At 37.5% G+C, this 144,179-nt stretch overlaps 1 protein-coding gene across 4 annotated transcripts; it reads right to left on the reverse strand.

The window, feature by feature from the left end:
• Positions 1–21,759: 21,759 nt before the first annotated feature.
• SNX13 (sorting nexin 13) lies at positions 21,760–84,450 on the reverse strand. 4 transcript variants are annotated; one of them, XM_062508191.1, is made up of 27 exons: positions 84,369–84,450; positions 64,110–64,216; positions 59,463–59,565; positions 56,221–56,310; positions 55,689–55,810; positions 53,233–53,354; positions 52,986–53,087; positions 52,253–52,341; positions 51,730–51,813; positions 49,204–49,342; positions 48,665–48,753; positions 47,888–47,987; positions 46,209–46,402; positions 45,082–45,186; positions 43,578–43,710; positions 42,813–42,850; positions 38,681–38,750; positions 35,948–36,087; positions 33,412–33,519; positions 32,532–32,642; positions 31,065–31,226; positions 29,738–29,809; positions 28,705–28,850; positions 26,927–26,995; positions 25,798–25,910; positions 25,066–25,309; positions 21,760–22,718 (listed from the first exon to the last, which is right to left on the reverse strand). In XM_062508191.1, the coding sequence occupies exons 1-27, from the start codon at positions 84,378–84,380 to the stop codon at positions 22,649–22,651; spliced, it is 2,934 nt and encodes a 977-aa protein (XP_062364175.1). In that variant the 5' UTR covers positions 84,381–84,450; the 3' UTR covers positions 21,760–22,648. The 4 variants fall into 4 exon arrangements, 3 of the variants coding, with proteins under 3 accessions (XP_062364175.1, XP_062364165.1, XP_062364185.1); XM_062508181.1 differs by having other exon boundaries at positions 35,948–36,120; XM_062508201.1 differs by lacking the exons at positions 21,760–22,718; positions 25,066–25,309; positions 25,798–25,910; ... (4 more) ...; positions 32,532–32,642; positions 33,412–33,519 and adding an exon at positions 35,447–35,610 and having other exon boundaries at positions 35,948–36,120.
• Positions 84,451–144,179: the final 59,729 nt, after the last annotated feature.

The following is a 144,179-nucleotide window of genomic DNA, read 5'->3' on the forward strand; positions in this document are numbered from 1 at the left end:
AGAGGCTGATGTTCCCCAACATCTCTGCAAGTCCTGGTGCAGTAGGAATGTCTTGTGAGAGTCTTTCAACAAGTCACTGAGAATTATTATGAAAGCTGTGTATCAAGACAATTACTGAATGCCAAAGCAGAAGTATTGCTTGATAAGAGCAGCTCAGGAAAGTCAGTCTAAACTTTACATGTTTCCACCATTAGCACCAGCAGCAGTGGGGCAAACAAATGCAGTACTACAAATACATAATCCTGTTCCTTCACCCAGAATAGAAACACAAAGTTCATGTAAACAAGAAAGACACACAGAAATCTCGACTCTAGCTGGCATACAAGTCAAAGTTAAGGAAGAAAGATGAATTTTCCCTGGAGTCCCATCAGCAACAGTAATTGTTTGTGGCTATGCATAGTTAATACTTACATCCATCTGCATTGAATTTAAAAGTCTAGGCTTCTGATTTTTGACCCTCTGAAGAATACTGAAGCAAGCTGCCTACAGTAGCCTGAAACCAGCAGTGAATATACATGACCCTCAGTATATTTTTTATAGTGAAAATCATTCCACTTCCCTAGTTGTCATTAGACTACCGTTGTTTAGGACTGAAGATAGCTATCTCAACTGGGAAGGACAAAAATTAAATGGCCTTGAGATCGTATTGACAGTCTCTTTCCTTTGTCTTCCAAAAAGACAGACCTCATACAGCTAACCAAACAGAAGCTGATGGAGTGCACAGAAAGCTGAAGTGCCTCTGAAACTACTGTTAGCACAAAAAGTAGCAAAACAGCAAAACACAGCAGAGCACTTCAAATGCATTAACTTAACTTCATTTATTAATTGATTGATCTGGTTAAATTGGTATGAAGTGGACTCATTGCAGGGCCAACGTTAAAAGCCAAGCTGCTGTTCTGGTGAGTGAACCTGTTCCTTCAGGATGGACCCAGACCAGCAATCAGGGAAAGAAAAAAGTGCTACCACTTTGGGTAGGGGGAATCATGAAGGGACTTGTGTTTGCTGAGCAAGGTCTCTATGGAGCCATGAACAGAAGCTGCTCAAACACCACTTTTGTTGATGGTTGACAGGTTAGGAATGGAAGCATGCAAGGGGTGTTTAGGAACAGGGATATAATACAAGATTCTCTCCCCAGCTCTGAGAAACTGCCATTAATTCAACAACACCTGGAAAATCATTGTTTTGACTCACCAGTGGACAAGCAAATGTCCTTTTTCTCACTATGTAGCCAAACAAATACAGCCTCTCTGAATGTCTGAGCTGTGTGATCCCATGCCAAGGCCTGTGCTGGCTCTCAGTAAGAACAGGCTTGGAAGGTATCTGTCTCCATCCCACTGGAGCTGCCTGTTCCATGCTGTGTGTATCAACATTGAGTGCCAGGACCTTTCCCCAGCCTGGGATACTCCATTTTCTACTTTTTTTCTGGCATTGTCTGGGGACAAGAACCTCAGATTTTAGTAAAGCATTGCTAAAATATTAAAGAAGAATGCTGCATTCATTTTGAAACTCTCAAAAAATCTTAAGAGTTTGAACCCACTGCCTTCCTATCACACCCTAAAAGCATACAAAGTGAAGAGGAAAAATTACATGATGATCAGTATCATGAAATATATTAGTAGGTGAAGTTAGTCAGTGTTACATGATTATGCCATGAAAGATTCTAATATTAAAACAAATGCACATTATTCGCAAGGGAGTTATTAAAGAAAAAACAAACCACCTGGACTCTAAATTCCCACTTTTTAGTTTTATATCTGAAATTTAACCTCACAGGAGTTTGATTCAATGCATTAAATAGTATGACCTCCTTGAAAAAAAATACCTGCCAGCACACTTATTGCATCCATATTCAGAGCGTGCCCGGAGTGCACTCTTTTCACCACAGGATGGATAAAGATAAAAGATCAGAGATGCTTTTGAATGCTTTAGAATTTGTTTCTGCTTTGAAAGAGTTAGCTATCAGGGCTGTGATACATTTTAGAGGCAGTTTTCTGATGAAGCTGAAATGGCCACTCTCCAGGGCTGGGAAAGGATGTTATCACAAGGGTTCCATTAGTCACCAAAGCATTTTTCTCTTAAATGTGCCAGTTTTTGACCTTGGAGGTCAGCAATAGACCATGCATCTGTTGTTGGCTGGTTTTCCTGAAGACTCATATCTAAGAGCTCAGACTGATGTCTCCCTAATTACATTTCCTTTCTGCAACAATTTGCCATGGCCCCATTCAAAAAGGGGTTCATCCAACCTGGAAGTGCCTTTTGAGGGGACAAATGGGGACAGGGTCCACTCTATTATTTCTGGCTGAGAAAGAACTGCCAAGCAGAGCAACCACAAACCTTTATATCCCAGTAAAATTAACCAGAGGGACCTATTCAGAGCAGGGGAGGGGGGCAAAAACCAAAATAATGTAAAACTAAATCAGAGCTGCCCCACAACAGAGAGATACAAGGGAGCCACAAGGGAGCTTTTATTTGCAATCAGCTACAGGCAGAGAGATCTCAGTATATGGACAACAGTATAAGAAAGGAAATGGCAGCAATTATTACATAAAACCCCAAAAACATCAAAAACCAAAACAACAACAACAAAAAAATTTAAAAAAATAAAACTTAAAAAAAAATTAAAAAAAAAATAAAAACTGCAGGAAGGAAATGCAGACTTTTTTCCCCCCAGATGATTCAAACAAGTGGAAGAAAACTACAAAAAGTTTCTTCTTTAAGCATCTCTTTTCTTGCAAAATACAAATAACTCAAAGCCGGAAGCAAAGACTGTAACACATCATGGTTACTGATGGTAAATGTCCTTGGTTCCAGTAAGAGTTTAGAGTGTTTTGGATGGCTTAAATGGAAGTAAAAAGAGTACAGAAAATCCTTCTGCCAAAGAGGTAATCTTTTTTCTTGCTTTTCCTTCCACAATTTCTTGAATTGCTCCCTTTTTTCTTTGCATATTTTAAAGCAAGTGCCTTTTAAAACCTGCTTGCATTCACCCAAATTGTGATATACAAGAAAGGCAAAACACTAAATATCCTATATATATCTTCTCTGTGTGTAAGACCAAATATTTACAGCACGTATCTCTGTGAAAAGTTGCACAAAGCAGAAAGCAGTCACCATGGGAATGACAGACACAAAATATGGATTCATATTTCAGATCAAAATCTGATATGTAGGAGTTCCCTTTCCAAAAAAGAATCCAGGGAGACAACCAAACCTGCACCACAAAAATAAAACAAAAACCAAAAAGCCAAAACAAGCAACCAAAAATCAAAATTATAAAAAAAAATCAAATAAACAGAAAAATAGATCATCTGCTCTTGATTTCCTGATGTCATATCCTTAGATCGCTCCAGTGAAAATGTCACTCAGGATCAACATTAAATACACAAGCTACCCCACTGTGTAAAACAAGTTTACACAGACACAGAATGGGAAAATTTTCCAGTAACCACAAAAAAATAACTTGCACAGGCTTTCTGGGAAATTGTATATCCGGAAATAAAATCCATTATGTGATATATATGACCCTGTGGCAATACTTTATAAGGTAGACAAGCCTTTTCACAAGGCTAAATACAACCTGCATTTAATGTCCGAGCATTTCAAACTTGAAATCCACTGAAAGTGTATTTACTCTCAAAGCTACTCTTTCAAACTTTATTATGTATTTGTAAAAAATAAATTAGTTTTGTAAGGTGGCTAATTCTTCCCTATTCTCTAGGTGGCACTATGAGTCCACCAGTGAATTTAAAGCTCATCAGTACGTTTTACTGTAGTTCTTGCAGACGTTTGTCTAAAAAAGCAATATTGTCTTTTTAAGCCTTCTGTAAGAGCCCTTCTGGGATTTAACTTGACGTGTTTTGTCATGCTAAGCAGGAAAGCAATTTTTCCAAAAGAAATCAAATCCACGAAACACAGCATGCAAATCACTTCATATGTATATTTCTCTGAATGGTGATAAAACTTCAAAACTGAAAGCTCCAGCATGGGGAGGAAGAAACAACAAATTTGTGCCTTAAGCTTGACACTGCTAAATGTTTAGATAGAGAATGTGAGCTGCAATAATAGTAATAATATATGGTATTTATTTTGTTTGTATTTATTTACTTATTGATTACTAAAACTTAAAGTAATAGCACATGTAGTAGGTTTGCTGGTCTTTTATTGAGAAAAAGAAAAAAAAAAAGTGAAAACTATGGGAATTGAAATTAGAGCCTGGCTTTTTTTTAACCTGTGGGACATAACGTCCAGGGCTTTCCAGTGAAGACAACATTTTCAGGGAGGTTGGATGTGCCAGCCCAAGGGTGTCTCACAAAAGCCTACATCAGCAGGACTGATGGTACAGGAAAACACACTGAAACCTGCTCTGACCTTCAATATTGGTTTGGCCAGCAAGACAATGATTCACAAGGCTGATTACCAAGAGGAGGGTGGAAATAAAAGCCAATTCTGTTTTGACAGCAAAGGAAAGCAGCAAGCCCTGCTGTACGCCTGTGCTGTTTCTCATCACTCTTGGTGGGTTACTTTTCCTGAAGACCCATCCAGCTTGTCTGTCCATGAGCTGTGGATGCAGTGGGGGCAGCCAGGACCTGGCATGGTCTTTATTCAGCACCAGCCAATGGAGAAGAAAAGCAAAGGAAAAGCAAAGGAAAAGCAAAGTAAATCCAAAATAAGAAACAGCTGTGGCACTGCTCTGCCAAAGTGAAGACCCAAAGGTTGCCCATGGAAGGCCAGAGCCCATTCCCCTTGGGGTCTGCTCCCTGATGTAAAGGTGATGTAAAGGTCATGTACATCATGAGGAACAACTTTAAGTGTTCTGTGGTCCAGCTGCGAAACAGAGCTAATGGCAGACACTGCCATATGTGAGGCATAAAAAAGAGTGGCCAGGACGCCAGGGCAGGTCTGACAGGTACCCAGCACACAGTGCAGAGCTGCACCACCTCTTGCAAGGCTTTATGAAGGCCACAATTCATATCTCATTTGTGTGTCACAGAAAAGAAAGGCCCATTCTCATGCATGTCCCAGATTTCCCATAGGATGAATTCCAGCCTTGCTCAAGGAGTAAACTATGCACTGGGTTTCCAAATGACCAAGAGCCCTTTAGAATTATGTTTTCAAATACACTTTACCAGTTTGGCTACCTCTGAAAATCTGGATCTCAGGTGATAAAATAGGGGATGGGGCAAACCTGACCCTTAGAAGGTGTCAGAGAGATGAAAATCCCTCCTAAATCAACCCTTCTGTAGTAAGCGTATTTTCAATGTTTCTAAGCAGGATATTTTTTAAAAATCATATATTACTACGCAAAAGAACACATGCATATGAGTAATTACTGAGGTTCTTTAAAGGTATTTATTTGAATGTTTTTCTTCTTCCAGTTTGTCACTTGCAAACAACAGCACCACTGTTCTCCCAGCCAGCTCCTTGAATAGTCCCTTGGCAGCTCGAACTCAGCAGGAAAGCTTAGCTGCTTGGATGTGTTAATTAGTTGGCAGCTCTCCTCAAATTTTCAGCAGTAATGCTTAGTGCTATAGCTCTGACTCCAGGCATACACTTTCATTTTGCTGTTTCACCAAGCAAACACTGGAAAAGGAAGAACAAGTGCTGAATCTAATAGGAGTTAATGCATTACTTTGCAAGTGCTTCATGTCTGAGAGTCTAAAGTCTTCCTCCCAGCACTGTAACTGAGACAGCTGCAAATCTCCAAGTAATGACCTCTGCTAAGTGAGTCAGATGGTTCAGTCCAACTCCCAGCAGATAAATAACACCAAATCTCCCCTTCAGCCCTTTAGCCAGGCTTGGGAAGGAAACAGGGCATGTGAGCCTTGTCCTGCTGTAGCTGCACACAGCCACTGTACTCCAGTGAGTGAGTGTGAGGTTAGTCCTGAAGCTGAGACCTTACAGCCACACCATGACTGAATGCTCCTGTCACATAAACTACCAGAGAACATTAGCAGCCTCCAACACCCATCACTTTAAACACATTTTAGAGCATTGCGCTCGGTCTCCTCAACACCAAAGGTCCCTTCAGACCATGCATTACCTGGCACCTCACACATCGTGTACACTGCAGGAGGATATTTTGGTTTCCAGGAAAAGTGCTGAACAGAGACAGAATAACTTCTGATCACTGGAAGCACCCAGTTTTCAAAAGCTTGGAATTTTTTTTTTTATTCTCTATTTCAGCAATAAGAAAATAAGTAATTAGCACCCTCAGTATTATTTCTATATCCATTTTCTGAACTCCATTAACAAAGTGCACACTGAAAAGTTTCTCTCATGGATAAGTTTTCTTCTGCAGGATTTCCTTAAGGCCAGGTAACCATGTAAGAAAATTTCAGTAGGGTGTAAGGAGTAGAGGCAAGCTCACTTAACCTGAAAATAGGTAGTCTACAGCCATATATCAATATTTGTACTTGCTCAAATTAAATACATGAGGTAGAATACAGCATACTAACATATTTAGAGGGTCATTAAGGTAAGTGGAGTTTACCTAGTTTTGTTTGCATGATAAAGCCTTTAACCACTTCTCATACACTTTGGATAGATGGATTTATCCTTAGTTTGGGTGTGTGTCTCTACAACTTCCATACAACCTGTCTGTTCTTCTCTTACAGTTGAGAAAAGGTCAAGGAAGTAACTTCAGCCTTCATATATAATTTTTAATTAAGTTGTTATAGCAAAAGTGTCATTTCAGAAGCCATTTTTGTGGCAGAAAACAGCTGACAATAAGTGTGGCTCTCTGAGATGACAGGGCAAGAAGGCGAGTTATGTTTTAACGAAGATGGTGCAAAGAACTAAAAGTGTTGCTGGTCCCTGTTATTAGTGTCCAGAGGGAGACATCAGTCACAGGGAGAACCAGTAGCCAAGAACCAGCACACACATAATTGGGCAGCTGGGGACAGCACTGGCCACTGCTACCCCTGCACAGGGTCAAGGCAAAGGCACCAGTCAAGAGAGGGGACCTGCAGCGAGGCTCTCCACCCACAGAGGTCCCAGCCAGACAGTTTTGAAAAACACTCCCTTTAAAATCATTAAGAATATATTTTGTTTATAAAATATTGTGTTCTAAGGTCTATAGCTTTTCTTTAGACTGACTTATGCCAACAGTTAAATATATGTCTTTAAAATAATACGTGCAGTAGGAATGTAAATGTAAGGTTGCTTGTTTCACCAGAAAAATCCCAGATCAGTGAAGTGATTCAGTTTTGATATTGCAGTTCCTACTTGTTAAGGAAGTCACCCTTGGCCTGGAGCTGAATAGAGCTGCAAATGTTTACCCATACCACCATAAATTGAATACGGAGATATTATCACAGTGCTTAAAACAATATTTGTTAACTTCATTTCCAGACATCAAATTGGGGAATTAGTACAAAATTTTGAAAACAAAGTACTGTTTTCGTAAATATATTTTATATTGCCCACCACTGTTTTTTTCCATGAGATAGTTTAAAGAGGTCTAATATTGAAATATTTGCCTTGTTTTATCACTACAGGAATATTTGAGACACTGCAATTATTTTTCCATTTTTAATGCAGAAAAGACAGCTCGAACTGGTCAGATTTCCCACAGCTATAATTATTTAATATCTCCAAATTTTTTATTATGCACGCCCCCCTGGATTCTGGGGCCTAAAAGGGGCCATGGAGCTGACTGAAGGTAATAAACATGACTGTGGTGGCTTCCCTGTGTGACTCCCTCTCCTGGGGATCCCAACTCATCACAGTCATTGACTAGGCATGCAGTTAGCTAGCACAGAGCCAGAAAAGCAGGCATTAATATTGTGATTATAAAATCTGTTTAAATATGTTGCAACCCATCCAATTAGGCTCAGTTTCCAACCAGGAGGTGGCAATCTTGTTTCATACTTGTACTGTTTTCAGCCAGACTCCTGCATCAGTACCTTGACCTGTGCACCCTGGCAGAATAAATAATGAAAACCAATTCAATTTTAAATTGGCAGCTACATCTTATTATAGGCACAACATCAAAAGAGAAAAAACCTCCTCATCTCTAGAAATAAAGATATATTAAAGCTGAGCATTCCAACTGGAAATAATTTTTTTAAGTTGTTCTTGGTAAGTGGGATTATTTTGCAACAGGTCTCTTATTTACAATTAAATTTAGGGCTGAGAAACTGAGCATGGGCTTACTTTATAGGCAGAACTTTTAAAGTGGAAATAGGTTCAATGGAAATCTTTTTTTACAGGAGTTGGGGTTTGCCTTCCTGCCTTCTGCCCAAAATAAGCACAGAGGAGCTCAGTATGGGAAAGATGCTGTAAATTTTGCTTCCCGGAAGGATCTGGAGTAAAATAAAAAATTAATGGGTGTCTGAACACACAAAAACATTTTTTTAATAGGTACTCAAAAAAAAAAATCATACACTGCAAAGTAATTCAGCCCTGGTTTGCAGAAAAAATAAATAAAATAATTTCCTACAAATAAAGAGGAAGGAGCTATTTCTTACACAGGGCCTGATCCCACCCAGAACAACTTACCTAGTGAAGGAAATGGGAGATACACCACCACAAATTCTGTGATCCCTACTGAACAGGAGGAAACACAAGCCTAGGATGATTTTTCTCTCCCTGAGCTCTACTCTTCTGCCACAGCATTTCTGTGCATTTTGGGAAAGTTTGGCCATTTTGCCTTTTCAAGGTCCTGGGTGTAGACAGAGACACACCAGGAGACAGAGGTTTATCCCAGAGAACAGTTTTACTGGGAACTTTCACAGGCATTACAGCTGTGCTTCTGCTCTCCAGTGGGATTACTGAAACACAGGCAACACGACATGACTTGGTATTTTTCACCCCAGAAATGTTTCAACAAGTTCTGTGTTTGGAGACAAGAACTTCATCTTGAAAGCTGTGTATAAAACCAAGAGATCAGCCTCTACAGAGGTCTCAGTAACAAACCATTTCATTTCAGATGGTGCAGATTCCAAACCATTCAACACTAAGGGAAGAACTTGTTCACAGACAGCACCAGGAGCTGAGGCTGCTCAGCAGTGCTTCATGACGTGCTCAGTGTCAGGATCCCCACCACTGCCAAGTCAGGTGTTTGGTGCACCTCCCAAAAGAGCACCTGAAATGGGGCTGCTTTCTCTGGGACTCAGCTGTGCCTTGCAGCAGATGCTTTTTCATCATCATGTAAATTTTTTTTCAAAGAACTGCACTGATAACTCTAAGCAGTCCTATGTTAAAGGAAATAAGAGCTCAAAGGAGTAGAATCAAAGAATTTCAGCCATGCAGTGGCTGCTGAGGCCCAGGGCTCCTCATAATTAATGGATGGGTTTGTGCCTGTTACAGCATCAATCCCTCCAGAGGCTGCTGTTCTGGGCATCAGTACAGCACAGTGACTGTAAAGGACAGAAAGCAAGGATTAGGTCGATAAATTATATGTTTCAAAGCACAGCAATCATTGTGTTGTGCACAGACATTTGCAGTTCATTTAATGAAATGGAAGTAAAGGCCCCAAGACCAGAGGGTGTGGAAACCTTCAGTTCACAGACTTACACTAGCTGCATACCAATGCAATGTAAGACCAAAATAAATCACTGAGATAAGATTCCTCCTGGAGACTGAAAAACACCGGAACATCTGGAAAGAAAAGGAAATAGTTGAATATGTGTTTTGGATGCTTTGTAGGAAAAATATCTGCAAGAGACTGTCATGTCTTTAAACACTGAACACTGAGACCCGGGATGTTTCCTGGGGATTAATAACTACCTAGGAGAGTTAATGACCCAGAGAAAAGCTGAGGGTCATTAAAACCAGTCAGTCATTGGGTCATTGGGAAATGCCCTCTGCTCAAGTTTGTTAGGGTTGCTGATAGCACCCCTCCTTCTTGGTAAATATAAGAAAAGAAAAAAGCAGCAGCATACTTCTTTCTGCCAGAAAGCCCTGCAGCCATCCCTCTGTGAGAGGAAATGGGGAGGGGGGGTACCAGTACTGTGCCAAACTTTGCAAAAAGTCCAATATAATTTCTCCCCTTGAATTTAGATAGTATTGTTACGTTTCAGCACGCTTAGATTAGGCATAGTTGCACATGAAAAGTCTAGGTTGCCTTTCAATAAAAGTTTGATATCCATCTCCTTGAGTATTATTTCAGAAGTTTTTTACTTAAAAAAAATTAACTTTTAAAATAAATTCAGTTACAGTTATCAATTGCACTCTTAGCTCAACAGAGACAGATTCCTGTCTAGAGGTACCCAAATATTACCAGTTATTAAACCCTGATTTGCCAATGAACATTGGGAGGAACATACTGCTCTGAACATTTCATTTGTCTGAGAGCTTGCCAGTAACAAGGGAAGTACAGACAACAGCTATAGTCGTGTCTTTCCTGCCTTAGTTATACACCATGATATTGGCACAGGAGTCAGCAGCCAAAAGCAAAGCCACGATTACCCTGGAAAAGATGTTCTTTCAGGGAAATCTGAATCTGTGTTTAAGACAGGGTAGTCAGCCATAAAAACCAGAGGCAGAAAAGTTTCCTTTAACGAGTAGATTTGGTAGTGAAGCATGTCTAACCTAAAAATGAACATTTAAAAAACCTGAACAGAAAGAGGCAGGGGGCACAATTAACAAAGGTAGCTTGAAAAAAACAGCAGCTTACAGTTATTAGGTACTGCCATCAAAAGACCTTAAATTTTGATTTACTTCTAATTTAATTTTAATTCTCAGCCACGCAAAAAGATACAGGTGAACACAGATATCTGAATCAGTGAAATAGGGCAGGACTGGAGTCCTTCAGGCAGAGACCAAAGAGGGAGTGCCCAGACCATGTCCTTCCAGCAGCAGAGCCTTCAGACAAATTTCAGAGAATCATGGAATCATGAAGATAGAAAAAGATCTTTAACATCATAGAATTCAACCATTAACCACGTTCACCACCAAACCATGTCCTAAGTGCCACACATCTCTTAAATACCTACAGGAACGGCAACTCCACGACTTCCCTGGGCAGCCTGTGTCAGGGCTTGACAGCATGCCCAGATAAGAAGTTTTTCCTAATATCCAATCTGAACCTCCTCTGGTGCAACTTGAGGTAATTTCCTCTTGTCCTGCCACTTGTTACCTGGAAGAAAGCACTGACCCCCACCTCAGTACAGCCTCCTTTTAGGCATTTGTCGAGAGCCATATGGTCTCCCCTGAGCCTCCTTTTCTCCAGGGTAAAAAATCCCAGCTCCATCCTCATAAGATTTGTGCTGCAGACCCTTCCCCAGCTCTGTAGATCTTATTTTGCCACACAGTAACAGGTTTATTACCTTCTTCCCCCACCATGCTGGGCTGGGAGTGGACCTGTATGTGAGCAATTTAAGAGACACAGGACAAGAGTTGGTCAGGTCTGACAGAAAAGTCATATAGGCACTACAGCATCCATATAATAGGGACCTTCTAAAACAGGTAATTATTTTAGAAGTCTCATTTCATAGATTTGAGTCAATTATTCTGAGCTGATAAAATAAATCTCTGTATTTACTTCACTAGAGAATCTTACTTCACTTTCAACCAGGAAACCTTGCTTCTCTTAACTGAACATATGGCTCCCTTCAAGAGAAGCCTTTTCCTCCTTGCAGGAAAAGGATGCATCACTTGTCCTTACAGACTTTGTTTGGATGTTGCTCCTCATTACTTTTCAAGATGTGCTGGGCCTGAAATACTCAAAATAGCAACTTTTACTGCAGGAAAAGTGGAATACTTATTTTAAGTGGACCTACTTTAAAGCCAAGTGCCTTAGTCTTAGTTTTATTTTTAGAGAATTTCTCTGCATTTGGAAAAATAAAAGTTCACCAGAACACAGAAGGATCTTAGGAAGTTCAATCCAGCCTGCTTCCACAAGGCATAATTAGGCAAATAAATTTTCCCTGTGTTTACTTCTCTTCCAAGCTTCACTTTTCCTTATCTCAGTGTGACAATCTTAGGCAGCAGTAATCCTTCATTAGAGAGAAGGGAAGAGAAATTCAGCAGACTCTATAGATTAACCTGCAGATGCTCAAGTGTAACCTGACATTTCTGTCATAAGCAGAAGCAAAATTATTTGCCATATCAGCCCTATGAAACCTTCTTGAAAGGGCAGGGTTCAATGTTAGGGTTAAAATAAAGATAGAAAAGTGAGGCAAGAGAGTGGGAAGACTGCCAGCAAATCAGAAATCTCTTCCAACATTTTATACAAACCTTTTTCTTTCTGAGTTTAGCTGGAAATCTGTGAAAATCAGGTGTTGCCATCTGCACTTTTTTAACTCAAAGTACTGGCAGTCAGCACAAAATATAGGCAAAAAAACCCCCCAGCCTAATATTTTTATTATGGCAAACATGCAAGCCTGGGAGAGATGAAAAAGAAAAAAGGAAATTCAAAACAGAGAAGCTTCCAATTTCTATGGCATAATTTTGCCAAATATCAGGCACAACAAGAAGACCAAACATCAGAAAAATCAAGAAAAATTAATTTCTATCACTCAGTGCTTGTATCTATCTTATGCATTGCACCAGGTTGATTAGGAAGGTGATGCTATGAGCAGACCCAGGTCTCTTAGTTTCAGAAGTAGCCACCACATTCGACCTGGACACCAGACTCTTCCCATTTGCTCAATGTGTGTTTGCTGTACACAGGAAGCAGGTCTATGAGAACCAAAAAGTGTACAGCTGGGACAGTTTAATTTCTTAGGAGAAAAAAAAAAAGACTACAGCAAATCAAAATGGGCGTGTGGAAGTTTTTTTAAATAACATTTGCCAAAAACTGCCAAAGTATACTTTTCTGACTTTGTTATGGGATCTCTCTGCAGTGTAATTTTTCCGGTTACTGCTTCTACAGGTTCTGGGGGACTAAAAAGATCATGAAAACAACTACAGCAGGAAAAGCAGAAAATTATGACAGCTCCTGTAAAAAAATACAGTTTTTGTGGCAATACTCTGCAGAGGTAAGATCGCCTTTGCCAAGGCTGGGGCACAAAGCAAGCTGCAATAACCTATATGATGATACCCTCAACATGTGTTAAATTTCAAGCTTCAAGCAGCCACCAGCTGTGACAAGAGTGACTTTTCTAAAAATTCCTCTTTAGTCATCATGTGCAAGCAGAGACTTACTAAAAATCAAAACCTGAAGACTGAAAGATTGTTTCTTCTCAAATATCCATCTCACATCCATCCATGAAATACATGCAGAATGGGGGTAACATTTCAATAGATGTCAGATCCTTTGACCATCAGGAGCTTTTACACAAAGCCAAGAAAATTATAGAGAAGGGCAACCAAGAATGACCTGCTGAAATGAAATTCAATATTGGGTTATCCTTAATACAAACAATGCAATTGTTTGGGAAAATGAGAAAGACCTTCTAGAATCTCCTTAAATAGCCTCTGTGAAGTTGCAGGGCTGACAGCCACTCCCACCGAGGTCTTTGCCCTTTCCAACCTCCAAGACCATGTGTCTGATACCTGCCCTGCCAATACTACCTGTAACCACAGCTTGTACTGACCAAACCTGCATTTAATTCCATGGTTTTCAATTGTTTTTCCATCCAAAGCCACCAACGCCCCCCCTCCCAATCAACAATAAACAAACTAAACAAACAAAAACTGTCAACAAAAAACCCTTCATGCAGCTCTTCAGTTTATAGCCCATTTTGAGACATACATTTTCAATCTGACTAGTTATTCAAAGACAACTGCTAACATATTCACTCTGCAACAACTTGTGGAGAAGAAAAGAAGGAGTATCATTTAATATAAGGACCATACTACTATACAGTACTTTTCCCAGACTAAAATGGGAGAAATTGTTAATAGAAGACAGAGTAATTGTGACAATGATTTTTTTTTTTTTTTAAATGAGCTTATCAGGATGGAAGTATCCTTAGCTAGCAGGTTATAGTTGTAGTCAGAGCTGGTAAAAAATTTGCTTCTGCACAGCAAATTAATAACCTATTTTGTAATATTCACTACAACACACACACACACACACACACACACTATAATTTACAGAAATTCAGAGAGTTGACTGAAGACAAAAACATTTGCTCAGGGAAAACAGGGCTGGGTAATTTCCTTCTTTCTTGATCTGGAATGCCAAGATCTACACAAAGAGAAGCCCTGGCAATAGCACTGGCTTCTGTATCTCACAAATTCATCATCTCTTAGTCTGTCTGTTAATTTTGCCAGACAGTCATGCATCTTATTTTTGAAGATAGCTGTTCTGGAGAGGAAGGATTAAGCTATCATAGCCTGAGGTCCAAGAAATTAAATTTGCTACTTCTCTGAACGTCACTCTGGGACTGTCTTAAACTTTTCTGGGGCACGGGGGTGGGATGCTGGATTTCTCTAGCCCTGTTGTTTTTCATGTGCTTTCACACGGGAGAGAAGAAGAATGCAGCCCTTACACGTGACACACTCAGAGTACAATTGCCAGGCAGCCTACCCTTCTGCAAATGCCATTAGGAACCTTTCTCTTCAAAAAACCAAACTTAAATCAACATTAGCACCATAATTATTGCAAAGCTGATGAATGGGCCGATCTGTTACCTAAAGTCCATTTTAATCCCAAAACAACATAGTTAGGATGGGAAAGACTTTTTAAAGGTATTTGAAATATGCATATTCCATTTCAGGTCCAGGGGATCAAGTTATCAGCCTGTAAGTGAGATAAGGCAGCAAGAGAGTACCCAGATCCTGGGCGGCTGCAGGACTTGGGTGATTTGCTCAGCTCAGTCCTCAGGCTAAGCAAAGCCCCTGATAACACCAGCTGGAACGTGTGCCCTGCAGCCCTGGACAGCTGGAAGGAGAAAAGGCTAGTCACAAATTAAATTAAGAGGTGTAATATGGTGTGAGAAGAAAAACAAATTGAGATTGTGAAAACAGGTGCCAACTGACATTTACTCAATACTCAGTCACACTTTCCTTTCTCTCTCTGTGATTAGCAGCTAAGCTGAATTAGGATAGATTTCATGCTTCTGTGACCTTCTAGAACCCCCTTACAGAAAAAGAAAAACACCTGTAGCAAGAAGGTTTTTTACCATGAGAGTAAAAGTGCCAACTACTGTGAAGCTGGGCTGGCCAGACTGATATACCAAAGACAAAATACAGTGACGTAACCAGTTAAGTTCTATTTTCTATTTTTTTTAAAACACAGGGCTTTAAAGTAGTGATGACTTAAGTTTTAGCTTTCATATTTTCAGATTCTGTACTGCATTGGTATATAACTCTGAACTTGATATAAAGTGTTAGCAAGTTCTCTTCACTGCTTAGTTATATAAAACAATCCTTTTCCAGCCAGAGAACCAAGGACAATATTGCAGCTTCAGGCCCAAAAAGTATAAACAACCATGAATTGAAGAGAGCAATGTGGGAGGATGGGACTTCATAATCTGAAGCTGTAATTGGACAATTAACCCCAATATGTCAATAGACCAAAACTTATAAAAGTGTGAAAACTCATGACTCGTCCACCTTGGGTGTAGCCTTGGCCAGGCTCTTGTACTCCCCAAGATGTTTCCTTTGAAGGCCTCTTAATAAATACCTACTTTATTCCTTTAACACTATCTAGCCTCTGTTCTAACTAGCCTCTCAAGGCATCAGTAGCACCAGGCTGGAAAAGTCATGGATTTATTTATCTTCATCATTCAAGACTATCCTACTAGTTACTGTTCTGAGAATAAGCTGAAACCCACGAGTACCATCCTGAAGTTCCTGGGAAGGACTGAAATGAAAAGAGATGGACCAAAATGTTCCCTGCAGAGCCTTGTGCTCTTCTGTGCCCCTGTAAGCAGAACCATGATTTTGAATAAGCTCCATTTGGGTCTCCATGAAAGAAAGGCTTTACCTGAGAGGGTGCAGGACTTGGTACAACTACACCTGAGAGCCATTCCTCTGGTCACTCCACACATTGGTGTGCAACACTCCTCTTCCACTGGGCAGTCTCTCCTGTTCAGACACAGAGGCTGCCATGCATTCAGTGGTGAGCCTGGCCCACTCTCAGCTGGGGCATTCTCCAGAGGTTCCTCAAGGCTTCTGCTCAGTCCAGGCTCCATACAACCTGCTCCTACCACAGCTTCTTTCCTAGGAGAGAAACTATGGCAGATTTTCAGCAAATCAACCTGCAAACACATCTCTCTTGATGACTCAGATACCAAGGAGATCCCTGAATTTGGTAGGATAAGGTTAAATAGAAGATACACCATATCCAACTGCTGAAACCAGGACAACCTCCTTGTACACCCACAGCCCATGTAATTTCAGAAAAGCCTCTTCTGAGACAATAGGATCAGGAGGTCTGTGGGAAAAGAGAACTTCAGTAGCACAACTTTCAAAGAAGACCTTTCCCTCTTCCCAAAAGCACCAGAATTATCAGAATGCCTTTGGTGGATCTTACTGCTGTCTGTGTGAGGCTGTGCCCATCTTGCATCACACCTAGCTGTAACAAATACTCAGCCCCATCGCAGTGGGGCTCAGAAACACAAACCCCTGTGCCCCTCAAACCAAAGTTCGAAGCATGATCTTATGCACAAACAACACCACCAAATGTGCTACAATGCACAAAGACCAAGTGCTTTGGAAGAAAATACTTCACAACACCTTCCACTAATTTTTAAGATTACAGACTTTTGTGCAATAACATGAAGTTTTGGGACTCTGTCAAGAACAGAAGCACTGAATTAACACTTTTTTCTAAAACTCTCCACAGCTGAACAGATGATGGCATGCGTGTACCATAAGACCAGTTTATGAAAATGTCAGGGGTCTTAGAAATAATTGACATTCTCTGGCCTTCAGTTTCATGATCTTTATCGTAGTAAAATGTTTTTGCTTATTCCTTGCACACCTGCTATGTGTCAGTTTTCTCCCAGAGGAGCTCCTTACCACATGCACTGATCATACTGACATACACATCCACTTTCTTTATACCAAGCAGATCTCAATACTATTGGACCACAGAACATAAAACACTTTGTGAAGAGAGGAATGTAGACCAGGAACGTGGTTCAGGGTTAGAATAAATGAGAACAGAGGCCTGGAACTAGCTGCCATGAAGATTTGGATGAAAATTCATATTTCTGAAGTATTTATTTTCATCCCATACAACCAATTATTCTCATGAAATGTCAGCAGCAAATGAAGCAGCCAGGAGACAAGTTTCTTGAATTTTGAAGCCAGAAAGCATAACCAAAACACTGCAGGGAGTGGGAAGGATGGACAAGAGGAAGGGGTATAGATCCAAGAATTCCAGCGCCTGACCTCTTTTTAAACTCTACAGTTCAAGAGGGTTTCAGCTCCTTTACTCCACTTCTTCTTAACTGAGCTCAGTAACTTCACTACCGTCCAGAAGAACCTTGTCACATGCACCACTCAACTCTACATCTGTACTATGCAATCTCCTTCAAAATACATCTGCTTTTAGAAACATACTATCTATCCCATGTTTGTACTGACAACAAAACAGCTTGAAGAATGACAGAAACAAAAATGTTAATTTTTGACTATAGAGTTGAAAAAGAGCAAATTTTAAAATCTGTTTTATCAGGTTTAATTGTATATGGAAATATTTTACATTTCTTGGTAAGTTTACATTAGCTTAACAAAAAACAGTCTTTCAAACTTATTCCTACACTGAGTAAACAAACAGTTGTTGCTGTAAAACCTACTGAGCACAAAGAATAGTAGAATTGTCTGGTTCACTTCAAACATAACTGAACAAAAAATAAAGAGTAGAATATTTTTAACTTGATGTGTTAGGGTACACACTATGCAAGTATGGAGAAGTTCAGGTAATTATCCTTACAATATTTCTTATTAGTACTTGTGAATTGAGATTACCTAAAAGATGCAGCAGGCTGTTAAGAATGGAATTTAGCTTACATGTAGAATTGTTAATAGGAGAGAGGAGATTAATTTAAATGAAATTATTCCAGGACCATAAAAAACAGGCACAGAAACAGAAGTCCTAACTGTGGTTTCTTTCTTATTTAACGTAAAGGAATGCCCACCAGGTAGAAGGCAAAAGCATACATAGTCAAAACAGGCTCACACAGCAGTTCATGAATCATCCAACAGAGTATTCCGAGATGGAAGGGACTAGAAGAATCATTGAATCCAACTCCTGGATGCCTGCACAGGACACCACCAAAAATCATGCCATGTGCCTGAGTGCTGCCCAGACATTCTTTGATCTCAGACAGACTTGGTGCTGTGCCCATTCCCTGGGGAGCCCATTCCCATGCAGTTCTGCAGCTTTGTCACTTTCTGCAAGGCAAGATTTCACTCTGTGTCCTCCTCTGCTTTGAAAGTACACATTTCTGGTGTTTCCATGCTCTGAACATCCATAATGCCCACAAAACACAATTCTTTGCCTACATCTCCTCTACAGACCCAACCCCTCTGCCCTTAAGCTAGTCTCACTGCTGTTCAAGCAATGCTTGGATGTGTGGCATCACTCACCATAAACGTGTTTACATTCATCCACATTTTAGGAGCAACTTCATGAGAATTTTCCAAGTAGCTGAAAACACTCCATGTAGCCAAAGGAGACACACAAATGTATGGTAGTCCTTTTTCCTTTTTTTTTCTTGGGCAAAGGTGGGGCAGACATTTTTTCACATGAGGGATTATTACAAGTATAAAAGTCCTGACCAGATTTAAAAAAAAAAACAACTAAAATTATTCTCAAAAAAGGCATTAAGATTGGCATATTCTATATTTGAATAAAATCAAAAGCATCATTTTTCATTTCCCCATATTTGATTTTAAAACTGCTCAGTTCCCCCAAAATGGTCAGGAGGCTTGTACTTAATTCTATACTTTGCAAAACACAACATACATTTATGTACATATATATAACTTAATGCTACTTGCTAGACTTCCTTGGTTTAGGTTTTCTTGTAAGAAACAACATGAGATTTGCTGACTGATAAAAAATAATCAGAAGAAACAAACATTCTCTCTGGAAATTCCTAGTGGTGGCACTTCTTCTTTTTGCCTTCTAACAAAAAGAGAAGTATTTTCTAGCTGAGAAAATTTAACCAATTTTGATATGATCAACCAAAGTAAAGACTCAGCAGTTTATCTGGAGACTGCTTCCCTTCATCTCTGATAAAACCTATAAATAGTTAATGGGGAAGAAAACAAGTATTGTACATGAAATAGTATTTTTCTGATGTGAAACACTCAATGCAAAATGTGTAAGTCTCAGAAGTACAAATGCACACAATACTAGAGATGCACAAAAAAAAATTATACTGTAAAGTTCAATCAATTATTGTCTAATTTGTATTAACAGTGTAAAAATGTAAAGCATTGGAATAAGATGTTAATAGAGGTTTTATTTACGTTTTTTAAATAAATCTGAAGTTGAGAGGTATTTCTGACCTCTTAGTATTGTTTCTTATAGATTCTTTTCAGATGCAGTCTACAATGCTAGAAGAAAAGTATTATGACTGTCAAGCCAAGAGTCCACCAGCACAAACAGCCCTCTATCCAGTACTACTACACTCCTTAGGCTCAGGATGACATGCCCTCTAGAGAACACCATACTCTTGGCAATAGCAATACCATTGATAGAAAGTAAAAAAGGATGGATTTTATAGTAAGTGGAACAGTACAAATGTTCCTGTGTGGAATCACACAGTATTACTCATATTACTCACAGTATTGCTCAGGTGCTTCAGCAAGTTCTTTCAGTGGTGACAGGCCCATGTGTTGGTTCTACAGAACCCCTGTCAGTAACACATAGCTACAGGCTGCACTTCCCTCATGAGCAGAACAACGAGGCTCCAACCCATCCAGAGGTATTTACCATAACTACTCACCACTAGCCTCAGCAACACTTGAAACTCACATGCAATAAAAAGAAAACTAAAATACTTTTCCATGAGATCCCCAGGAGAACCATGAGTCCATATTTCCTTTACATGGCACTGCACAAAGTCAGCAAAACTGGCGAATTTCCAAATGCATGACACCTGTTTCACTTTTGCACTGATATAATTCCACAAGACAGAAGAACATTGCATGGAGGTCCTATCCCTTTCTTCCCCCAGACACCCATGGTTTTATATTAGACATAAGCAGGTCTTGTTTGTAGAAATGATGTTTGGGATTAACGGGAAGCCAGTGTTTTAAATCAACATAGATAACAGAAAAGTAAGACATGAAACCAATTTTTAAACAGACTATAAAGGAATGCTTTGTATGAAGTTCTTGATAACAAAAACATTCCCTTTGATAATCAAATTCCAACTTCACCATCACACTGAAAAATAACAAACCTGTAGGGGAGAGGACAGCTGCAAAGTTTTGTACTTACCCTAATACAGGATGGCTATTTTAAGAAAAAGAACAAAAGAAGTGAAAGTTCTGGCTATTCTGCACATACAATTATCATGTGAATTGCAGAACCACATTCCACATGCTACAAATTAAGAAGAATGTTCCCAACTCAAATAATTTTGATAATCTCTCACCTAAAACTCCCAAAAGTTGGTAATAGAAAAATTTAATCACTATCTCTCAATTTAACTCAGAATTAACATGTTTCCAGAGCTCAAGCTGAAAAAATTCAGCACAAAAACCTCTAAAAACTAATTTGGACTCTTGTTTATAAGTGTTACGGCTAGAAAGAAAAATACAATTTTTGAAATCTACATTCCTTACTTCCATTTAGTATGTCTTGATTGTCAACAAATTCAATATAATCTTGCTCTCTACTTAAACACAGCCTCAGAATTAATTTATGGACCAGTAAAATTCTAATATGCCAAATGAGAATTCCAGTTAGCCTTTGCTGAACCAGGTATCAAATGATTCAACTGACCCATGCAGATTATCCCAAGCCAAACATGCCATAATAATTCAGAGACATGGCAAATATCTCAAATAACTGGGAAAGAGTTATTTGAGATATCTGAATACAAAAGTACTCAAACGTATTTTGGGGAGGGACACATTTTAGTGGCCTACATGTTTCAAGTGCTTACTAAAGTCTCATTTCTTTAGAAATACATGATAAAAGTGAACTAATTGTTTCCATGACATAATTTCCTTTCTTCTAAGAGATAAATTATGGAATTTGTAGTCATGTCAAGGAAGAATGATGGTGACTACTGAACTCCACAAAAACTTAAAAAGTATTCACACAATTCGACATCAAAATCAAAATTAAGTAATCTGACTGAAGATTTAAATAAGCCACACATATAAGCCTCAGTTAGCAAAGGGCAGATAATGTAAAGATTTTTTTTTTTTGCCATGAAATTACCCTAGGATAACAGGTTCAACAAATAAGAACTTCCAGTCAGTTAGCAAAATTCCTGGTATGTGTCTATATCCTGTAGCAAGAGAAAATGGTAAACACTTTACCCAATGGTCAAAGAACTATCATGTCTCTAGCTCAGGACATCTTTTTGATGAATGTGAAACAGCTGGAATAAACATATCAAGGGTAACAATTGTGATCCCATGGTAGACCCAGCTGCTGCAAAAATAAACCCGGGGGGAAAAGCCGAAGACTTATAAAAACCTGCAATATAAACCCCTCCTACATCATACAATCCCATTGTTTCTGCTTCTTTTTAAAACACGGGACTCTCTGCAAACACTGGTCAAAAATGAATGTAGAGATTAATTTGTTAGAAGCAAACCCAGTTTATAAAATGTTAAAAAAAACCCCAAAGAATGGTTGTTTTATTTAAACAGCAATAGTTTTATCTTTAGCAAACTTTCATACCTGCTAGCGAGAAAGTTATTTGAAAAATAAATGGAGACTCATACTAATCCTGTTAATACTTTATTAGTGTAATTTTTTAGCTTTCTATTGGACAGAACATAAATGCAAACTCCAAAAAAAAAAAATTCAGAGTCCTCTGCCATTCAGTAGAAGTGACCACTTGGCAGCCCATTTCATGTTCATTCTTTGTTACAGAAACAAGAGGAGGGGCAGGGGAGGGAAAAAGCATCAATAGAACAATTAGGCACACAGCTGACACTTACTGTACAATGATATGCACAAGTAATTTATAACAGCTCTATGAGTTTATGAGATGTGTTCTTCAGATTCTTCCCTTGTAATATATGAGCTTTGCTCAGGAGAGCAAGGATCATTGAGAACAAAGGAATTAACAAAGGAGTAACAAATTAGACTTTTAAAACAAGTCCTTAAATAAACTAACATAACAACAGAATGCAGAATTGTTCACCTGAGAAAACATTTTTAACCTAGACTTCAGAACATTAAAAATTCATTTATTTTACAGCTATTCAAATACACATGCATTAAATGAAAATATTGCACAAAATTAAAATTTAGATTGTGGAATTCATATAGTTTCATTTTGGTACACATTCTGGTAGCTCTAAAATTTACTGTTTAGTTCTAGCAAACACCAGCAGCACAAGCTTGAGGATGAATCAAATGAAAAATTCAATTGCTCATTTTCTCTTAAAAATAATTAAGGCTAAAACAAGTGCATTTGTTGACAGTGGCACAATTTTCAGCGGCCAGTCACAGCACCTAAAGGCCAGAAGATACACCCAGACACTTAAGTGCTGTAGATTAACATTCAGTTTTGGAGACTTCCTAGAATAGGCTGCATGGGTTGACAGCATGGGTACTTCAAATTGTCAACAGGAAAACCTTTTAAATAAAGATACATACAAACTCGCTTTAACAGAAAGTACTCATTTCTGATGGTTCTTGCCAGCCAACAGGCACCACTGAATTAGGAAGCCACATTCTGTAATTAAATACAGATGACAAAACTTTAATACATATATACATATGCACACATGCGTACATAAATGTGTGTATAGGTATATGTAATAAATTCATTAAGTAAAATGACTAATAAGCACAGTGTATTATGTTCATTTCACATTCCTAGAGATATTATTTTATTTTTGTACATAAATGTACCAGATAACTAAAAAAAAAGCCAAATTTATATATTATCACTATCCTCTTGAAATTTTTCATGGTACCTACAGATAGATAAAAGGCTCCACAGATTTGACAAAACAATATTTGAACTTCTTACTCTCATACTGCTTAACGAATTCAGTGACTTAAAAGATGTAAATTAGATTTGATAGGATTAATGAGATATTTACTGTATCACTAAGAACAACTGCTGAGTGATCTTTCATCAGTCAGATATCAGTTATGCTTGAGCACCCTGACATCAGAGGAAGATACAGGCATGTAAACAATAGGAGCTGGCTATTTTGATTACTTCACACAGAACTCAAGAATTTCGTTAAATTCAAAAGCATTTAACCATCACACTTCTATAGAACCTGCAGAGAGGAAGGGAGAGGGATTCTTCTATGTTTACCAAGTTGTCTTACTAGGGATTACAAAAGAAAGGGATTTAATTTACAGCATTTAGTTCTGCAATAAAAAAACCAAAAAAAACAAGTGCACTTGAGCCCATGCATACTGTATGAGAATGTTAACAGTACAATATGATCATCATTAAGTAGTATGATAAAAGGCTACATTTCATTAATAGAGTCCATGAGAAAAATTATCTATATAGAGGTGTCAGTCAGTTTAATGAGGTCCTTTGAGAGCCTTCTATCTTGTCTCAGAACACTTTAATCAAAGATCTATGTTTCTCTCTTGCATAAAAGGACCATTTGCTCCCATTAAGACACAAATTACAACAAGGACCTTGGGATCCTTGATCCATGACTGTATTTTACCCTGTGTTTAGTGTTCAGAAAAAAAAGGGACTCTAAGAGATCACCTTCTATTCACTCAAGATAGTAGTGCTCAAACAGTCAGGGACTATAAAAAAGAAAACAAACTGAGATATGCTGTGGCCAAACAGGATTATTCAGGTATTACTGTATTTTTAATCAGACAGAACTTCTTCAATGAAACTAAACAGATGGATGTGGGGCCTTGATGTCAAATTTTTATTAAAATTTTACACTATGCAAAAAATAAAAAAACTATTTAAAAAAATATTGTTGTTTTATTTCCTTTTTATTTTCATATATACACTGAGATGCATTCAGAAATTTCCAAGTGTTTGCATATGACTAATGAAATCTTTTACCTGTGAGGAACCAAGTAATTCTAACATTTTTCCATATGAGGCTTACACACTAAAAGGTAAGGAATCTTTCAATTAAGTAGGACATAGTTCTTTCACATCCCAAAAAAGCTCCAGATTTTGGTGGGGAGTTGTGTGTAAACTGTGTCTTAGTGCAATTTCCTCATCTTCTAACACAGTATCTATCCTCTTTGAAACACATATCCCTTTCCTTCAACTTATGTTCCAACAGACCAATTGAACATAAATATGATGTTCCTTCTCCACTGAAGTTACATGCAAAATGTATGCCAGGTGCTGTAAGAGCAGCATATGGCCCTTAAAGCTACAGAATAATCAGGATAATCTACTGCACCTCTGCTTTTACTAAAGCCCCCATTAGATATAAGGTTAGTTTTAATTTTCAAAATATGAAAGGTGATGCAAATGTGGCATAAAAGCCACCTTACCTCCACTTTTATTCAATAAATGTATTTTTATGATGGGGCTATAGCTATTTCTCCTCACTCCTATGAACCAGCTATTCCACGGACTGGTTTTCCAGTTAACTCAGCCTTTACAGGAATGTTAAAATAGCCCTACAGAGCCTCAATACTTGTAATGTCAAACAATTCCTCCTGACTCTCACACATTGCACTATCTCCCAGGGCCAGAACACCCTTTTCTTCAGTTGTATCACCATAGTTGTGCTTTACTTGAACAGTCTGGCACTTTGCATTGCTGGCAAAACATCGACTCGGGAATGGAAGGGATCAGCATTCTGATATACTGGGCCAGTTTTCTTCTCAATGTTGCATGAAGATGCACCAAATCATTTAAGACACACAAACCATTCTGGTAGTGGTTGAATTACAAGTGAAGATGAGAAGGATCCACAGGTCTTACAGATGCATTAATAATCTAATATGTGACACTAGAAGACTGGTGCAGAAATGATGGCATGTGAGTTTGAAGCCCCAGAGAATCTGCCCAAGTAATTAATCCTGGACAAACAAACACCAGCTTAATGGATTTGAAGTGTCACCTTTTCTGTAAGGAAGGCGCTTGAGTAGAATGTAGTCTCTGCTTATATCTCTGCATTTGCTTTGACCTTGAATGCAGTTTGTTGAACAGCTCGGGGAACTTATTTTGTGGAAATAATGTTTCTAGGAATCTCTCCAGAAACACATACACCATTCTCTTATTCAGCTGACTATGCTGGAACATTTCAAAGACTCGAAGAATGCCTTTCCGCGTAGTCTCAGCGCCTATGATGTGCTTCAGTTCATCTACAAAAAGAGAAGTTACATAGAAGTTTAAGCTAAATTCTACTTTCATGTTAACAACCAACTTAAACTGAATATTAATATGCAGCCTGAAATTCGAGGTAGCAGTGCCTCTACACAAACTAAAAGTTCTCTTACAGAAGAGCATGTTTCTGAAAATTACCTCCCTCTTATCCTATATATGTGGAAACCATGTTTGCAAGAAATTGTCCTGTTTTGCAATATACCTATTTCAGGCACAACTTAATGCCCTGGAAACTTAATACTGGGTTGGCTGTAAGAGAACTACTGATAGTACATATGAAAACGTTCTACGCTTTAATAATCAGAAACCTTTTTCTTTAAATATCAACGTTTCATATCATCAATTTTATCAATTCATATATCAACATTTCTTTTCAGTACTTAAAACAATCAACAAGAATGCTGGCATTAATTTCAATGACAATGTATGGCAGGGATCATTAGGCTTTAATCCCAGACTCACTTACCTGGCATTACCTCCAGCAATTTGGTTTTCCCTGCAACTCTTGTTCTCATTCTAATAGCTTTGTCCCTTCGTGGAACTGCTTCTGCTAAAATGCCATTGGGCCAAAAAGCATCTCTGTAACAAAAGCAAATCTGTCAAAATACATTAACATTTTATCAAGTGAAAAGCTCTTTTAAATCTCTCAAGGCTATCTCATAAAAAAATACAAGAAAGTAATTTGCACAAAACCTAACACATACTTCAAATATCAGAAAAAGAAAAAAATGAAGAACGATGAAGATGATTAAGAAATCAAAACAAAGTAGTACAATACACTCCACCTATCAGTAGCTACCATACACTTTTTTAGTAAATGGATCAGAAGAAATGAAATTTTATTAAAAATAATGCAAATCAAAACCATTCAAATATCACAGAGCTCTTACATAAAATAAACCTAAGCCTTACTTTTACCAGGCTTTATTGCTACTGAGACTCTAGGTCTATTAATTGCTTGATCAAAATTTTGACATTAGCAGTTAGCCTTTCAACAAGCTAAAGATGAGAAGAAATCATTTCAGTGTAGTAGAAAGTCCAATGCAAAAGATATGCCTCTAATAAGCTATTTTGCCTCAGTGAAAGACATTTTTATTTCTGAATGAAAAGGACACATTCTTTACAGTTTTATCAAAGAATAACAGTACACTTGTAAAGCATGATCCTTTGAAGAACGTATTACCCTACTTTGACTTTCACTCCAACAAAGAAAAACCCAAACTACAGGGAAAGAAAAAAGTGTGTAACACTTTCTCAACATCAATGTTGATGCCATTACAACTTTTAGGAAGTTGATGGTTTCAAATTCAGACTTCAGTTCCACTGTATCCTCGGTGAAACATTATCTCAGCGCTAGGGCTCTTTTAGCACTAATTGTTTGCCTTTTAAAGCAAGGCATGTCTTCATCAAGACAAACAAGACAAACATTGCATTACTACAGTGAAAAATGATGACATTTCTAAGTATACATGTACTCTAGCTCTTCTGGACTAAGAAAGAAGTTTTTAAGGTAGAGGAGAAAACTATAGATAATATAGATACTAGACATCAACTGGTGAGTGCTTCATATTTAAAATCTGTGATAAAAGACATACCTGAAGCGTTTCACTGCATCTGCTACTTGCTCAGGAGATGTCATCCAATCAACATGATCAACTATTTTTCTAAAATCAAAGTAACAAGTCTCTTGTTTAATTTTTAAAGCAGTGAACCCATAAGTGAAGCATTTTAAAGAGCATTCTAGGGCAAACAAAGTATAATTTCAACTTTCTCCAACTCTGTAAGTAGGGTCTATAATACTGCACAATATGAAGGCAAACACTGATTCTCAGGATTGAAACCTAGGCTCTGATCACTCCCTGAAGATAAAGCTTTTTTCTTTTTGGACAAATGCATGATAATAAAGTTGGCTGCAAGGCTGCTGTTGTATCTCCCATCAGTGTGAGATAACTGGTTTGCTTGTAGAGCATTCCTCTTCATGCTTTTCATGGAGCACTCTCAAGTTCTGCCTCTGTAAGCAAAGGACCTACACAGAATCTCAAAATACTTTCTGCAATGTGTACAGTTACTTCACAATCCTTAACAGGAGATACAGACTGACCATTCATCAGGCCTTCAGTCACCAACCCATACATACAGTTCTATATCCAAATCTAGGATGCTTACAGAAATGATACATGCGTCTCAGGGCTGTTTCCCTAACCACAATTTGAATTTAGTTTTCTAAGAAACAGAAAAAGACATTTTTTTCAGCAGAATGTCATTAAATCCCAAAACCTTGCCAGGACAAGGAATGACTGCTGACCAGAGAAAGCCATGAGTATCTGAAATGGTGCTAAATGCAGAAGCAAACTAGTACTACACTGCTGTCATCTCTGCAATAAGCAGCAGCCTGTGCACAAACTCTGATGTTTATACTACAGTTCCTTGAAGTACAGTTCTCAAGACAGTTTTCATCTGGCCATAGGGAATTATTTGAGAAAAACCCAGTGCTATTTTATCACATGGTTACGTCATTACTGCTACAAGTCTATATGTTTAACAGTGATGATGAAAACACCACAAATATAATTGTGCAGGGTAAAAAAAACGATACAGTAAGGAATGTCTTGAAAAAATGTAATAGGAAGCTACTTCTCACAATCTAGAAATTAAGTTTTTGATTCATAGCACTAAATTGAAAGTAGCAATGCAGGTCTAAACCTGTATCTAGAAGTTGTTGTTCTTTATATTTGTTCAAATTTCAGAAACAAATTAGTAGAAGGCAAACCTAGAAACTGTATATTGCTAAGCTGAGGGCAAGAAACATTACTTAATAAGCACTATTAACTGGTTTTGCATTTGTATGAATAAGTGTACATGTGAATTATAAAGAAAATGGAGCAGACAAATCAGACCCCATTAAGAGCCCTTTTCCTTTCCCACTTCCATCTTTAAAATGTGAGAGGAGAAACTTAATGCAGCAACTCAGTATAGTTCATATAATTTGAAAGTGCCAGTCTATCATTTGTGGCAATAAAGAGATAGAAGGGGAAATAGTGCAGAAAGTAATAAATATTAATAAAAAAAAGATATAGTGGTAAAACCGACCAAAAAGCATAAATATCAAGTTACATTCACAGAAACGTGAACTCTTATATGCGAAAGCTCTTTTGTAAGTTAGCTGGCATGTAAGAGTTCCTGGACTTTTTCTTTCAAAAATGTTTTGTGTTTATCTCCATTTTACTCCACATTTGCACTCATTTATTGGTTTTCTTCAAAGATGAATGCATGCAGATTTAAACCACAATCATCTAGTAATACCAATAAGGGCGTATAGACAGAGACTACACAGCGTCACTCACGTGATTGCTCTATGTAAGAAAAACAGTACCTATTAATTGTGTCACCATATGTTGCTCTAATAAGTTGCTGAAGCAGATTCTTTATATTTCTTCTTAACCACTGATTTCTCTCCTTTAAATCAAAGACTTCATCCATAAGTAGGAGCATTACTCTCAGTGGAATATTGTCATCCACCTGACCACCAAGTAAAAGAATAAACAGTAAACTTCTATTTCATTTCAAGATAGCTACAGTTTTAGAAGCTACTCTATGTGTCAAATACTTCAGTATGAGCACAACAATGACAAACACTTTACTCTGTATTTTACTGCAATATGAAATCTTCCCAAAACCTTCTATAACAACATTAGTAGCAAAAAAGGACTGAAAACTAAATTTGAAACCAGATACACAGAATTTTTAAAATATGAGAAGAGGAAGCAGCTATTTCAAAAGTCAACAGTTATTGCAGAAGTTGAATAAAACTAATACATGTAAATATGTCCTAAGAGAGACCTCATCCCTGACCTCCTCCTCAGCTGCTGTGCTTCCAACTGCCTTACACAAAAACTTGGGAAGAAGGTTCTCTTGGGCCACATTTTCTCATGGACACTAAAAACAGTGACATTTCACTGTGATGAACTACTCTTTATATAGACATCATTGTAACCTGCATGACTATCCAGTGCTTTTATGTGTGAAGATTAAGAAAAGGATCATAATTTTACTTTTATAGTAGATAATGTTACACAGACTGGCCTACAAAAAACATGCTGGAGGGAGAAAAAACAAAATAAAACAAAAAAAAAAAAAAAAAAAAAAAAAAACAGCCATAAAACACAGAAAAAGTAATACATGCATGCTTCATAGTTACTCCAATGCTGTGCCAAACCATTGCAGCGCTAGCAAAAATGCTAATTTTAAAAGGAAGCACACAATTTTCTTTTCAAAAAGCTTAAAACTGTTTTGAAGTGCCTAGTATAGTGCCAGAAAAAAATAAAAATGTAGCTCAGTGCATAATAAGTAACTAATTTGTTTGGTTTTAGAGGTGCCAGTTTTTAAAGGACAAATGTCGGACTCACATTGTCATCAATTGGTGCTGCAACACGACAATGGTCAGGATCTGAATAGGTTTTCTGCATCAGAGGTGGTACCTATAATAAAAAAGGCTATGTTAATGATGGAAAAATACTTTAGAATATGAATAAATCAGAAAAAATTCATAAGCAGTTTGGCTATGAAAATATAAAACAACATTTGGTCAAAAGTAATTGCAAACTAACACAAATAAATACAGCAGCTCTTTCACCTTCTAAAGCCAAAAATCAAGTCTGAATACATTTTTGTATAGCTACCAAAATTACCAACACCTTTAAGACAATCCACATCTAATTCATCAAGTGCGTAATGCTTCAGCTGAAAAACAACTAAAAACTCTTATGAAATTGACATTTCTTTTTAGTATTTCTTCCTGATCTTAACTCCTGCCTAGTCACAGGCTTCCCAGTGAGTACAAGTGCACATATATTGTTAGTCACACACCAGGGAAGCTGCTAGCAATGAGAAAGCCCAAAGACAGTCATTTTACCTTGTAAGTAATTAAAAAAAAAATAAATCACATATTCCCCCCCCCAGGCCCCAATCTATTATTCCCTTTTATGATTTAAGGGTTAATTCACCCACCTCAGTTGCTGTTCTACATCTGCCATATATAACTGCTGTGGTAGCACAAAATGGAACAACCCTGACCACAGACCTTATAGCTACGCACAGAAAGAGGAAGGCGAGAGAAACCAAGGGAAGATGAACATGTTCTGAACATAACTATTTTCACAGAATTTCCAGATTGCGTGCCATGCTACCACTCCTCACCTCTGAAGTATTATTTTTGACGAATGTAAGAGATGAGGGAAGATGGTGTGACAGAAAAAAAATAATTTAAACAAGAATTCAGCAAGGAATAAGCAGAAAAGAGGCTATCTCCTTATTCAAGTTTCAAAATATATATATATTTATATATATAATTTTATATTATATTACCTCTTATATTCAAAATATATATCTTTTTTTTCCTAACGAAAACACCAGATGAAGGAAATTAGCTGACTGAGAATGGCTGGTTCAAAAATAAGAAAGGCCATGAACCTCATGTTCTTCTCAAGTTAGTTCACTGAATCAAGTGAAGGAGAACTATAACAGTCTGTATATGCCATCTTAAAACAGGTTACTTAATAGCAAAATGTAAAATGCAGCAAAATGCCTGCTGAACCTTATTAAAAGGTGCAGGTACAAAACAGATTGGTCTTCTGCTTAATGACTTGACTCCTCTATATAACATTAGCTTAAGTGAGTCAATAGTGACTCTTCTGCTAATTTACCAGTATGTATTAACCACCAGTATTTTCTTACCTTGAAAAATGATTGCTTTATGTCTTGTCCCAGTCTCTCTGACATTTTACCCATGTTGTCTGACATTTTAGTCATTCCCTCTGCCAGGCTGTCAGGGATAGACTTGACTGCATTTGATACGTTTCTCATAGAGTTACGCAGTGGATTTACAAATGTGTCCATCTGAAGGGGAAGATGTTTAACCAGAATTGTATGATCTATGAGGACACCAGCTTATTAATACACTATGAGAACTATGGCACTGTTCCAGAGGAAAACAATATGAAAGAACAACTCAAATTACTTAACTCATTACAGAATGCAGAATACAGTTTTAATTTTACTTCCATTTATGTTTCTCATTTGTTACAGCCCTACTGCAGCTATTTACATCTTTCAACAGATGTTTTCCTGAGCAATTTCCATTTCCCATCCCTTGGCTTTTCTTAGCTTAAATTTAGTTTCCTATTCTTCTCCATTCAACACCATTTCTCCCTTCCAAGCTTTCTACTTCTAGATGTTTCAATTCTGCTTTCAACTCTTCATCTTTGCAACATACCTCTTCTAAACAGCACTGGAATAGTAGGTATCATGGCAAGTATAAATTAAAAACATGAAATAGTTCCACAGAAACTGTTGCAATTTTTCTTTCAGTATATACTCTCAATTCAGTCCAAACAGAGGCATAAATACCACAGTGATGCCCTTTAAAAAGTTATGCTTATAAAGAATCCTGTAAGCTGGAAAATACATCTTAGTAATTATATAAACCTTGATAAATATTTAACTATTTCACTGTTAATTATTTAAGGAATATAGGCAGGACAGTAACTTGAGGTGACAATAGAGTTGCAGATGCTTTTTATATCTAAGTCACTTAAAATTTAGAAATGGCTACATTTGCAAAGCAGATGCTCAAACAAACTAGTCAACTGAACAAAGAACCACTTGTCTGAAGGCAGTTCTGGTGGCTTAACAAAAAGGATTCAGAGCGCAGAGCTCTGAATTTGACCAATGACTCTGGATGGTTACACCTAAATAAGTAACAGGTGCTTTTGAAGGGAAATGCATATCATGTTTTGGGCTGAAGAGTGGAAAGCGTGGCAACAACAGCAAATACAGTGTAAAGAACTGAAAAGAGAAATCAGAAGGAATAAGACCATGAAAAAAAAATCACAGATGTCTGACAGAAAGCAACTTGCAACAAAAAGACTTCTAGAGTAGTAGTCTCAGTGCAATTCACTGTGTCCAATTTCAAAATTTTATTTTCTTATCATACAAACAGATTTACCTATTATAAAAATGGCAATTTTTTTGGTTCTGTATGTCCTCAGATATTTTACCACTGAAAGTTTTAAAGCAACTCACTTGCAAGCTGCTTTCAAAGTGCTATATAGCTCTTTAATATCAGTTCAACATGTCTGTTTAATGCAAACATTGTATGAATTAATGCTCTAAAGTTCCCTTGACTGTACAAAATATTCTTACCTTCCGTGCAAAATCCCCCTTCCCTTTGCTGTAGGCTTTATTCTCTAGGAAGTCATACACATAATGGGCTAAAGCTGGAGAAGCTTTCATCATTTCAGGATTTAACAAGAGCTGAGTAAAATAATTTTTAAAATATATTTTAATACATAATGAACAAGACACAAACAAAGACATCACATCTAGCATTGTATTTCTTAATTCCTAAATTTTATTCCAACATTACACTAGTCTCAAGATGGAAACAGTAGGCTTCTTAGTAATTACCACAATTTTAACCACTGTGGTCATGCATCTCACAGATAAATACACACCTTTATCATCAAAATGTCATTTCACAGTGTTTTAGTCATCTTCATTATGTATTGTTAACATGCTCATTGACTTGGTCAACATATTTTAGTGCTAAATGACCAGAAAGCACCTATGAAGGAAGACAACGGATTTTTTTGTTTTGTTTTTGTTGTTGTTGTTGTTGTTGTTTGGGCTGATACAGGCCTTATCTGAGCAGAAGAACTGTGTGGTTTGCTACACTGCTGGAGTGGGTGCCACGGAAATCCTTATGCAGCAGCACAAGGGAAAGTGACCACAAAGATGTCAGCAGGAAAAGGTCAATGGTCTAAAGCTTAAAACCAACATACCTGGAACCTCATCAGCTCAGAAAAGCTGTGACAGAACTGGCTTACAATAAACCAAAACACCAAAGAAAATGCAAACTTATGAGGTAGCATCCATTTTTTATGGTGCATTATTTAGTTTTGCCTACCAACTACAACACAGCTTTTTATTTTTAGTTTTTTACAAAAGAAGAAACCACAAAGGCAAGCTACCTCCAAAAAAGTAATTCCAGGCACAGAGCTAAAAAAATACAGTAACAACTTACCTGCAAATAAGCATTTAAATCTTTTTTCCTCTTTTCCAAAAACTCTCTGTCCATATTATTAAATGTTTTTTTTCCAGGAAGTTTTAATATATTTGCAAGGTTTTCAAACTAGAAAAAAAGACAAGATTTTTTGTTCTGTTTTCAAGAGTTTCAAGTCTTCATATAAGGACATTCTATTTACCTATTCTTATATATCATCTAACACCTGACAAAAAGAATTCTGCATCATGCTTTGAACTCAGAATCCTCAGAGAAGCCAAAGTGAGAGGTATTCTGTCAAGAAAAAATGCATGAAAATTCCCAGGAGGCTAGGGGTCAAGGGCAAAATCCAATTTCTTGTGAAATTCCTTCCTGAAATACACTTTTGAGATACAAACCTATATAGAGTGTGCAAAAGGCTTAGGCTTAAAATTTTTCATTATTTTTTGGAATGAAGTTACTAGGATTATGAGACTACGTAAAGAGTAAAGGTTTTCAAGAGAATTTGTAAATCTTCCTAAAATCTTTCTTTTCCTATCTTGATCAAGTCTATTAAGTAAATAATTAAGCTTTTCTCCCTGGAAAGAAGGCAGCACCCAGTTTATGCATAGGTTGTCATAACATGCTCTATATGTCATGATCTGTGCCTTTTCTCCAGGTAATGACAGTGACTGGCACTGGTTGACATGAATGACATCTAGTTTTGCAGGAAGAATGACAGCCCCAGGGAAGCAGAAGGGAAAGAAGAGGCATTTAATAAGACTGAATATATTTGGTAAATTGCACCAAAAAAAAATTAAACAGTGACTTGAACAAAACTTGAAGTATCAGGACTATCCCCTTACAGAATCCAGATTTCCTGTAAATAATATCCTTAAGGTGGTAAAGACAGAAACATATAGTATTCCAGGCTTTAAGAAACAATCTGGAAACGGGTTGCATCCTTTTCCTCTAGAAAAGACCACAACATAGCAGATTTAAAGACATGGATTCCATTCAGCCCCTACAAGATCTCTTCTTGCATCATTAAACTTCAGAAGGCCATGAAGCTCATATAAAATTTATGGTCTGTAGGAAGCACCAAAAAATAGCTCTTTACAACTTTACAAATCCCATTCCCTTGCAAGTAGGTCATATGGGAAAATAACTGCACAGAAGATGGTCTACTTTTCATTTGGACTCTTATATCTAAGCAGAAGCAATGCAAGCAACTAACAGCCTCTATTTTAAATATAGTTATCTACTTCAAATGGTATTTATTACATGACTAAAGGAACTGTGTGAATCTATTCAGTGCTCTAAGGAAAAAGAACTCAGATACTTTGAACAGCTAATTTCAATTCCATTTTGGCTCAACTATCTATTTCCTCTGAAAAACAGTCACTGCCCTTCTTATTAATTTAAAATCAATGATTCAAACTTTTACCCTTAACATGTCGATAAAAATGTCTCAGACAAGGACACGAGACAGTAAGAATGTCTATTTTATTGTCAAGACAAAGCAAAACTGTTGAGAACATCTGAGATGCCACAGCGAATCACAGAAATCTGTTTACTTTTTGCCACCTTAGTACCTTAGGGTAACATTTCTCATTTCTGTAAATTCTATCAGACTTGGTAACCAGAAATGTTGAGCTTTGAGATGTTCAAGATTTTGATATTTGCTTTTGCCATTTATTCTTACTCATTTAAAGTTATGTTAGTTTTAAATGACTGTCCCATATTAACAGAATGTTAATTCACTCTAAAATCCAGGGTTCTTCAAAACACTGAATTACTTTAAATGAATCAATGTGAAGGACTACAAAAATTGGTATTTCAAATTTATTGACAGCACACTAAGATCATCAGAAATTCAAAGGAAAGTCAGACTTCATTTAGAATTAATCCAAATAGTCAACATGTTTGCTTTTTAGTAAAGCTTTTTAAACTTTTAATACCACTGTAACGTTAAAATGCAAAATTACCTGCACAGAATTTGTTCTCTATGACTCTCAATTAATAACAGAGTAAAGGGATATAAACTGACATTTCTGAAAAGTTCAAAGGTTACGTAGTGAAATCTGACTTCTCCAAAGGCTTGGTTAAAAAGCACTTCAGCCCCCTTTTAAAAGCACCATGTCTTCATCCTTTTTTCATGTCAGTAGGTTCTGCTTAGTACCAGCTGGTGAATTACAACTCTCTGTTTCTTCCTTCTTTCATTTTAGGAAGCTTAAGAGTCTGAGAATACAAGTACAGCAGTGAAAGGCAGATTGCCAGTAGTATAGGGAAGTGCTACCGGCTCTCCTTTTACCCCACCAATTCTTAACGTTCACTTAAAACCTAAATACCTATTTCCCAACCTCAGCTTTTATTTCTTAATCTTTGACAAATATAACCAACTCTCTCTGAGACCAACAGCACTTTAATACAAAGATTTAAATCAAAATTAAGCAGTATGGGAAGAGGGGGGGGAGACTTTCTAAGTTCCATTTCTTTTTTACGGAGCAATCACACAATCATCAGTTATTAAACTACAGGCACGTGCACCTACAGAGATTTTCATGAGGTCGGTTACCTGCTCAGTGATCCTCATGTGGAAGTCATGGAAGTCACTGTAACGCCGATACGTCTTCCACATCTCCTCACTGTTTGCGTTTCGCCGGTGCACGGTGATGGCGTACAGGGCGTATGTCTTGCCGTGGTCATTACACACTCCTGCCACAGCATATGGGTCAGAGTCAGCATAGACTAGTAGTTTTAAAAACAAAAATAAAAAAGGAACAAACAGAAAGAAGGAAGACGAGAGGACACAAATGTGAAGTGAAGAAATGTCTGGAATGACAGAATTGAAAGACAAAAATGGACATGCAAGCAAAAGACTAAACTACCCCTTTAACTTAAAACGCTGTATGATACCCTCCAAAACTTACTTTGTGAACTTAAATAGAGATTAAGCAGCTTTAAAGCTAGACAGGTTTCAATGACATGCAAAACATAAACAAACAGAAAATTTTTCAACTTTTAAATAGTAAATAGATCTGAAAAAAAAAAAAATTAAACTAAAAGAACTCAAGATGGGAGTGAAAGACAACTGTGAAACCGGACTAAATTCCAGTCTGCAAAGTAGCCTAGTCACATTGCAAAAGTCTGCCCATCAAAAAAGTCTATAAATACAAGACAGTGATTGCAAGCTGCAAGCATGCAGTTATGTTACTGGCATCAGCTGTTTGCTATTAAGACTAAGATAAAAAACACTTCCCATGTGTCAACTATTAGTCAACTATATATGCAAACATGTGTGTACATATATATAATGCATTCTCTGAACACACACATTGTATGGAAAAGTCAATTCATAAATGAAAAGAACACACATGGCCATCTGAAATAGAAGCAAACATCTTTTTGATCTCCGTTAAATATTTAAGTCTTCTTGGACATTCCTTCCTCACAGAATTTTCCCAGTACTGTTTGTTTCAAATCCTTTCATTTTATTTAGAAAATAACCTAGAACCAATATTGTTTACACTGCACATCATTTAAATTGGCAACTTGTTGTATTTTTAAGTATTGAGCCAATATCCAGAATCTAAAGTTTTCCAGTGGCTAAATGAAAATATTTTTAATCAAGGTCAGAATTTTTCTATGCACATGCATTGCATAAAATACAATACTCCTGAAAAATCATCAATTCCATCCTCTGTAGTACTTTCAGTCTTGATTCCTCTGAAGTATAATGCTTTTGTCTAAGCATCCAGGGAGCATCAGTAGGGTAGTGGCAGCTGCTGCCAATGCTATCATTATACACTAGGAAGGTGAGGAGTGTCCACAGAACATCTTGTCTTTGCCATCCACCCTCTAAAAGAAGAATGTTGAGTGCTGAACCCCCACAGGAACAAGCAGGCAGTCAGAATGGTGCCAAAAGACTGCCCAGAGAGTGGAGCCAGGAAACCCCAGTCCCACAGATGCTGCACGAGCCCTGTCCTCTACACTCACATTGACCACTTGGCCCTGCAGCCCCCAGACCACATCCCAGGGCCGCTGCTAAGTGGCACCCTCAGAACTACTTCAGGCAGAGGAAGAAAGGAAGAAGTTGTCCTGCTGCCCCTTATGTCCTAGCCTCTTAATAAGTATTTATTTTGCAACCCAAGACAGTGTGCATCCCGAGACACAGAGAGAGCATCCTGACTGTTTGTAACCCTCATGCACAGTAAAGGACAGTAACAGGCAAGGAAAAGAACCTGCTCACAGACACAGTTCAATACTATCTTACAATATAAACCTGTACAGATCTCCTGCTACAACTGCAGCATCATGTATTCAGTCAGACTGGTAGTTATCAATCAATGCTGCCCTCAAGATTATAAGTATTACAATATAAGTTTACCTTTTTTCTTTAGGTCAGAATGCTGAAACTTCTAAGTTTAATTCAGAAAAAAGTACCACATGCCAATTTAATTAAAAAGCAGAATTTGCTTCTTAACTTTCAGCTCATTTTCCCCTTTCCCTGAGGACTGACTACCATGACACTTGGATTGAACACTGCCCTCATACTGAGTTGGAATAGGCTTAATTAAAATGCAAAGTAGCTGAACGCTTGCTGACAGCTCTAGTGTGCCCACTACATAAATGCATAGATTTAAAAGCATATGGCATTGTAAAATCTATCAAAAAAGTATCTGAAGATCACAATTTACTCAAAGCAATCTCATTTAACTAGAGTATTTGCGAATAATAGCTGAGATTTTTTTGTTATTTACTCTCATGTAATAAAGAAAAATAATTTCTTTCTAGGTAAAGTTTTTTAAAAGACAACCAAAAATGCTACCACAACAAGGACAGAAGTCCCTTTCTTAAACTAAGTTAAATCAGTAAGGAAGTACAAAGAATAAGGGAAAATATTATACTAAGAGAATGAAACAGTCAAGAATTAAAATTCTGTGACTAGAAAGAGAGATGGCTTTCAGAACTTCTTTAAACAATTGGTAAAATAAATCCACTTAATAGTAAGTTTAATGAATGATTCTCCAGAGATAAAGGCACTAATAATAATAATAATAATAATAATAATAATAATAATACCATAAGCAATAAAAATTACATCATTTTTTAAGAACAGATATATTGTCTGTGACCTACAGAACAAATACTGTAAAGATTTCCAAAAGGACTTAATGGAAAATACAAACTCAAATGTTTCATAAGGCCAAAAAATGAGACAATCAGGATTTCAAAGGCCTGTAATATTGCAAAACTCAAAATAAATGGTGGAAAAAAAGTAAGCAGACATCATAAAAAATTCACTTACCAGTATCTGAGATGTATGCATGGAACTGGACTGTCTCATCAGAAGGGACATTTGAAAGGTCATCTAAGGACTGCAAGGTGGGGAGAAAATGTAGGAGAAAAAATGGGAAAAAAAAAAAAGATCAGAAATACATCATATTTGAGACATGTTTTGATTAAACTATTTAATTTTCAAACTTTCAGTTCATAATACTAGAAAAAAGCTTAGTACACTGTAATAGAGCAGGTGTTTATACTACCTGGTTACCAAAGCCATTCTTTTGCACAGTACAGGAGGGCCTTTCATTTCCCCCATCATTTTCACACCGAGTTTTGTGACCACTCATATTTGATCAAACATATTTGGCACTTCAATTTGATATCTCAACTCTGATGGAAGTACAGCTAAAAAGGGTCTTTTACTAAGCACTGGGAAAAAAACAAAAACAAACCAGAAAAATCTCTTAAACATCTGGGAAGATACAGATATTGTGTAATAGGTCATTGGCTTTTACCTTCACAGCATTCTTTCAAATGTCTACACACTACACAAATGTTACACAGCAGTAGAAACTGGAAGGTTGTCTGCTTTATGTAAAAAAAAACAAAAAACAACCCAGCCAACATTTGTCTCAGGAATATCTTCTGTCGTAAAAAATGAACAGGTACACCCTCAGCTGAAACATGCTCTTTCTCCATATTTAATAATTACTGGGATCAAAAGAAGCCTAATGGGTCTTTTAGAGAAGCTTTGTTTTTAGTTAAAATTAATACATCTGATTACTAAGATTTAACATAATAAAGCTCTTCAAGACTGTTGAAAGACTTGCATACACAACTGAAAGAAATAGAGGATGGGTCACTATGCATCCTAATCTTAAATAAAATAGAACTGGAGCTACCTAAGCTCCACTCAACTCACTGACACTGGGATCCCAGGCACTTTATTTGTTTTACCCCAGAATTCTAAAATTCTCCAAAGAAACACATTCAGAATGAAAATAGCTATCTTTTATAATTTAACCAAGCCAGTTTAATAGTGACTTACCATAAAAAGTTACCTACAATGTGACTTACTGTTTAGCATTACCATGCCCATATCAAACTAAAACCTCTACCTACATCAATTCGCTTTTTACATCTCTGTTTCCTTAAACATAAAACAATAATATGAGACTACAGTCAAAAGATAGGCTGGACTTAGCATGAATTATTTAAAGACTCTGCTGTTGCCCCTTCTTCATCTGAATATCAACTCCACAATATCCCAACATAATACTCCAATCCTTCCTCCTCTAATTCTCTAAAAGAAATGGCTGTTTTCTGCCTCAACCACCTCAGTCTCTGCCTAAATGTCTACTACTGAAGGCAAGGGAAATAACATTGCTGTTATAAAGTCTAGATATCGAATAAAAGGCAGCTTAAAAGTGTCTGAATAACGTGTTGCAGTAGGAGGTCTCCTGAATTATATACTTGTAGACTTACAGTACTAAGGTCCCAGACTGAGAAAAGGTAGAAGAAAGAAAAGCCCTTCTGGGGAAATCTGTTTTGCCACTACATGCTATAGTGCTAGAAGTTTATGTCTGTCGAACAGCAGAACAGATGAATTTATGCAAAAATATTTTGACAGCAGACATCATCTTTGCCTCAAGAATCTATAAGTTACTGTATGCTGGAGAGTTATTCTGGTAAAGTATCACCATAAGTGGGCTGTTCCTTTAATCTTTATGCTTGTTTTCAGTCATTGTTGGACTAAGCACTCCTACTTAGTCCATTCTTGAGCAAGTCCCTTGGACAGCCACAACCCTGTCAGGTGTGCTGCTCTATACTGCAGTGCTCAATTTAGGAGCAGAGTATCACCTGAGAATGGCTAACAGAAGACATTTATGGAAGCTTCGATAAAGTGCTTCATGTTCTGAAAGCTCTAGGATTTGATTATCAATAAGATGGAAAGGGTTTGATGTTCTAAGAGAAGACAGCTGTCAACTGCTCAAATGTTTTGTTTGCTACAAAATACTGACATTAAGGTACTGTTACTTTTTTTTTAAAGGCATAATTCTTTCTTTTTTTCCAGCTTCCCTTCACAGTCACTCAACTTCAGATTACTTTGTGATTACTGACTGGGGGCTCAAGCTGACATATGAGAATGACTGCCAGAAGTTCAACCCAGCCACTTCTGCTGCCCTTCAAGGTCTTGGAATACCTGCACAACTCCCCCTATTTACTCAATGCAAAGCATTCATTATGGATCCTTTAGAGGAAATCTGCAAGAGTCTATAATATTAACAGTGATTTTATTCTCCCAAAATGTCAACCACTGATTTAATATAGTAGATTAATGTATCAAATAAAAAGGCAGAAATTAAGATATTTTTGAAAAAAAAACTTTTCCTCAAAACAGTTTTGAGCCTCTCTTACAAATTCTTCCAGTGAAAGTATGTACCGCAGACAATTTATTTTATAATAGAAACTTTAGGAAACAGGTGTTGTGGGAAGGCACTGTAGAGCAACTATTAATACAAGTAAATTAAAAGGCTGAAACCTGAACAGATAACACAACAGACAGACATTTAATATGAGCTAATATCCCTGCCATTAGATATATTCACAGGAACACAATTTAATTAAAAACCTAAAAATATCACATCACAACCCAATCTTATTTAATACATTGTCATTAGCTGCAAGTACAGAAATTCCCTGACCTTTGAGGTAACCTTTCCAAGGTCTATTTTTCTTATGTAACAGACTAACACAAGGGAGCTAAACTATGTGTACAAAAATTTACTCTTGACATGGAATTCAGCCAGCAAAAACTAATCTACCAGTATTCAAACACCTGTAAAAGCACTGAGCATCCTGAACAATATGGACTACAGAAAAGTACAAGCAGTTCTTTTCTAACTTAGCTTGGAAAGTCACCTGAAACAAAGTAGCAGATAACCACTAGCCAGATAAGCCACCACAACGACAAATCCTCATCCATAAAACATAACTCTGGTATCTCATTACATTAGAAAGAGTACTTAAAAGACATTTGAAAGATCTTTTGAAGAGATTAGTCACTTAAAAAGCTCTTGTGAAAAAATATGGCTAAATTAAGATTGTCTTCTGCATCTATGAGGAGTTTGCTTAAATTGTATCAGCTAAACACCTTTTCTTTACATTTCAAAATGTCAAAAACACAGAAATAACAGGAAATAAAATCACAGTTTAAATTGAAAATAATCCAAAACCTACAAAAAAACCAAATCCTATAAACAACCAACCCCCACAATGAAACACATTTACATTAATGTTATGTGTATTCCTTTAGAAAATACTCATGCATGCAAGCATGACCAGCACCTTCCAAGAACAAACTAGAAGAGCCCAGGCACCACATAATCCAGGAAATTGCATGCAGATTATAAACCTCTGTGTAAACCCTCACGAAACTAAAAATCTGGAAACACAGTCTCATATGCCCAACTGAACCTTGCATACTTTGTGGTTCACTGTCTGCAGAACAATGGGGAGGATATTTATCAAACTTCTTATGATTTTTTCCCTTGTAAGCAACTGTATTTGCATTTTTGGTTTAGGTACACTCATTTAACAAAGAGAAGGCTTTGACAAACTGACACAGGTAAAAGAATCACTTAAAAAAATAAAATTGAACTTGAAGTCGGACAGATTAAAAAAACAAAGACTCATGGCTCCAATGAACTCCAGAAACTTTAATGTTTCCAAATTAAGTCCTAATGAAAAAAAAATCCACCAACAAAAATGTAATTAAATGCCTCATTTTACAGTCTATTTGAATTTAATCCTTTGAAATTTCTGTTTCAAAGGATTTATTTTCACCTATTATTATGTAACTCCAGATTTATATCTATTTAAGAAAAACAAATAGGAATAAGAAAGTATACTTTCCATAAATTAATTGTTTCTGTGAGAAACAATGTAAAATGTCATTTAACATGGGAAAATACAAAAGGGAGTTTTATCTTACAGAGTAATTAATAATTTGTGTGTTTCAATTTGATTCAAATTTTTTTACAGAAATTCTACAGCCATGAAGTTAAAACCTGTAATGTACATTAACTCTAAACTATTTTATCACACTTTCTCTACTGCTGAGAACAAAAAAATTTGAAAGTCCAAGCACTTACCAGATTTATGCTGCCAGTAGGAGACCCATTAAAAGATTCTGGGAGCAGTGAGGAAAAGGAAGGGAAAAACCAGGTTAGAAGATTTTCCCCCATTGTAGGGCCACACATAAATGCACCCACAAAACATCACAGAAAATGATGGAGAATTGTGGCACTGGGAAAAATACTGCATGCAACATACAAGTGTTTCAAATTTCCAGCAAAGACCCTTAAAGAAATGTAAGCTTATAAAGATTCTAAATAAATACTTCAGATAACATTTTTTTAAGTTTATATCCCCACATGGGTACTGCTTTGTTAAGGAGCTAGTTTAACAGTGAAAACAATTTCCACTGGATTTGTACTTCAGTTAACAAGCACAATGATTTTATTTGCTTTTAAAAACTACATCTCCTATGTACTTTCAATTTCTATTTCCAGAGAGGAGTATAGTTATGTTTTAAAAGAACCCTACATATTGAAGAGTTAAATATTTTCAAGAAAAAAGTAGAATGGAAGAATCACATATTTATTTTAGTGACAGACTAGTTACCAAGACCTGACAAGAATTCATGTAAGATTAATAAACTTATTACACTGAAAACCCTATGTGAGTCCCAAAACAATTAACACACAAAAGCACAAGGAATAAAATTAACTTAAATATCAGAGCCACCACAGGAGGATTTAATTTCCTAAAAACAATGTGGATAATTTTTAAATTTTCATTTCAAAGCAGAGAAAAGAATGGTCCCAGGAAATCTCTCTTAGAGATACAGAGCTCACCTCCTTCACCATCATCTGATCCTCTGAAACTGGGATCCTTCAGCATATCCAGCTCAGCTAACATACGCACATACAACACATTCTGCTTGAACGAAGGGTAGAACCTCTCATCTCGCAGCATCAACTCATACACCTTATTGAATGAGAATGCCAACTTCAGAAATACTTCTTGCATTTTTTAACTAATCAGACTAGTTTTCTGAAATTCTACTTGGACAAGAAGTACTTGTGCATACATGTCTCTGACTTACTCTTAATGGAAAGGTTATCAGAAAATATCTAACTAGTCAGATGTGCACATCTAGGAAGGGAAGTAGCACAATAGCTGTAAATGCTTCTGTCCTCTGGTCTTAACCCTTCCAATTGCAGTATAAACCTATTTGGTCTTTATCCATTTCATAAAAGATTATCTCAGTCCCTCCGTGTGGATAAACCATAAATGTGGACCTGCAAACACTTAAGGCAAGAGGTGAGAAGACAGAAAGAAGGGAAGGAAAAACACCATATGTGACCTTTCTGACAATTTCTAGTTTAGACAATACGATTTAGTCATATCTCACAAAGATTTAACCTCACTACCTCAAACCTTCACAGCCTATACAGTATATATAAATATAGGTACACACAAGTATCTATACATAGCAGGAATTAATTCATAATGTTTGGATACTCATGTCAACTCTAGAACATTTTAATGATTTTTTTCCATGGACTACTGTTCAAGTACTGACATCTAGTAAGAAAAGCAAAAACCCAACCCATCCAGGTTTGAGGAGCCTAATTTCTTTTGTAACATATGGGAAATTTATGCTCTTCAGCAGAATTCAAAACAAGGCCCAGATTTCACAAGGTCCTTAATTAGTCTTAAATGGGAGTCCCAAGTACAATAGTGTGATTCTAAATTCTACAGGTCCTATCACTGATTTGTAACATGAGTCAGAATACCGAAGTAACAATGTAAAATAAAAACATTTCAGACTGCGTAAGTTATTGCCAGAATATTAATAATTCACTTTTCCTTTTTAAATACATATATTAGACTTGAGTGATAAAGCCTACATATGCAGATAGTAAATAGACTGTTTTTTTCTTCAGTACTTGCTGCTTCTGAGTGATTCACTGCAGAAACGGACCAAACTAATTTCTGGGAACAGCTATAGAATTTAATATGGGACCATTACATTCACCTTTGAAAAAGAGAAGTAAAACTGAACAAAAACTGTATGTATCAGTCTACTTATAACATTTTTCTTATATTAGTACATTAAAACCAATAAAAACACGATCATTCTAAACTGTGTTTCTTATTTAGATTCATACAGGAAAGATCTACTCCTGTCTACTGCTTTGAAATCCATGGACTAACAAATGGTAAAGCAAAAGTTGACAATTTCAGATGGGTTTTAGGATTTGGATAATTGACTTCTTTTTTAGAGTCTGTAATTATGTTCTATACTCTATAGCATTAACAGTTCTTGCAAAATAAAGGACAAATAGAGTATACCTTTCTCTGAACGTCATCAAAGATTTCAGGTGTTGGATCCTCATGGTTCAGTGTTTCTGCAAGTTTTGCTACTAAGTTGTCATCAATATTAACTCTTGGAGATGCCTGTCATAGAGATCTAAATCAATTTTGCAGCATAAAAATAAGAAAGCTCTACTTTAACATATAAAATCCAATGCAGTGCTGCAATCTTTAAGTAAACTAAATTTCTTCTTCACAAATATCTCTGTAACTGTCTAAAACATACAAAAGGAGTCAGATCCCCTCCACCTCCAAAATTAAGTTCAGAGCTTGTATTAAAACTTGGAAGTTTCAGTATTGAACACTAGGAATTACACAAAAAACAACTTATATATACATTTTGAAGCAGTAGCTAAATCAGATTTACTCAGACTTACAGACAGTTTTTATTTATTTATGAAAAATATTTAGATTCAGAAATCAAGAACAAGCCAATAAAAAAATAATAGGATGAAGTTCTGAAACATCTGAGGAAAGACTAGCTGTCAGATTGCCATCTGTCCATTCCAAGTGAGCAGTGATTTTTATGCACACACAAATTCAGAACAAAGATGCTTGTCAATACAACTTGATGAGTGGCTGCTTCCACAGAGGAATCCTTGCTGCCTGTTGAAAGATTCCCAGTGGTGATATTGGAGCAATTTACACAGACAATTGTAGGCACAGGATGTTATTTCATTTGATAACCAATCTTAATCCAAGTTTGGACAAATACACAGGTCCATCTTTTTAATAACACTTCATAAGGGGCAGGCAAGGGTGGAGGGCAGAATAAAAGGAAAGAAAAGGATAGCATATGCAGAGAGACACTTTTTTATTCTGTCTTCACATTGTCTCTAGTTTGTGCATTCTAGAAAGTCCATTTCTGAGGAACACATTCGCTGCATCTGACAGGGCAGTCAGTGGCAATAGGAACACAAAACAGGAAGACTTTCTTACTGCTTGACAGGAGAGAAAGAGAAGATACAAAAGCAATAGCTTAAATGTCAACATGTAAGCAACTTGTGCTACATAACAGCCATTTCATATTAACTTAGTCACAACTACATCAAAGCAGTATCAGTACAAAGAATAAACACCAAACTGCAGAATTAAGTTATTCCTACCTTTTCTGATAAATATTGCTCATAAACTCCAAATGCAGCTGCTCTTAATAGACCCTTGGTCTGATTAGTCTGATGTTTTCCATCTTTCTGCCGGCTCTGAAGTACCTCCAGCTGTTGCTGTGCTGTAACCCTGTATCCTTCCACTGTCATCCAGAAAAACAGATGTGCTTGGCCACCAGTTTGCTGCATGTAATCTACAGAAAACAAACCTTAGTTACTGTTTGCATCTTGGAATAGGAATTCTCTATGATGTTGACTACATATGGAACACCAGGATCTGGATATACATCTGGAATGCTTACCACATAGTCAATTAAACAAAACATACATATAGTGATATGTATGTGCATATATGTACATATATACATATTGGTGCTAATCAGTAAAAAAAAACCAGAGCAACTAAGCAGTTGCTGAGGAGCTAAGCACTGAATCCTCAAATGCACATGTAAAAAGTGAATCCATCACTACTGTGTGAATATAACGGGCTTGTCCAGCATGATACAAATGGAGACAAAGTTCAAACTGCATTTCTAAAACATAGGTTCGTAGAATCATAGGATCATTTAGATTGGAAAAGATGTTCAAGACTGCCAGTCTAACACTTTCAAGTCCACCACTAAACCGTGTTCCTAAGCAGCACATGTAAATGTATTTTAAATACCTCAAGGGAGGTATTTAAGTACCTCAACCACTTCCCTGAGCAGCCTGTTAAGCCAGTGCTTCACCCTTTTGGTGAAGAAATATTTCCTAATACCCAATGTAAACCTCATCTCACACATCTTGAGGGAATTTCCTCCTGCCTAGGAGAAGAGAGCAGCCCTCACCACACTAAAGCCTCCTTTCAGGTATTTGTAGAGAGTGAGGAGGTCCCCATTGAGCATCCCTTTCTCCAGCCTAAGCAACCCCAGCTCCCCAGACCACTCCATATAAAACTTGCGCTCCAGACCCTTCCTCAGCTTCAGGACCCTTCTCTGGACTTGCTCCAGCATCTCAATGTCGTTCTTGTAGTCAAAGTCCCAAAAATTCAACACAGGATTTGAGGTGTGGCCTCTTCAGTACTGAGTACAGGGGGTTAGTCATTGCCCTAATCCTGTTGGCCACACTATTGCTGATCCAAGCCAAGATATCACTGGCCTTCTTGGTCATCTGGACTCACTCCTGGCTCATGCCCAGCTGCTGTCAATCAGCACCTCCAGGTGCTTTTCTGCCAGGCAGTTTTCCAGCCACTCTTTCCCCAGCCTGCAGCACTGCCTGGGGTTGACACAAGTGCAGGACCTAGCACTGGGCTTTATTGAACCTCATACAAATGATCCTGGACCATAAATCCAGCCTTCTTCCCTCTAGAGAGCCTTCCTACCCTTGCCCAACTTAAACTGACTGAAGGTGTTCATTTTATGTCCAAGACATCCTCCAACTATCACATCACCCTGTTTGCAAACAACAGGGTCAGACAGGTGCCCTTCTAGTTTGGCTGCCTCATCAACTGTGTCAGGAAGTACCTCCCACACACTCCAGGAACTACCTGGACTGTTTCCATCCACTGCATTAAAAGGACTATAACCACCAACACAACTGATGGATATTCTTAGTACTGGCATTTAGCAATTCCAAGTACACAGTCCTGTGAGCTAGCATATTCTTTATAAATAAAACAGATCAGACAAATTATCACTTACCCATAAAAAACTGTAGTGCAACATTGTCTACCAGAATATGGTCCAGAGGGACTGTGCAAAGTTTTCCAAAGTTTGCTGCCAGTTTCACAGTATCTATTTCCTGTAAGACACAGTCCAATGTGTTCATAGGCTTTTTTTTTTCTAATTAACTTTTAAAACTTCTACTTACCACAAAGCATATAGGTTTAAAAAAATTACATTACATATAATAAAGCAGAATCTCAATTATTAGCTGTTTTCATGATCACTAGTAAATTAAGCTCTTGATTAGAGCTCTTGATTAGAAGGTCATATTTTCTTAATTATTTGCCTTCAAAACAGGCTGCAGCTACTCTACTACATGATAAGTTGGACTTTAATACTGCTGTTCATGTAATATTCTACAGGTCAAATTAACCCCAAATACCTCATGAACAGTGACAGCAGCAGAAAATTAACTAACAAGAATTAATTTCAGCATTTAATGGGCTGCAGGTCAGAACAACTTAAATTCATCTCTGTCACATTTTCTTCTGCCTATAAGACATATCTCACTATTACAGAAATGCCTTCAGGTTCATCTATAGACTGCTTAATCATTTTAATAGTCAATACATGCAGAATATTACATTATCTTGGAACCACATCTAGGCCAAATTGAGAGAGTCAAGAAACTAAGTAAAGCCAAACATACCAACTCTATCAACCCTCAATTATAAAACAAGCAAAACAAACAACTAGTCAGTCACTAGTCAACCTCACTCCTTTAAAACTAAAAAAAAATTTTAAAACACTTACTTTTCCTGACTGCAACCTCTGAATTCTTGAATCACATACTTTAATAACATATAATAAACTGTTTATTTGATTTTTTATAGTGTTGATATCTGCAAGTAAAAACAAAGATGATTAAGCAATGCAGATGATTAAATAAAGTCTTGCTTTGTTTTTTTTTTTTAATTTAAATACCTTGCGAATGAAAGTGAACAAGAAGAAATATTTTTCTCTTCCCCTCCTCAGATTAATGGTTAAACTAACTACCATTAGTACCTTAATATTACTGAAGTTCAGAACCATCAGCCAGGCAGTTTGATTTAACAGAAATACATTTAGCTAACCAAATTCTCTATACTTACTAAAAGGAACCAAACACACACAAACCAACAAAACATTTATGACAACGAAAACTTGAGTTTTATCACTTTTTATGCAATTCCTTTTTTAAGTATTTTATACCATGCTGCATTGGAGCTTTTATTTCTTAATTGTTGTACTATTCAACAGAGATCATGCTGGTAAAATGCATTTCATATTTTGCAAAACAGTTCAGCACTAACCATCTCCTGCTGTATCTAGAGATCGAAGATATTGCAATTCTTCACTTGCTTTGTCTTTCACTGCTTCCAACTCTCCTATATTATCACTTAATTTAATAATATTCATAAAGGCCTCATAGTTACAGTTGGAATCACGAATCTGAAACACAAAGTTTTACAGTGTAAGTAATGCAAAAAAGCTAAAAGTACAAGACATGAATTCAAGTGAATTAGTCTGATACAGCACTGCAAAGTGGCATTTTGAAAATTCTTTGACACTTTTAAATCTTCCTTTTGTTACCAAAATTTTATATGGACTAAGACAGAAAAAGCATGCATAGTCAAAACCTATTTCACACCATCACTTTCTGTTTTCAAGAAGTATAACACAGATACATGGAAAGTCCATCAACCTGAAGATTTCCAAAATCCATTCCACCTTCTTCTGCTATTATCTCCTTAGCTAAGTAAGCAGAAAATGGTGAGGTCACTGAAAAGGTTCATCTTTACCAGGATTCCCTGCAAGTATACATACTCCCAGAGTAATGGCTCCTTAAGATACAGAATTACAAAAATAATTAAAACATCGTACAATGTAATAACGTACTGGGTGGGGGGGGGGGAAACCCAAAACCACAGGACTCCTCTCTGGAACCCTAATTCAGATACCCTGGCAAATACAATTAAGCTATTTAAATACATACTATTTTACCAGTATTGGCATGGAGTGAACCTGCTCTAGGGACTCAAAGGAATTTTTGCAAATGAAGGAAGCAGTGAAGGAAGCCTGCTGTGCTGCCAAGATCACTGGAAACTGTGCTGTGAATGCAGTGTGTAGATCAGGGAAAGGTTGGCAGCTGTACAACACATGCACACAGGTGCTGAGGACTGAGTTCTAATGCTGTCTTTACCATCTGAAGCTAAAAAAGTCACTTCACCCACATCTCTTATAAATGCTCACTTTGATATGGAAATGTAATACGTGGTCTGTAGAAGAAGTGCACTGAAGAAGTGCATTGACATGAGCTGCACGAAGCAGAAAGAATGAAAACTGGATACCGTTGATAAAAGTTAATGGAAAAATCTCCCTAGAAAACTGCTTTCAGAAATAATAGTACAAGCAGTACTTGAACTTAAAACATTTTGCAAATTTGTGCACTTCACAATGAAGAGAGAAGTTTGAATTAACTTCTAATTTTATATTGAAGCTCTGTATTTGATTGCAACAGAATTAGTATCGGACTGTGGTATGCCTAGAAACCTGGAATTAAACTTCTCTTTCCGAGAAACTCATCTTTTCATTCAAGTCAGACTTTATGTCAAAGGTTCCAAAAGCAACCATAATTTATTTCAGTCATCTCTACTTCTGACCTTAATTTCTGCAACAATCTCCATTTCACAAGACTTGCATAAAATGTTTTCCTTATTTTTTGCCCAGTACATTTGCTTCTTAATCTCAGAAAGCAATTTTTAAAAATTAGTTATTTGGTACGTCACTATCATAGCAGAAAGCTTTATGAAAAACTCAGAATCCTATCTCTGGATGCAGCCAGGGGCAGTGCTCAGTAAATAAAGAACAAGGCCATGTTACAAATAAAGAACACGTGTAAGAGGAAAGGGGAATTGAAAATTGAAAATTCGGGTCCAGATGAGCAATATCTTTTCTTACTAAAGCTAGGTTCCTGTAGAATGCATGCAAATTTTTACATGAAATGGAGGAGGCTGGAGTGAAGGAAACACTGTACACATACACTTGAAGCCGTTGCATAATTCCATACATAATAAGAACTTTGAAATGCAAGGGTGTTTTCAGCATCAAATTTCAATGTACACTATAACACTAAAATATATAAATAAAAGGAGAGAAGTTGGGGTGAAAAAATTAAACTCGATTCACGAACTATAAAGGATAATAACGTATAAGAGTATGTTTTAACTTGCTTTGCAAAGAATCAGTAATGTTAATTAAAACATAAACATTCTATTTATGTTAGCTTTACTATATACTACTACATGAAAAAGTTTAGGAGCTCTTCTTGCAGGGGCATTAGAGAGTTATCAAAGTAAAATATTGTTTCTGCCCATTCAGTTGAATTATTTAGGGTTAACACAAACAGTCCTAAAACAAGTGCCCTGAAATTCCTTAGCTGAAGATAAATGTTTCTTAGTTTTCATTCTTGAGACCTCATAAGCTTGAAAGGCCAAACTGTAAACAGAGTCAGGGGAAAACACCTCCACAGTTACTGCCATACTTCCCAACCAGCCAAGCAGAACAGTCAGAGGAGTGAACTTTACACTTTGTGATACCTTTGTCCTCAGTCAGGCAACTTTTGCTGAACAACCAAAATGAAGAGTGCAGATTTTTAGACTCTGTACGTGTGTGTATAAAACTTAATATAGCAGCCGTAAGTTAACTAACTCTGCCAACATATCCATTGGTCACCTTTATACCAGACACCTATCCATAGTGATTACAGGGAACACGAGTAAAGCTTTATATAAAAATGCTCTGGAAATACAAATCATTTTAAACATTTTAAATCTTACCATCCATATGACATACTGATTAATATAATCAGGATCACTGAGCTGGTTTATTAATGGAAGAAGAATTCCTCGGGAGAGGATTTCCTAAAAAACAAAGGATAATTGATCATTTTATGCATTTATTCATAAAGCTACTAAAACTGCAACAATTAAACATCACTGTGTAGAGTTTAAAACACAAAAGTGTAATTACAGAAAACATTTAATTGGAAGAGAATGTGGTAGTGCCTATTAACACTACAAAATGTTCAATTGAAAGAAATTACAAGAAAAAACTCCTCAAGAAAAAAACCTCAAGAAGAAAAATCTACTTTCTCATGCTTTTGTTAAGATAGAGCTAAAAAATGTTCAAAAACATTTCAGACAAACTGTTCAATGCTACTAAATTCTTATCAAGACTCTACTGCTCTTAAAATACCCTAATATTAAATCAGATCAATTTTAGAAAATAAGACCAGCAGTTTAGATCTAAAAAAAATTTTAGACATGAAAATTACGAATAGCTTTTAGAGTCTGTACTCACCCTGACAAAGTATCGCATGATCTTGTTCTGGAAGTCTCCAGGAGGTAGCAATATATACAGTAAAACCTCACACAGATCCCTTAGGAATCCTAGAGAAGGAAAACAACAACTCCTCAGCACAATTTCATATTATGTTGCTTCCGAGCTTACCTGGTATCACCAAATCCCATAGATAAATCCTTAATTCTGAGTTCAAACATACAATCATGTATGTCTTACATTCCAAGCATTACAGTAACACCTTTTACTGAAAAAGATCAGCCTCAAATCCAAGACAACAAAAGCCAAATTGCATGATTAAAAAAAAACCTCCAACAACCTAACTCCAATTCATTTTTCTTACTTAACATATACAGCTTTTGTTCCCCTCCTTCAACACTGTGCCTACAAATATAGTGTTTTTTGAAGGAAGACTACAGAATTGTAATAAGGAAGGTACATCTAATGAAAAGCAGTAAAAATCTGCAAAACCATCCCCTTCTTCTCAGGAAAAAATATTTTTATCTTAAAATTTTTCCAATGAAAGGAGGAAGACTTACATATGTACATGCTTCATTTTAGTTATAGCATTAATATGTACAAACAAGAGGAAATACACACATATGGCAGATAACCACATTTTGAAAGTCATATGCTATGATTTTAATGCATTTCATATTGTGAACATAATTGTTAGCACTTTAATCTAGTCTCACGCATGAAAATATTTACTCAGAGGAAAATATTGAGAGACCTTCTTCATCTTTGGGAGAAGTGCAGACTAGATCACGACAGACTTCTTTTTCCATTTCAACTTCAACCTCAAAGAATGTATCTACAAGTTCCTCAGCTTGATCTATGCAAAAGAAAATAAAAAAAAACTCATGTTTTTGTCAAGACTAGAAACTTGAGAGCAAACTTGAATTACAAAATAAAGCTGACTGTATTTTACAAACATAAGATACCAGCCTACTCAGACTCAAAAAAATACTTCACATTACCTTTCATCTGATTGCCTTTTTCTGCTATCCTTTGCTGAGCTTTTCTGAAAACTCGAAGATGAGTGCCAAAGTCATCAACAAGTCGTGTAGTGAAATAAGGCTGCCAGTCTGTTTCCTTGGACCTGTAAGTAAAGGACATCCATGGAAAATAAGTCTTTTACTGTGAATGCAAAGAACAACAATAAATTCCTACTTCTCCTTCCTTCCAAGAACCACACTGATAGTAAACATGGAAAAGCAAAGAAATAAATCAGCCTCCTAATTGCATATCTACAGAAAACACAAATATTGTAAAATACCCCTCTTGCATGACATTAATATTTATGTTTGATTTAGCTGAAAGTCAACATTTGCATCTAGAATAGTGTTCTGATTTGTGACACTGTCAAATATCTGTGAGAAGTCCTGATATAAACAGTTCACAATATAAAACTAAAATATTCTGCAGGTCTTTCTCAGGCATACTTTTTATCACTTTGGAAGACATCTAATCAAAATAATTTTCTTCTGAATTTGCAGAACATGCACCAGTGAGAAAACACACATTTCACTTGAAATGAAACACAATCCAATATTATCAACAATTTATTCCACTGCTTACATGAGGTACTTAGCATACTCTTCCAACAATACACATACATTCAGATCAGAAAATATTCACAGTTAGATTTACATAAAACCACTTCCTTAGTGGTGCAAAAGGACATCTAACCTAATAATGTGATTGTTCATTACAGGTTTAATGAATCTTCATGCTTGTAATAGCTCTTACACCACACTAAATATTTTATTACTTGAACTCTCACAAGATGCCCACTTTGTTAGAGCAGGAATCCTTCTACACCACTTCCTTTTTTTGTGTTTGTTCCCTCACCAGCTCTTTCTTTTCTCAAGGAGAGAGAAAGAGGTAAGGAACTCTGGAAGAAAGGGAAGGCTACTGCAAAATCTAGATGTGTAAATAAGAAGCTGAGCTGTCCCAAAGGGCCATTGATCAAACAATCCAGATCCCCCATCTGCACGAGACAGAACTGCACAAAACCTCTGGGTGGCAGCCTTACCCCAGGCTCCCAAAGCTGCAGCTCTCAGGGAATACAGAATTCCCACTGTACTCATTCTCCCCAGAGGCTGACAGGCTGTATCAAACTATAGGCGATGGTACTAACCTCAACTGCTTCAGCTATATCCAACTACAGGCATTAGAAATACACTACATCATTTTTTTTTTTTTTCTGTAGAAGAAGAACTGCTGCAGGCCTGTGAAATTGATTTACTTTTGACAGCAGAACACAACTGCACAGGAGCAGTGCCTATTTTTGAAGAGTTACAGTAGTGTAGAAAGAAAAATAAGCTTGCAAGAATTTGACCTACTTCGACACAAACTCAGTGCTCGACACTGTCCAATGAAGTAAACTCTGCCCACACAGAAAAACACTGAAGCTGGGCAGTCAGGTCCATTTCATACAACCATAAGTTTGGTTGCTGTAACAGTTTATTTAGCACAGTTTTCACCATTTCAATGCAGTTTCCTAGGATTTTCATTATTTTGCTATATTATATTATATATTGTATATTATGTTTATATTATAATTAATTTTTTCTAGTATTAAACCCAGCTCTCCATCTTTGACCCTCACTATCAGAAAAGCACACTAACCAACATTTTCAAGTCAACGGGGGGGATAACACTTTAAAATTCCTAAGAAGCTACTTATATTTAGGTGACCCACAACCTATTCTGCAGAGAAAGCAAGTAACAACAAGCACAGTGGGATGAATACCTGAAATAAAAACCTATATAAACAAGTATATGGATATAAAGGCATGTGGTCCCTGGGCTGAGAAATCGGCCATTCTAAAGAAGTGAATTTCCCAGACAGGTTGCTTAATCAAGTAGCAGGAAGTCAGGGAACAGCAGTAAAAATAAGGGGTAATTTAAAAACTACCCATTTGTCCTCAATCAATCCTGTTTAAAAAAAAAATGGTTTGCATATATGACATTCCATTTCATTCTCCAGACTACTATTCTTTTAAAAATACCCATTGTTCATACATATGGAAGAGCCATACCACTTCTAAAAATCACCTAAGGTGATACATATGTTGGATTCAGACTTTTGGACTGAATTCAGACTTACCTCAGGAGTGGCTCTACTCTTTACATGAAAAAGACCCAAATACAAAGAAGTAATGGTTCACAAACTTAAATATTAAATTGTAAAAAAGGGGGTGGGGGGAAAGCAGTTCAGTGCTTTTAGACATTTTGAAATGGCCATTTTCCAAAAGATCATTACTTCAAACACCATCATCACCATTATTTCCCTAGCGGATCAGCAAAAGATTGCATTTCTTATATTATAATGCTAAATTTTTGTAAGTTCTTTCTGTAAAATGCACTGAACTATGCTAGTAAATAAACTTAATCACTTTTCTACTACCATACAACCCACAAATCTTACCTGGCAGAAAACTGAACAAGTGCATACTGAAGAGCCTGCCTAATTTCCAGAAGAAAGGATTCATCATCACTTAGTGTATAATACCAATACTGCACATAGTCTCTCAGGGAAAACTGTATTACCTGAAATTGGAAAGAAAAGAAGAAAAAGAACTAAATAAAAAGGACAAAAAAAAAAAAAGGCAGCAGTTTTTTTGCCTGATAACACACTAGCAGTTATCCTAAAAGGTTACCAGAGTGAACGATACTCCGCTGCCTTATGAAACTGGGAGTGAAACAATAAAATTCCCACACTGAAATTTCTTTTGCAGACCGGTTTGCACACATTGTTTTTATCACCACTACACTGAGAAAATGAAACATAATGAAAACATACTCAAATATTGCCCAATATCCTGGCCCATCTCCCATGTTTTTTTCACTTATCATTTTCATATATGGTAAAATTTGGGATTCTATTTGTCGCTCAACTACTTCTTTATTACATACTTGCAAAAAAAAATAAAAGTTAAATAGTCCTGGTTAGAACTTACCTGTTGCAGAGGTTCATCAATTATGTTTGCACCTGTCAGTCTTCTATCAATCTTAATAGGTCTGGTCTCACGTTTCATTTCTTCTATGCACTTGAAAGAGATTGGGAAACGTAACTTTGCAGAGTTCAGCTCTAATTAAAAAACAGCTCTACTGCTTATGATATATATGTATACTTCCAGTAATGACTGTACCTATTTTTTGTATTATTATAATTTATATTTTCTATATTATTATAGTTTATAAATTATAAATTGAGAGAAGAATAAGTGAAGAGAAGATATAATCAAAGAATCACAGAACAATTTGGGTTGGAAGATCTAGTTCAACCCCCCTTGCAATGAACAGGGACATCTTGAACTACGTCAGGTTGCTCAGAGCTCTATTCAACCTGACCTGGAATGTTTCCAGGCATCCATCACCTCTCTGGACAAGAATATTTTCTGTAGTTTTCTCTATATAGTACATAATAATGAGGAACTACCGGAAACCTACTTCTTGCTTAATATAAAGGAGCAAGTGTTTGCTAAACTACTAAATCAGAAGGAAATAAAACTCAGATAGTAAGAAAAGATGGGAAGGGGGAGATACAACAAGACAAGACACAGGGTATTTACACATCTGCCTCAAATCCATGATGTAGAATATGACCCACTGACTTAAAGAGACTCACAGACTATTCAGAGATGTAACATGCAGTTACTGCTTGTAAGCTGCTATCACTGTTTTCTCACTGTACTTTGGCAATATTGTACCCAGCCTACAGAAACTCTTTGTCTTTTGGGTGAAGCTTAGAGACATCAACTATCATAACCAAACATTTCACACTTCTGTTGAAATTGGAGGGAAGCTGTAATTTCAACTGAAAGTAGCATTCTAATTAACAGTTCAGAAGGGTCTAAACTTAACTTTCATTCAACACCGTTTTATCTCAAGCCTCCCTGTGTGTAGGTAAACAAACAAAAAAAAATGTAGAAAGGTATACAATCTTCCAACAAAGGTACCTTAAGTATTCTCCTTAATGTAGGTATTCACTATATATTTGCTAATAAGCATAATCTGCAGCAATCAAGGACAACTATCAGCACCAAATCTAGTGTTGTAATGTATGGTACATTCTACATGTTGCATCCAGCCAACTTTGATGCTCTGTATTATAACTGACTTCTGTAAAACCAAGCATTTGAACATTTATCTTAGCCTAAAGATTTTCTTTAGAAAAAGAAAATCTCTAAGTTCCAAAAATACCCCAAAACAATTAATAAAACTCTGATGAAAAGTGCATCTTATGAAGAACCAATGTCACCAGAACATCAGACTACCACAAATAATTGAATGTTCAGGTGAATTCTGCTTATACTTGGTTCATGGAACAAGTACAATCTATGCACACCAGCCACTAGAAAGAATATCCATTATTCAAGACTACTTAGGCCAAAATTATTTTAAACACGAAAAACATTTTAAGTTAAAGACATTATCTTCCATACAAGTCAGCAGCAATTTAATGCAGAAATAGCAAATAGGGATCACAAGCAAACAACACGTTTGGTTTTAGTTGGGACTCATCTCTACTTGCACTACTCCCTAAAAGCTCACCTACACTTGTTAACGCTATTTTAATGCAGTGGCAGAAAAGAAAACACTATTGTAGAACACAAACAGACTTTATTTGGTGAACTGAACAGCTTTAAACAGCATTTCATAAGTCACCTAAAAACAAACGCCGTCATATTACAAAACTTAAATCCAGAGATTAGTGGAGACAGATCAGTTGAGGCACTAAAGTGCTGTGTCAATAGTCCATACTGAAACCTACTAATCTAAAGATGTCAAACTACTGAATTTGCAAAGATTACACAAAAAACTCCACAAGATTTTATTATTTTATAAGGCAACCAGAGTATAAACATACTGAACCCAAAACAGTAACATTAACATTAGAAGTTTCAGCACTTAGAGGAAATTTAAAAAACAGAAAAACTTCTCTAAATCTGCTCTCAACATACAGGATATTAAGGAACACTCCACAACCTATATAACAGAAGCACTAAAGTCTATATAGCACCAAAACATTTTAGCCATCCAAAATGAGGTTTCATTAACAGAACAGAAACATTAGCTGACTGCTGACTTTTCCTTTTTCAGCCTTAACCTTCGTACTTTTCATCTGGAGCAGTGACCATACTTTACAGTTTAGGGTATACTTTCAGATTTATTTTAAAATATTCAAAGGTTTAAGTGAACAGGACGCTTACCAAATGAGCAATGAACCAGTGACAAAGTTCTCTGACTAGAAAATATACTGCTGAATCACAAGATAAATTTCTGTGTGCTACTGATAATGCTGAACACTCATCCCCTTTGATAGACAACATGAAGTAAACTGACAGCTAAGAAAGAACAGGATGCTTCAATTATTAAACATAATTAGTCATCTTTGGGTTCAAGTATTTATTTTGATGAGAACAAATGGATTAGGCCAAGATATATCTAAACTTCTGAGCTAACAAGATGCATTGGTTCATAAACCAGGAATTCCTAGAAATTCTACCTCTTGGCTATTAACAACTTCTTCTGTACTAAACAGATTCAGATTTATCCAGTTAGGAACCCTGAACTTAAGTCCATTAACAAAAATGATGTGTCTGTTAGGTATTCAGGAAAGAAAAAGAGCTGAAAAGTGGATTCCACTGCTGCTCTGTATTCTTCTATGCCTTTCCAGAATTTTTGCTTGGTCTTGAAGAGAACCAAAGATAACCACAGCATCCTTGAAGTACTGCAAATCTAGACCTTGTAACAGTTTAACTTTGTCAGTTAGGCAGGCAACTTTTTGACCACAATCAAAGGTGGAGACTACAGATGGAAGTGATGGAAGACACCTGAATAGTTGTGAGAACCTTGCACATAAAAGCAAGGAAGATCTATCTCCCCAAACAAACCAAGATACACAAGTAGTCTAGAAAGGAATGGTTTAGTAATTTTCTCACAGATATTAGCCAGTTGTATCATACCCATTTCTCACAATGAAGAAACAATACTTTAATCAAACTTTCCATAACCTATTAAAAACTTGTATTTCATAAAGGAAAAATATTACATTTCACTTACACATTGCAGCTGACTCAAAAGATAAAAGCAGGTACTTTGATCTTGAGAAATGGGCACAATTCTTACATTAAAACTATTTCTACCCAAGTTATAAAATCTGATCTAGAAGTTAAGACCAGAAAACTTTCCTTACCTTAGGGATCCCAACCGATGTACAAGGGAGAAACGAATGTTCACACTGCTCAAGGTATTTTTCTGAATTGCTTTTTCCAAATAAAAGAGTAACCACAAAACCCCTAAAAATGGAAAAAGAAATACCAGGTACAATTTTCCCACCTCTAGAAAATATTTAACAGCAAGTTATAAAATGACAATACATGACAGTCCTCACTGTTTACTCTTGTACTTTTTCACATTGTAACATGCTGCTCAAAATAACTGACACAATCCTAAGTATGAAGTTTCCCAGTCTTGTATTGTCTGTCTTGATATATTCTTACCTCACATCTATATAGCACTGTCTATGCTACAGTGTGGCTGCTGTGATGGCACACTGCCTGTGTTCACAAATATTAGCACTTGGAAGAGGGGTACGTACAGAAGTTGCTTTGGTTGCATTTGTATGGAGAGTCTCCAACATTATGAAGAAATAAACTCTGTAGGCTGTTCCACTGTAGTGTAAGCCACAAAATAACAGTCCAGGAATAAACTGATGCAGCAAGCATAACAAACTGCTGCATATGTTTAGACATTGTGCTTACCCTTTTGCTAGAACAGCATGAAATTTATTTACAGCTTATGACACTAGGGCACAAAAACACATGAACATCTAGCAGGTTTTACTAAGAAATAGATGAAAATCTGCTCCAATTCTAGCATAAGCAGAGCATGTGGCCTTTGAAATATTGAGCAAAGACAAAAAGAAAACAGATTAGCCTTGGGATGGCTAAACACACAGTTTTTTACACAAATTTCAAAGCATTCAATTTAAATGCCAGCTGACCAGCATTTGTGACCACAGGAACTCACAAAGCTATTCCAGGCTTAAAATGTGCTGAAGTATTACGTTTTTTTAATATAGATAGCTGTTGACACATGATACTCTCATTTATAAGATTAGAGAAAAAATCCTATCCAAGCTAAAATATGTAATTTAAAGGTTTTAATTCCCAAAATTTAAAAAAAAATTTCAAAAGAATCCCAGAGGCCCAGTAATTCAGAAGTTGTGAGGTCAATTCCATGAAAGAGGTGAAAAAAAAAAAAAGGAAAAGGCTACACAAACTATTATCAGTAACTTGACAATACATAAGAGGAGTTCACCAGATACTCCAATGCCATTACATCTTTACCTGCCATAAGACAGAAAGAAATAAAAGCTGGTTTAATTGCCATCCTGCTCCCTGTAACATTAAAATCACCAATGGGAGTTCGCAGACAAGAACTTGCTTAGGAAAATCTCAATATTAGTTTCAATAATGTTTTGGTTTGTTTTTAATTATTCAAGTTTGAATTTTCTTTTGTTTATCTATGACTTTTCTATTAGAAAACTCAGCTGTCTTTTAAAGAAAACAGTATACTCAAGTTTGGCCTAAAATCAACTTTAACTTCAAACATTATCAGCCAGTTGCTTCTCTTCTTTTATTCAAAAGGACTGAAGCCTTGGAAATAACTGCCTTTAGATTATACCTCTGTTTTCTCTCAAATATTTTGATACTTTTAAACTTAATGACTCATTAAAAAACAGTAATATTACCAATATGGTTTAACAAAATGCTAATCTTAGATGCTTTGAAGTACTTTCAGTTTTACACTAGAAATACTAGGAGCTGCTTTTTCTCTGGCAGAAACTAACACATTTTATTCTCTGATGGAAAATCTTGTGAGCATTAGAAAAGGATACATAGTCTGACCATTCAGGGCATCTGTTAGCTAACCTGAATCTTCAAGTGTAAATGCTTATTTAATTAATCAAGAGGATTTTCAATACATGAATGAGAAATCATATTAGTCTTCTCTAAATTAATAGAGCAGGAAAAGGAAAATATTCTATTGCTTCATTTTTCAAAATTCTTCCAAAGATTACTGGATGGCCAGCTTTTTTAAGGGTAGATTAACAACAGAACAAAGGTAAAAGATAGAAAAATTAAGGCCACAGATTTATCACTTTCCCCTCCAGTCTGAAATGTAACAGTCTCAGCTGAACACTTTGTGAAAGCCAAAAAGCAGCTATAGAACCATTCCTGATTTGGTCAGCAGTTACAATCATTAATGGAACCAGACAGTCACATAAATATGGATGTGATTGAGTATCAATAATTATGGGATTTGATGACAGAAGGAATTCTTTTAAATAGCAAAGCAATTGATGATCCAACAAATTTCAATTTTTCTATTTAGTAAAACCACAAGTCACACCATTTTTATTTCACATCCTTAGGGCTAAAAGAGGGAAGGAAAGAGAATAAGATAAAAAACACTCTTAGTAGGATATTAACAGACAGGCTCAGCACTTAGGTAAAGGGGTCTACACCAGCACTTGAAGGAGAGGAAAAAAGAATACCATGCTGTAATATTCTACACAGGTTAAGTAAACAGTATCTATCTTTAGCCTCCTGCTTTTGAGCTCTGTTCCCTGAGTGAATGAGTTACCAGATCCTGAATGGAAAAAGGATAACATTTCATAAATCAGTCTTGAAACAAAACAAAATTAAACAAAGAGAAATTGTGATTTTGAACTTTTGTTCATACACACAAATCGTTTCAGTATTCTTCTATGTACACCAAAAACAACAGTACACTTACTACAACCATCTGTGCAATCACAGAGTTGAGTGCAAATCAAAAAGAAATAATTAGCACATAATTGGAGTTAAACAGTATAAACAGATTGATTACATTGACACAGATATGGCATCACCATTGTCTTCCTGCCCAGAACACTGATGTATTATTTAAATGGTTAGGTCAATACTAAGAGTGAGACCAGCTGTGATTCAGCATTTTCTCTTGCTAAAACTGCAAAAAGGGACAGAGGTTGGACTTCCAGCTAGTGGAAATCAGAAACCTTTGACACAGGCCACTTCTTTTTTGAACAAAATATACAGACACTAAACACACTAGAAAACAGTGTGACAAATTGAGTAAGAGCACCAAGTTTCAACAAAAAAATCAACCACAAAAATCCATGCCCAAAATTGCTATTTTGGGCCAGAGAAGGGCACAGTAAATATTATGGACACCACTATAATAATGAGCTAAAACTAAATTTTTGTTTTCTAAATTTATACATATGATGCTATCACATATAATTGCCAATCACAAGTGCAAAAGTTACTTCATAACAATTTCTGTTTGTTTCTAACAGAAGCATGACCAAGCATTTAGTGAAACTTCAAGGGAATTAATTAAAAAAAAAAAAAAAAAACAGGCACAAATAATTTCGATATAAACCCATTTGGCCTAGTTAGCATTCACAGTTCTGTGTGCTGAATGTTAAAGTAAGTGTGTCACTCTGAAAAAGATTAACAGGGAAAACAAAGGGCCAGATCACAGCCATAGCCAAGATGTATATGTTAAAATAATGAAGTGATGACATTCTACTGCAAGGGCTGAGACTTCACATCTATATATGTAAGTAAACACTCTGCTCTAACAGATACACTACCACTAGATAAATTTATCCTTAACAAGATCAATGTTTACTGACTAGCTACAAAAATGAATCAAAGCAGCACAACAACCACAGCAAAGAGATATGAGAGCTGACTTGAGAATGAATGAGCTCAGGCACCACATGCAGTTTAATGGTGCCAAACTGTAGCTGACTTCAGACATGCTCTGAGACCCTGCTTTGACTGTTAGCTTTGAAAAGCCAAACTGAAACTGGGCAAGAATGAAGGATAAGATCTGAAGAATTTATTACATCCTATATTATTTCCCATACTGCAAGTAGTAAGGAAGTGGTAAGACAGAACAGCAAGCAGATGCACTCTTGCCTTTTGGATGAATTCTGACTTTTGCCCTGCATAAACAGATAGCAAAATACACCAACCATACCTGTACCAAAACTTAAGAAGACAAAAGCATTTACTTCAAGTTAGTTTTACATTAATTGAATCCCTTTTCTAACAGACTAATTATTCTGATTTCTCAGTGATGAAATACCAAGGCTAATACAGTTGAAACCCAAGCGCAGCAGCTCTAATTCCAGCTACTAAACTTTGTTACACTTTTTATGAGATATACAGGAATATACATACGTTTTGTATGGTATTAAATAAGAAGGCAAAAAGATTACCACAGTAAGATATACTGACTTGCCACTGAAAATGTTTTAATGGTTACAAGGCAAACATCATAATAGACAATGTAATAATGGTGCTAAACTTCACCTGGTTGCTCCCTTCCTACCTATATAGATATAACATGAAAAGTCTACAGCTGCTGAGCTGATCTATTTGTTCAAAGGGTAGCATTATTTCCACACGCCCAGGACAGCATCCACTCCCATGAATCAAGTGCCTTAGATAGGAAAATGAGACTGTGATAGAAGAGGAAATGCAAGCACTTAGAAGTACCTGGGAAGAGAACTGACACTAATAAAAAGCATGAACTGAAATTACCTCTGTTTTTATGTGAGTATTTATGTGAGTCCTCTAACAACCACTAAAATCAGTTAAATTGAGATTTCAATTACAAAAATTTTGCTCATAACAAGGTGCTCAATTGTGGAAATATTAATTACATAAAGCCACTTCAGATTTTCAGAGTCAGCTCTTTGATAATGCACCCATTCAAATTTTACTTTCACAGAAGTTAAACAAAACAGTAATATACTTACCCACCCACAAAGCAGAGGATATAAAATGCAAAGTAAAATATAGCGAAGGGTCCAAAAGTTGCTAGAAAAAGCACAAGACTTCCCCATCCCCATATGGAAAGACTGGTCTGTAAAAAAGAGCATATAGAAAATGAATAATTAATATTATATTCGTACAACTTTAAGTCTCCAGAGCAATAATTGTAGTTTCTATAATGTTTAATACATTTTAACCAGATATAAGTTCTGCTTGATGAAATAAAAATTACCTTTGTTTTTAAGAGTATACTGCTATCAAATATGTCCATTATATTGTGGGCCAGTAATCCAGTTTAGCCAACATTAGTGCAGTTTTCTTTCAAATACTGTTCCTCATCTCTCACTTCAGATAGAACTATCATCCTCTAAGGTGCCACTTTTTTCTTTTCCATTCTCCTTTTGTGCACTTTTGTTTCTCAAAATCCCTTCCTCCTCACCTCTTCCCTCATCCCTACCCTGTAAAAAGTTATCCACCATCTCCTATAAAAAAGCAGGCTTTGTGATAGGACAGGAAGAGACAATACAGCCTTATCTTACACATCTAAACATGTTATTTTTTACAATCAAGCAATGCTGTTTCTTCCCTACATCAAAGGAGGTGCAAGAATAAAAAGGTGTCCCTTTCTCCAGTCAAGTCACAGGCAAGTCAACAGGTGCACCAAATAATTGGCACAAGCATACTTTTATTCCTCCACATAAATAAAAAAGGGAGGGCAACTTCAGAAACTGATACCTGGGCAGTGGCAGGGAGGCAACGGTTGTTTGAAAAGCCCATGATGAAGTTAAAATCAGTGACAAGAGCACATGTGGGGCTGGTGGCACTTTGGGGGTTGATGTCTGGCATAAATACAGCCGGCAAAACTCCACCCACGCTGGGCAGCCACCAGGAGTACAAAAAAAAGCAGCAAGATATACTTGATCTATCTATATAGACAGATGTCTGCCTATGTGTACATACCTGTACATACATGCATGGTAATCTAAAAAAGCAAGGCAGGGAAAACCTGACTGATCTGAGCTATAATAGATTTCAGACCATCACAACAAAACTTATATAAATTTGATTCAATCTACTCTCCAGTTCAATATGGAAAGTATGTTTCAGCCAGGTCCCAAGAGTGTGAAACACAATGATGACAAGTACTTATAGACCACCCAAAGTGTTCCAGCTCTAAGGTCTCTAAGGTTCTCTCCCCCCCTCCCCGTTGCCCTTGTCTAATTTACGCCTTTCTTAGCAGTGATCAAATGACACTCTGATGGGAACTCAGACAACTGTGTCAGCAAGTAACACTAAGAAAGTATTTAAACAAACTCATCTTGCAGTTTGACATTTGGCACTAATAAAGTCACAACCGAGTAGATTTTGTTGTTCTGTTGACTAATAATAAGTAAATGCAGTAGATAATTGTGGCGTTTCAGTACATGAAGAAAGCCCACGAGAAAGACAAACTAATCACAAGCTCATGTAGTGAAAGAATAAGGGGGAGTGGCTTCAAGCAGAGACTGAGTTTAGATTAGATATAAAGTGAGAGGGTGGAGAGGCACTGGAACAGGCTGCTCAGAGAAGCTGTGGATGCCCCAACTCTGGCAGTGTTCAAAGCCAGTTTGGTTGGGGCTTTGAGCAACCTGGTCTAGCAGAAAGCGTTCCTGCCCATGGCAGGGGGGTTGGAACTAGACAATCTTTAAGGTCCCTTCCAATCCAAACCATTCTAGGATTCTATAAAACTCTTCAGAATATGGAAAGGAGAGACACATCAGTCGAAAAAAAGAAACAAAACAAAAAAAAACCTGGCAAACACAGCAATTAAGTAAAACATGAGATGCCATTTATACACATTTCAATACAAAAAGAAGATTCAGCATATTCATACCCTCAAAAATAAATTTTAAAACTTCTGCAGAGCACTACAAGCATGATGAGGAAGATATGCACACAGAAGACAGCATTTAATGATGGTCTTTTTATGTCAAAAACTCATTATGCTTAATCACATCGTTCAAAAAAGTTTAAATTCTAAATATGGAATAAGCAGTCTAAATGACTTAATTAAACTAGATGGATGTATAGTCAGAGTTGGATGAATGCATAATTAACAAAGAAAGCTCTATAACTCAAATAAAACAGTGACCTTTTGTCCTAGACTCCAGTTTTGCAATTTAGCATATGGGTACAGAGATTCAAATCTCATTTGGTATTTTAATAGGATTTCTTAAAAATCATACAACTTGGTACACTGCAGGAAGCACAACAGATATTGGCCCAATTCTTGATTATTCTAAATGAGTAGTTTGCAGTCTTATGGATTTTGAGACATTCAAAGGGATTAAATTATCAGGATGGTACCCTTTCTGCTGACTGTAACCAAAACTTTCCCTAACTCCATACTTCTTGAAGGGACTTCAGCAGTAAAGCTCCTAGGAAAAAAAAACAAAACTTAGTTCTTTATACACAAAAACCAATTATTTTTGAATAGAATGTCCAAACATACACAAATGTCACTATACAGCTGGTCAGCATGAAAACAGTTCAGATATTTAAATTCAAGCCGCACTTACACCTTATTTCCGAGTTTCATTTATAATGTTAATTTTTTAGAATATTTACATATTTAGTGAAGCTCTATTAGTCTTACTGAATTTAGCTGCAGGGTGAATGCTTATCACTCTTAACACAAAGAACAAACCTGTGTTCTGAAGAAATGGTGCAACTGCTGGTGTTTAAGTCACAGCTATCCAGACCCTTTTAAAGAAGCTGCCTTGCCCTATACTGGCAGGGCAAACTTCCAAGCTGACCTGGCATAGCGCTGTTCACTGACCTTCAAGGAATTAGGGACAGTTACCTAAAGCCTTAAGAGACACACAGGCCTTCGTGCTGCCGTGGGCATGGTCGGGTACACACATGGATAAAGGATGTTTATTCCATGCCAGCAGCTGTTCCACTTCATCAGTTTTTAGCCACTTTTGCTTACCACCCACTACAGATACTCTATGTTTGTCTCACCATCATCACTTCTTAGTTCTCAAGTCTAAGATTTTGCAAAGACTTCTGCAGTATATTACTACAGTCATATATATATATATATATATATATATATATATATATATATATATATATATATGTATATGTATATGGGTTAATGCAGCATTGTGGTCACACGTGGTAATTTTCTTTCCACAGCTGGAGTTGCTTCAGCAAAATAAACTGCAGTTGAAGTACAGGGGTGTCTGTAAGGCCCAACAGTACACTGCAGAGGCTCATGAGGTGTGAGAAGACACAAAAGGTGAATATTTATATGTGCTTGATTCAGTTTTCACAGATAACAAAACTGTAACCTCAATGACACCTGTTTGTTTGGGGTTTTTTTTACTAGGTTTTGTCTATTTTTCACACAGAATGGTTTTTCCACAGTATACAGAAAAGTATTAAAAGTAGTACATAAAGAATTTACTTTTTTACACATATTTGCTTTCTCTTTCTTTGGTTTCTGTTTCCTAATCAAGGCAGCATTTTGAGGGTCTAAGCAGCATGCCATTATAGCCAGTAGTGCTGAGCTAAGACTACGTGACTTAACACAACCATTCACACAGAAGTCTCTAGAAATCCACAATCCACAGCAATTATTTCTTCCAGAAACAAACACAATTATGTCTTACTAACAAGTAACTTCAATAGATTCCTTATTTGCTAAATCCATCTGACAATCTTTCAGACCTTTGCCCCACACCCATTTTTAAGCAAGATCTTCAGTCTTGACATATCTTTCTCTAAAAATGATTCACCAAGGTAATGTAGGTTTGTTGTTTGGATTTAAACTAGTGCTGTCAATTTTAGTTTGCAACTGGCAGTAAGGTAATGTGCGTCTGGTTTAGGGCAAAACAAGTGTTACTCCACAAGCCCAGATGACAGGTTCTTTCTAGCCCCCTCTGCCACAGAACAGAGGACAAATGTTTCCACTCATGCAGCTCTGGTGTCACCACTCTCCCACTCCACTGAGAAGCTCCTGTTCCAGGCACTTGCCTCTGTTCACAATTCCCACACACGCTGGGTGGGAATTGAGAGGAAATAAAGAACACTTATATAGGAAGGCAGGGCTCTGGAATCATCTGCTTGTCAACCTTATTAAAGCTGCAGCAGAAGACGATTTAAGTCTTACAGTAGCATCCAAAAGACTTACACCACCTTGGAAGATAATAATTTGAAAATATTTTCACATTTAATGGTCACAACAGAATAATCTGAGCTTTGAAAGAACAGCAACATTTAAAAACAAAAGCATGTTTTCTTTGTTCACAATTCTTTTACTCTTGCTTATCAAATTACATTTTTCCATTAATATTTTAAAAGTTACAGTAACTGACCTGTTTCTCACAGACATTGATAAAACTATTCTTTGCAATTTGGGTAGTTGGTAGTTTAAATTATTAGTTGTTTTTTTTTTTAATGCCTCCTCGGGGCTCACATTTAAAAAATTGTCAGGGATTGCATTTACAGTAGATGTCAAGTTTAATTTTGTTAATTCCACACACCTGCCTTTTAATTTGACTTCCATTTTGAGTGCAAATGGAACATGTTCACATATAAACCTTTCTATAATTAAGGTGAGTGTCACTTTTGTCAAGTGATTAAAAAGATTATTTTAGGTTTCAAATTACTGTCTCTTCACTAGCACGACAAGTAAAATTGGAAAGCTGTACCAACCAGAGTGCCAATTTCAGTGCATTGAAACTGTTATGTTACACTACTCAGAGAAATATTTAACAATTGTGAAATAAACCATTAACAACTTTCTAGTTAGATTCTCCAATCTGCCAAAGTTAAAGCAATCATCTGAAATACAGGTCAACAGGGTTTTTACTTCTGCATATCATGATTTCCTAAGAACACTAAAGGTCTCTTTTTAACCTCTTTTCTTCTTATCCTTTTGCCCTTTTCCTTCCATAGCCCAAAAAGGCAAAGGAAAAAACACCCTGAACTCCACTCCTACTTCATACTATGGAAAAATAATTGTGGTGAATCTACACAATAATTTACTGCAGTACTCCCAGGGAAAACTCCTGGGATTTAAAACAAAATTTTAAAGGATTTTACATAGTCTATTTTGCTTTTATTGTTCTAAGTTTAGATTTCTTATTCCCAAAGAAAGCTTAAAATACCAAAACATATACACTAAAAGCATTTTAAATACATTAAGATGGTAATGTTAATTAATGTTAAGAAGTTTGACAAAGAATTTTCGTCTAGGTAAGTGTAGGACTCCCGCTGATCCCTCCTGGGTACAGAGGCTGGAAACTGTTGCAAGCAGGAGTCCATCTGTCTCCTCTGCACCTCACCTCCTCTTCCGCTAATGCACTTTGCATGTCAAATGGCTTAATTACTTAACAGTTGCATTAATTCAAACATAATCATGTCTAACTGTTCTGAGTTTGGGTTTTCCTGCTGTTCCTCACACTGCATGAAGCAGCAAAGCTTTTAGGATCATTTTCCCCTACAGCTATACAAGACAGTCTAACGCACTAGGCTCTAATGGGTAGGTGACAATTTTTCATTGGTATTCACTACTGCTGTGGTTTTGACTATTCCTGAAACTCATTTTAATAAGTGCAAACGTTTAAATGAAAATACATGCTAACATTTTCTTAAAATATGCAACATTATAGTGTGTAACTAGAATGATTAAAAGCTACTGTGCACATTACTTTGATTTTAGCATTTATCCAGAGAACAACAAGTTCCCATACTAAAACTGTTTGCAATAATCACCAAACTTGCAATATAATTAAAAATGAAAATGCTATGTTCCACATTTTGACACAACTATTTTTCTTTTTGCAAGAAAAAAACCAATTTTCTGATTAACACTTACAGTTCTACAGGAAATGACAAATATTTTCAGCATCAAACGTTCTTCTCAAGTGAAGAGTCATGAGTCAAGAGTATTTTTTCTTCCTCTCTCACATTTGGCTTTGCCACCACTGCTGATCATTACATGAAATTAGGAAACAAAATGTTTAATTTTAAACTGATCTTCATTTTACTAACTTTTATTTCCAGTGTTTACAGCTACTTTATTATATAGCAGAAGAATCAGCAAGGGCCAGAAAAGTTTCATTCCATGTAAAGTACTTGGGCCACTCAAGTAAAGTTAACTTGCTGCGAAAAACAAAGAGGCAGCCTTCACAGATGCACACCTTCTAATAACATGTTTGCATTAAAATCCACTCTGAATCATGTTCTAGTTAAAAGATATGGAATTTTGGTCAAATTTAAAAGAAGTACTTGAGCATCTTGGATAGCAATGAGAAATAAGAGATGTAAGCCTCACTTTCTGCTACTTTCTTAAATATAAAAGCAAAATACTCAAACTCATCTTTAATACAAATTCCAATGAAGTGATCCTTTTCCTTTGTAACAATCCATATTGACTTGTATCCAAGCTAATATATTTATTTGGACAGAAACCAAGACAAAAGATAAAAGCATTTTGGATCACCTTAGGTGATTGAAACAAGACCAGGCTTGACAGGATTGCCTAAGGTGATCTAAAGTAAGAGAATAAAGCAACCCCTCTAACTCTGTCTTGAATTCAAGCCAATGAGATAATCTAGACTGTTCTACATTCAGCCTCCAGATAAACAGATTACATCTATTTCAAGTTTTTCTGGTGCAAAATAGTGGCAAAGGGGAGAGAGGGGGAATCATCCAGAATCTTTAGCAGGTGAAAAAAAAAAAAAAGTCTATTCTCTTATATGGCTCCAAATAATGAGTTCACATGTGCTAAGTCAATAAACTGCTATTGTGTATTCCATTCATTACTAGTGCTCAAGCAGCATCTTAAGATTTTTACTTTCCAGCAGGAAGGGGTTACCTAAAAGTTCTTTCCACCATTTTTTCTTTTTTCATTGCTAAAGAAACCTGTTTCCAATGAATGAACTTCAAGAATCATAAGCTTTGCTTTGAGAACAATTTCTACCACTCCAGCTCCTAATATTTATCTGTATGGAAATTTATCTGTATGCACTGAATGAGTCTCTCACCACAAGAAGCAGATCTAGCGGTCATCTCTTTATGTTTCTAATAAAAACATGAAGGCAGAGCTCATGGATACTACAGGAACTGTTGCATGGGACACATTTTTAAAAAGACTTCTTCATCCCTTAAGAGCTATGCTTTTAGAAGGCAGAGAAGAAATCTCTTTAGTTCTGAGATGTTCTCCCATGGTAGTGGTAATTTCAACTCGGCATCCCTTCTGCCAAGTAAGAGACATCTGCCTACTCCTGGAACTTACATCTCCATTACATTTTCCCAACTTACACAATTACTAAAAAAATTTACATAAAGATTATTTATATAATCACTATTTCATACTTGTGTTCAAAGGCAATGTATTATTGTCTATGATCTTTACACGGAGGAAAAAGTGGAAAAAGATGGGTTATAAGAGGTCTGATGAACAATGATTACTTTTCTTAAAATAAATCCATTCTTTTTTTCTGTGGAGATACCACACAATTTCATAGCAGTGGCTGTGTGCAAAACAGTTTGTGCAATCTTGAATTGACAGAATCAGCTTTAAAAAAGAATAAATACAAGAAAAGATGCACAATGATACACTATCTGCTTTGGAAAATCTTGCTACTTTCAAACAACAACCCCACACAACAAAAAGTGAAATTAAGTGAAGGCGCACAGTTTTTGCAAATACAGATATGTAAAAGATATTAAGGTATAAAATAAGACAAATTATATAAAATTTGGAACATTTTGGGACCGCGCACTGCAGCAGCAGTCATTGAGCTTTATTGCTTCACTTTTTTCTAAACCACTCATCACATTTAAACAGCAGACAACACCTTCAAATTTTATACTGACAAAAACACTAAGATTTTTGTTTCTATCACTTGATGATTTGTTTGAAAGCACCAATAAGCAAATAATTACTTTCAAGCAAATTCCTTAAAATCAATAGTTTCTTCTAAACAGACTGATAAACTATACATTTCAACATATATCTGCAGGAAATGTGGTTTGGTTTTTTTTTTTACTGAGATGTAAACATATTACATGTGTTTATACCTATTTCACTAATACATAAATATTATACATACACACACAAAATCCAGAACTTAAGTTTACTGCAGTGAGATTTAGTCATTAACTTCTGATCAACCTTTTAGTACTCTGGCTTCCCGTATAAAACTAGTCATCTAAGAGTTTTGTTTAGTTCTTTAATCCACTGGTAATATTATGTTGCTATTTGCTACTTGCAGCAAAATTTTCAGCATTATTCCACTAAAGTTAGGATGTAACTGCTTTGGATGCAGTATTCTACGAATTGTACATATCACAATCTAATATATCCCAAATAAGCAACATTCCTCATCTAGACTAAAAAAGTTACTTTAAAAATACTAAGCTAAAAACTTCAGAATATTTTTATCAAGGACTGTACTAAATATAAAAATTGACTCTACTTGCCTTATTAGGTCATGTTACAAATATAAAAATACAAGTGGAAGAAGCCAATTCACATTATTTACCATAACTACCAGAAGTCTCCCAGTAACAGATATAATCAACAAGACTAAAAATTGATTTCCACATTGTCTCTAGTGAGAAAGGCTATTGTCTCTAAATACAGTCAGTCATGCCACCTATCCTTGTAGAACTTTTTTTGGCAAATGAAATAGTGTGGTTCAAACATCCCTATCCTTTTTACTACCCCTAAAAATGTTTTTTGTTTTACGGGTTTTTTTTTTTTTTTACTTAGTAAAAAGGAGGACAAAAGCTGTAAGCAATCATGTAGTGTTCATAAAGGAAAAACATCCTTAGTTTCTCACCTGTAATGTAAAATGTCACCTTGACTAAAAACAGTACTGTAATTATTATCACAGAATCCAAAAAAACAAACCTTAACAGAAAGCCACCATAAATGATTTCTCAGACTGTATTGGCAGCAGAAGGCCATCAACAAGGAAGAAGGTCCAGGCCAGGGAAAAAGGAAAAATATACACCAGTCAGCATCACCTCAGTCCCTAAGAAGGTTGTGAGCAGCCAAGAGAGATTTACCAAGTGCAAATCAAGTCTGAGCAACCCAGTCGCTTTCTATGATCAGGTGAGTGACACTGAGGAACAAGGGTGGGGCCTTAGATGACGTGCACTTTGCCTTAGTACAATATCCCACAGCTTCCTTATCACTAAATTGGTGAGGTACAGGCTGGATGAGTGGATTAAATGGTAAATAAAAAATGCTAGATGCAAAGATATGATCAGTGGTACAGAGTTCAGTGTGCAGCCAGTGACTAGGTGGGAACCTTCACGGATCAGTACGGGACTGATGATGCCTGAGCAACGTGGGTGGTGTGACACAGTGAGCTCTCAGCAAAAGGGTGCACAGAATCTTAAAGTGGGGTAAGTGCTCATTATACTGGAGAGTTCTGATGTGTGTCAACAGGCTGGAGAAAGGAGCTGACAGGAACCTCATCAAGTTAACAAAAATGAGCACAGGTTTGCATCTGGGGTAGACTAACCCTGGGCCACCCACTCTGCAAAGCAGCTCTGCAGAAAGAGACCCCAAGGTCAGCTGTAAGGTGAATGCAAGTCAGCAGCATGCTGTTGTAGCAAAGGTGGCCAACAGTATTCTACCCTCTATCAGCAGAAGTGTCACCAGCAGAGACAGCAAAGTGAACCTTCCTCTCCGTTTGGACATCCCTGGATTCCCATGCCCAGTTCTGGTCTTCCTGTTACAATACAAATCCATATGGAAACCATGTCAACCAAAATATCCAATTCCACCACAAAAGATTTTGCGCTAAAACAAAATACATCCGTGTTATGAAGCCACACACTGGCTACACTTGCCACCAAGAAAAGGGTAGATTTAGAAAGCTTGTTGGTGCTCCCAATTAACATTCTGACCCCTTTTTATGTGACTGAGAAGTAACACAATTTTTAAAGCATTACTCCCTTCCTCCTCTCCCTGGGGGTCACCTTTGTCTTCAAAACTAAACAATGGTAGCAGTCTCTGCACTCTTACCACCAAAGTAATAAAGGGCATCTACTGCCTAAACACTGGATTCTCAAGTAACAGCTACCAACATTGTATTCGCTGATTTTACTATTTTGGCAGATTTGTTTTGATCTTTTAATTCCAAGACCTCAATCAGTGCCAGCATCATGAACTAGTTTCAGTTTGGACTCCTGCTTGCAATGATCACCCTTTCATTAAATCTGATTTCTTGTCAAAAATCTACTGATAGTTTTAAGAACTATGTGGAACTATGTAGTGCTTTTTAATCAGCATCATAATTTACAAACTGGAAATGAAATGGATATTAAAAATATAAATTCAAATATCAGAGTATGCTCCAAAAGAATTTGTTGTCAGTACACAAATAACAAGTAGGATCCCAAGCTGCAAATATAGTCCATTTTTAAGAAATTTAAAACCACTAACAGAACACTACCACCTTCCTCTGAAGATCATGATATTACTCCATTGTTTTCTTCAAAAGTTTAAATTTTATGCAGTTCTCTGAGTGGCACAGGTTTTCTCATTACAAAATACAGAACTCTGATACAACCACTATTTCACTACAAATTCCCAGTGGTCTCTGAGTGCATCTGAACTCCTACAAGGCCAAATTTTTTATGAAGCATGCTTACTGGATGAAGACAAAATAACCATGGAAACAGCTGTTATACAAAGTGACACAAACCTTTACAAAGCCAGGGTAAGCCTAAAAACTTCCTGTTCCTCTCAACTGCTTTTCTGGACAGAATATCACCCAGTTGCACAAAGTAAACCAAGAGAAGTTCAGTGTCAGCAAGTTTTCCAATAGTCCACAATATACAAAAAATCTGCAACCTTTTTAACAGGCAGTTGATGCCTAACTCTTCACAGAATGGAGAGTGCCAACACAGAAAATCAGCACTCTCATTTTGCTTTGAATCAGCAAAAAAAAGCCCTTACTTAAGAGAGGAAGAAATTGTTTAAATATTGTCTTTTTCCAATGGGACAAATGTAATGGGAATGTAACAGAAACAAAATCTAACCCCTTCATATATTTAATACCGCCCTTTTCCAATACCTCCTACAGTCCTTATTGCTTGTGTGCTCTACCTGCTTGCTTTCCAGAGATGTTTGGCTTCCCAACCCTTTTGGGGAGGCTTGCTTGCTCCATGTCTGTCTTTCATAGCCCTCCTTGCGCTTCTGCCTTAACACCATTACTGAGAGAACTGCTGCCTGCACAACCCTGCACAAACCACTAAGTTTTACTGAGTGGTTTGCTACAGAACACTGCTGACAGCACTGCAGGTAAGTGCAAGTAGAATGGAGCCTCCTACAACTTCTTCCAAGACTCTGCTCCATGACTTCTGTCCATCTGGCCTCTCTATGGAAGCAAAGAGCCTGTTGAGTATCCTAGATTAATCTTTCAGCCTCAAGTAGTCATCTTCTTCCTTGTACAAAATCTGGGCCCAAAATCAGCATGTCAACTATTTCCTGGATATCTCCCAGGTTCATATACTGCCTCTCCCACGAAGACACAGAGGAGGGAAAACAAGTGTGAATACCTACAAATAACATTTACATAAATGAACAGTTCTTTGAACTTCCTGGAATATTTCATTCTCATACATAAGGGCATGGAATCTTTCCAACAAATTTCAATGAATTCTGAGAGAATGGAAACCACAGAAATGGTGCATCAGCTCTTGCCACTTCAAAATTATAGACTGAAACTAATTGAGTAATTTGAATATCCAGCTCCTAAGGCAAGTTTAGCAAAGATACCTAAAAACTTCAATCATTGCCACATGGCCAAGAACAAAAAAGAAACCTAACTGGAACTACCAAACCTATATTCATCCTTTTTTTTTCTGGAGGCAGAGATGCATTCAGAAGTCACAGAAGTAAAATAGTGACATTCCCTGTTTTCAAAAGTACAGGAATTATTTTGGATATTGACTCATTTTAGATCTACACAGAAGGAAGTGCACACTAACACTACGCACTTCCCTAGCACCAAACCACGCAGCTGTTGATTTGGCAACTTATCCTGTGTTCCCACCCTCTTATCCCTCCACAAGACTGGTTCACCAAGGCAAAAGAATTCTTCATGTAGTTGCTACTTAGCTGCTAGACCTGAAACAAGAAGTTGTCAGACAAGCTTGTGTCTGGTGGAGGGGAGAAAACCACTTTAGTAGCAGACAGACTAGATCCAGTGAAGGCAAACACAAAATGGCACTCCTAGTATCTTAAATGCCTTTATGCATGGACGACAGCTAAAGAAAAATATATGGCCATCCCAGTGACAGCAACAGGCAAACAAAAATATATAAAGAAAATAATAAAGAAGAGGGCAATACACGAGAGAAACAAAGAACGAGCAGAAGAAGAACCACACAGACAGCAAGATGGAAGCATTCACAGACCAACCCAGGTACACAACTCCACACAGAAACAATGCAGCTACTTTTATCACTGGAAAACAAACAAAAAAACATTTGGCATAATGCATCAAAAAAAATAGAGAATAAGGGAAATAAGAGTTATGGGCAATTCCCTAGAAATCTAGAGAGAAAAAATAAGAAGACTGCAAGCATCATGTTATATTGAGATTGTTAAAATAGAAAAAAGTATTTCAAACAAAACAGATGCCAGCACAATAAAGCACAACTAAAAGAAACAGTGATTGGCAACAGTCAACCATCATCACTGGAGAATTCAATAAAGGAAAATATCCAATTAAGAAATGGAAGAGCTTAGAAACATTCATAGACATATTGTTTGCTGTTGGTATCTCTATTGCTAATTTTAAATCTTTATAAGAAATTTTAAGAAACTGCAGTAGGGCAACTGCCAACTGAAAGACTGAAGACCAAGTACCATTTAAAGTACAGAGCTTAAAAACAACAAAGAAATAAACATAAAATTTATTTCAAAGTTTTAAGCACACATGACAGTCAAGCATGTAGTACTAAAGAAGAAATTAAGTACACAGTTGTAAGAACATAAAGCAAGGTACCAGTGCTCGTATATACCAAGGACAAATTATTTTTAGCACACCTACTGCACACTATTCAATTTAGAAAAAATGCTAACTGTGAAAAGAAAGGAAAATTTAAAATAAAACCTTATTCTTCTAGCATAATGTTGTAAATAAATAACTTCTTATCAAAACAATAAAAATTGTATTCACATAAACCAATTTGTTCTGCACAAAAAAAAATTATAGAAGAAATAAACAAGCATAAAAAGTAATTTCCATTTCATTATATGTACCATCAAATTAGATTTGTAATTCAGGCATTAAATCACAAGATTTAAGACTTCCATAGCATATGATTTTACTTTACAAAGTTAATTAAATTTCCATTTGTTAGCACTGTGATCAAAAATAGTAATTTGAGTATATAAACTATAAAATAAAGTATTTTCCTTTTAAGTATGTTAAAAGAGGTTGGATACCTCAATCCCCAATAGGTTTCATTAAAAATTAAAATATTTATCACTAACAAATACACCAAGATATACCGGGAGAGGGGGAAAAGGAACCACAACTGCTTGCATAGATTTTTAGAAAAAATAAAAATCACACAAATACAGATGTGATTTCAAGCACAGAGAGTTCCTTCAGCGAATAAGGAATATATATCACTTTTACAGATCCCATTATTTTCAAGGTATCACAAAAAAACATTACATAGGCTTCAGAAAAGTAAGCCGATACAACAGTATGAAACACCACAACCTTTGGGGAAACCCAACCTAAACAAAGTTTTGATTTATTATAATAGACGTGGAATGTAAAGTTCTAAGTGGGCCTCAAGCAGGAGAAAAGATTCAAGACTCAGAGATATCTCAGCCTGCATCAGCTGTTGCTAGAATAGCATCAGGGCAACAAGCAAGGTTCCCTCATTTCTCCAAGTCAGACAGTTCCATTCTGACAATCAGCAAGACTTCAAAGCAATCACTCTTTCTACAGTAACACAGGTTGGACACTTGTTTCCCAGGGCATGTACACCACCAGATTTTCAACTCATCTGTGCAGTCTGAAATGCCAAATCCTGAGTAAGGGGTGACTGGAAATACCATGCACATTTGTTCCCCATTGTTTTTAGTATCACTTAAGAGGTATGTGAGAAACCATCCCACATCTGAGGCATTGTTTCATAATCAGCCGGACAACTACTGCAAAAATTCTGCTATTCTAGATTAATCTTCTGCTTGGCCTTGTATAATAGTGCTGACTGGAAGAGTGGAAATGCAGGGTGCCCTACAGGATATGTAGCAATTCAAGCTTCCTGTTCAAGTTCATTCCCTTACATCACAAGAGATAGCCTAACCTGCACTACCTTAAAGGCACCAGCAGAAGTGCTGAGTAGTCATTCCCTAAAACTCCAAAAATATACTGATAAACAAGAATACATGATCTTACAATAGTGACATTTCTGAAATCAAAACATTCTGACAGAAACAGATTTGATTAAAATAGAACCAGGATCACCCCCTTCCTCCAAGAAACACGAGATTAAGGGAAGAAGACAGAAGGGATATAAAAGATAAAAAAATAACATTGTAACAAAAGGTCAACCTTATTCAAGCAGTTAATACTCTTTAAAGAATGTTCCCAAATTTATGAAGCTTCTTGGAAAGAAAATGCGTGCAAAGCTCATCCTCCTACTCAGAACTCCAACCACAATGGGATACTGAATTAAGCGTTTCAGACCACTGAATCAATGGTACCTGTGAAGTTTTAATTAGGCCATATGAGTCCCCACATGAACAAACACAGTGCTACTACCACCTGTGAAATAAAGAAAAAGTTCTTGAAATTTAGTATTTCTGATTATCAAAAAATCCTTCCAAGTGAAGGTGAAGAAAGGACATCATACAAGCCATGTGATGCATGAAGGGGTTTAATAAGATTCAAGCCAGCAGAGAATATTTTATCTCCATCTCCTGCTGGCAACTAGTGGACTGACAAACTGGTGAGGTTCAAATCAAATTAGTATTGTGCTCACTGTCTGAGAAAATAGGCAAAACAGCAGGACTGAAAACATTTCAGTGTTGCTGGTAAAATAGCTTCAAAAAACATGCTGTACTAACCACTATGGTCAAATTCCATATTCCATACTAGGAAATCCCTGATTTTTCATAGCTTCCCACTTGAAAAAAAAAAAAACTAGCTAAAATTTGTGGGACTTTTTAAGTGTTTGCAAAATGACAGTGTTAGAATACAGCAATAAATCTGGCTCACACTATTTTAACTGCAACATCACATTCTACACAGAACACAAAGTCAATCAACACTGTAACTTCTTCAGAAATCCATCTCCACTCTCTCAGGATTTTACAGCTACTCCTACTTCAGAGCAGTAATAATGTTTAATAGGTCCTCCCAAACTGTGACAGTTGAGGAATTGACCTCTTGTCCAAAACAAATGGCAGTTACAAAAGGAGTCCCTCTGGCTGAACATACCTATCATCTGAGCTTACTCACAGTACAAACAGAACACCCATTTCACCTCAAACTTGCATGATCACCATCATGCCATCATCATTTGGAGGTGTGATTGCACAGAAATTACATAAACATGGTTAGAGTACTCTTGTTCAAACCTGTTAACATGTTTACATCATGAAATAATGCCATGTTTTGTCAGAATGTCAGAAATCAGACATTATGTGGTAGGGACAAGCATCAGGCCCAAGCTTACCATGCCTTGTACTTCTCAAAGCCTCTCGCTCACATAACTGCAAGAGCCAACTTCAATTGAATTTACTATCATTCCAGCCTTGGTATTCTCAACCAAGCAATGGGGGATTGCTACTGAGACTTCTAAACAGTAATTCTTTCACTGTTGCAAATAACTTAGATACAATATCAATTACTTCTCTTTCCTAATAATAGCAATTCTCCCAGTGCTAGCTCAAAGAAAATATGCTTTGTCATCTATGGGTGGGGAGAAGACGACAAACATATTTAAAAGAGAGATAATTCCCTAGAGTGCACCCAGACAGAGGAAATCGTTTGGAGCTCCTTCAGCTATCTAACCAGACAAGCTATTATTATTTTTGTCGAAGTAAGGAACTTCATACTTTCCTTCTTCCATGCTGTTTTGGGGAATGGTCCAGACTGACATTTTAGAGTCATAGCTGAACTCTGTGTTCAGTCTCAGCAGTTTAGCACTGTACACTCTATGAACAGTCCTGAGTGTTTAAACACTACCTTTTACCAGTAGCCAGTAAAATATGTAAAAACAAGTACTTAAGAATATACAGTAACTTTTCTTTGCAAAAGGTTAGTTTTCTTAATTTTAGCATTTTCACACACTTTCAACTGACTATGCCATAAACTATAGTTATTAAAAGAGCTGTAATGGGAACAATTAGGGACACAACACAGACCAGCCTTAGGGGAAGCCTCATTGACAGAAAATACTGAAGGAGAAAGAGGCTTTTTTACCTCCCAAGGGCTTCCAACTAGTGCTCCAGCTAGATCCCATCTAGAAAAATACTGGCACTAAAGAAAGCCACAGCACACAAGTTTCACAAAAGGACAGGAAACTTATCTATTTCAGCACCCTGGTAAATGCCTACCTATTTGAAAATGGCTCTACCAGCAGAACATAGTTCAGACATATAATGCACAGAGCAATCTGCCACTGACACGTATCAAGGAACAGGAAAAGTTAATGCTACAGTACATCAAGCAGTTAACTGTGTTTTGCTTCTTTCAGAGCTGTACTTATACTTTACAATGTGCTACTGTTGCAGAAAGGCTAATTCACTATTATTCTAGAGCAAATTAAGCTGCTGAGTCAACCTTTATTCTTAAAAATCAGGCTAATTTGCTTGGTTTTGCTCAGAAACAGTTCTCAATGGCTAGTAATTACCAAAACTTAACCAAAAACAAAACAAAAACCAAAACAGAAAAAAAAAATTAAAAGGTTGTAAAACCTCTCTTACAAACAAATGTAGATTAATGGAAAGGAAGTACTGCATGTATGATGAACTGCAGTTTAATGAATTATCTTGACCAGTTGCAATAACAAGAAATATCAACATATCAGAGCTCATTTAGTATGGCTCATTTTTAGTTGTGGATAAGAAAAAAAGTTTTCGTACTTGGTCAAATTTCAAAAATCTTCTCAACTGTCACTAGTACTGCAACAAGTTACTCTTGCTAAGCTGAGAATTCAGTTGTTCAAAATTTAGCTGCTGATAAACTCTGGAGTCCTCCCTAAGCATCTCAAAACAATTTAATGAGTAGCTGGGGAGAAAAAAAAAAAAGGAACCTATTTCTCAGCTGAGATGAAGTGCCTTCTTCAGAGGTAACACAGGCTGCAAATGCAGACAGCGCAGGCCATCAACTTGAAAGACACCTAAAACTTCTTTTAAGTTAAATCAAAATCCTATTGAATGTTTGCTCCTTCAGAATTTAAAACACCAATGACCACCAAGAGCCAGAGCTGTAAAACACCAACTGCTCCCCTGTAGTCCGTGCAGTGCAGTCACCACCACATGAGAGCGGAGCATGATGAAGCCAGTTGTCCAAAAAGATGAAAGACCATTCCAACTTGTGTCTGTCATGGCCTCGGCACATGAGAAAGTGCTGAGGCAGAAAGTCACATGGGAACAGGCCACACTGGCCTAGAAAGCAAAGGAGACATCTGATGAACAAGAAAAGGGGAACAAGTGAAAAGGCACAGAATGGCCACCACAACAGACAAGGGAAATGATCATCACAGCAGGACTCTAAACCATGCCGACAGAATGTATTCAACATTACAGCAGAAATAAGTTCTATGGTGAAAAATTTGGAAATGGCATTTGCCAGATAGGTAAATAAATGTACACACCTGGCACCCAACAGTATGGGTTTTGAATGCAACTAAAATAAGATTGGCAGAAAGGGCCAAATAAACAAAACATACAGGGTATTTTTTCCTGACAGGAAGTGTGATGTTCCCCTGAAATTACTGATTGCAAAGTCCTAATCCTAACTGCATTCGCACAAAACTGAAACAATTCTGCTGGGGTCTGCATATATGGATACAGTCAAAGGATGTAGGAAACTGACCTTGAGAAACTCAACACTATGTTACTGCATGGCAACACATGGAAAATCCAATCTGCCTTTTCTTCATTCTTAAATATACTTAAGAAAAAATATTTCCTACATTTTTAAGTTAAAAAACTAGCAGTTATAGTAGGGGAAATGGATCTAAATTTTTAATGGCTAAAAAAAAAAAATTACAGTGACTTTGGCCACTCTAGACAGTAGCAAACTTGACAAGGCCACAAATATCCAGCACCTAAAACAAATGCAGTTTTTACTTCTAATGTCAGTTCACTATACAATCTCAATTTTCATATATAAAGGAATAATGTATCAGTAGACTTGAAACAATCTGCATATTCCTCCAAAGTGTGGTAAGGGTTCATGGGTGCAACTGTGTGCAGTTTCCCCATGCCGTGGTAGCTACCAAGTCACCAATGGAACACCCAGAAAAGCACACTGGGAAAGGACTCCTCCAGTTCACCTTAGGTGGGTGCTCCTGACAGCCTAGGGCTGTCTGATTGCCTAAAGAACTCCCCACAACTGCTGCTCAGGCAGGCAAAGCCTGCAATTTTGCTAGACTCCTTTAAAATCTAAATTCATCTCCTTGGCAGAGACCAAGGCTGAAACACTTTACCTTGAAGCATCTTGTCTACAAATAGCTTATGTAGAGGAACTAGAAGTAGGGACATCAGAACCTTCTCCTCCTGACACCAAGGATAAGTGTCATAATTGGTCATCATATGTGAAATCACTAAGTTTTACCTCAGTCAATGGATTGTCATCCACACTCATACAGAATTTCAACACAGATATAAAGGCAAAAAAATCAGTTCCAAGATAAAGTGTGTTGGATGGGCACACACAGCCACCATCAGAAGGAACAAACAGTCCAGCAGGAGGCACCGACCCAGAACATTCTATGCTGCCCTTAAAATAATCTGAATTATTGTGGCTAATGCTTATGTATCACACTCACCAACTCTCTTTAATGCAGCTTATTAATCCTGACCACCCACCAAATAACCTCAATGCAAAAATAGGTCATATATTTTTACATATTTAACTCATTCTGCAAATTTTAACCTCCTAGGGAAATCTGAGAGCTCATGATCTACAGAACTGCTTTCTTAATGTCCTAAAACTTTTAACTGATGCAATTTAAAACGTGGAATATACTGTTTAATATCATTCAGGAAAGCAAAGATGAAACATCCAGGTGTTGGAAAGCAAGCCTTTACCCTGCAAGACTTAAGACAACTCACTTTTAGATGAATAACCTCCTCTGTAGAATAAAATGACAAATTATAAAACATGGGTCATTGTGTTGCAGAAGTATCTGCGCTCAGGACACCTTGCTGACATTAAAAATAGAAAATCAATTGCTCTTTGTAGACAAAAGAGAACACCGGGTAAAAGTCTAATTTCCAGCAACTGGAAAGCACTGCCAGATTCCACCTTTTAGAATGCCTTTGGACACAGCAGACATTTATAGCCCACGCTGATCCTCAAATACCTGCCTGACTCACAGCCGAGCTGCCGGGCTGCTTCGGGACAGAAACCCTCCACCAGGCAGAGGTGAACCGGGGCAGCCAACTTCGAAGGATTACCTACTGACATAAACTCCTGCAAGCACGGCCGAACCGCTCGGCTTAAGCCCTCCAAGAAGAAAACAAACACGGAGTCTACGAAGCCATCGCGGAGAAGGAGGCCAGAGGGGCTGAAGCCGGAGGGGGCGTGCGGGGCCCAGGCGGGGCCATCTCCCCGGCGCGGCCCAGGGCCGAGGCGGGCTCCAGCTCGCCAGGTGCGTTCCGCTGCTCCAGACACGGGCCCCCGCCGGGCAGCACAGCCCGGCCGTCTGAGGACCGCGTCGGAGCAGGGACCGGGCCCAGCTGCCGCACGGAGAGGCCACGGCGGACCGGGCTCTGCCGCGGAGCTGGAGAGCCCCTCTCCCGTCCGGCCCTGCCGGGAGAGGAGGGAGGCTGATTAGAGGGGCCCGGCGCTTTCCCGGGCGAGCCGGCCAGCGCCTCTGCCCGCCGCGGCCAAGGGGGAAACTGCCAGCGCCGAGGCAACTCGGAGGCCCCGGCGGAGGGCCGAGCCGCGGCACTGAGCTCTGCCCGCTCGGGCGGACAGCGCGCCGCTCCGCTCCCCGCGCCTCGCCGGCAGCGCTCTTACCTCTGTTAACATTATTACCCCGCTGCGCTGCGGCGGCGCCTCGGCGGCTCTAGCCCCGCAGCATGATGAAGTCCGGCGGCCGCGCGGAAAACTACCCCGCACCCCGCGGGGAGGCGAGGCGAGCACCGCCAGACCCCGCCGCCGCCCGGGTCAGCGCCCGCCCGCCGGCCCCGGCCCCGGCCCCGCTGCCGCCCTCGCAGCCCGGTCCGGAGCGGCCGCCATCTTGGGACGGCTACGTGCGTCGCCGCCCCGCCCCGCCCCGCCCGGCCCGGCCCGGCCCGGCCCGCCCAGCGGGGCCGCCCCTGCCGGCGCTGGCGCTGGCGCTCCGCTCCCGGCCCGGCCCGGCCCGGCCCGGCCCCCGCCTCCCCGGCAGCGCCGCCACAGCCAACGCCACCGGCACCGGCACCGGCACTGGCGGCCTTTGGCGGGGTCCGACCGCAAGGCACAGAGCTCGAACCTGCGGGGCCGACCTGTCTTTGAGCTCTTCACTGTCAGGCAACTGCGCTGCGGACGCTAATCGAAATGTTTTGTTAAATTTCTGACCAAGCAGCACATCTCTCATCCACCAGTGACGTACGCAGCACTGCACCTCTTTCCCTGCTCTAGATGCTAAGGAAGAACGCATGTCCTGTCTGGAGCACAAGTCCTTTGAGGAGCGGCTGAGGGAGCTGGTTGTGTTTAGCCTGGACTAAAGGAGATTCAGGGGTGACCTTATGGCTCTCTACAAGTGTCTGGAAGGAGGCTGGAGACAGGGGTCGGTCTCTTCTCCCAGGCAACCAGCGACAGGACGGGAGGACACAGTCTTAAGCGTCACCAGGGGTGGTTTAGGTTGGATATTAGGAAGAATTTCTTCACGAAAGTGTGTTTAGACATTGGAGTGGGCCGCTCAGGGAGTCTCTGTCCCTGGAGGTGACACTGGATGCGCCACTAATGTCATGGTCTACTGGACGCGGTGGTGATCGTTGTCTGGACTCGATGATCTCAGGTCTCTCCCAAATTCATTGATTCTCTGAAAGAAACTTCTGTAAGCCTGTCACCGACTGCACTGTTAAGTAATGGCATAAAGTATGGAACAGAAACGCATCTCCTCAGAAACAGAGCCATGTTTGTACCAGCTCAGACAGCCCTGGGGTGATGTGCCCCCACAGCTTGCTATTTGAATACACGGGAAGATTCCTGTCTGAAACTTGCCCTTCCTTCAATCACTATTCCGTGGGCTTTTGTTTGTGTCCTTGCCTTTTTACTAGACTTTAAGTTACACAGTTGACCTTAGGTGCATTAGGAGAGTAGGAAAAAGATGGGAAATTTTTCCTGCATTGCCAATAACACAATATGCACACCAAAGAAATAGTAATGGTTAACAGAAAAGATGGTGGAAAAATAACACTGCTATTTTAATGTGAAAAAAACCAGCTTTCTTCAATTACAGTGCTTTTTCTCCCTCCATGAAAACAGAATTTGTTTTCTTGCAGAAATGTGAGGGACATTAAGCAGTTCTTAAGGCTGATGGGTTTTGTAGAAGTTCTGTAATTGTCCCAGGGATTTTTAAATACTTTACATTTCAAGGTTGACCACTTCTTAATTTTATTTGTGGGTATTACGGAGTTTCAGCTTTACTCATACAACTGTTTTTTCCTGTCAAGAGACCCAGCTGTTAGTCACATGAAGCAAAAAGAGCAATATTTGATACTTGATACTCAGAATTGTTTGTCTCTTATAAATAATAAAAAATACTAATTTTTCTAAGCATCTAATAAGCTTTTTACTTCTGAGTGTATAATTTTGAATGTTTCATGTTAGCAGTACTCTTTCCCCCAAGCTGATCCCTCAGGAAAAATCCAAATCTTAGAGCGCGCACAACTCTAAACAATAGGCTTGGCATTAAAGTACTATGCAGAGGTCTTGCACATGGTATTTCACCACCTTGATAAATTAAAAATTGTTCAAAGCCATTGAAAAATAGGAGTTGTGAAATACCAATTCCACTGTATTGCTTCGGTCCCCTAAAATGTTGTATGTGCTTATTTGGCAGATGTATATGCACACAGCTAGGATCCATATTTTTGGCTTTCTCTGTGCTTCAAGTCAAGCAAATAATGTCCTGTGCTCAGATCTGTGTTACAGGAAATCCTGAAGGTACACATAAAATAGCAGAGTGATCAGTAAATGATCAGTAGTGTGTAATTATGAAAAAAATTCAACCCATACCTAGGTACATATGAAATGGAATCAAAATACTTAAAGCACCCACCTCCTGCTCGACACATAATTGAATCAATAAATATGTCCTCTGAGCAAGGCACAGTGTCATGAACTGATAAGATAAATCAATATTTCATAAAATGTAAGGGCTAAGCAGGAGGTAAGAAATTATATTTATGATTATATATAAATAATAGTAATTGAATCAAGGTAATAGCCCAGAAAAACAAACTTTCTAGGCACGGTATCTCTTTACCTTGTATGTTTAGGTAAAGAAGTTAAGGTTTTCAAGAGGAATAATCCCTTTTGACTACTTATTACAAAGATGTATATATCCTAAGTGTGCTAGATGTAAAAAAGAGAAAATATTACACAAATCTCCCAGCAAAATGAAGTCACAAATAATACTTTTTACTTGAATTTGCCTCTACTTCTGCTTGGGATTTGGCAGCCCAACAGCACAAAAGTCTCGGAAGTACCTTCTGTCCTTGTACTGCTGGAATAAACGTACCAATACTTCTGCTGAAAACTCTTCTCTGATTTTACAGCAATCAGCAGAGCTTTAATAGTGTTTCAAATTGTTACTAATGCTAGAATCCATTGTTCTAATTTTTGGTCAATATCACCTCAACTTCAGAAGGAAAAACAGTGTAATTGCAGAAGCAAGGAGGGAGGCTGTGAGGAAGGACTGAACCACACAGATTCAAGGTAGAAGAAACCTCATAAAGGAGAAGGGGCAGCAGCTTGGGAAGAGGATGATGTATGGAATTCTTGAAAAACTGCTGTGAGGAAGAGAAAACAAATCAGCAGTTATGATGCCAGTTCCTATTCTTATAATAAACTGAAAAAAATATACTTTCTTTTTTTAGGCTCTTTTTAAATTTGTGTGAACAGATCTGGAAATGAGACTTCAACAAAGACTGAAATAATTATCAATGGTAGGCCAGAAACATTAGAGCACTTGTTTCCCTGAGCCCATCTTCAAATGACAATAATTCCATTAGACTTGATGAGTCATCCATAAGAGAATTTTATCCATGTCATCCTTTTGCATTCATTACTTACAGCTCGGGACAGGCACTGCAACAAGCCAGGACATTTACAGCAGCAGGGCAGCCACTTTAGCACCACACTCATCCTGGTGGAGCAGCACACGCCTTATTTTTCATGTCACTTCCACAAGCCCACAAGCACGGTGTGAAGTACTGTGTTAGGGCAAGTATTTATATCTACAGTCAAAGGCAAACCTGGCAGAAAGTGTTTGCACTCAGTCCTTAAAATACTCACTTTTTTTTTTTTCCTCTTAGGCCTAAATAAATGCTTAGTTCATCCAGGAGTACCCAAAAGCTGATAGCTGCAAATACCTTAATAGTTATAAAACAACTCCAACCTGTTGCCAAACATCTCAGTGTTCTTTGCACTCATTACAGTTTTCACTATATGCTCAAGGAGTGGTCTGATGGTCTAGATCCACATTTTGAAATCCCACTGGGGACTCTGGGAGCCATGAGGCTGTCTACTGAAATAATGGATGAATGCAGCATTAAAATGTGAAATATAGCGGGAGGAGTCAGAGACAGCACCATCAGGTTCTTCATCCAGAAGTTTTTAAAGATTTTGTAAAGTAAAGCATCAGAAGTGCACTAAGTTATGAGACAAAAATATGGTCATGAGAGGGAGGGCACAACACACAGAGAAGCAGGGGCATAAAGCAGGATTTAGCAATAAAAGAGCTACTGTGCTAACTTGCAGTGAAGCACAAAGGAGTGCAAATTATTTTCTAGCCCTGAAAGGAGGGCAGTTCCACAACCTAAATAACTGTTAGCTCACCAGCTTATGAAAAATGAAATTGGTGACCTAATTGCCATCACAATAACATCTGAAAGAGCAGTTGCCTGTATTTGGAGAGCAAAAGGATATCTTGTCATGGCCTGTACAAGAAAACAAGTGAAGATTAAGGAAAGGGGAAACTACAGGCAGGGTTGGGGGAGGGACAGACTGAAAGGACAACAGACTGATTTTGCTTTATAAAGCAGTTTCATGGAAGTGGCTGCAAGATTGTTTCTAACATCAGCAAGCCTGAACTTCTGTACCTTTCTTTACAATCTAAAAAGGTCTCTTACAGAGTTATTTCTGAATGCTGTAATTGGTTCTGATTGTCCATAACAACTGATGCAAACCAAAGTTTGACTTCTGTTCTCTTGTTTAAGTTGCTTGTAGTTCAGGCTGGCAGTATGGTTGGAGTTTGTATACGGTTGTTCAGTTAGGGATACACTCCTTTTGTTAGGGGAGAAGGTGATGTGGAGAAGATCTGAAGAATTTGTAGTCATTAAATATTTCAAGTGTTAAGTCTTAACTGTTTAAGAGCAATTCTCTGTGAGTGCATTCCATTCCATTTTAAATAACATCACATGACCCCAAAAGTCTACATAGCAACATGATTGAAAGGGGAACTCAAAGTACCTTTTACGTGTGAAATTTGAATATTTCGTTATTTCAGGATGTTGCCAATTCTAAGATCTTTGGTCTGAGTGTACTGATCAGAAGTTTTGTTTCTGGTCAGGATCACAACTGTATAATCTCCAATTTATCTCATTCACTTTAAGCGTCAATTACCTGAGATGCAGCACAGACAGAGGATACAAGGGTGTATGTGAAAGGGCCACTCAAAACAATATCATGTGGATGTTGGGCATTAGATAAATAATTACTGAAGAAGCATCAGCTTTTATTCCAGCTTCATCCTTTGTAATAAGAATGCAATATCTCCCCAGTGTTCATGATCTCAGAATTGTTTATGGGAGGCTGAAATTTCTTTTAAAGCTTTTGCCAGCTTACTATAGTGAACATTTTGTATTCAAACAGCTGTCTGCAGCTAGACAGGCTACACAGACACTGTTTGCCTTAGCAGCTTAATCCTAGTTGTCTAAGTAAGTATTAAAGATAAACTATATTTTTTAATACAAAGAGAACTTCCAAAATTATGGTGTCTTTTTCAGAAGTCTATCAGAATTCTCTCACAACGACAGTCATATCAGAGTTGTAACATAGATGTAAGTCATCAGCTGCTTAGCTTCTGGCTGGGATTTTCTGTGAAAATACTGCACACAAACAGAAGGCTTCCTATGCTGTTTGTACACTGCCGATACAAAGGCAAGCAAGGTAGAACACAACAAACTGTTTAGAAAAGTTACCTTAATTCTTAAAATTCCTTTGGAAACAACCAGTGCAATTCTTTATCTGAATGATATAGTAATTTATAGATAATAGTGTTAAATGGAATTTTTATTCTATGTTGTGGTAAATGATCCCATTCCTTTCAAGTGGGCCAAGAGTCATGAAAGCATATCTGTGATTTAAAGATATTTCTATTGCTCTTCAGATTATTTGCTGCTACCTGATCTTGACCTGTTATCAACAACTACCCATTGCACAAAGGTTTGGATGGTTTCTCAGAATTCAGAGACCTGAACCCCTGAGTGTACCTGGCAGGTAGATCAGCCTATGAGAGGGGCCCATTGGTCTAAAAAGTATCAAAAGGATACTTCAAAAGGATACTTTTGGTATTCTCACAAACATACATATGCACAGTTTCAGAATGTACTGCAAACAATTTGCATACATGGGTTTTAGTTTTGTTCAGTGATGGTGACGCAGTGGACTCGGTTTACTTTTCTAGTAAGAAGAATTTGTTTGCATCATTGTATCATAGTTATCCTTCCAGACCTTAGGTGTAGGTCCCCAGCTGGAGTTTGGGCCTGAACTTCCAGGTTACAAGCTGCTACAGTAGCGATTACAGTGATACTGGCACTGTGATTGTTACAACAATGCAGAATTTTACCAGTGATTTATGAACAAAATTAGCATGTTCAATGGCACAGAGAACACGAAAAAGAATTATTTCTAAAACATTTTGGGAGGAAATATCCATTAACAATACTAACAGCTAGTTAAAAAATTAGGAAGCAAAGTTATTCATTACGCATTAAAAAAATTAGCATCATTTGCCATACATTTGTCATATTTGTATTTTGTAAAATTGGTGTCTTTTGTGTCCTCTTGACATAAATCCAGATGAAGACATGGCCCTGAAAAGTCTAAGAAGCCTGACAAACTGTATCTCAGTTAACACATGATACAAAAGGTTATTGGTTAGGATATTACTTAAAAAAAAAATCTGAGCAGAGGGGTATTAGAAATTATTCTAATTTTTTTTCCTTTTCATTAAGCAATGTTTTCCACAGAGTCATAAAGGCCTAATTAATAATCAACAAAATTTCTAGGACAGTTAATCTGCTCATAGGGGATGGATATGGGGGAGAAAATGAAAAAAAATATATATCAGCTGTAAGAAAAATAAATATTCTGTCTGCAGTATCAGCAGCCTCAGGTGTTCAGAGCCATTAGCCCTAAGAATCATTATATTGGCGCTGAAAGTTGGTGATATTTTCTGTGTCTCCTGAAACTGTAAGAAATTGTCCAGTCATATTTTCAGGCTTTGCTTTGCAATCATAAACACTACAAAAATCTTTTAAAAGCTTATTTCCTCTGACAATAAGTGGCTTGGCTACAAACACTATATGAAATAAGCTAAATATTGTAAGTCATAGTAAACTTTTAGGACTTGGCAAAAACTGTGAGAATACTGGAGAGCTTAGTATACTTTCCTTCCATTGTGCATCACTGATGTTTGCATTTTGTCTGTGTGTGAAGGACTTAATTAATACTGTATGTACTCTCAGAGTTGAAGCTTCAGACCTTTCAAGCCGTCTTGGGAATTGTCTGCATTCTTCTGCTCAATTGTTTTGCTGCCCATTTTCAGCAGTTTCTTCTTAAACACTGATGTAGCTACAAACTGTAGAGATTTAATTTAACCACTGGATACAGCCACGATAAGTTCAAACACCCAAACCAAAATGCTGCTGGTAATGCATTAGGAAGAGGCAGCACAGAGGAGTACAACAATCTTTGCTTATTGGAATAACATGTCCTCTGGTTGTCTGGGACTCTCACAATACTCTCCCCTGCAGACTTTGCAATAGAAATCAGGGTCTGCTCCCCTGAAGGAGCATTAAAGACTGGTCATACTTCCATGCCAAGTTGTTTTTCATGTACTACAAGGACTACCAAGTCCTTCCTTCACCAGAAAAACCTGTTCCTCAGGCACTCCTCTTCCTCATTTTTGGACGCATAGTCAGAGAAACCATTACGAAGATTTTAATTTGGATGGATTTTATATACAAGATGTGTCCCTGAATAAAGATTTGATCCTCTGTTTCCATGGTTTGTTTGCTTTAATTTTGACATTGTTTTTCTCCTTAAGTTTTTCAAAAGTTTGATTTTCTGTTTTTGTTTTTGTTTTCATTGGCTTTTTTTTCCTAATGTTACAGTTTGAAAAAAAAAAAAAATCTCTGTGTGTGTTCTTCCTTCACTTTACCAGGAGGACTAAATGCCACTAGTCCTTTCTCATAATTTACATCTAGTTCCCAGAAAGACAGACTCATTTCTCCGCAGTTTATTTTGAAAGATTTGGAACCATGTATGCCACTACTGCTGACATAAGGACATCAGCAATACACCTAAGGTCACAAAGGATCAGCAAAGACATAATCTTAGATAGGATTTTGCAGAGTGACTCACATGCCTGAACATTAATCCTTGCAGCAAAGGCATATCCTAAAGTAGGGCAGTAAAGTTTTCCATGATAAATCCCATAATTTCCTGGTAATTCCTGTTCTTTCTTAAAGTAGTTCCTCTGGAAATGCATGCTTGAAAAGAATTTGTAAGCTTAAAATGCATATTTAGTCTTTCCCTTTCTCCTTGATGTCAGTGGGTTTAACAAAGGAGATTTATCACTCTTTCTTCAGGCTGAGAATATGGTACTTCAGGCTTACCTATGTCCCATATTACAAGCAATAGAGATGCTGCAGTCAAACTATAGTCTTAAACCAAAAGTAGTCACAGGAATTTTATTTGAAAACACTGAATATAAACATCGCTTGACCCAGACTACTCTGGAGCCAAAAATGAGATTGTAAAGTAAAAAACTAAGATAAAATTTCTTTAACTACCATGCACAAGAGTCTGCAATGCAGTTTTGAGTTGAAATTTAGATCTGCTTAGTCATCATAATGATGGAGATTTTGTGTTTACACAGGTAACTGCCAGAAAAAAGCCTGATTTACTCCAAACTCACCAGTGCTATGGAGGTGAGAAAAAATATGTGTTCTGTTCAATCCGAATATATGACTGATCTGAACAGGGTTATTTTGAATTTTTATCCACCTATTAAATTAAAAACTTGCCAGTTAGAAACAATTAGGTACATCAAGTTCTTCCTCAATACACAATGCAATTAAAAACTTATGTAATGCCTTCAGGTGTTGCCAGAGTTAAAAACCAAACAGCACCTTTAATTTAGGTTGCAAATTATCTGACAGAAGTGACAAAGAACAGGGCTGGAACAAATATTTTCCAGTTATAAACCATAAATCAGCTGCACTAGATCTTTTCCTGTTTCTTTCTGGAGCTGTCCAATGAACACATGATGGACAGTTAGAAAGTATATCAGGGGAAAGGAAGGAAACACAACTAAGAGTAACATACTTGTTAAGAAAGTTTAAGATGTAAAAAAAAATAAAAGTAGAATTACAATCCCATTTACATCCAGCTGTGGAAAATAGACGTCTTCCTTGCAAAGTCTAGTGTTCATCCATCTGTCCCTTCTCTGCTCACTCAGTGCTATTTTTATTTTTTCTTTCATTCTTCACCCTGCAATATCTAGATGTAATACTTTCTTAATTCTATTCCTCCATTTTCAGAGGGGAAATATGTTTCCTTTCAGTTCCTAGGCCCCTGGTGTGGCAACAACTCCATATTCCTTTCAGAAATACCTCTCTTTCTCACAGCTCAGCATGAATATGTCCTTTACTTGCCACCTGGGGAAAGTACCATCCCAGGAGAGTGAGCAAGCTGCCAGGATTCATCCATCTTCTGTCCTCCCTTAAACCAAAGAGCCTCTATTGTTGAGAGGAAATGTGCTCTGGGATAAAGCTGATGGTAGCTACCAAAATCATTTCTGGATAGAATAGTCTTACTACTGGAAAGGATATGTTTGCTTTTTAACTTCAAAATGTATTCAGTAAATATGAAACAGCTTTAAATAGATAAATCAAAAAGGGTTCACTGTAGCAGATTCTGGGATTGGTTTTGTTGCTTGACCTAAAGCTGCCATCTGTGAAGACATGTGACTGAGTTACGTGATAATGAAAGATTCTGCTGTAAGCAAGCAAAGTTTCGTCCTTCCTCTTGGAACAGAAGTGCTTACTTATGTGAGTCCTGAAGTCTTAGAAAGCCGGGTAAGTAGAAAAAGTGCATTTCTAGTTTGTGCTACAGGTACTGCTGCATTCAAACCCCATCATCTTGGTTACTCCTAATGCTTTAATCCCTCAAAAACTTTTGCATCCATTAACTTTACTACTGGAATAACTTTTATAATCACTCAATGCACACAACTTATACTTTAACTCAAGTATGTTAAAGTGTCTGTAGGATTGTGACCAAAGCACATTTAGACATTTTCTGCCACCTGATACTGACTCGGTAGCTCTATTCCAAATGGTGCTCCACAAGCAGATTAATATTTAAAAATATGTGATCAGTCTTCTCCAAAACCTAGAGATTTCCAGGACACAGAAGATCTCTTTAGCAGTCTTTATCCAAAAATAACTATAAAGAGACAGATATCTGTTCCACAAGGACATTTATTTCTGTGAGGATAAGGAAAAATACTTTCCTTCCCTTAGGTGAGAGATGTGAATAAAATTGCATTTATTCTTCGGGGTCCACATAGCTGGGACTAGGCTCATTACACAGAAGTTGGCAAAGCCTTTGCAAACTGTTTCTTAAACTTTTATGTTATGTCTAGAGAAAGTTTAATGGTGGAATGAATTATGATGAATTTGAATTAATCTGGAACGGAGTCCTGCATTCAAGCTAGAGAAAGCAAAACTATTTATTTCCATAGAACCTTTTGCTATTTTTTTTCCTTGGGGTTAACATGCTCATCATGTATGTAAAGTACACAGCTGCTGATTAAAAGATTGCAAAAGGGATGCAAAAAAAATATTTTTAAATATACAGAATGAAATAGTTTGAGTGGCATTTTGTGATTTGTTATCCAATTAGGAATGACATTTAATTTTAAGAGTTGAGCTGTTTTCAAGATAACATTTTGTTGGCTCAGGTGCATATGCCTACTAGTGTGATTACTGATTGGAACTCCCAGGGTTTTAGGCACAGATACATGGCCCCTTACATCTTTCCCCAATAGTCTCAGTTTTAATGTGTAGGACTATAGTTACTGTTGTGAATAACACAGCACCAAATTTATTTTTGCTTCCAGTTTTTATGTATTATGTATATTTCTAAATTTTTAAGGAAGCAGTAGGTTTAAGATCTTCACTGACTTCACCAGTATTGGTGGTAGAGCTTTCTCTTCAAGAAAAAGGAAAAATGCAGCTTGTTATGCAGGCCACAAACTGTCATAAGGACAGTTTTGAGGTGTGTAGGTATTAGCATTGATTTGACAGTTTTCACATTAAAATCCTATGGCTGAACTAATAAATCACTAAGAAAGTACTTCCTTCATAATAAATATTTTTAAGTTGTTTATCTAAAAATAACAACATTTACAAGGAAAATTCACTTTTTTAAAATACCTCAATTGTATGAGATGCTTCATAGAAATAAGCAAAACTACATCTGTAATGATAACTTGCAAATAAGAGGCTGCAGTGATAGCTCACACTCAAGTTAACCTGACATAAATTGACTCTGTCTCCTCATGTGCCCAGCTGCTCACTCCCAGCCTATTCCTTAATGCTGCTACAAGCAGGGAGGAAGCTTTTGAGTGGGCATAGTCAGGCAAGTTATTAAAGAGCACATGCACCCATTTTTGCATGTAATCAGCAGGATTTAATCACATTAAACAGACTGTATAATCATGACCTGATTCTGCAAAACTGTGAGTTTGAGTTTTGCATCTTAAATGACTGCACATTTTAATCATGTTATAGCTTATATGATACTAAGCACAAAGCAGGAGACCTGTGCTAAAGAAATCTATTTCCACTTCAATAGGATGCAGTTGACAGTAGTACTGAAGGAATACTGTGATGAGAGAATTAGTAGGCTGGATATGGGTTTTTTATATAATATCAAAAATAGGTGTGTCACAAAATAAAAAGAGGAAGGTCAGGGAACCAGATTATTTCCTGTTTTGCTTTTAGAAAATTGTTTTCTTTGAAATGCTTGCATGACTTTAAAAAATGCTTTAAGCGAACTGCATGGATTAAATCAAAACAGTAATTATGATTTCATGAGTTATTCTGTATCTTTTATAACTGAGACTTTGATCTCTGACATACTATATTATATTAGTATTTATTGCAGACCACCATGCTGTTACTTGAAAATAGGGACTCTTTCATTATGCTGGGAGTTACATGTGTTAAAGTATCTTGCTGGGACTATAAAAATAATATTTTTTCCTATATAAGCCTAATTCTATAGCTCAATTTTGGTTTTTATGAGCAATAGCAATAAACCAAATAAAGTATCAGCTGTTCTTAATGTATTTGTTGTTGTATAATATGCAGATTATTGCTGAAGGGTGTGTTTTAAATTGTATTTTCAAATTGCTCTTTATAAGATAGCAAGAATGCCTGTATGGGCTCAAATGTATGTGTGTGTGTGTGTGTGTGTGTGTTGAATGCATGCACACATGCATGTTTATCTCTCTGCTTTCCATTAACGCTTTTGAGCCCTTTGGCTAATTCCAACAAAATTAACTTAGGAACATAGTTCTAAAAATAAATATGTTCCTACAAGTCTTGGAAAATGGCCAAGTAAAATAAGGAAATCTTATTAGTGTTCTTGTTAAAGGAAAAGTTGTGTGCAAGTGCATACATTATTAGACACTAGAGAAGCTACCTTGAGGCCACCCTGTGTAATTATCTCAGATGAGGGACTTCCTGGCTGATACCTGAACTGGGTGATGCATGTTAAGATATATTCAAGATGTACAGCTGTCTGTTTTAGGTCTTTTTTTCTTTACCAACCTTGGGAGCATTTTCAAGTCCTTCATTCATGTGCAGCCTTTGATGCTACAGCAGTTTAATCCCTGGAATACCCAGCTCCATGAAATTACTTGAAGAGTTTTAAAGGGTACCTGTTGCCTCCATCCAGCCTGTATAGATGTTTGTTGCCTGCTGATAGCAGCTCCAAATAAGTCGTGTCCTTCAGGAACATACATCCAGCCCTGCTGCCCTGTCCTCCACACTCTGTAGTGCATGGCAGTCAGATAATTAACTGAAACATCCAAAGACAAATTTTGCAGAAGCTTCTCAGCTCATTTTCACCTCTGAAGTCATAGACCAATCTCCACGGATTAGAAGGGACTTGGTGCTGCCAGCCACCTTCAAAGGTCTCCAGAGCACTAGATCTAATAATTTGAAGGAATTGAAAGTGCAAGAAACTCAGCAGGGTGTACCCCTTTTGATATTTTACATTTGTGATGCTGTTGGGTTTTTCCCACATTTTTCTAATACTTCCAATCCAAATACTGTATGGCAGACTAAAAGCTTCCAGTTAGTATCACATGTGTCTGTGGTACTTGTGACTTCTGGGGCTTATATGATCTTGATTTTCTTGAAACCTCCAGACTTACATAAAGTTTCTTTGTTTGTGGTCAAAGAGAAAGTTCTAAGAAATGATATAGTAACATAAAACCAAATCAAAAAAAGAAAAAATACAAATTCACACTTATAATTTAGGATTTTTTGTGATTTTGATTAACAAATTCATATGTCCTTATATTGTCCCTGTATATTAACAGTGTGTCTTAACTAGATAAAGATGTTAAGGAGGACATTCAGAACATCCATAACAACAGCAGTACTACAGTCACATACTACTTTTAGATTTTTTTTTTGTTTGCATAGAAAAGATGCTCTCCCCTTGGCATAGGCTATAACTACTCTAAAAATGTGTTCTAAGTTGTAATTTGGTCTTTCTTGGTTATTCTGTATGCAAATATATTCAAAATGCTCGGTGAAGTACTAAAGATTTCTTGTATGTGCAACTGCATTTAATATAGAAATTAGGAGAAAAAAGAGATTGATTTATTGCTATACTTATTTGAATTGATGGACATTTCATTTTGTATAAGATTTTCCAACTTCTAAAATACTAAGAAATATAAGGACAGCTATTTACCTCTTTTAAAGTAATTCTGGAGGACATTTGGGGAAGTAATCATCATCCATGCATGAAACCATTGCTTTAAAGGCAAACACCAATAGCTTTTTCATCTAATGGTGCATTTACATACTAAGAATTTGGAAGCTTTTATCGAGTTTGTGATCTTTTATGGAGCTTTTGGGGAATGTGGGTATTTCTAAAATATTTTACTATAGAAACTAGCATGGAAGACCACTGATATAAAAACCAGAATCTAATTAAAAACTTTAAATATGTGTGGGTGCATTCCACAGTTTAGTCATAAAAACTTATTTATAGCCAAACTCTTTTATAACCAACTATGTATTTACTTAAATACTATGATCAAAACACACAATCGAGAAAAGTTATTTTATTAAAGATATGGTTTCTTACTATTTCAGTTAAGGTATGAGATTTTGAAATAAAAAGGTGGAAGCTCATGTAATGTCTTCCTACAAGACCTAGAATGACAAAACTTTCTTCTAAGGAACATTAGTAGCAGCTCTTTTCTATCTATCAGTGTCATTTTTTTTCTCAATGAATATGAGGACACATATCAACTGTGAAACCTTAGTGCTTTTTGTGGTCACTGGTGCTACCAGCTTCCAAGTTAGCAGGAAGGGTGCTTGCAAAAGGAGAACAATTTAATAACTTCTGAGGTAAGTACAAAAAAAGAGAGCCAAATTCAATTCTTTTTTAAAAAACATTATCTTTTTACTCTCTTTTACCTTTTTTTTTTCATAGTGGCTTTAACACAAAATGCATGAACAATTTTATAGAAGTAATTCTGATAATGATCTTTTTGAATCCCGTGTATTCAATCTAATACACGGGGTCTTAAAGTGGTATTGGGCTAAGTATATGATTTTGAGCTGCTAAAAAGTGAGAAACAAACTAAAGTTGAAGAAGAATGAGCCTCTGAATCAATATACCTCATGTGGAGTCACATCATATTCCCTGGATATGTATTCAGGGATGACCCTTTACTCTGTGGCTGAAGTGTGTAATAGAGTAGGTCTGCCCCTTCCACTGTAGTTTTGCCATCCCTGGATTGAGAGTACAGGGTGTCACTGGCGAGCATTTCACTTGTGAAACTCGTTCTACATTGTCTGTCAATCCAATTATAATTATGTTTATTCATGAAAATCTGTAGTAGTTTCTGATGTTCTCCCAAGCTTCTAACATTAGTTCAGGAATACCGTAAGATTCTTTATTTTGCCAGTTTCATAACAATCTGTCTGAATTTCCTTTTAATCACGTTTCCTTCTTTCTTTTTTCACATATAGACCCCAGGAGACCTAATTTAGTGCATTACATCTTCCACAATGATGGTTCTACATTTATGCTTAGCTGAAGAATTTACTTAAAATTAAAAATAAAGACCTTTGAACTCAAAGGACAAAGTGTATACACTGATACATGTATAAATTCACAAAATTGTTTAAAAGTCAGAGCATATCTCTAATGCAGTTGCTATCTGTCAGACAGACAGCCATGTCAAAAAACACATTCCTTATAAAATTTGGAACAAACTGTTTTCAAGAATTATTTCATCTTATTCATCACAACAATTGCTTAGTACAAAGTATTTTGAAGATTAGAAATTGAATTCTCTGATGCAAAGCAGATTGTTACTAATGGGAAATAAGTATTTTCCTGAGTCTTCATCCCAGCTGGTGTTCTAAAGGCGTACCTATGTTCAATGACCTTTTTTAGGATAATTCTCTTTCTGAGAGGATTTCAGAGATGATCTGACAGTTTAATGGTAACAATTGACCCACTCAACCCAAAATTTTGAGGTTAATTTTTTTCATCAGGTTAATTGTAATTTCAGAGGAATTCTCATTGTGAATGAAGACATATGGTTCATGTCAGGGTCCCAAGTGCCCCTGCAATTGCTGTGAGAGTCCTTGTCTGAGACCCAGACCCGCACAGCTTCTGCCCCTGGCCCAAAACCTCCATTTAAGTTCTGTCTTGTCCTTTATTTGAAACTTAAGTCCCTTAGCATTGACTGTTAATGGCTGCAGAACTATGCTAAAAACCTCTCATTTTTCCATGTGTTCTGCAAATCTATTCCTTCTCAAGCCCCCTTGCTCAGCATCTTGGGGTAGAGTTAATAAAAGAAGTTCTCTGTCTAAAAGCCTGCAACTAATTTATTGCTTGATCTAAGTTTCCACAGTAGCATCTGAGAAAATAGAGGAAGAACTGAGGAAAGCAGTAGGAGTGAAATAAGCAAGAATATGCTTTCCTAGGAGAATCAAAGGTACTGGGTGTTTCCTTATGTTTTAGAAGGTCTTGTGTGCTTTTTCACAACCGGTGCCAGGTGGTGTTTGTTTTGTAGTGGGGCTATGACTTTTATACTGGGGCTGTGAATTTTCATGCTGATCTGTTTGCCATGTGTAAATCTACAAGAATTGTTGGAGAATTCTAGAATGGTTTGGGTTGAAAGAGACCTTAGAGGTGGCCTCCTGCAGCTCCCGTCAGTGCTGTGGTCTCATCAGTGCCCTGTGGTGGTGCTTGGCAGGGCCAGCAGCACTGGGTTGTGGCTTCAGGGTGGGAAATGGGCTGTGACTCAGCCTGCTCCCTCTGCCCTCCTGCCCCAATTCACTGCCTTTATCTAGACTAGTCAATAGTTCTACTTTCTTTTTGTCAGAAGACAATGACTCTTACTGAATAAAACCACCAACCATTAACTGGTACTACTTTACTGATGAATGCTTGAAGAAACAGGACTTAGCTCCAGAAATTTAGATGAAACAACTTCTTTCCTCAAGCAAGGACATTTTCCAGACTAATCCTGATTCTCTATCAGTACTTGGTGTATATATTAATATATTAGAATTTCTGAAGAAGGTCTGTAAGGAATATTTGGTATGTGTTTGGTTTCTGTGTTTCTTCATTGTGAACTTTATCTCTTAGCCTGTTCAGTGACAGCAGGTGTCAGACCAGGTTATTAACTGCTGCTTTTAGCTAAGCTCTGCAATTTGACTTCCAAATTGCTAAACACAGAGTTCTGCAGCCAGAGACATAGCTGGAGTGTAGCAATAGGTCTCTTCAGTGCAGCAGTATCTCCAATGTCACTCACATGATTTCAGTGGTCCTAAATGAAATTGGCAAAGCATGTGACTGGTAAATCAACTCAACTGGAGCAAAGCAAATGTGTTAGGCAGGTAGAGACAGGGGTATTTGACCCCTTCTCTTGTCTTCCAGATGTGACTGAGATTCAAAATTTCAGACAAAATTCCATGGAGGTCATAGGTTGTGTTTGTTCACATTAGAATTGGGTCATTGTAGTTTATTTTTATACCTCCTTTTTCTTATCTTGCCCGTACTCTGGCTGTTTATTGACCAAAGGCTGCCTGAATTACTAGTAGAGCTAGAACCCAACCTCTGCACAGATCTAATTTAAAAAAGCCTAAACACCTGCTCAGCTAGACACCTTTATTTTAAAGGAGTTGTCTGAATGAATGCACTTTTTCAAATGCTTTTCATTGCTTTGATAGTTGCCTATCATTGAACTTAAGTTCAGAGATGCACAAGTCCTTGAAGAAACCTCTATGTAAATACTGCAGATAAAAGCAGTTCTACATTTTAAAACAATTGTCCTGATTCTAGGGAATAGTCACACTTTTATGGATAGTACAGGGGTTCACCCTGCTTGCCCTAAGTATCTGAGGCCTTCAGAACTGACAATCTACAAACATAAATGTACTTTTAATACAAAGTATATATTTCTAATTTTTTTAAAATAACACGTTATGTCCCTTTCAAACAACACTAAATGAGGCTCTGATTCTGAACATCTCAGGTATGCTCAAAACAAAGAACAGGATCCTTAGCTACTGCAGACAAGATAAAGCTCTTATAATTGTCCCTCTTTTTCTTATATTTTTAAAGGATTTTAATTAGAATTAAATTAAACAATCATTTCCAAATATGTGAAATGGATTATCTGCCATTACTACATGTCAAAACCTTAGCTTCAAGGTCACTCAACTTAAACAAAATTAGGTGGATGAAAAAGAAAGGAATTGCTGTCCATGAAGGAGGCAGAAAAAACTTATAAGCAGAGCAGACTTATAAAGTAGGGTAACAGTAATTTATTACTTTTTAACTATATATTGATAAACAGCCACCTGACATGGACTGAACTGCAGTTTCCCTGTATTTTAAAGATTAAGTACTTCAATTGCAAGAGTAGGTGCAACTTTTTAAACATTTAATGGCTTTGTGCAAACTTTTTCACTCTTTCAGTGTCTGTGATGCGAGGAGTCTCACAAACCATGATGACGACACAGCAACAGTAACAGCATGGCTTTTACAAATACTTCTGAAGTGCTAGTGACAGACTTAATGCTGCATGACAGCTCTGAAGAAGGCAGTAACACGGTTATATCATGTCAGCTACTGCCTGAGATAGAATTTACTGGTGGATTTGAGGCTTGCTGTAAGTTATTACAGAGCAGCAAGGCATCATGCTTCCAGTATATAGTAATAATACAGTGAATATGCACAAACCACCTACTCTTTTGGTTTTGTTTTCATGGCTTGTTTTGCATTTCAGTTTTGTCAAGAGCTCACTATTCACTCTTGCAGGCCTTTGCTTGACCTCCTTCCTATCAGCTGGAAAGATCCTTGAAAAGCAACTGGATCTCTTAGACTACTCATTCCTCTGGGACTATTTTATGGGGTTCTCCCAAGTAACCCCCTGAAGAGGCCTGAAAATCAGGGCTGTGATCCTGTTTATTGGATTTGTTTCCTTCTCTCGGGATCCTGAACTCCACATTGTCATGTGGAGTCACTGCAGCCAAAGTTACCCTATGTGTGTTCTTTCTTTGCTCATGTTAGGGAGTGGCCACCAATGCCCTCCAGAAACGTCCTGGACTGCTTGTGCTCTGCTCTGTTGTTTGTTTGTCAGATAACTGGTGGTTCAAATCATTCCTGATGAATAACTGCAAATGTGAAGGTGCTTCAGTTGTCTGAAGAGACCTCATTGATCAGATGGTCCATAGGAAACACCCACCAAACATTGTCCATCCTCATCTCTCCTCTCATCCAAGTCCATAAGCTTTCAACTGTGTCATGGCAGAGTTCTGGGCATCCCTGTTGCTCCCAGCAATGAAGGGCTGTTCCCTCTCCTTGTTGTCCTGAGTCTGTCCATCCTAAAAAGCCTATATCCACCCATGACAGCTCTCCAGTCATGTGAACTATCCTACCATTCTCCTTCCCCTGTCCATTCCCTGTGCTGCGGATATTAGCTCAGGAAGTGAAGAGGTATTCAGCTCTGCTGATTTAAAAGAAAAGGTATAAAATCATTCCCTGTCATATTTGCTCTCTCATCAGTTCTTTCTTCCCCCTTTCTGCCTTATTTTGGAGGTCTGCCTTGCTCTTCAAGCAAGTTTTGTTTATCAAACCTGGTCTACCACTTCTTCATTCACAAGCTGATCAGTTGATTGCAAAAGGAGAGGAGAAGGGGAGGTAAAACAGCTTCGTCTTGTTGGCCATTCCTTTATAGGTGGCTACTAATTTAGGTTTATCCTCTCTACTCAATCATAGATTTCATCACAGCTTGTAGAACTTGAAATCTTATTTCCAGTTTGATTTTTAGGGAACAAAGCATTAAAATTATACTGGGAACTGGCTTCTAGACTTGTGAACATATGGCATGATTTGGTCAACCACATTATATCAGAACACTAACGCAAAAAGAGTATGTAATAAGTTTGTTCTGCATTAAAGAACTGACAAGTGTTAGTGCAAAGGAAGATATTAAAGGGGTCCAGCTTCCATCTCCCTTTCTGCCATAGGCAGCAGGATTCACATTTTTTATGTACTTCTTGTTGTACCTCTAATAAGGAGATTTTAAAAAATATAATATCTGTGTAAACTGCTCTAGGAAATCAGATTACGCAAACCATCAGTGTCTGCAGAAGATAAGTATTCCAAGGACTGGTTAGTGACCACCTACAGTATTCACTGCTGTCCTCAGCTGTCACAGCTGCCTTAATGAAGACATGACTTTTCTACAGGGTAGCAGAGGACTTGTCAGCACTTTCAAGCTCCTTGCTGGGATGGAATGAACTTTCCTCATAGCAGCACTGTAGTGCTGAGGCTTGCCTCTGTAGCCCAAGCAGTGTTGATAATTCACCAGCGTTTTGGCTGTTTTGGCTATTGCTGAGCAATGTCTGCACAGCATCAAGGCTGTCTTTCCATACCCCCTACTAAAGGCCAGCAGGTTGGGGGTTGGGAGGCTAGGAGAGCTGTCCCACATTCACCACAGGGATTTGCCATACTATGTGATAACATGTCCAGCAATAAAAGGTAAGGGGTAGGGGTGTGGGGAAGGTGGAAATGGGCAACTTGTTTTTAAGGTATTTGTCTTCTGAAGTCACTGCTGTAAGCACTGAGGCTCTGCCTCCCAGAAAATATCTGGACAATGACTGCTGATAAGAAGTAGAGAATAAATCTTCCTTTTGTTTGTTGTTTGTTTGGTTGGTTTGTTTCATTTTGCTTCTATGTACAGCCTTTGCCTATTTATTAAAGTTCCTTTATCTTGACCCACGAGCTTTTAATCTTTTCTGCCCCCCTTGATGAGGAAGGGAGCTGAGACAGCAGCTCGGTGGGCACCTAGCAGTCAGACACGGTCAGCTCACCACACTTACTTAACATAGTTAATAATAGTTTAAATACAAATTTAAAAATAAAATTCAGAATTTGTGCAGCAGGTGTAGGTTGCAGTAGATATTTATTTGCTTTAAAACTAATCTAAGATGAAATCAATCATCTAATGAATTTGTTGAGACTCGCTAATAACACAGGCAATCCCAATGGACTGAAAGTGACTGCCAAATGAAAAATTGGCACCCTGGTTTCAATAATACTTGCTCAGACTATTGATAACCATTAACAGGATGAGAATAACGTATGCCAGTAATGATCTATGGCTTCTTACTGATTTTGAAATGGATTTATATCAGTCAAGAAATTAGGCACATCATCAGATTCCATTTGTAATCTATATCAAATGTGTACTTCCTTTACCTGTGTTCAAAGATTATGCTGACTTCTAGTACCTGGGTCTTGAATATCATAATAGTAAAGCTGTCTGTCTTGAATATAAGTGTAACCAATATTAACATCAAGGATTTAACTCTAGGTGGCAGTTTAATCCATATTTTTAAAAATGCAGTCTTAGCAGAAGCATAGTGATGAGCACCCTTTTGCAAATGCAATATTATAAATGCTGAGAGAGAAAGCAAATAAAGCTGTGGTGACAGCTATTCTGGTTTCTAAAATATATTTCTTCCTATAGCCATGTAATCGACCAAATGGATTTTAGAGGGTATGACTAGAATTTTAATTTCCTGAATTAATAGTATTTTCTGTAATTCAGAGATGGCCAGGAAGAGCCTGATACTGGCTCTAAAACGCTTCTGCAATTCTTTGTTTACCATATTTTTGACTGAAACAGTCAGTAACTACTATTTTAGTTACTACTAGATTACTACTTGAGCAGTCTTGCTACTGCTGTTTCAACTATTTGGTGTTGATTGCTGCTCCTGAGCAGTCTGCACCTTTTTTTTCAGCCCCTGACTGCATTAATTACTGTTGAATGTTCTCATGTTCAGGATAAGCAGGACCAAAAAATAATTCAGGCTGGAAAGGAAAAGCCCTGGAGGGTTCTAGTCCTACCTTCTGCTCAAGGCATGGTCAGCTGGGAGTCAGGCCAGGTTGCTCAGCAGAGAAGTTAATTTTGCAGACTGATGACTTTGGTGTTCAGTTACACATGCATAGAAAGCCAAGGGAAAGGAATGTCCATCCTTCATTTTAATAGGAAGTAATTACTGAGACTGACAGTATAACTCATAACTGAGAGACTCAGTGGATACTATTGAGTGGTATGTGTTAGGAGAACTGAACAGATTTCTTTTTTCTTCCTACATAGACCTGAGCTATATGAAAAAATTTAATAGTGGTCTCAGATGACATTCCATGGCATTTCAGGCATATATTTGAAATGCAGCAATGATCAAGGACTGTGGTTTTCAGCTGGAAAATCTAAAATTTAAAATTCCAGCAGTTATTGCTGATGGACTAAACTCTGGTTTAGTAAATAGGAAGGCAAGAAATACAATTGAAAAAAAATGTTCAAAGTTAGGTAACAGAGTATTAATTTGGTATATTTTGAAAGTAGAAGCCAGAGAAGGAAGTAAAATATCAAGAAAGAAACTGATGTATAAACTTTTTATTTCTTTTTTAATTGATTCAATAGCAAGCAATCCCATCCTGCTATAAATGATACAAGTGACAAAACATTCTGTGACTTCAGCTGTGACCACATTAGACTCACTAACTCCAGAACTATTAACTGAGGTGGGAACAGTATACTCTACCCAATCAACATGCAGGGGTTACCATAGGTCAGCTGTTTGTTTTAAACTGGGAAAAGTCCCTGGTTTAGCCTGAAATTATATATATTTTTTGTCATAAAATCCCTATGGATGAGTAATTCAGCCTTAATATACTTTGGGTGATGTTCAGTATTTCTAAAATTAGCTACATAATCCAAAGCTAAATACTGCTTTCAAAAATGACTAAATATTTAGGGGAGGGTCTAAGGAACTATGTCCCTGTGTCTATTGCAGCTGATCCAAGCCTGTTACATAACATGGGTCTTGCTGACACGACTGAGATTTTCTAATTTTTAATTTAAATAGATTTTTAAAGGTAATTTGAGTTTTTGGGTAGCTATACCTATTTCAAAATGTAGTGTTGCATATTCATAGATATCCAATCCAAATTCATCTCTAATTGAGATGAGTGGGATTACTAAGGAATATAATGGATTGCTGCAAGTAATTATGGGAAGTAGTCCCAACAATTTACTTCATTATAAGAGTCAGAAACTCTCTGTGGATGGACATTGTACTCCTTGCAGGCAGTCTAAGTTTTTTGAATGAAGTAAGGGAATTTTAACTTTTCACATCAATGTAAGTTTTAATTTTAAGTGTTACTCTATTTGAAGGCATATTAGACTGTACACAATCTAGCTGGGATAGAGAGACATGGACGTCAAACTGGCAAGTGGAGTGCCTAAAATCTAATCTATTTTCTAATGTTTATGTAACTCTTGGTAAGATGCCAAAAACAAGCTCTAACAACCCTAAAACAAGCTTTAACTGATAATTTTTTTTTCCACTGATGACAATTTAAGTCCAGGTAAGATCCCTAATCTACTTCAATCACCTCTCTTTTCAAAATCCCCATTCTCTTTCTGCTCTGGTGCCCACTGGACCCTTACAGCAGCACTAGTTCTTGATGTGGTATCATTAAAAAGGATGGCAGTTTGCTTTTAATTCTATTAAACTTTTCAATATATTATAGGAGTCTCTGGTGGTTCAGCTTTTTTGTTTTATTTTAATAGGGGAAATATAAAAATCCTGATCGCTTAGGCTTCTGGGTTGGAAGGACTTCATTACCAGGGTTTCTTCTGTCTCTGTTTCCAGATCCAGAAACTTAAGACCTTTGAATGAATACCTTCTTGCATGGGTAGACATACTGTCACTTAGATTTTTCCTGAAGAAATACATACTACAGAAAAAAAAAAAAAGATGGGCCAATTTAAATTGCTGAGTATAAGCTCTAGATGGTACTTTTTTCAGTTTTGGAAGTTTTTGTCTACAAAACTAGTTTTGTCTTAGAAATGTCACCACCGCCATAATAGAAAGTATGATGGTAAAACAAAATTACCATGACAATTCCTGAAATTGTCAGGAATAAATGTCCTGAAGCCATCCAGAGCTGGTTTTATTTAAGGCTGTCTCATTTTAAAGCATTCAGTTATAGATCAAAACCACTCTAAGAATAAATATTATTAAAAATTATCTTGATTTATCGTTACTATAATTTATCCAGTGTCAAATTCATTTGATTTAACTGCTGAAATTGCAGTATTTCCATTATTACATGAAGAACAGAGTGAAATTATCATTTAAAAGAGGCTTGCTAGGGAAGGTACAAATTTCCATGGAAAAACAAATTGCTTTAAAGTAACTCAGTATTTAGTTTTGTGCTCTTCTACTGTTTAAGCTGTCATGCTTATTCCCTACATCTCATATTCTGTTAAATCCCTGAATTCATACTACTACAGAAGCATGTTAGGAACTTGTCATCAATAACCAGAAATATCAGTCAGGAAGGTAAACTAAACTCAAGTGAACACAGTAAGTATCCATCTTTCTCCCCTTGTGCTAAACACATTTGTTATAGCTACCACTGTACCTTTTCCAGTGCTGCAGAATTCCTTCTGAGGTGCACATCTTCAAGTAGATTTCCAAATGTGCTAATAGGAAGCCTCATTCTTTGAGAAGACTCATTTTCCATGTCTCTGAATGAAATTCAGAAAAAAAAATCTGTATTCTAAAAAAAAAAAAATTAGGTTTATAACCTGAAACAGCTTTCTCTGCTCTCCTTTAAACATCAGTATAGAAACACTATGCTGTTTTATCTTCAGTACAGATCACTGTTCTTAGCATTAGGCTATCCATTGCATGCAGTCCTGTGTTCTCTGTTAGAAAAATAAGGAACTGTAATAGACTTTTCCTGCCTACTAGTTGAAATTATGGCAGGTTTTATTTTGACAGAATAGTTTTGTGGATTGATTCTCCATTTTTACAGTGGTTTCTATGACTGATTAATAATTTATATTTATAATTGTTCTGAAATGTGATTATTTTTAATTAAAAGTTTAAGCTCTTAACAGGTCCCAAGGCTATTTTAAAGATATGAAAGTTTCTTATACATGAAAATTCAAAGATCTTTTGAAAAACAGATTTGATTCCAAAATATTCCTTTTGAACAACAACAAATATTTGAAAAATGAAAGAATCCAACTGTTTCAATAAAGACGGACCTATGTATTTCTTGTTTTAGATACAGACTACAAAGAGAGGAGTAGATGTCTCTCTGAAGCAGTGGGAGTTATCAGAGAAACACAGGCCTGAAAATGATATCCAATCTAAATGCAGCTATTATTACTCTTCCAGAAAAGCAAAAGTGGATTGCCAGAAGAAAGGAATCTGTGTTATGAATTGGGCTGCAGCAATCTATCACAAATAGAGGTAATTACTGAAAAAAACAATTTTTTAACTTTATATAATTTATTTTCATTATGAGATAATTCAAGTATTGCTTATGAGAACATTTTGACTCACTTTAAAAGTGACTAATATTTTTTCTGGAATTACGCATTCGCTGATATTCTCTAGTATTTCAGGAATTGCTCAGGTACTATCAGCATCCAAACCTTTCTGCATTCTAGAGCAGCTGGCTACTTAGGTCTTCTGAAAATTTCAACCTTAAATCAACACCTCAATAATATTAAGGAAAGTTATTTTTCTGAAATAAAGCAAGCAACAGTGCTTCTGGCAGCACTGCAAAGAGGATTAGATGCATCCTTGGGAGGTGATCTAATCAATCCATCTGAACAGAACAGGAATATTTGCCAGGTCTCCTGCAGTCTCTATTGTTGTTAATTGATTCTGGTGTGAGGTTTGGCTTTATTATAGCAGCATGAAACTGCTAACTCATGCTCACTTTCAAATGGGATATAACTCTTAGCTCTTGTTTCAAATTACCTTAACTGAAACACTGTATTTTTGCACTCTTCTAGCCTAAGGTTAGTATTTTTACTTTTGTAATTGTATTTCATCTGTTTTTTCATGTTTCTCTGCTAATCTCTCAACAGGAACTTGAGTTCTGATATTCTGCTTCAGCAAACCTATGGTTCCTTTTAGGTCTGTTTTTTTCCTCAGATACAATAACCCCATTCCCTCAAGTCCTGCACTGGTCCTTACAGAGATCAGAGCCTGTCCTTCCTCAGGAGGAAGTTGTTACTGCAATGAAGTCTCTCCTCAGTCTCCTTTTCTCCAGGCTGAACAGTCCAAGTGACCCCAGTTGCTCCTTGCATGGCTTCCCCTCAAGGCCCTTCATCATCTTTGTTGGCCCTCCTTTGGACACTAATAGTTTATAACCTTTTTTACATTGTGACACCCAGACCAGCCCCAGCACTGGAGGTGCTCAGAGCAGAGCAGGACAATCCCCTCCCTTGCCTGGCTGCTGATGCTGTGCCTGATGCTCCCCAGGACAGGGTTGTCCCTCCTGGCTGCCAGGGCACTGCTGGCTCATGGTCAACCTGACAATGACCAGGACCCCCAGATCCCATTCTAAGGAGCTGCTCTGCAGTGTCCCGTTCCCCAATCTGTCTGCACATCCAGAGCTGCCCTGTCCCAACTGCAGAATCTGGCACTTGCCCCTGTTTAACTTCATGTGGTTGGTATGAAGCATTCCCCACCTAATCCAATTTACTTATTTAAAAAGCCTTAGCTGCAAGAACCAAACTTCTTGCATATTTCTCGCTGCATCACTTATTCATGTGTGTGAAATACAATCTTTAGACGGATCTAATGTCTTGTGGAAAATGCACATTGGATTACTGCACAGTGTTGTTACATTCGTGTAGTATTCATTTCAGAATGTGTTTTACTTTAGGTAACCTTGCCTGAGTTATCTTGTTCATGGAGCTGAACATTACAGAAGAAGCCTTCTGAGAAAACAACAATGAACAGTACCATTTAGGCAAATGGTTAATTTTGTCTTTGTTTTGCCAAGTCACAATTCATTGTCCTTCTTGATGGTGCAAAACAAATTGGCTTTTATCACAGTTACTTTACCTCCAAAAGCACATAAAATTAATGCAAAATAAACATCACCATCATCAAAGATGGACTGATTAAAAAGAAAACAGATTCACGCGAAGCTGATGTTAAAACCTGCAGCATGCTCTCAGAATTATAAGTCAATTTGTCAGGTTATAAGCTAAGGCTCCAGTTTATTATTTTACATTTGCTTTCACCTTGGAACACTCTTAATGCATCTACTCTGCAGCAATTAATATGACTGATGAAAATAAACCATGGAAGAGCAATGTTATATTGTGTGATTTTCAGGTTACTTGTTTACAACTTTTAAAATATTTTTTGTTCATATAAATAAATCAAAGTATGTTGATCTCTGTGTTGTATATGAAACATGATCATATTCGACTGTGATACTTGCAGGGGGAGTCTGTCACTTCCAAGAAATTATACTTTGAACTGCATACTCTCCAGGATTTCATTTTCCTCCATTCAGTCCCTCTTATATTTGTGGTTTGCAGGAAGACCTTGCTTGAATATATGAGTAATGTAATTTCTCTTGTCAGAGTTCACATTGGAACAAATTTTTATATTAAATTACTTCTAAAAAATCTCAAATAACTTTGGCAGTTGCTATTGAGTCTGAATAAAAGAAAGCTTATTAGGCCTGACCACTGAGGGGTCAGAATAATCATTTGATTTTTAACTTAAAAATGAAAATGCCACTAACTTAATGAAATTTAAGTCTTCAGTGAAGAGTTCAGAAACATTATTGGAAAAACAGACATTTCAACTTGAAGGAAATAAGTTATATTTAATCAAAAGTGGCAGTTAGTTTTATGTGAATCAAGTAAAATCCTAGGAAGTTGAAGAAAGATATATATTTACATGGGAATTGTATTTGAAGACTTGACAGTTACTCTGTACAGGATAATTGATTTTAGAAAATATGATTCTTAATTAAATGGAATGACTTAGAGACTGTTATTGGGGAAAATATCTAAGAGTTTTTAAAACCCACACAGAAGTAGGATAAGTTCAGAAATCATTGTGGTCTACAAATTCATACACAGACACTTAAAAAGCAGACAAATATATGGAAGACTACAGTAAAAAGGAAAGAAATTAATTATTCCTCACATGCACTGGTGATTGTACAAGGAGTCTGGAACTTAAACTGCAAGAGAGGGTGCTCATATGAATGTACTCATTCCTGGAGAACAGGGGAAAGAGAAGCTTCTCTTCAAACCATTTTTGGAGAAGGCAAAACTTTTCTCTGTCTTATGACCTTCATCACAGAGGATCCAAACAGGACATGTTGTTATGCAGTAATGAATATATTGGAGATTACAGGCTTAATTAGATGCATCTATATTTAATATTTTCTATAATATTTGTTTAATATTAAATACCTCAAAGAGAATGTATTAGGCATTGATGTGTGTGCCTGAGTGTATCCAAAACATTAGGCAAAATGGGGATTCAGAGCTTCCATTATATGTGTGACTGTAGGGAGCAGTGGGGAAAAAAGAATATAGGGAATGAAGAAGTTAGACGAGGAATTCAAATACCCATGTGCAATTTTCCAGAAGAACAGCCTGCAATTACTGTAGGAGAATTCTGTTTATTTTATATGCAGTTTTTAATTTCCAATGCTTCAAACCAAAATTGAAGTATGCAGTTTTTTGTGTTGTTTTACTAACAGCTTTGTCTATTTTTGTATAGCAAGGTAGGTGGGTTATGTTGCCATCAGTAAACCAATTATATTCTGTATTTTCAAAGACAGAATTAATATATAAATTGTGTGTAGGCAATCTGGACACAACTAAATTATGCTTTCTGATAGTCTGTACAGCATTCATTGATAGCTACCAGAAACTCCAGCCTCAGCACAGAGGCTACAAGGTCAGATAATGGCTTTGAAATTTTTTTTTCTTTCTTTTTTTTTTTTTTTGCTAGGCAAAATGAATTGTTCTTTTTGTAGGTAACAATGACTCACCAAACTGCCTCAACCCTTCTGCAAAGCGGCAGGAGAGAAAGTTTAAATTAGACAAGGCCACTTTTGTGGCAAGGATTACTAAATACTAAAATACATGTCATGGGAGGTTGTGTAATTGTCTCCTTTAGAGGTTTTTGACAGCAATGATAAAGTAAAATCTCTGTCAAGTCTGACAAGGCAACTTACCTACTTTTCTGTGATACAGATTTCATTTTCTAAAATCCAGCATGTATAGCATTTTATTTTCTATAAAATAAAAATGCTATACATTACATTTAACAATTAATTTACATTAATATATTACGTTTAACATTGGTGACATGAGGCATCAAAAATACTTCCTGTTTATTGCCTTTCCCATAAAACCCTGGCCACGTGATAAAGATGAACTGAACTCTTGTACCCATTTAACTGTTTTTCAAATAAATAGTTTAATCTTAGAGAGGAAAACTGCGGAACAGAATTAATTTGTTGCCTGCATCTTTTTATAGTCACGGAATGCGAACATCACTGTCTTTAAGAACAATAAACAACCACAGCTGCATTCCCTGCAGTTGAATGAGTAAACAGAAGGTAAAACTTTTCTCAAACAGCATCTAAGTCATCCTGTAATGAGGGAATTTATGTGGAACAAACATAATCAAGAAACATAGGCATTTGAGATAAATGTGTTTTCATCTAAGTGCTTGTTAATCTATTATTGGCCCATTCAGAATCTGAAAATATTATTGCTGTCTTTTTGACTTATTTCCTTTGCACTTCTACAGCACATTTGTAAGGATTATAAATGAAAGACTTTTGCTTGCTTTCCATCAAGATCAGCTCTTAATCTCACATAGAGAAGCTTTCTTGCAAGGACACTCAGCTGAGGCTTCTGACAAGACCCCAAACAGACCTTTCTAACAGAGAGCTGAAGCCAAGTCCTCTGTGCTCCTTTTGTGGCCATTAGCCTGTTGGCACCATTTCACTTAAAGTTAACATCTTTGTATCGTAGCAACGCAAGAGAATGCAAAGCACGAATAATGCAGTGGTATTTTGTCACAAAGAACAATTGGAGACTTCCTGAATTGACTTTTATGTCTGAATGATTTTTATGTACAAATTCATAAAGCAAGTTTCCTATCAGATACATAAATAATGGAATTCCAGCATAGAGCCAGCTTGTAGATGAGAAAAATGGCCTCTTTTTTCTTAAAATGTATGGCTATGTCACCTGCTCTTCAGTCACTCAAGGAGAAACAAGTTCCACAATGTTATTGTGATGAGGGCAGGCCAGCTGGTTATTTTTAGCTTGAGCGAACTCCCACAAGAGGAAACATTCTTTACCTACAGCTTATTAGCATTCAGAGCTGCACAACTCCATCCATTTGAGCATCAGAACAGCTATTTTAGTCTTATTTTTACAACCAAATGCTTGCTGTTCAGTATTAAGAAAAAGGTGACTCAGGAAAAAAAAATCAAACACTATATGTTTCTGATATCAAAAGCAAAATGCAAAGACTAATTACTAAAGTCTGTGGCAAAGGAGTAATTAGCACATAAACATAAGGCAGCTACTACCAGACATTAATGACTATAGCCATTAAAACTCCCCTGGAGTAGGGAATGGAATTTTTACTGCATTTTTAAAGGATCCTTTTCATTTTTTTCAAATCTACGTAATTAAAATTTTGATGGAAGCATTTAGGTTCAAACCCTTTCATTTAGGCCTAGTGAGGATGGCATTTTAGGATAGGCAGGATGTTTTCTATTGTGCTCCTTGACCTGTCTGCACATGTTCACAGTCCTAAGAATTTATCTTTCTGCTTTGCTAACTAGACACAGGTTTTCTGGCATTCCCCAGAGGGAATTCCAAATTAGCATCTGGAAAGTTTTGGAAGTATGATCTACATTTTAATACTAATTGCATACCCATACAAAGTCAGGTGTGGGAATATTCTCAGAAGGAACCTCTCAAAAACTCCTGCTTGCTGTCATCTCCTCGATGTATTTCCACTGCAAGGTTAGATACTGTCTTATTTAGTAGACGTATACAAGGTACCATAAAAACAGAAAGACAGTGAAAAACTAATGTTTTGTTTAATTACAACACTGCACTGGTATTACTGTTGATTGGAAACCCAAACTTCAGTCAAATTTTTAAGTTGTTCATTGTTTACCAGTAGAGAGCAGAACTTTCCTTCCTTCAAAAAGAAAGGCAGCTTAGTTAAAATTTCTAAAACATCTCCTTTAAAAAATTATTTTCAAGTCTCCATATTGATATTTGTTGATAATTCTTCTAACCATAAATTCCAACTCTTTGAAACCTGACATCAAAGAGGCTCTGTCATTCACTTTGAATTTGCTGAAAATTCTGAGCATTGCATTTATCACAGATGTTTTGAGGTCCTAGGGGATTCTTTCTTACCCTCATCCCATGGAAAATAAATACTTCCATTCCCTCCTCTTGTACTAGGATTTCTCTTTTCCAACTTCCCTTTACCACTCTTGGCTTTTTAGGTCATTCAGGTTGCTAGTGTTTACAAGCTGTGTGGTACAGATCATTAGAGAGACAACGAAAGAGTAGTTTCTGTGGAAGAGTTTACCAGCTGGCAAAACCTGAGACATCCCTCTGTCATTAGCTGCAAAGGCATTTGTAGCTGCTGGAAATCTGATCACAATGACAGTATCTAAATTTGTCCTTTATTTCTAATATTTTCTCCTCCAGCTTTCATTCATTCTGGGAGCCACTCAGGGGTAGAACTCAAAAGCTCTGTTGCATTATGTGCAACAGAGGAATCAGAGCATGTAGGTCGGAGACTGGCTTTGCTAAGCAAGCAACATCACTGCAACACAAGAATGTTGATAAGCCCTCAACACATAAAGGATATATAATCTGAGACAAAAGGAAAAAAAAAGCCCTACTCAACACCTTCATTAATAATTGCTTCAACTGAGTCTGATTTTATGGACAGATATTAGCTTTAAGCAAATCTAAATGAGCCAGAAATAGTACTCTTGTGTGCCTGGATAAATAGATCAGATAAACAGATAGACCTGAATCAGTTACTTTCTTCCTGAAAGAAATTTTCCATTTTTTAAGCATACTTCTAAGAAAATGTACTGGTTGTCAGTATCTCAGTGTAAACTCATAAAAGCTGATAGAGGCATTAGTTGGTTTCTTCCTTTAAGCATCTTCTGATGTCTTATCAAATGCCTCACTGCATTTGTGGATTTTAGAGATGTTGGACTGTCCTTTCCAGTCACATTTAAGGAAATGCATTTGGCTAACAGCAGTTAATAGCTTGTGAGGCTTTTCCTGCTTCTAAACTGACTCTTTGGTGTCAGATTATTATTATTTTATAAGCTGTTTGATCTGAAACTGAGATTTAGATTGACTACAAAGTGTAGCCATCCTACCTCTCATTCAGATTGTAGTGTGGCATCGCTGTGGGCACCCATTATGGCCAAATAACTGTTTAAGAAGGAACCAGTAATGGTTGTGATTTGAAAGTAAGAGATCCTTAATTGACAGTTAAAGACTATAGGAGTCTTGCAATTAGAATGGAACAGCTGGAGAAATTTACTCAATGCAAGCTTGTGCTCTTACTTGTCCAGTAATTTTTTTCTTTTGGCTTCCAAATCAATTTTTTAGACAAGCTCCAGATAGGAAGAAAGTTTTAGCACATTATTAACCCCTCTAGCTAGCAGAGAAAGAGTTTACCATGTTCTTCCTCAAAAGCCCCATGACTGCCCAGTACAGGTGTGCCAGGTATCAAGCAGTTCTCACCAAGAGTGCACCTGGCAAGGGCAGGAGAGGCAAGCATGAGCAGGGCAGGACTGGGGACCCCCAGGACTTCTTTGCATGGAGCTCTGTTGCCATGTATCCATTGCAGCCACCATGAATCCAAAAACACCAGTTCTAGTAACCACACTCCACAGCACAGATTGTTGTAGCGTTTTGTCAGCGTTCCTGTTAATAAAATTTGATTGCTGGGTTGTTTTCAGTAAATAAACACAGAAGAACCATGTATGCTGCCAGAGTGAGTTGAAGCAATACTGTAGGGGAGCATTCGCTGTAGTAGCAGGGAGTTTTAGTGCTCAGTGCTTCAGGAAAGTACAATTAAGTCATCGGCCTGGTAACAGCTCGTGTACTACTGATCCATTAGGGCAGTCAATTGGTTATGCATTGGTTGCAATCCTGACTACATGGGCTGTTAATGCCCAAGAGACAAGTCTCGTTTCCCTCATCCAAAAATGTTCTTTCAATTCTCAGGCCAACACTTCCCGTCATGAGATGAGGGTATGTCATCAACAGCTCCCATTTCTATCCTGTATAAATGTTTATGGTCATATTAGGGTGACTATATGCAAACATTAATACTATGAAACATTTATCCAGAGTAACAGAATGGCACATACTGGGGTACTATTCTCCTTTTTTGACCTCGGTTCCTGTTGTGATATTCAGGAGAGTGCTTATCAAAACCAGCTTGACATTCAGAAATTTTCAGTGGTATCAGTAAACATCCTTTCTGTGAAATTCCTATTGGTTTCCTCAAGATAATAATTTTTTTAGTCTGAAAAGTTCTAACTCCTGTCACTGGAAAAAACCTGAAAAGAAAAAAAGGAACAAAAAAAATCCTTAAATCAGACTTGCAACCCCTAATGAGAAAAGAAAAAAAAATCTGTCATCTCATTCAGAAGAAAGAAAAAATGCTAGCTTTTTTTAAAGTGAAATAAATGCTTTCTCTAAACATGATCGCAGTTGACAAAATGCTGGATGTTTAGGTGGCAATTATAGCCCTTTCAGAGACTGTCAAATCTTGTCACAACACATGTTATAAATGAGGACAGATTTAGACATCCTTTCTGACAGTTATGTGTAGGATGTGGATGGTTGGCAGTTAAATTTCAAATGCAGGGAAATTTTCCTTCCAATAAATCTTTGCTTGTTTATTAAGAGGGAGTTGCCGTGCACTGAATCTTGTATCTACCATGTGCAGCTTTTCATCCTTACAGCTTTTGACATTTCACTTTAACTTTCTTCCTGACAGCCATCTGAACATTGTTTTAGGTAAAAAAGTAACCTACGGTGCTCTGGAGATGTAAGAATTCTTTTGGCGTTTTCATAATGAGATGAGAGTAGGAAATGTGTTGTATTATACACGGATGGATAGATAGCAAGAAAGAAAATAACTGAGATTGCAACAACGCTGATTGAAAGGAGCAGCTTCATGATGCTCACAGAAAATGGGATAATGCACCAGCCCACATTCATCATGTGAGATGTGCAAAATCTTGATGAAGTATTAGTAATAATACTATGCATCACAAAGGCATCACAAAGCACAATTCATATGATGATAAACTACTTCATGTGTCATTAAAGACCAAACCTGACGTGGATTTCAAACTGTTTTTCATGTTAAGAAGGCAAGCAAAATGGGGAAAATAGAGGTAAGAGGAATCATATTGCCATGGGTAAGAATCTTAGCTGAGTCAGACAGAACTTTTTTGGAAGCTCTGAAGGTGAGTGTGCTGAAGCAGCCTCAGTGCTGTGATGGGTGCCTTGTCTACTGCCACTGCCTAAATCTGCTAACCAGCACAGAGAGTGAAAAGCTTTTCATTCACAATTCCTGCAAAGCTTGATAAAGAGGTGAGAAAGAGAGAGGCAGCATCTCCCAGTTAGGTGATGTCCAGCATGCATTGCATTATATACAGGTAATGGAGAGGGGGCAGCTACAGCTCCTTTAGTACCTGCTCCAAATGCCAATAATCCCTTCAAGCTCCCAGAAGAATGTCCTCCTGGAAGAAACAGGTAAGAAAAAAAATCTGCTTATCCATTTGGTAGTCCTCTCTCACTGAAATATGACACATTATAGACTAACTTTTATGAATGGTGGTGTATAAAACCCCAGTGAAGTAGGTAAGTGTAAAGCTAACATTTCATAGAGAGAGTGAGGAAGAGATGTAATCTATGATATCAGGACCTTGTGATTCTCTTATTTAGCTATAGTAGCAGTTTAGCATAAGACAGTTACTCACGTGCAAACTGTTAAGCAGATCTCTGAGCTGTTTGCTGGACTGAGACCAAAGTGCTCATTGCGTTGGAGGACGGCACCCATAAACTGGAACATTGTGGGCAGCTATACCTTTTGCAGAGCTGAAGTTTTGGCACTTTCTATTTTCATAGGAGTGACAGTGTTATGTAACTAGCATATAGATGAACTTGTGTTCATTCCTAAAGCACATAAAATATTCAAGAATATTTGTGAGATTCTATCTTGAGTAATGCAGCTTAAAGCCTTGAATTCTGAATGGGTAGCTCTCCTATTTCTGTCTGGTTATAGACCATTCACTCAGCCTTAATAACATGCATTCAAATGAATGTTTGCTATTTCACAAATGTGAAAATAAATTTGTTGTTTCTGTGCTCCAAGACATAAGCTTTTATTACCTCATTTGGGAAAACAATGGAGTTATTTGGTTCATTTATACTCTATTCAAAAAATGCTTTAAGGGGGACCATCATCTTGCATCTCAGAGCTCTTCATGAATAGGGCTATATATTTCCAGGTATCTTCCCTTCTACTCACTCTTAAGGGGTAAAAGATTACAAGATGTCTCAGGTGCTCATAATTAATTTGCTCATAAACTACTGAAATGTAACATGTCAACATTTTTTTTATTTGTTCACTTCCTTACTCAGCTGAGCATGTGTGTCTCTTCTTGGTTTAATGGGTTAATTTCCTATGTGTGAATAAATTCTACCTGACTATGTGTGAATACATTATATTGTATCTTCTTCACAATCATTTAATCCATGAAACCTGGTTGGCAATAGAATACTGGAAAATATTTGTCTGTTTGAGAGCTATTTTTGACTCTTTTTAAGGAAATGTTGTATTTGCATGCATGCATTCAGAAAAAAAAAAGAAAAAAAAGAAGAATTAGCTACTTCAGAAGTAATCTTCACATTATTGGATTGCTATGGGAGTACACCAGCTAATTTTACAGCTTTAGGTAGTAATTCTGATTGTTATGAAGCTTATCAGAAAATTAGAAACACCAACAATTTCAACTCTTTTTAGTGTCAGAAAACTAATCTTTAGGACTAAATAGTTTGAGGTTTGTCAGACTTGTTCTCCTATATCTACTCACATATTTCTAATTACAGTAAAAAAATAAGGAAAAATATCCCATCAGGATAAAATAACCAACATGTTTTCAGATAAATTCTGTAAGGGAGACAGTGACTGGACCTTGGAAAAATTAAAATGCAATAACAAAACATTCATATCTAGATGGAAGCACTTTAAGGCTCCTTTCAATAAACGGCTTTTCTTCAAGACAACTAGATCTTTCACTGCTGAGGGATATAGGTATTTCCTTACTATACCTGTTCAAAATCCTGACCTCCAAATTCTTACATTAGATACCACATAGTCCGGTTAATGGCACAGTTGTTAATGCTGTCACTATGTCTGCTCTAAGTGTCACAGAGGCCACATACATAAAGATGGTACTCTTCAATGAGAAGGAAAAACAGCTCATGTTGTTCAGGTTCCTTGAAGTTAGTGCTACCATAATTAAATACACAGGTGTGTGGCAGTCCTGTTCTATTTTCAGGCCCCTGGAGGTACTACCAAGCCTTGCTGACTCTGCCTTCCCTCTCCTGGAGCACGCCTCAGCCTAAGCATAACCCCATTTCAGCCTCTTCTGAGGCTGTCAGTCTTTTTACCCCTGAGGCAATTGCATGTTGTGCTGTGCTGCCACAGCACTGCCATCATTCACTCCACTCCCCCAGCTTCATCCCCAGGAGCCTGCACAGCCAAACCCAGGGAGACCTTGGCCCATATGTCCATAAGGTGCCCTTCATTATGTAAAGAAATCTGAAAGGTGAAGAATCATCAGCACGAGGAATCACATCTGGTTTCTGACAAGCTCTATGTGAACTGCATGATGAAACCAGAGAAAAAAATGATCTGAGCTAAAGTCACTGTATTTCATTGACATAAGACAGAAAAACACGTAACTGTAGATTTGGTTGCGTAGTTCTGTGTTCCTGTATTTGAAAGGATTTGGTATAAATCACAAGATCATCATTCTGTATTGAAGAAATGACTGGATATGTCCTCACCCTTCAGATGCCAAAAGCTGTAATTTGAAAGTTACTTCTCAGCCTACCACTTAAAACTACCTGCAATTGCACATTATCTGCTTCTACATCATTAGCACTGGTCCAAACTACCACAGGATGTAAGATATTGTAAGATATTCATGCCCAGCATACAATCAAATCCTAATGAGTTGCTGGTTAGTTTTCTGCAAGACTTGGGTAAAAACATAGCAGCCATTCCTTATATGAATGGCATACTGAGAAAGGCCAACGCCTTAATCTTAACATGATACTGCTAGGTGATATCAAGTAAAGAGAAGGTAAAGAGCAATAGAGAAAACACCAGAAAATATAGCTGGGATGATTCGGTTTGGACAGAGCAAAGAGAAAAAAGCAAATTCTTTGGACCTAATGATTGCCAAACATAAACAGGTTTTAATTGTTCTATTGGTCACCTTTTGAGGTGTCACAAGCAGATCTGACATATTTTGTATATTTTTTCAGGGAGTGTTACTAATCACTTTTCATTAACAGTCAGATGTAGCCAATAATATGAAGAAGCACCGAGATACTAAACTTGATACAAATCTTCAGTTTCTGCTAAAAAAGTACTTTTCTACATGCACCAAAATAATTTTCATTAAGATGGTTCTATTGGCAATGGCATTCTGATGGGATTCTAAAGAAAATGATTTTTCCACAGACTGATGATAAGGATCACCTCCTTCAAATTCAGGAGTGATGCACCCCAACAAAGAAGAAGCCAAACAAAATCACACAGAGACATGCATGGATGAATAAGGAGCTCCTGAACAAACTCGTCCTACAGAGGGTGGAAGCATGGATAAAGAACCTGAGGAGAATAGAGAGAAATTATTCAAGCAGACAGAGATGAGGTTAGGAAAGCTAATAGATTTAAAGATATAATGTAATCTGGCCAGGGGCATCAAGGGCAACAAGAAAAGCTACTACAGGTATGTCAGTGATAAGAGAAAACTAGGAGAAAAGTGTGCCCTACCAGATGGAAATGGGAGACATCATTGCTTGGCAGATGGAGAAGGCAGAGGTACCTTATGACCTTTTCTGCCTCAGTCTCAACTGGCAAGTGCTCCAGCCATGCCAGCCAAGTCACAGAAAGCAAAGACAGGGACTGGGAGAATGAAGAACCACCTGCTGTAGGAGAAGAGAGGTTCAAGGACACGTAAAGGACCTGGAGGTGCACAAGCCCATGGGACCTGAAGAGATGCCTCTGCAGGTCCTGAGGGAACAGACAGGTTAAGTGACTGTGCCACTATCCACCACACTTGAGAAGTGCTGCAGTCTGGTGAAGTTGCCACTGACTGGAACAGGGGAAATCTAATCCTTACCTTCAATATTAGAAGGACACAGACCTGTTGGAGTGAGTCAGGGGAGGGCCACAAAGATGGCCAGAAGGCTAGAGCTCCTCTCCTAAGAGGAAAGGCTGAGAGAGTTGGGTTTGTTCATCCTGGTGAAGAGAAGGCTCCAGGGAGACCTTACAGCACCTTCTGGTAGCTAAAGGGGACCTACAGGAGACCTGGAAACTGTTTTCTTACAAGAGCATGTAGGGGTAGGACATGGCCTTAAATTGAAAGAGGGTAGGTTTAGAGTAGATACTAAGAAGAAATTCTTTCCCATAAAGGGTGGTGAGGCACTGGAAACTGGAACAGTGATACAGGTTGTCCAGAAAAATTGTGGAAGCTCCATCCCTGGAAGTGTTCAAGGCCAGGTTGGATGGGCCCCAAGCAACCTGGTTTAGTGGGTGGCATCCATGCCAAAAGCAGGGATTCTGAAACAACTCAATCTTTAAGGTCTCTTCCTACTCAAACCTTTCTATGATTCTATAATTCTATTATTTCCCATTCTTTATCATGCTACCAGGAATAATGCTTCATCATTTTGTTTCAGCAGTGCTGACAGTATTTAGTTTTGTATTAAATCTTGCCAGACATCAGCCACGGCTACAGGCACAGACACAGAATTATAACATCATGACAATTTTTATAGAATACGAGTGTGAAAAAAAGCTCTTTTAAATTCGAGATAAACAAAAGTTTGGTCATTGCTGACCAGTACATCACCTTTAAAGACAAAATGGGTTTGAGTCATCATAATGAAGTTGTTTCCTCATAGATTCTCTTATTACACCAAGAACTCTCTGTACTCTAAAATTTTAATGTATCATAGTATCAGAACATAAAACAACCATCAAAAAATGCACAAATACCTTTGTAAAGCATTGGCAAATGGCCAAAATGTGGCTTCCTAGAGAATGGAAAATTTTCTCTTGTTGAATCCTAGACAAGAAGCTGTACAAATTCAAATTTACTAGGGAAGGCTTGGAGAGAAAAGCTGGGAAACAGGACCAAATTTTGTCTTACATATATGTTACTGACAAATACGTAAGATAAGAATTGTTCTATTTAGCAATAGCTTTGACAGTTTATGCCATATATAGTCAGCACATTCACATAGAATTATGCATGTATTGTTTTTCATATTGGTAAAACCTTACAAAAGGAAAGCCTTGTAAAATCATGGCTCAGGCCTGTTACTTTGGATAAGGAGACAACGACTATGGGAAAGTAACTCGGCTGAATTAGAGGTAGAGAAACAATTTATGTAACCATTGTGTGTTCACACTGTGGGGTATGGTGGTTGGTTGAATTATGTTTGTAATGTTTTAAAACTGTGTAGCTGACAACTGGATAATTGCTTAAAAAGGATGAAGTTTTGGAATTAAAAGGCTCTCCTTTGCACCTGCCTGGGGACTCTGCATCACTACGGACCCTCACCTCACATATTATGTTTTGCAAATACCAGTAAATAAATCGAGACTTTTCAATTAATAAATCCTTGTTTAATATGAATCTTTATAGGCAAGTTTAAGATTTTCTAGAGTTTTGGTTATAGTGATTACTTAAGTTGAACGGTCTTAACCGTCAAGAAAAAAATGTCCTAACACTTTTCATTGGAATAGACTTACACAAATAAATGTGTGTGTTAAATGAATTTTGTAACAACTAATATTACTACTATTTTGTTAGTCTGACTTTTTAAAGTAGCTGAATGTTCTCTACTAGCTACATTGTATGAAGAAAAGATTTAGGGCAGAGATCAGAGTTCTTCTCCCTTATGTATAAAAGCAGAAATCCAGAAAGAACAGCCTTTGTCTGTTTCTCTTCTTATGCAATTCCAGTACTGTGACTCGGTGGAATAGGAGGAGTTTCAAAGGTTCTGTACAGGTGAATTTTGTTATAATCATGAATTCTTTTTATACAATAAAAAGACTGCGGGAATTTGAGATAAATTTTTTCACATTGTGTAGGGGGATGAAGAGGGAGCTTTCAGCTATAACCTGGAATATATCTGTATGTTCATGCTTAAATATTATGCATACCTTTATACATACTTAGGTATAAATATGATATATACATATTTGCATGGTACACCTATATGCTAGACATCATATGCAGGTATGGATATACATTTATATACACGAATGTAAGATTTTATGCTGTACTGCACAATTTTTTAATAGCCATTAACACAAAAAATGTATAAGGCTCCAAAATGTAGAATATGTCACTCCTACAGAATAGGTGGTATTCAGTGAACAAGTACATTTTCTTTTTCTTTAGGGACAACAGATTGTGTAAAAGCTTTCAGAAACTGGGAATTCATTCAATAAAGTGACCTCAACAAAGTTATTCGGTTACATGAGTAAGAAATGGTAGGCTCTTTTCAGCAACATTTCCTGAATTTCTGTAGCTGAGAGATAATAATCATGGTGACTGATCAAAAAGAAAAGAATGAAACTGTGGAGGACACACAAAAAAAACCTGAGTGGAATATTTGAAACAGACCAATTACTAATACAATTTTTTGTAAGTAGAAGACACCCCTTGGTAAATCCCATTTCTGACTCTTCCCCTGAAATCACTTTCAGATTTTTCAGGACCCTGTCAATGTCTGTAAATCAAATGTATTAGTATTGTTGATGTCCAATTCATCCTGTAGTGTTAAAATTGCGAAGCACTACAATTTTAGAAGGAGTATTCGTTTGATATTCTTGAATGCAATACATCACCTTGATGGCACATGAACTTGTAAATTAATAATAACTACAAATCCAGAATTTATGTAAAAGTAGAATGTGTCTTCTTGATAGTCTACAAATAAGATTATTTTCTGGCTACTTGATTGGCAAAAACTTGCCTGTATGACATAATGGTAAAAAAAAAAAAAAATACCTATAAAGACTGAATAACAGACAGCAGACACTCCAGGTGTGATCAGCACCAACTGAATGAAAAGTTGTTCTCTGAAACTATTTCCCTCTATTGCTTGAACAGGGAGCTGAGGGCAATGCAGTCACCTAAGTTATGGCAAAAGAGTTTCAATTCTGTGAAAGCAGGATGCCAATACATATTGTGGTTTGGAGGATGCATCTGTTGGAGTATGCTGATTCAGTGTGATAGAGAAAGAAATGGGGTTTTTTGCATTCATTGGAGAATGAAAGGTTTGATGCTGCAGGCGCCAAGGCTCTGTGATTCCCATTGGCTTGGATGAGCACGGATGGTGCTTTTCACCTCACATGACTACCATGTCACCTTCCTTGGGTGTGCTGAGCATCTGCTGTGAGGTGCTGAGCAACCCCAAACCTCATTAAAGTCATTGGATAGAGCCCTGAGCTATCTCATGAGATGAAGTTGCACTATTTATACTCTGAGAACATATGTATACTGTACTATTAGTGCTAATATTTTTGTGAGAACACTTTCTTAAAGCAAAATGTGAGAACATTTGTGGGCAGTAATCACAAAACAGGGTTGACAGCTCCTTCCTTCTCTTGCTCAGTCACAAACGTTTTTCCTTTCAACAGATTATGAAATGTAAATGGAACTGGCCATTTTCAGAAACTAGTGTTGTTTTATTGATAAGACATGAACACCAAAAGGGAGCTGACAAGGCTGTTGCCAAGTAGAACTGGTAACTGTAGGGTGTTTGTGGCCCTACCTTAAATTGAAAGAGGAGTCACACAGCCTGACAGTAATACCTGTAAGCAGGATGTGCATACTGTACGTGCAAAAGTTCATAAAAGGCAAGGGGATTAAGCCTGTATCTTCCATTTCCAGCAGATTAGCAGTTACATGTCAAATTTTATTTTTGCCAATACCCTTCCATATCGTGGAAGTGTATCCCTGTCTGAAAATCCAAGACCTTTCCTCTTGGCTGAACACTGTAGGAAAAGCTCAATTTCTGTGGACGTCATGGTTCATAGTGCCCTGGTATTAAGGTGTGGGATCTCAGGCAAGAAACAATACCGGCAATTAGCAATTCAGAACATGAAATTACAGGAAGGAATAATAATGTCACTGAATTGTTTTGTACCCCAGGAAATGGCTTGCTCAGATATTGTCATGGAGTTGTTTGTTGCGCTTGATCATCAGTGAATCATCAGGTCCAGGCTTCCTGCATCAAGCTTTAGACAAAAGCTCCCAGCAGTAACTTCTGCCCGTTCATCACACCTCTGTCATCACTACAGAGCATGGGATAATAATAAAAAAATAAAGAAAAATCAGAAAGCTGAAACAAATCCTACCTGATGAATCATTCTAGTAATAAGATTTGTGTAATTTCAGACTCACTCACTCATTCAGAATCACATATTATCTGTTATTGTAGTTAATTCTACTAAATGCATGACAAAAAGCCTGACACAAGCATCCATCTGAACAAGCATGATGTGGACAGGTTTAATGACCAGGTGTTCCTCACAGAGTTCCTTTTCTCAACTTAAATACAGTTTGTTCAGTTAGGAACTAAAGAAATTCACCACTATAACATTCTTTACCCTCTAACAATAATTATGGGCAACAGATAAAACACATCAAGTGCAAAAGCCAGTCATTTTATTTTTGCAATTATTAAGCACTTTTGCAAAGACTAATGCATCTGGAATTTGGTAAGCTAGATATATTTATGATCTATGGGAAGTTCTTGATGTAGTTGTGATCTATCCTTCTATCCATGTTTTGTTCACTGTTAGTAAAGAAAGATTTTAATGCCTGCTAGCTTAATCATGGCAAAGAATACAAACTATGTTCCAAACTGGGGATCAGTATAAGACAGAAAAAGGTTCTCAGTCTGTAAGCCAAGATTTGCACAATAAGGTGTGAATACAAATGCGCTCCTTTGCTGGAACTGTACATATTTATGCCAGGAAGAAGCAAGGACATCAGAAAATCAAGGAGACAGTAAGAAAACAACAAGAATGTGTAAACAGGGATGGAATGACAGGACTTGCTTCTCTGCCCAAACAAGACTCCAGATAAGACTGTCACTGGAGTCTGCTGTCAAATGACTTTGAGAAAGACACTAGCTTCAGAATGAGTAAAAGACCAGGTCAGCGATCAGAGCAGGGTTAGGATGCCTGAGGGATTCCTTGCACCAGTATAATGGGACATACCAATGTCTTCAATACAAAGTTCAGAGAGTTAGGCAACATTAAAAATGGGGAAAAAAAGGATTTGGAAAAAAAAACAGGCAAAACTGCAACAATCAGAGGTGTTTATGATATGGACAGAAGAGAATTCAGGACCAAGAGAAGTATAGAAAAGCACTGACAGGACTCAGCTTCAGCTCCAGTTAGTCCAAAGCTAACAGGAAATCTTTCAACAGACACCCAAGCATTGTACTTAGATCCCCTTTTTATATGACTGTTTGTGAGTTCTGTGCTGCTCACCACAGCATTAGGGGGCACTTAAACAGCCTTGCTCGTGTGTGTAAGAGAACCACTTTGGGGGCATGGTGGTGTGCAGGCTTGGCATTATGAGTGAGCAGCCCAATATGGTCACTCGTTTCATGACTTACTGCATTCACAGAAACAAGATAAGTCTATATTCTCTGCACACAAATAGGTCAGAATCAAACAGCACTTGACTCTATCATGTTTTAAAGAAATAGTCCACAAAATTCCAAATATTGGCTAACCACTGGCACTAAAACAAATGTGTAATAACATGTATAATTTTAACCACCTGAATAGTCCTGTTGAAGGTAGGTATATGTACACATTTCTGAAAGCCCAGGCACTGAAAGAGCTAATTTAATCACACATTAAATTGTCTCCAGTGTATGGGAAATATTTTTTATAAGACATTTAAGCATATATAAAACAAATACCTTTTTTAATGTTAGTCTAAAAAAATCCTATTATCTTTAAAATGTTGGCATCTGTGTTAATTTACTTAGATTGCAGTTAACTGTAGCAGTTAAGTGGTTATTTGCAAATTGTGTAAAACCCATCAGCTAAATGACTGATTTTTTCCCAGGAAAAAAAAATCAACCACTTTCTGTAAACAAAATCAACAATTATACCCAATCTAAAAGAGGTAAAAATGTTTATGAGCTAGAGAGCAAGATACTTGCTAAAAGATTGGAAGACTCATCCAAAAGAAGAGCTTTTAACTAATTCTCAGTCTAACTAACAGACATCACAAATAAGTTGCACCCCTTCAACTCACCAAATTTTGGTAGTCTTCTTAGAGAAGATAAATATTAAAATTTTAGAGAACAACTTAATGCAAATATTCCTAGTAAAATAATCTTACTCAGATACACAATTTAACAAGCACGTGTACACTGTAAGTCCAGTTTGGTCTTGTTAAATGTCCAAGGGTTTTTCTGTTCATCTTGATTGGTTTCACTTTTGTGAAATGATGATTTTTTTAACTGCATTGGAAAGGGATGTAGCTGAATATCATCTTAATTTTTAATGGTCACACAGTACAGAACATACTAGATGTTCCCTTTCAGTATCATAGTGTGGGAATTGCTCACCACTTGATATGTTTTGGGTACTGTTTGATGAGCTGTTATATCTCAGGGCCTTTTTAATACCTAAGATGGTTTCCAATGAAAGCATGGAATTTCCAAAAGCTTTTTTTCCACAGTGTTAGCCACACTAAAATATGTGTCAAATGATTTACTGAATATAACAGTGTTTTATGGATATTAGTTTTCAATATTTTCTGTGTTTGTATTTGACTGGGGGGGGGAAAGAAAAAAAAAGTTTATGTTTTTTCTCCTAGTGTTTTCACTAGGCACTATGTAAAGTAAGGAACCATGGGGAAGATAATTTTTCTTTTTCAGTTTGGTTTCCAAAACTGTTCGTGGCCATCCCCAAAAATGACCTTTCTAATGATCTGTGTGATAAATACTCAAGATTTTTCCATTCAAAAATCCAGTAATTATTGTAAATTAATAGTATATGTGAAGGGCATCATAGCCTTCATAGTCAGCAGACACTATCTCACAACGTGGCAGAGATGAAGCTGCAAAGTTGATGTGTGTCTCTTTCTCAGGATAAAAATCTTTTAAAGATTTCAGCACCCCATCTCAAGTTTTATAAATTAAGCTTATAATGCAGGCACAGCACATTCTTTTGTTGCTCCCATGACTTTCAGAAAATGTTAGTAATAACTCAGAAAGACAGTGATAACATAGGGAATACTACATTTGAATGAAAAACTGCACATATTCACTCCAGCAAGTCAGTCAAGCCTATAAATCACTTTTTGGTCTGTAGGATTATAAGTAGATAATGAAGAAATGGAACAGCATGAGTAGATACAGCAAAAGCAAGGTAAAGACTGGTGAATATAACTACCATGCACCACCACTTCATTACATTTATTAGCACTGAGTGGAAATAAGTGGGGCAAGCACAGCAGTAACCAAAACATGGAGGTGCCTAAGAGATGCCTGTTATTTTCCAATATAAATTCAGGAGTCCCCAAGCACTAGTACTGTGACTAGTCTTTTAAAATCCAATTATAATGCTGATGTTTCCTTTGAGTAGACAGAGGGCAAGAGTATATAATGGAACAAAAGTTATGGATCAGTTTGAAGTGTATTGATCTATCAGGGAAACAGTGCTGTGTGATTTCATTAGCCAGCCTGGACTTGGATCAGTCACATAGCACTCCATGACTTAACACCCAGCAACACCACTGAAACTGATTCCCAAACCAAAACAAACTAATGAGATTCCTCTCCAAGTTGAAACATACTCAGACACAGTTCTATTTCTGGTTCTGAAAAGTGAGATTTATTCTGAGCATCACAAAAACCACTACTTAGCACAGCTGAGTTTTCATCTGCTTTATTCCTTGAGCAATAAATGACATTCAGGCCCAAATTCCTAACTTCTTTCTTTTTCTTTTTTTTTGTTTCTTTTTGTTCTAGCAGCTTTACCCTTTCCTAAATTAACTTCTGGAAAGAATAAATGCAATCAATCTAAAAAAAAAAAAATCTATTAAAATGAAGCATGAAACTTCCAAAGACTTTAGGTGGAAGATAGCATGTTTTTTTTGTTTGTTTGTTTGTTTGTTTGTTTTTTTGATTGCTTAGATTTCCAAGAACTAAACTCCTAACCTTTCACTGGAAAGGGAGAAATAAAGGGTGACACTTTCTCTCCTGAGTAATGAGGACATCTATCTTAAAAATTTAGATTAGAAATAAATGTGGCTAAGGCAGATTCCATTGACTAAAGTGCTTTATATGCTGTATAAAACTGTATTAGGAAAAGAGAATTCTGGACACTTTTGATCTCTACCAAAGAGACTTAGTGTGCATTCAGAAATGTGGGCATCCTCTGGATGAAGATACCAAAAAATATTGAGACTGATAAGTCGACCATGAGAGGAGAGAAGCACTCGAGAAATGTGCACTCCTGGGCTGCGATAGCCCAAGGGAGCAGAAGCACATAGCATACAGGACCACACAGCGTGTGACACCTCCTTTCTCCCTGTGGCCAAAGCCGGGACCCGGTGAAAGCAGCGCGGGTGCCGTCCCGGACGCGTGTCCTCGCTCCACCCCTCCGTCCCCGGCGGGCAGGGCAGGGCAAGTGTGTTCCCTCTCCCGAGGGCTGGCAGGGTCCACCAGCGGGTAGGGTGCCGTGGAATAAGCCAGGGCCCCCCGCCAGCCGATGGCCAAAGCCGGGCCCGGGAAGCCGCAGTCCCTCGGGCTGGGAGCCCGGATTCGTCCAGGGCACGCACTGTCCTGTGGCCACTCTGCCCTGTGTCCGCTCTTCCCTGCGCCCGCTATTCCCTGTGCCCGCTATTCCCTGTGCCCGCTCTGCGCTGTGCCCGCTATTCCCTGTGCCCGCTATTCCCTGTGCCCGCTCTGCCCTGTGCCCGCTCTGCCCTGTGCCCGCTCTTCCCTGCGCCCGCTATTCCCTGTGCCCGCTATTCCCTGTGCCCGCTCTGCGCTGTGCCCGCTCTTCCCTGCGCCCGCTATTCCCTGTGCCCGCTATTCCCTGTGCCCGCTCTGCGCTGTGCCCGCTATTCCCTGTGCCCGCTATTCCCTGTGCCCGCTATTCTCTGTGCCCGCTATTCCTTATGCCCGCTACTCCCTGCGCCCGCTCTTCCCTGTGCCCGCTACTCCCTGTGCCCGCTATTCCCTGTGCCCGCTACTCCCTGTGCCCGCTACTCCCTGTGCCCGCTATTCCCTGTGCCCGCTACTCCCTGTGCCCGCTACTCCCTGTGCCCGCTATTCCCTGTGCCCGCTCTGCGCTGTCCCCGGCTGCGAAGCTGCGAGCCCCGGCCCGCCCGGCCCCCAGCGGCCGCGGCGGGGAGCGCTGCAGCCCGGCCGCTCCCCCGCCTCCCCCCGCGCCGCGCCGAGCCGAGCCAGCCGCTATTTTTAGCAAATCCTCCCCGCGTCGCCACGGGCGGCGATCGCAGCGCGCAGCCCCGCGCCAGCTGCCGCCGCCGCCGCCCCGCCCGCCCGCCGTGCACGGCACAGGCTCGCCCCGCCGGCGCGATGGCCACCTAATCGCCACCGAATCGCCACCGAATCGCCACCGAATCGCCGCCGAATCGCCGCCGAATCGCCGCCGCAGCAACTTTTCCTCCCCGCGCCGCGCCGCTCCTTCCCCCGTGGCTCCGGTGGAAGATGGCAGTTGGGGGAAGCGCTGGAAGTTGCAGCCCGCGAGCGAAGAGATAAGGCGGAGGAGCGGGAAGGTGAGTGGCACCGGCACCGCTCCGCCTGGCTGAGGCGGGCAGCGAGTGCGGGGACGGCCGGTCCCGCCACCCGGACGTTGTCCTCGACCTGCCGGGGCGGTATTTTTGGGACCTTCGGGAAGGTTTCGGGAAGTTGGACAGTGTAAGGGCTGGCAAAGTGGCGGGGGAGGGAGGATACAGCCGCCCCTGGCAAGTTTTACTTCGCGAGAGCGTGAGTGGAAGAGCAGTTCCCCGAGCGCTTGCCCTGCCAGGCGGGTGGTGCGTTCCTTGGCTCCGGGGCATCCTCCGCGACCCCCGCATCCTTCGGGGCCGTGGCCGAGTCGCGGGTGCCGGCCGGAGAGCGTCTGCTGGAGTTCAGCGGGCGGTGCCCGCTCCCCGCCGTCGGCTGGGGCCGCGGAGCTCCGGGGGAGCTGCCCCGTGACGGCCGAGCAGGTGGGCGACGCCGGGGTGCGCCCGCTCGGGCACCGTCACCGGGTCGGTGTCGGACTGCCCGGAGCAGGCGGCAGCCGGAGGGTGGGTGCGTCTCGTCCCGTCCCGTCCCGTCCCGTCCCGTCCCGTCCCGTTGCCGTGCCGGCTGGGAGGCCAGAATTTTATATAATTGTATTTACGGTGGCAAAGAGGTGTGTGCATCCTTGCCGGCAGCTCCGCGGTTGGCAGCGCTGGGCATGAGGAAGGTAACTTCCAGCAAAGGTACAGTTGTTTTGACTCATCTAAAATGTCCGAGTTTTGATATTATATGGAATGTAATAACAATCAGTAGTAATTCGTCCTTATCACTCTTACAGAAAAAAACAGATGTTACTAGTAATGCACAAAATGCATATTCATCTTTGTATATCTACCCCGAGCCCACAGCAGTTTATATTTTTAAGTGCTCTGAAGAGATCTAAACCTAGTTAAACAACATGAGAATTTAAGTGTAGACAAATGCTTAAAACAAGCTGTTCTTTGAAAAAGAAGTAGTGAGGTGAATTGTGGAGACCTTTTGACATATGAAAATGCATGAATGTGCTTTTTTGATGCAAAAGCTGTTGAGATTCTCTATTACAAACAGCACAGAACAAGTGCTGACACAGAAACTGAGGAATTTTAAACATTTGTCTTTCAACACTGTCAACTTAAGTTCCTTGACATTTTGTTTTCTGTGGCAGAAGAATAGTTTTGTGACAGTTATTCAGGATTTAATTTGCAAGCTCACAAAGGCCTGTAGCTGTGATGAGAACTCATGAGCAAAAAAAGGAAGGTATTTCACATTAAGGCTTTTCAAATGTCCTGTCCTACTCAAATATCATCCTACTCCTATCTTCTCTCCATACACCTAGCTCCGCAGTAACATCCCTGTATCTTTTGAAGTTATCTTGCTGCTGAGTGTCTATAAATTTTCTCTCACATCCAATATATTTCTGTATCAGTGGCCCCAGCTCATATATATTTTGTACCAGGAGCACCTACTATGTTCAGAAAGAGATGCCAGCTTGCTCTCTGTCATAACACCAGAGCAGTCTTGGGAGGCAGTTCCATCCCTTCATGTACTTAAGTCGCATTGTTGTTTGTGTTAAATAGTTATGTCTCAACTGTATAGAACTTTCTACCATGAATGATGCAAATAATATACTATTTTAACACCTCTTTTTCATTGTCATGGCAAAAATGTGATCCAAAACATTGGGAATAAACATGTCATGGCTCCAGAGAAAAGCTGCAGTCAGTCATGTTTATGGTGCCAGTTTCTTCATATAAATATTGAAATGGCTGTCTTTTAACAAAAATCTCATTGTCAGTTCAGAATCCCAAAAAAGAGAAAAAACATGCCATTATACTTCTTGGTGACCAGCTCGATGCAAACACAGCACCATAGTTAAGCCTACCCAAAGCATTAGTCTCAGTGTCAGATTCTTCTGTAAGTCTGTGTGAATGGGTAATAAACCCAAATGTTTTGAATCTGACTTTAAAAATGTTAGCTTTGAAACCAGTAGTGTTTGGTTTTCCATTAAGTTGCTTTTCCACAAATGAAGCTTGGTCTACACGACTAAATGGGAACATTAATTTGTAAGCTGCTGTGTATCATCAGTTCACCAGCATCTTCCTACTCGCAGAACAGTTCAAAAACAAATGCAAAATAGTGCCTTCACTGCTGGAAATCAGTACATGCTTCATTTAGAGCAGTTGTTCCTATTAGAATTTATTTCTGTGAAAAAAAAATAAAAGATAATGCTATGATTAAATGGCATGTTTATTTTCTAATTTCTTGATAAAAATAACATTGAAAAGAGATTGTTATAAAAATGATACAGTTTCTAAAAATCATGTGAAGTGGAAAATAATTTTCAGTTCTTCATCTCACTACCTGAAATAGCCCCACTGAGGTTACATACTGAAAATATGTGTCAAATTGACCTGTCCTGAAAATTACATGAATCCTGGTATGAGTTACCATGAATGCTGATGGTGCCTAAATGTATTTGCAGTAGTTAGTTTCTTAGTATTCAACTAATGCTCAGTAGGTGAAATGTAGCTTTGAAAGTAATCAAATCCTGTTGTGAATGAACAACCATAACCAATGAAAAATGACAGGAGAGCTGGGATGTAGTCTAATAATCTCCAAACTGGTAAATTAAGCACATATTTACTAGAGTGTGTGTGCCCTTGTTTTGTATTCATCAATATTCAGACTAGCTAATTTAAAGCTACTTAGTATATGTGTGTTCAAACTGCAATAGGAAGTACTTGTGGCTTGCAGCTACTCATAGCTGAACCATTTAGCTGAGAGAGCCTAGTGCATCACAGGAGTGAGGCTTTTTCCCTTTTACAGAAGAATTCCGAGCCAGATTTGTTGGTGATTATATTCTGTGTCCTATAAGCATGCGGTTTGCATGAACTTTCCACATAAATTCAAATTAAAGGAATGAGCATTCATCAGAGTTGTCCAGTCTCCTCAAAAGTAATGCTCTTTAAGCTGCTGCAATTAAGTAGAAGGTATATAATACATCTGTTGAGTTAAATTAAAGATAGCTCCCATGTAAAGACAGAACATTAAGCTATTCTATGATAAAGCATATTTGTCATGCTTCAAGGCTTCAGTAATGATTTCCAGATAAAAAGGCAGAGAATGTTGCATTGCTGAATCACTTAAGGTTATATTGTGTGTCGAAACTGCAAGATGAGTAAGGCATTTTAGACCTAACATTTCTTGATGAAATCACCTTTCATTTTCTCCTTTTGCTTATGAGTTTTTAAATTAGGACGATCATACATGACCAAAGAATTTTTTCCTTACTCAATGTAACTTACTTGTAATGAATGTGTTATGTTGTGAACATCAGTGCATGCTGGGTAAGACTGCACTAGTGTTGAATTTATTGTTACAACTTTAATAATAAATTAAAAAGTTTATTTGTGATGCTAATCTCTAGCTTAATCTTCAAGCAGCTAAAAAATTACAGTGAAATAGTGCTTAACTATAAGTGCTTAAAACCAAGTGCTCAAAACTAATATTTCAATACTGTGAGGCCAGCCTAGACCTTTCCTGTGAGGACATACCCACACTTCTCCATACTTCAATACAATATATGTTGTACAATATATTGTTGTGTAACTTTCTGCCAAAGAAGCTTGTCAATGCAAAAAGTTAATATGAGTTCAAAAAAAGATTTGGACAAAACCCTAGATAAAAGAAAAACATATCAAAGGCTAGAAAGCAGAGATATAATGCTTCTGAATCAGGATGTCCCTAACCAGGAAATATCCTGAGGGCTTCAGAGTATTTCAAGAAGGGACCATGAACATGGTCACATTGTACTTCCTCACTTTTCCTTATGCATTTGCTGTCGAACATATGGGGAAAGGGTGTTGGATTCTGAGCAGGTTTTTAGTTTGGTTAGATTTTACTGTTCATTCACTCTTACCCAGTCAAGGTGGACAAGGTGATATGCAATTTAGATGTTCCTTTATGGGGAAACGTGATTGAAAACTTTTGTTACACAACCTTCAACAGATGTTTACTTGAATTAATTAGCATTAATCCAATGCATGATGTTGATTATGAGATGGAAAGGTACTAGGAAGCAAATATTTGTTGTTATTTTCCCGTAATTTACTGTTAATGGTATTTTTCAATATAATATTAATATTGGTCATTCATGAATCATGATACATTGTTGAAATTTGTTTATGATATGTAGCAACTATCAGGATAGTTTGTTTTAAATCTACTGCGTAACTGTTAACTGTTTTGTTTAAGAAAATGAAATGCTTTCCAGTGAAGGTAGCTCAGAAATGATGGTAAGAAGATGACTCCTTGCAGTATGTCTTTTATTTGTTCTTAGATCCTCAGTTTTGGAGTTGAAGATGATGAATTCTATCTCTTCATTTGATTTCTGCTCTGAGGCACTAATTCTTTTAGTTAATTTCTGTTCAAGATACAGAGTGCTCCTTCTGTAGAATGGATGTGTCACTCTTGGGGCTTTATTCAGACTTGAGTCTGGTTTTCTGGTTTAGTCTGAGCATGCATGAGCCTCTACTGTCATGTTCACTCAATCCAGGTTTTGTTTTCATGCTCTTTTAACCTGCAGGAGAGGTGAAGACCTGGTCTAAAGTGTATTTTGAGAAGGTCCAGTGCACAAGAGAAATTTACAGCCCCAAAGGAAGTCAATCTTGTGTGCATACAAGATATGTGAAGACTTGAGCCTGAAATTCTTCGTAAGGAAGTGGTGCTGCACAGTGCCTTTGGTGCCTCCACCTATTACAGAGCCAAGGATCTTCCATTTACAGCTGCCTTTCCATTGCAGCTCTGTCCCCTTTCACCAAAGCTTCTGTGAAAGGGCAGTGCTTGCCTTCCTGTCCTCACGTTCCTAGTCTCACACTGTTATTCTCATGGCCTTGTGCCTCCTTGCTCTGCTGCTACTGTTATGCCAGGGAGGTGATTGATGCTGCTCTAAGAGTCAAACCCTTTCACCAGCCTTTTCTTGCACTGTTTTTTGCAGCTTTTAGTTTACATTAGGAGGAAGAAAAGTATTTGCCCAGCCTTCCCCAATAATATATGCAAAACTTAACAGCCAGTTAGTTTGCAACACCGGCCTCTGATCAAAACCTACTTGATTTGGGGCTAATGGCATCATAAGGGGGGACAGGCACTAGGGAATCTGAAATGATCATAGGGAAGTTTATGTGGTTTCTGTGGGAAAAGTAGTATGGTGCATCACCTGGTACTCTGGATAGAGCACCCAGGAGAGGATACTTAATGGGGAAATCTTTCTTGACTAGCTACTGGAGCTTTCCCTTCCCCCTTTTCATTTTCTCCTTTTGCTTTTCCAGTCACCTTTCCCCTTTTATTGTGCTTGTATCTCTCCCCTGCCTTCTTTTTCCCCTAAAGAAACTTTTATTGTTGGCTTTGATGCTTGTCACCAGGTATAAACTCTGCAAGTAAATCAGGAAGGGACATAGAGATGTTTATATACTTGTAATGAGAAGTTTAGTTAAGTGTGCAAATAGATTGGTACATGGTCAATTTATACCTATGCAAATAGAGATTATCTGACAACTTTCCTCTTTTTACTTCTTGGTCAAAGAGAAATTATACATCTGCTCAGTATTTGTTTAGTCAGCCTGAATTTAGTCAGCCTTCTGGTTTATTTTTTGTGTGAGAATATCTCTATTCCACCAGATATCTCTGTGTCCTTCTCTGTATCCTTTTCAGTCTGAATTTAGATTTTTTCAATGAATGTGATCAAAATAATAGTCTGTGCCCCACAGAAATCTCTTTGTTGTGCTGTCCAAAGGTGGTAATACTCCACCTCCTTTTTTTAAAAAGCTTCAGTGATGTAGCCTAGATTGTATTAAACTCAATCCCAAAGTTTTATTTCCTGTTACTTTTTTGCTATGCTCAAGTTTACACTAAATCACAGAAGTTGGAAGGGACCTGTTGGTCAAAACAGAGTCAAAACAGGATTTAGACCAAGTTGTTTAGGGGTTTGTTCAATTCTGCCTGGAAAAGCTCTAAGGAAAGCAATTCCACAACTTCTCTGAGAAACCATACCCAATACTTAGTTATCCTGATAGCACTTTTTCTTTTTTATGTTGACTCATAACCTCCTAGTTTCAATTCATGAGTAATTTCTCTCATTTTCATGCCATGCATGCCTGTGAAGAGCCTGACTTCACCTTTTTGGTAAAGCTCCTCATAGTCACAGACTGGTGAAGGCTGGTGATAGGTCCCTGCTAAGGCTGCCTCGTCTTCAGGATGAACAGGTCCAGCTCTCTCAGCTTTTAACAGGGCAAGTCCTCCAGCCTTTTCTTACTTTGACAGATTCTGGAGGAAGCTTCATTCAGTTATTTGGAACACCAAGACTGGAAGCAATATTCCAGATGAGGTCTAGTGCTTGAGTAAAGTGAAACACAAAACTTCATATTGGTAAATTTACCAAATAGTAAATAGCACAAAATTCTGACAATCCAGGAATGAGAAATTAGGCAGAACTTTACATCTTATAACCACAAAATTAATCCATACCATTGTACGCTTTTAAGAATTTGTTATTGCTTACAAGAAAACAAAGCTAATTTGGTATTTCTTCTCAGGAAAGTTCTTGAATCATGTTATTTTGGAGTAGGGAAATAATGGGATATTGGAATTTTATTTTAAAACAGAATGTGCATTATTATATCACCTTTATAGACATGTATGAAGAAAATTATATGACATAGATTTTCTGTATGTTTAGACATTTAATTTTACAAAATTCTGATTATTCAAGTTTTTGGCAGTTAACATTAAGTCTCCAGGGTACCTAACTATTGAACTAAACCTTGCTTTGACAAGAGCTGGATGAATTGCAGGCACAAATGTCAGATTTCCAAGGAAAAAAATTTAACCTGGTTTGAAACGGGAAGTAAGCAGCATGAACATAATAACTATTTGGTACATAAAATGTGTAAATTATTCATATTTTGCTTGTTCCATAGATAGGTAGCTCTTCAGTTGTCCATATATAGGTCAAAATTATAGGAACATGTGGATAATGTAAAATACATATGGTTGCCATTCCAGACTTTTGTGTTTCCCCTTTTGGCAGTCAATACAATCAACACTGATTAATAAGTCATACTATTAGTTAAGTAGAATTTTGATATTTCATTTGGAGTTGAAGCTGTTTTAGTTGCAATATAAATAATTATATATTCTCTAACAACATATTATAAATTGAAAAACTAGGGAGTTGAAAGGGATAGTAATTTTCAATACCTAAAACAGATCATAGTCTTCTAACGTGGGTTAGGTCTGCCCTCCTGACTGCTATAATCAACACCAGGGATCTAACTGGATGTTGCCATAAGATTTTTTTTTGGCCTCAGTGTACTCAGTTTTCCTTCCATAAAAATCAGAGTGAGTAGGAAGCAGCAGGGGACTGAAGTTGATTCTCATTCACAGGAGAAAAGACAAAGTCAAAATGCAATCCTGTGGCAATCAGGACCAGCCTACAAGAGTGAATAGCTCAGGGGGGAATCCAAACCAAGGTATGAATCAGAGAAAGGTATTTTCATTTGTAAATTACATTTGTAGGTTTAATTTATGGGTACCCACTGTAGTACCAGCCTAGCAGTCCCTTCCTCTTACATGTGCATATTCTGTGCTTGAAGGTGGACAGTGTGCACAGAACACCAAGTACTGTTGAGCAGAGTGTAACAAAGAAAAGATGAATAAAATATTTTAGGGGTGCTAGCTCTCCTATTTCAAACATATTAGTCTCTGATGAAGACTGCGAATGAATAAACCACCTGAGGGAATATTCAACTGCTCTCAGTATATCCAGGTTGCTTACTCAGAGTCTCTTGGAAGACTGTGAAGTGTTTATATTTATCTATGCCATCACATACACCTTGTCTTCCACTCCATCTGTCCATATGCTTTCACCCCATTCCAATTAAAGGAAATTCTGTAATGAAAGTGTGGTTAAATGTTGTTATCTTTTGAACAGTTGGAGCAAGAGTTCAAGGCTTCCTTTTGACTCGAAATTGAAGTTAGTAAGTGGATTTTTTTGGTAAAGAGGCTTTCTTGAGAAACTAGTGAAAAAAGGTACAGGTTTAATGCAATTAATGAGTGTGTAACCTTAGGTTTTTTGTAGCATTTTAGTGAGATACATATGATATAGGATCCACATCCATTTTAGTGGATCAGTATGAGCCTTTTCATGTGATGAAACTTCCTTTAGTACTTCTGAGAGCTGATCAACCATTCTTCTTCCTTGTGCTAATGCATGTCATTTATACTGATCTAGATTATGAAGAAAATGCTGATTTCAAAAGGAGGTGATAGGAGATGACATCTTCTAAAACTTTGCTGAGGGTGACACTAATATTAACAGTACTAGGACCTTGATTGAAGAGGTCAAAGGTTTTACGTGACTTTGAGGAGTTTTGCAGTTGACTGTAATGAGATCAGGATGTCACCTTTGCATGTGAAATTTTCTCCTCTTTGATATTTATTGTTTGTTGTTGAAACAGAACAGATTAAGAGGAGAGCTGGTGAAAACCCTATTCAAGGTTCAGATCTACGAAAGACATGCATGGAAGACTGTAGTATACTCATTTCCTTCCCAGCCATAGCAGAAATGGAGCATGGAATCTGGGATTGGATCTAGCAGCAGCTGATTGTTCTTTAATTCATTAGGGCAAACCATAGAAGCTGATTCAATTTAGACAGGCAGTCAAAGCAGTGGAGAAACTAGAAAAGTGTATAAAAGATAATTCCTGATTATTTTTTCCTTCTGTCTTTTGCAAATTACCTTTAAATAAATTTAGCAGATTTTGGCTTGCACTCTAGGTACGTTTTCCCTGTATCAAACTGTCTGCATGCTTCTATTCCCTCCATGACTAGTTTTCCTAAGTGATGCCTAAATATAAGTTTGGAGCTTCTTCAGTGTACTCTGATTACATGCAAACAGAGCATGCTGGTATGCGTAGGCGATTTTTCTGGGTGTCTGGCAAATGAAATCATTTTTCTTTAGGCCACAGAGTAGCAACTGAGCTGCTTCCACAATTTCACTGCAATTTTTCTGGGGAGTCTGTGTACAGTGCCTGTGAGAAATCTGGAAGGGCTGATTGACTTTGTGGTGACAAATTGAGTGCAATTTCTGACACTGCTTCACATTTACTTATCCTCAGAATGGTCATCCATACTTTTGGAGAGAGTTGCTTGGATGTTGGTTGGCTGTGGAGTCTGTAAGCATCATTTTTCCTTACTCTTTTTATTTCTATGGAGTGTTTGTACTGCTGTCTTTGTAAAAAGAGACTGAGATGAGAGTGACAGTAGGAGACACAACTGAGAGTCTTTTTCAGTTGACATTTGGACCATAATTTAGGTTTTGTGCATAGAAATGTCAGCTCAAAAGACACTTCTGTGTAGATAATGAAGTAACATAATAAATCCATAATCATGTTAAGAGAAAAAAAATAGGGATCTTTTTTTCAGTGATTTCAGTCTTTCAGGAGAGAAAATTTAAAAAGGCTTTTTATTTTATTTTATTTTATTTTATTTTATTTTATTTTATTTTATGGTCATAAATATAATCAAAACAAATTAAAAATAAGCCACAAGTAAGGATTTTAAATTCTTCTTGCTTACTTTGATTGAGAGTGACTATCTTGCATGAAACTTATTAACTATGTGATATGTAATCTAAAGTATTTTTCTTAAAACATCATAGGATTGCCTCATCTTTAGATTGTCATTGCTGTGTTGTGTATATGGCCATTTCATACTACTCACCTCTGTGAAAAATAACTCTGTGTAACTTTCTGCTCCAAATATGTTGAAACCAATACGATGAAAATACCAACATCTGTCATTTGTGGTATGTAGTTATATTCCAGAGGAATGGGAAATGCGCAGAGAGGCAAGGCCAAACTGATTCTAATATATGTGTAATTTTTTTGTTCATAATTGGGTTTTAAGTCCAACATCATAACAGGATGTGGACCATGTCCTAAGCATGCATAAAGCAAAGTGAAGACAATTATTTCCCACCCTTAAAGCAGTTACTGTACATGGGTGCAATGATCCATCAAATTTTCATATGCAGGCTGTTGTCCTCCTGTCTACAGACTTTTCCCAGTAATGTTGCTGCTTCAGTTAGGCAAAGGAATAATTAACTATACTGATCTTAACTGAACTGTTACTGCTGACACATATCATGGTAAAAAAAAAATGAAAATTTGACTCATGTCAGGTTGAAAATGTGTTAGCTATTGGCTCAGTCTAATTATACTGAGTTCAATCTAATTGCATATCGTCATCCAGTCCTCAGAATTTTAACAGTAATTTAATTCTTGTGAGGTTATAAGGGTGATTTAAAAATAATGTAAATTCCATGAAACTTTCTCTCTAAAATTTAAATTTCTGGAAAAAAAACAAACCCCAAACAACCATTTTGGTGTGGAAATTTTTGGCATAAATTGCTAATATAGAGGATTAACATTAATAATAAATGTATGCCTCAAGGTTTTTCACCTGTTTTATTATGTATTTCAATAATTTAACATGTAATACTGAATTAAAGAAGTTTCATCATTTGTTGTGAAAGAAGGTGCTACTGCCAATATTTCTATTTTAAAAGATGACTGCTACATCTGAATTCTCTAAATTTACCCTGATATAGAATGGTGTTGGCTATGGCATTACTGGAAGTAGAAATGTAGATACAATTTTTGTGTAGTAGATAGTTGAAGAAACAATCATTTCTGAATGATTTCATTTGGTTCTGACCATTTTGCAGCTGGTTAATTGTTTAAGGTGAAAGTAATGCTGTAATGCTTATGGGCAGACATAGCAGTTGGTACTTGAAATCAGTTATGTTTCATTCTGCATCAGTCATAAAAAATGTATTGATTAGACAATAAAACCAGTGCTACTAGAAGAAATAAAGGGTAGGTTAAGCAAGAAAAAAAATATCTTTTTTAAATTTTCAGTAAATGAGGAGACTCATTACCTAATAGTAATAAGTTGGGTTTCTGTCATTTGACTTCACATTGATTTTGGTTTTTTGCAATGCATCTGAAAATTAATAGAAGTGTTGCCTATTTTATTACAGTTCTGCAAAAAAAAGGAGGAGAAATGAAAATTGCATGTGAGGATAAAGCCAGTAAAATCTTCATGATTTAAATGGAAGTATTTCTGGGAAGCAAGTGGAAGTTTGGGACTTGGATATAAAAGCTAACACAGGCAATTGGATTAGGCAAGTTCATCTTGGCTGATGGCACTAGAAATCACTGTCTCTAATAGAGAAGTATCACTGGAGAGTGATGGGAAGTGAATATGTAATTGAAGGACTCTCTATCTCCATCCTGCCTGTCATACCAACCCCTTTGGTACCATAGAAGAAAACATCCCTTTCACGTAGCTATGAGATGTATCATGTAACGAGTGAGAAAAATACTGAAAGATCTAATAAAGACAGTCTCAAAGTGAAAAATAAAAAACCCAAACAACCAAATTGCATTTTTGTTATTTGAATACCCATATGCCAACTGTGCTGGAAATGTATACAATATACAGACTTGAATAATTTATGCTTGGATAGACAATTACATCAAATAATAGCAAAGCCTGATTGTTTCTTGCTTTTTTTGAAGGTCCACCCTATTTTGATGCTGAGTTCCTGATTGGAAGGTATCATCTTTCATGTTCCAATCAGTTTTTATATTATAATAGAATTGATTCACTATTGAGTACATAATTCCTGGAACAAGAAAGCATCAACAGGAGAGCCCTCCATTCTGCGTAAGGTTGTAAAATCTGCCATTTGGCTATAGAATGGTGTGTATTTTCCCTTTTTTCATATTACTGGACCACAGAAGGTAATTGCAGCTTTTGTATATAAGCACTGGGATCAGTTTGGATAACTGAACTGAATAACTGAAGTAAAAAAGCTGTAAGAAAGAGGGCACATTCAACACTTCACTTTTTGGAACAGTGAGTTAGAAAGAAGCTGTGCTCTTATAGAACCTATACGGGAGAGAGCTGAACTCTTCATTCCTCTCTACAATAATTTGAAATGCAGTCAATTTCAATCTGCTGTTTCAGCAGCATGACTCATGCAGAAAGAATATTTGTTTCTTATTCTGATTTCAGTAACTCTCTAGTTACAGTGTCCAGTGGGCAAAAATTCTATTTAGATAAAGTGGAGTACTGTGACTATGTTTAAGACATAGAATTCTATGAATGATTGTTCAAAAAAACTGGAATTCATTTTCTTGCATGGAGACATGTTAGATACCACTGCAAAATGGCATCTGAGTTTATTTGTGGGGAAATTGCTCTTGGTTATAGTACCAAGTTCCTATATGAACAACTTTATATCCTGTAGGTGCTCAGGCCTACATCCCAAGCTACGACATCTTCCTGTAGGCTCATCTAGATGCCTACACATTTTTAACATGCAAGGTGCTGGTTATATTGTCCAGCAATCCAATTAATTTTCTACTTATTTTCTT

This window comes from Cinclus cinclus, chromosome 1 (assembly GCF_963662255.1).
Source record: "Cinclus cinclus chromosome 1, bCinCin1.1, whole genome shotgun sequence".
Taxonomy (NCBI): domain Eukaryota; kingdom Metazoa; phylum Chordata; class Aves; order Passeriformes; family Cinclidae; genus Cinclus; species Cinclus cinclus.

Bases quoted from the DNA above. Each gene is read 5' to 3' on its own strand.
- SNX13 (XM_062508181.1), bottom strand. The intron at 53,088-53,232 runs GTAATGTGAAGT...TCTTTTGCATAG, and splicing joins AAAAGGCAATCAGATGAAAG to ATCAAGCTGAGGAACTTGTA. The intron at 45,187-46,208 runs GTAGGAATAACT...TCTCTATGACAG, and splicing joins AGCAATATTTATCAGAAAAG to GCATCTCCAAGAGTTAATAT.